This window comes from Thunnus thynnus, chromosome 13 (genome assembly GCF_963924715.1).
Source record: "Thunnus thynnus chromosome 13, fThuThy2.1, whole genome shotgun sequence".
In the NCBI taxonomy this organism is placed as follows: Eukaryota; Metazoa; Chordata; class Actinopteri; order Scombriformes; family Scombridae; genus Thunnus; species Thunnus thynnus.
The window spans coordinates 21899098-22043276 of record NC_089529.1 but is presented as its reverse complement, the minus strand read 5'-3'; the positions used below and the strand labels follow the sequence as shown (position 1 = coordinate 22043276).

The 144179-nt window shown below is 38.8% G+C and overlaps 5 protein-coding genes and 1 non-coding gene across 12 annotated transcripts in view; 3 read left to right on the top strand and 3 right to left on the bottom strand.

The window, feature by feature from the left end:
* Positions 1-2331, bottom strand: part of znf346 (zinc finger protein 346) — a 9710-nt gene extending 7379 nt beyond the window's left edge. Inside the window, exon 1 of the mRNA XM_067608629.1 lies at positions 2178-2331. Coding sequence (XP_067464730.1) covers positions 2178-2235 — 58 coding nt within the window. The 5' untranslated portion in view covers positions 2236-2331. The remainder of the gene's footprint in view (positions 1-2177) is intronic.
* A 1554-nt stretch (positions 2332-3885) lies between these two features.
* On the top strand, positions 3886-3958 carry trnav-aac (transfer RNA valine (anticodon AAC)). Its single transcript has one exon. It is a non-coding gene; the product is annotated as a tRNA-Val (tRNA).
* Positions 3959-9767: 5809 nt separating this feature from the next.
* Positions 9768-21298, bottom strand: zgc:56585 (uncharacterized protein LOC393297 homolog). The gene is made up of 7 exons (XM_067608628.1): positions 21079-21298; positions 16267-16390; positions 13931-14037; positions 13517-13613; positions 12202-12278; positions 11667-11824; positions 9768-10395 (listed from the first exon to the last, which is right to left on the bottom strand). Exons 1-7 carry the CDS (start codon positions 21169-21171, stop codon positions 10275-10277), a joined length of 777 nt encoding a protein of 258 aa, XP_067464729.1. The 5' UTR covers positions 21172-21298; the 3' UTR covers positions 9768-10274.
* Positions 21299-35213: 13915 nt separating this feature from the next.
* larp1 (La ribonucleoprotein 1, translational regulator) lies at positions 35214-93644 on the top strand. 3 transcript variants are annotated; one of them, XM_067608625.1, is made up of 21 exons: positions 35214-35898; positions 56059-56123; positions 58916-58981; positions 65399-65470; positions 69524-69674; positions 73428-73562; positions 74098-74247; positions 76420-76582; positions 77634-77778; positions 77896-78070; positions 81098-81264; positions 82126-82236; positions 82591-82917; positions 85139-85262; positions 85936-86141; positions 86295-86401; positions 87685-87842; positions 88040-88184; positions 88706-88815; positions 89089-89216; positions 89765-93644. In XM_067608625.1, the coding sequence occupies exons 1-21, from the start codon at positions 35508-35510 to the stop codon at positions 89987-89989; spliced, it is 3321 nt and encodes a 1106-aa protein (XP_067464726.1). In that variant the 5' UTR covers positions 35214-35507; the 3' UTR covers positions 89990-93644. The 3 variants fall into 3 exon arrangements, with proteins under 3 accessions (XP_067464726.1, XP_067464727.1, XP_067464725.1); XM_067608624.1 differs by having other exon boundaries at positions 35215-35898; positions 81098-81279; XM_067608626.1 differs by lacking the exon at positions 65399-65470 and having other exon boundaries at positions 81098-81279.
* A 100-nt stretch (positions 93645-93744) lies between these two features.
* faxdc2 (fatty acid hydroxylase domain containing 2) lies at positions 93745-111921 on the bottom strand. Its single transcript, XM_067608627.1, has 9 exons — positions 111838-111921; positions 106963-107006; positions 104050-104144; positions 102985-103088; positions 101982-102103; positions 98824-99029; positions 97820-97925; positions 95907-96073; positions 93745-95298 (listed from the first exon to the last, which is right to left on the bottom strand). The coding sequence occupies exons 1-9, from the start codon at positions 111860-111862 to the stop codon at positions 95142-95144; spliced, it is 1026 nt and encodes a 341-aa protein (XP_067464728.1). The 5' UTR covers positions 111863-111921; the 3' UTR covers positions 93745-95141.
* A 6436-nt stretch (positions 111922-118357) lies between these two features.
* On the top strand, positions 118358-141619 carry macroh2a1 (macroH2A.1 histone). Of its 5 annotated transcripts, none has more exons than XM_067608622.1 (9): positions 118362-118529; positions 120706-120906; positions 121580-121686; positions 121908-122099; positions 123162-123269; positions 129411-129501; positions 131960-132049; positions 137284-137458; positions 140010-141619. In XM_067608622.1, exons 2-9 carry the CDS (start codon positions 120735-120737, stop codon positions 140173-140175), a joined length of 1101 nt encoding a protein of 366 aa, XP_067464723.1. In that variant the 5' UTR covers positions 118362-118529; positions 120706-120734; the 3' UTR covers positions 140176-141619. The 5 variants fall into 5 exon arrangements, with proteins under 5 accessions (XP_067464724.1, XP_067464723.1, XP_067464719.1 ...); XM_067608618.1 differs by lacking the exon at positions 129411-129501 and adding an exon at positions 127601-127700 and having other exon boundaries at positions 118363-118529; XM_067608621.1 differs by lacking the exons at positions 118362-118529; positions 129411-129501 and adding exons at positions 118559-118696; positions 127601-127700.
* Positions 141620-144179: the final 2560 nt, after the last annotated feature.

Here is a 144179-nt window from a genome sequence, read left to right as displayed (position 1 = left end):
TCAACAACTCTTTCATTTATCAAGGGCATGAGGGTGTTTGAGAACGAGCCTCTTTTAAAAACAGCTTTCTTTTTCATTGTCAGTGATTCCTGCCTGGTAAAGGCAAGACTCCTGTTGTTTAGGATATGTTAACATCACATCAACATCTGTGAACCGCACAGGCCTCACGGGCCATTTTAGGCCTTAACTCTGAGACAGAGCCATTATTCTTGGCTGAAAACACTCTGGGAAATTAATTTACCTTGAAAGTGTCAGCCCAAAGATACGCAACAAAAATAACTGGTGATATATTGGTTGAGCCAAGTATTAAGTAAGGGGATTAAATTTCGCTGGATATGATATTGTAGGAACATGAAATGTTATAATGCCTTTTACTTTTCACATTGGTTTATGAGCACTATTTATTTTATCCCTTTCAGACATGGAATAAGTAACATTGCTGGCTTAATTGATCCATTAAAGTAAAGGCTTTTTGTCAGCCATTACATGAATGTTCCTTACAGCTCCATTCAGACATGACAGGACAGTTAGTTACACCACAGAACAGCAGTAAATTAAAACGTTATGATATCCGTTTTCTCACAGGCTGCATCAGTGATGCATATCTCCCAATTAGATTTCTTTTTTCTCCTGTGCTGCTCTGATTATTTACTGCGTAGCAAACTAACAATGTGTTGAAACACCTGCTGAGCTGAATCATACTGATGTCTCATCTTCTTAACCATATAGTTACTGGATGATGGTTTAAACAAATAGCCTCATTCATTAAATGTTTTAAGATTTGATATAACACCAAGTGAGTGAGTTTCTTTCCATTGCTGCTCCAGGATCTTCTCCATCTATAAATCCTGGCTAACAAACCACCTTTTTACAACTGCCTTTGAGTCCGCTTGACGACGTGATAGCTTTTTACAGATTTATTTTTGTCACAATTATCATCATCATATTTTAAATGTCTCTGTAACTCACTTTGGTCAACATCTGTTGTTCTTAAATGTGCTCTATAAATAAACTGGCTTTATATGATATTCCATAAAAATATAGCTAATAACTTCATCTGATGGTATAAAAGCTACACACTAAGAGAGGGGGGAAATAAAGGTAATAAATACAACATTACATGTGATTAAATTCTATATGTACACATCCTTTCCACACACTAAACAGCTCTGTAAACACATCTGTTTACATCTTCTATTAGGACACACTGTTCCCATTAGCACCATATCATGACACTGTTGACATATATCAATAATGTCACAATAATTTGAGCATGACCCTTAAATTACATATATAGTCACTCTGAGAGGGTTTTTGAGGATTTTTTTTTTTTGGTAATTTGTATATAATAACCAAGCAGATAGTGTCATACACTCTTCACCTCACTAGACTAGCTAACAACAGTTTGATAAACTGGTCCGACTGGAATCTAGCCTTCAGATCAGAGAAGGAAAACATCTTAATATTGAGATGAACCAGACTTCTAATAATATCTACTCTATCATATTTCAAATCACAGACACTTAATAAGCTGCTGAGACTGTGTTTCTTGTAGTTTTGCAATTAGTTTGGGCATATTTGCTACAATCACATCAGTAGTGCAGCATGAAAGTTAAATACATGGGTTGAAATTGAAGTGGGCAAAAGGATTTACATCAAAACAAAGCTGACAGCACAACTGAGAGGTAGAATAAATTCAACGCAAATCAGATATTAGACACATTCTCTCATTAAGATAAGATTGAGACAACTTTTTTGCTACAATGCTGTCCATTCAAAAGTTCAAAAGTAACGTGTCTTGCTTGTATAACCGGCGCTAGGTGCAACCCGCATGTATCCTAATACCGGCGTGGCTGCAGGACCAAATCTAAAAATGTCTCCCTCAGTCTCCGCTGCTCCACAGACAGAAGAATTGATGCACAATCATTCTGTATTGACAGCAGATGAAGACATGCACCTCATCGACCTTGGAGCCCAAACGGCTACAGCTAGCTTAGCTCGGTTTAGCACACTTTAACAGCCGCTCCGCTCATCCCGCACAGCCGGCTAACGCTAGCATGCAGGGAGCTAACGACAACACTGGCATTTTACTCTACATTCGCTACGACAGTGGCTGAGTGCATTAATGCATTATTCTTTTGAAAAAAACGTTAAAGTAGTTCAGAAACAGGCCATACCCTCCGCCGGCCCCGAAGGCAAGTAAGGAAAATCCTCCGTCTGCATCGCAACGGCCATAATTTCTCACAACCAGCGGCGCCCGACTACGCATGCGCAGTAACAGCAGCAGCTTCTTCTTCTTCTTCTTCTTCTTCTTCTTCTTCTTCTTCTTCTTCTTCTTCTTCTTCTTCTTCTTCTTCCTCTTCTTCTTCTTCTTCCTCCCTAGTGTTTATGTCACTAACTTGATTTGAGTGTGGGATAAGAGATTATGCAGGAAATTTAAAAAAACCCTCTGGATTCTTTTATGACCCCTGATGATCACACCTGTGAAAAGATACACAAGACTGTTGACAAACCTGCATCAGCAGTTTGACTCTGCAAAGGTCCTGCAGGCCACAATAATATGACCCAGCTTTCGACAACATGGTTGTCCAGGAATTGAAATGTCACCTGAAAGTCTCCTCCCCTTCTCTTCCAAAGAATTGTGTTGTTCTCAGGGTCTTCTCATCTGTGTCCACATCTGTTGTCATTTACTGCCTCGAAGAACAAAAATATCTCCTGACAGTTCTGACCAAGCTAAGGACACAATCAGGCCATCGAAAACACAGTGGCCCCTCAGCCAAATCCTGCAGATCCTGCTGAAGCCAGTGTACAGTCTATTGTTTCCTGTGCTGTGCCTACTTCTAAGTCTGTGCCACTGTCAGAAAGTTACAGAGTATACCAAAACTTGCTCTTTCTTGCTGCTTGTAATGTATACTACTAAAGAGGTGCAACATGACTGCTCTGGAAAGACTTAGATAGGAGCCACAATAATTGAAAAATCTAAAAACATATGAGCTGTATATGCACATACCTAATAACATATATACACATACATACACATACTGTATATAAACACGTTAGGCAGATAAAATTAAATTATAAGAAAGTCGTTTGATAAAACTTGGTTGTCAAAAGCAATTTAAAAGAAAAATATGTCAGGCAGGTCATTCCACAGTTGAGGTGCCTTAACAGCAAATGCTCTGTACCATTTCAGTGTTAAACCTGACCTCATATTGCATGCAAGTCAATCTGGGACCAGGACATGAAGTGAAAACCAGTGTAAAAGTAATGTAAGGGTTAAATTATGTTCTTTTTTCTTAGTTTTTGTTAGTAGTCTAGCTGTCACACCCTGCTTTTGAGCGTATAAACAAACACAGAGTGCTTGTGTAGAAAACAGTGCATCAATAACTAGATACCAATCTAAATGGTACAATACTGTCAGAGAACACTGAACTGCTGTGATTGTGAGCAGCATGCATAAAGAAATCAGGGTGTTAATCAGAGTCAACCACTAGGTGGAGACAAATAGTCGCACACAGACATAAGAGAACAGTGTCGCTGTATAAAGTACCTGCATTACTGTAATGGGCGAAAGGTCTCACTCACTTTAACAAAGGTATAATTGTCATTTAAAGCTGTCACTGTTTCTAACAACAGAGTTTCTCAGGCCAAAAGTCTTGATACAAAATCTTTCCTACAACCTTTATTTTCTCTTAAAACTACCTGCCATTTTTATATTTCATTTAATCTTTTATTTCAGGCACCTTATCGGCTCTTTCCCATCATTTGAAGCCATAACTTGACAATGACATATTGACATCATTCCTTACTTGTTACTGCTTTTCCCTTTTTTTAGGGCTTCATGTTTATTTTTTATGAAGTCGCCCTTTAATTCAAGGCATGGCAGTTTCCGTAGTGTAGTGGTTATCACGTTCGCCTAACACGCGAAAGGTCCCCGGTTCGAAACCGGGCGGAAACAGTTTTTGTCCTCCTTAATGAAAACTATAAAAGATACGAAATGAACATAATAAGACATTATTGATCTCCAGGATAGAAGTTAAGTATAAACAGCATTACATGAAACAAATCGTATCCTGATAATCATATAGCCTATAGTATGAGATTGATAATAATAACAGTATAATGCGAAAATAATCTAAATATGATATGACATATTACAAGTCTCAATCACCTGGCTGCGGGATCGATGGACCGCAGGTCGGACGCTGAAACAAGAACGGGACTCATAGCAGTTGGCAAACCAGTTTAGCTACACCAGACACGTATGTTTCTTTGTGAATGGATCTTTTTTTATAATACAAAACTTTCTTCAACAACAAAAAAAATTGTACATATTATGTCAGGCACAAACAAGTAGGCTACACAACACAATACACGAGTGCTGATAACAACAAAACATACTATATAAATAAAAAAATAAGGGATGAAAACAAAATAAAATCAATGCAGCGAGACAGTATTCAAAATAAGTTGAAAATTAAATAATTAGCCTATAATAAAAAAAAAAATCATAAATAAATAAATAAATATGGACAGACATGAGAAAATGGCAATTAATTAGACTCCACGTGGTTTCATCAAACATATTTCTGTAATATTCCAAGAACCTGTTGTTTTTTTTTATTATAATGTTGTAATGTTCACAGTAGGTTGAGAACGATGGTGGTAAATTGGTGTTAATGTTAGCTTAGTTATAATGTTGTGTTTAGATGTCGACTGAAAGAAGGCTAAATCAAGGCAACTTAAATGCTCGATGCATCTGGTTGAACACATTTTAACTTATGTAAACTGTTAAGCCTAGATAATAAGCAGATGTCTATATATTGATTAAAGTAAAATTGATAAGGCTTTTAGTGTTGTTTTCAACCATGACACATTTGGCTGAAAGTCGCTAGTTATCAGGGTCACTCCTTAAACCGAAACACTGGGCCTGTTGCTGTGGTTGCAGCTTTTTGCTGTGGCTGTTGTGATTAGCAAGGCGTTGGTGACACATAGCATTAGCTTTTAAATGTGCAACACTAACTAACTAGCCGTTGAATTGGCTGATTGTTGTGGTAAAACTTCTCCTTAACTCCTGTGGTGTGCCAGTAATACAGTCATATCAGATAGAAAAAACAGGTTTAAATCCTTTCCAACTGTCTTGGCCAGTGTGATTGTATTCAGTCACAACCTTTTCAAATCCATTTATTTTTTATCAGTGGGTTAAATCCCTCGACAGTGTAATGGGCCAAAGGTTTGACAGATGGATAGATAAGTTCTTGAGCAAAACTCTGGAGTCTTGTTGATGCTGGTGGTGGTTAGACAAGTTCCTCACATAGCAGCTTGCTGCCACCAGTGTGAGGAAATAAGCGCTTTGGGTTTAAAGCACTGTATTTTTAATCCAAAGCAAATGATTTATCTCGTTGATGTTTAACTCGTTGCAGTTAAATCTTTAAACTAATCCGGGGTCAGCAACTAATGATTATTTTCATTATTGATTGATCTGTCAATTATTTTCTCGGTTGTTTTGTTCCAACCAACAGTCCACAACCCAAAGATATTCAGTTTACTGTCAGAGAGGACTAAAGAAACCATAAAATATTCACATGTGAGAGGCTGGAATTGGAGAAGTTGGACATTTTCTTCTTAAAAACTCACTCAAAATGATTAATTGATTATCAAAATAGTTGGCGATTAATTTAATAGTTGGCAACGCATCGATTAATTGACTAATCATTGCAGCTCAACTATTTACACAGTACTGCATTTAAGCCTGTTTTTTTTAGATCAAAACACAGCCATGAAAAGCATGCAGTGTTCACCTGTCCAGCGCTCTGACAGACCCTCACCTGTACAGGTAACCCTCTCAAGCTGCCTTTCAGAAAACCCGAGAAACCTTCGGAGGAATAGACATCCTGTCCAACAATGCCGGCATATTGAATGAGAGCGAGTGGGAGAAAACTGTCTCCATAATCTGACCTCATCCCACTTTAAATAGCTACTTACTACTTACAGAATGTACATTTCTTATTTAATGGAGAGCAGAAAAATAACATTATTCCTGTGATTTCTTTCTGCTGCAACAATCAACAACAAATGAATCACTCTGTTTCGTAGCTAGGTGTCATCAAGGTAAACTACTTGGTTCTGCAGCACATAAACAAGTCCGATGGAGGTCGGGGAGGGGTCATCGTCAACACAGCATCCATAGCAGGTACAATGCCACAATGCAGTGTGATATGTCTTCATTTTAAGAGAGAAAGAAAAAAACATTACTTCGATCAACTCAGGGAGCCCACACAGTTTGCAGCTGTTGCTAATTATAAAGACTGTTTTCAAGAAAAGTTCATTTAAAGCTGGAAATACTGTTACTGGGGTTTAAGCACAGTTCACAACACATAATAATAACTTTATTTATATGGCACCTTAACAAAGTCACAAAGTGCTTTACAGAAAAAACAAGAAGCAAAAAGTAAATAAAAGTCCAAAACATAAAAGTCCAAAATATAATTACCATCATTTTAAAAAGGCCAAAAGATAGAAATGAGTTTTAAGAAGAGGTTTAAAAGTGGATACTGGACTTGTCAATTATATTCAGTAACATCCCCCTGTGTGATTTACACAACATTTGAGTGGTGAAAATGAATTGTCACAGTCACAGCACACACATGGGAGACGTAACAGCTGCCATCAGGTCTGTCATCATCATCTTCAACAGGAAAATTGCAGAGAAAAAAATGTTAAAAACGAATTTCTTCATCCGTATTGTTCAGGATGTTGAAAACTCAAACCTTTAACCTTGATGTTGACTGATATAGAGTCCTACAGGTCTCGGTCCTCTACTGCACTGTCCCGTCTATACAGCCATTAAACACGGAGTGGTCGGCTTCACTCAAGCCATAGCAGTGAGGAAAGTTTTCTCATGATAAAGTTTTTTTTGTTTTATACATTGTGCTTCTGAACAGTTACCATGTGTATGTGTTTGTTTTTTACTAGGCTGCCTCTAGGTTTCATCCAAACTGAACTCTTCTCCACTATTTAAGACAAACTGGGACAATTCTCCCACCTGGCTGATGTAACACAAAAATATGCAGACCAAAGGATGTTGAAGTCATTCTTAATAAACATAAATCCTCCTTTCCATAATTTCATTTTCATAATTAAATAACCACGAAATCTGTCACAACTTTTCAGGTCTTTCACGGTGCATGAATCAAAAACTGAAGGACTGAAGAAACACAACATACAGCTGGAACAGGACAATAATTATTATTACTATATATGAATACTGAGCTCGCTTAAGATAAATACAACACATACACATAGCTTGAATGTCACATATAAGCCAGCTCAAATTGTAAGACCTATTTCTTGATAAATGTTAGACTGAAGTTTGAACCCAGCCAGCTATTTGAATGTTCGACCTACACCATCTAAAAAAAGTTGAGGGGGAGGAAAATTGTAAGGAAAGATGGAAAACAACAACCCTCATCCAGATAATAATTACTTAAAAAGAATGAACCTGTTGCTCCTATATATTTAAACTTTAACTGGCAGGTCTTGATGTTATGTAATATGTACACACAGTTATAGAAGGCCCATGAAGTTCAAAAAGGGTAAAGTGACGGTGCTCTTAATGATAAGCGCTCCACAACTACACCTCCTGTGGGTTAGATTTTAAATTTCTGAGAGAAAGCAGGATAATGGCAATATGTTGAGTGGCGCAGAGTTTATAGATTAAGTATCTGTCAGAGAGCATAGGTAGAGGTGGGCTATATGGCCCTAAACTAATATCACAGTATTTAAGGATCGTTCTGCAATAAGGATATTCTTGATGATATGACTAAATACTCCTTGCGGGATATTTGGCTCAGCCGGGTGCTTCTGCTTGAGGTGGTGAAATAAGTTTGTTGTATTTGCCCCCTTTTGTCTTCTTGCACTTCTTACATGTTACTGTGGTTTGTTCGCGGTCTGATCTTTTGCAACCAAACCACTGGCACACTACTGAAGTCACTCCCCTGTTTAACATCATATCGTTAACGATATGATGCGGCACACCCCTACCATTACAGATGTCCGGTGGCTGATATCTTTGGGAAGACTTCCTGTTTGAGCTGTGGTGTTTTGGAGGTTTTATGTAACAACTGAAGAATGTGAGACCCAGCAGCATCTTCTAATGAACTGTTACTGAGCTCAGGAGGTCTGGGATTGATTAAATATAAATCTGTCATGTATTGTATTATGGAAGATAAATTGTCATCTTAACATACAGAACTGATACAATTAATTATTGGTGTTGTGTTTTTAAAATTATGGAAAACAAGATGTACCATTGTAATACAGCTGACTGTAATCAACAGCGACACAGTGACCAAACAGATACATGCTGACCTCAGGAGGAAGAGAAGTCTGGACAAAGTGCCCCCCTGTTACATACTGGACTTATGACCTGACTGCACTTTATACAAGATCACAGAACTCTATGTGCTTTATAAATGTTTGCACTTTAACACTTGTGCACTTTATTGCCTAATGTATTTGTAAATTCTATTGTGAAATTCAATAAAGATCTTTAAAAATGCAACATGTTGATAAATGTGTGTGAACAGTGAAAACTGTTGGATTGAGAGCAGTTTAATTTTCTATTCAAGTCTTGATGGCCGCAGCGTCCCACTTTGTCATTTATATCACCTTCTCTATCCTTCCCATAGATGCACTGGACCAAGAGTTGGAGAGAATAAAATAAAAAGTTAATTCTCAAAAACCTAAACAAATATCAAACCTTTGACACATACTCTTAAGAATTTCAAAATGTTTAAATGAAAGTGTGGGACCAGGAGAACAGGGAAGAAGTGGAGCAAAAGAGAGAGAGAGAGAGTGAGCAGTTTTAGTCATTGTTGTCCATTAAATATGTATTTAGAAATTACAATATAAGTGTTTTAATTGATTTTGTTTTCAGTCAGTTTAAGTATGATTTCATATGGTAATACTGTACATATAATATTCCCATTTTATTTCACCTACAGGATACTATCCATGCTGAATTTTTTGACTGATAGTCTTTCTACCAAGGCTTTTATGATAATTGGTAATTCTACCAATTTCTGTTCATTTCAGTAGCAACTCACAAATCCAAGGAAAGACTGATTTTGGATCTTACAGAGATAATCCATATTCAAAGACTGTTTTGGCAAAATACACAATTTGCATGAAAAAAAATCACTTCAAAACTCAAGCACACATTCGTTTACACCGTGTCACTCAGCTGCTTCTCTCTGCTGTTTATGATCAACAGATCATCTCTTCTCTCAGTTTGTCCTGCTTCCATACCTTCAACCTTTTAACTCAATAGATTTATAGTAAAAATGTTTTCCATCCTTCGGGACAACTTTTATCTTATTGTCAAGCAAGTGTCAGATTATATTTGCTAACTCCCTCCTTACTGCAATTGTTCATATCTTATTTATATCATCTTGTAGCTAGCTGTGGTCCCTGCCTTGGACCACAAGATCTACAGAATCTGTGTCTGCACCAGAACTATACTCAGTAAATCATTTTGTGTCTCATTCATGATTGTTAAGCATCTCCTAATGTATGCACTCTGCACACACTCTGCAGTACATTTAAAACCTGAAAAGCAAAAATCTAACTGTACATAGTAGATTTTTCTTCACATTCACTAATCTGTTATACACTGAAGAAAAAGAGGAAAAAAATCTGCACCATACACAGCATGATGTATAATTATATTTATTATCTGCAAACCAGAACTACATGATATCACGTTATCACGTAGAATTATCACGTAGAATTAAATGTGATTAAGAAATAAGAACAGAAATTACACAAAAGACGTGTAAAGACTGCAATGTACTGATAAAATAAAGGACATTTAATGACATTAGATAAAGGAATAGATTATATCTGGATGATACACAGTTATAACTTACTTAGATAACTCTTATATATAATATGTCTTGATCCAATGAATTGTTAAATGTTGACATGTTTGACATGTGTACATTTATTATAGGTAAAAGCAAAATCAATCATTCACAATGAATTATGATTAAATTACATACAAAATGAATTAACATGAGCAAAGAAGCATATTGCTGGAGATCAAAATAATTACACAGGTAAAAAGCCTACACCTTAAACCTTTCTACATATAATGGATTGATTACTCGTAATTTTATTTTAGCTGAAATTTCTTATTTGCAGTTTTAATGAACATCATTCAATCAGGGTGCTTAGCTCTGAATGATGGTGTTGCGGTTTGTCATGGTGAAGAGCTAAAGGATGAATGTGGGAAATGTCACGTATGACTTTCCTTTTGGTAACAGCATGAGGGCATCTCCGTTCTTCGTCTCATCTGTCACCAGCTCAAGGAGGCATTCGGCTACCGTAGATGCACTGAAATGTAAACGTACAGTGACTTCAGTGAATACACGTGTGCAAGGTATCATACATGGTCATATATAATATGATGTCAGCGGGAAGTTTGTATTTAACAATTGGTGTTTTTAAGTTCTTTGACACTGTAAATGGTGTCTTTTTCACATCAAAATAAGTGGTTTAGATGAGCTAGTTAACCAGGAATGTGTTTAAAACCAGCCTGTATATACTGTGTAGTCACCCTTCTGTGCATAATATCCTTTCACATTATAAATATAAAAGTAAATAGTCTGTATATACATGTACATTAATGAGCACTAGTTGTACATTTAATTTAACCACAAACAGAGTCTCCTTCATGTGATGGCCATGGAAAATTCTTGCTTCTGATTGGCTGGCAGTGTGTGCAAGTATGTGCAATGCAAAGTATATTATGTAGGTAACCTTAGAAACAGTAGTTAGTCACTGAAATTTACAAGAACGTATGTTAAACTCACAACAAACAAACTGTGTACTTGGATTATAATTTGTATGCAGCATACCTACTTTTGCCCCTTAAAACCATGAAAATAAAATAGACTTGACCGGACTACCTTGTTTTCCTTTGGTAATTGGCCATTAGCATGATAATGCACAATGAGGTATCACATACTGCCCCTTCTATTATTTACTTTTTTATGTCTTATCTTCATGCCACGCACACATACTGCCCTCACAATTCAAAGCATGTCTGAAGGAGTGTGCTGCCGCCTTTATGCATTGCCTCTTGCATTACACTCTTGCATTCCAAGAGTCCAATTACCAACCAGACAAACAGTCTCAGTTTGAGCTGCTATATGTTAATTTGTCCAGCTGTTGTTGCTAATTTCCAATTTTATACCTGCAAGACTTGTAAACAAATAGCTATATGCATTTCTTGTGGTTCTGCATGTAAGTGAGCAGTTTTTTTTTTACTTGTCATAGTACAAGAATGTATTTAGGTTATTTGAAGCCAAATGAATGCCAAATTTCCTCATTTTGTTATGATCCTTTCACTGCAGCTACAGGAAAACACTGTCCGCCAAGACAAAAAGAGGAAATATTGTTCTAAAAAGACTGTAAATGTGGAACATATCCACTTTATTTAATTAACTAAGACAGGAGGAATGATTACAGCAAGAAAAACAGGTTTCAGTGTTCATATTGGCACACGACTATTGTTTAAAGACAGATTTGAAAAATTGTAAACCTATCCTCAATCTAAAAATAACAATCTTGGATGGGATATCTAAACACAAACAAAGACTCACATTAAAATCCCAGTCTTGTCTACTAATTGTTTGGTTGCATCAGCCAGGTTGGAGTATCGTCCCAGGTTGGATGAAATGGCGGTAAAGAGGTCAGTTTGGACGAAACCTGGGCAAAGGGCGTTGAACCTTATGCCGTAGCCTGAAACGGTAGAGGCCATCTAGTGAAAGAGACACACAGTTAGGCATCAACTGTTTAGAGTCACAATGTATAACACACAAAAAAAATCTGTTCGTTACATCCACATCTTCTTTTATGGCCATTCATGGGCAGGTGATCTCAACAACAATCTGACAAAACAGCCCTGACATCATGTAATTACTGCAAATGGTAATGGCTAACTTGTTAGCATACAAATGCCTATTCAAACATCCATAGAGCAACATTAGCATCCCATAAAAACTGTATTTCAGTCCACCTGATGAATGTAAGTTCTGTTAGCTCAGGTTTGGTCTCCACCAACCACTGAGAGAAATATCTGCAGCAAATTCTTTTACTTCATCTTCCTGGATTTAATGATAAGAAAACCATCCTCACCGCCATGGCTCGAGTGAAGCCGACCACTCCGTGCTTGGTGGCTGTATAGACAGGACAGCTTAGAAGAGGGCCAAGACCTGTAAGACAGGGTTATATCAGTCAACTAGGGCTGCAACTAATCATTATTTTCATTATCAATTAATCTGTCGATTATTTTCTTGATTCATTGATTAATCGTTTCTTCAATAAAATATCAGAAAACAATGAAACATAACAATCACAATATCCTGGAGCAAAAAGTGACATCATCCAATGTCTTATTTTGTCCGTCAAACAGTCCGAAACCTCAAAATATTTAATTTACAATAATGTAAGACCAAGAAAAGAACCTGGAACCATCAAATGTTTGGTGTTTTTGCTAGAAAAAAAGACTTAAATGATTCATCAATTGTCAAAATTGCGGCCCATCAATTTTCTGTCGATTTGAATTTGTCCTAATCCTGTCTGATAAGGATACACAATATCGCTATCTATATTTTCTCTTATTTCATGCCACAAATTTCTGTTGAACATAATAATGTTGACACCTGGCATTTGTCACATTGCCCGTCTGTGTGCTGTGACTTTGCAGAGATGGGGCCAAGATATTGCCAAAATTAGTACTATATTAAAATGCTTAATGAAACTTGAATTACTTGTCGCTGTATTGGATGTTGCTTCTCCATATACATATTCTCCTCTGGTCTGCAGACTGTTGAATTAACTGCAAACCAAATAATGCATTTTTGCACCATCTAAGTATCTTATATAGCAATATGTAAGTTTTCTAATCTTAACCATTTAGATGTTTATTTATTCATGTCATCAGCTGTGTGCAGATCTTTTTACATCTGCTATTTTTGTACTAATTCAGTTGATAATAGAGACACAGCATGACTAGATATAAAGTATTGAGCATTTCATGTGTGTCAATGAAAAGAGTCGCTGGTTTTATTGTTCTACAAACAATAATAATCATAAAAGCCTTTCCCATTGTAAGCCACATCAGTTATGAAGGTAGTAACACCTCTACTCAGTCTGTTCAGACTCTCCCCCCTGCATTATAAAAACACAAAGTAAGACTTTATTTGATTTTATGACAGTCTTTTGTGGATTCAGTGGATTCAAGTTAAGTTACTGTCAAGTTACTGTTTTAAAATGTGGTTGCAAGTATAGCAACTGTGTTCAAAACGGGAGCGCGGATGCCAACAGTGGGGGTCTCTTTACGTCTGTTATGTCTCTGCACTAAGTTTTCTTAAGAATTTAAAGTGAGTACACTGTGCTGTTTTCTTTTATTATAAAATGTGACAAACATGCAATGCATCATGGGCTTTACCTGCTATGGACGCTGTGTTGACGATGACCCCTCCTCGACCTCCCTTCAACTTGTTCATCTGCTCCAGAGCCAGGTAGGTTACCCTGATAACACCCGCCTGCAACACAGAGCGCTTTCTGTTTATTTTGGTGTTGTCCTTAGCTCTTTGTGTTCCAAATGTTGTGAAATGAAGAAGTGGTCTGCAATGTAAACCTATTCAATTTCTCTGTTATGTTGCCAAATCTTTTCTTACGAACTCTTACTACAGAAAATTAAGAAATGAGAATTTTCCCATTTGCAGTGGTGTTAGCAGCAACACTGAAAAGTGTTGAGATGTGTTGTGGGTTGAATTCCTTATGGGAGTGGTGCAGCTGAGTACACATAGTAAGACATAATCATAACCAGATGCAGTTTGTTGCTCATGGTACTTCTTACAAGATTTATGGCGACAGTTTTCTCCCATTCGTTCTCATTCAAGATGCCGGCATTGTTGCATATGATGTCTATTCCTCCGAAGGTTTCTGTAACTTTCTGGAAGGCAGCTTGAGAACAGAAAATAACATAGTTAGATAACATTTCGTTTCAAAACTGTGGCATCAGTCACAGAAACACATGAAATTGTGAATACTAATAATGTTCTGCAATGTAGACTACTACTACTTCATATCAGTTCTATTCAAGTTATTTGAGACTGATAGTTCATATTATGTGTCATAATTGATGCCAATGAAGTTCAGGTTTATTTTAATGTGCATTATCAGTGTAGTCACCAAGACACTTGTGCTCTGGCAAGGCTCTGATGACTCATAACATAAAGATATACAATACACCAAGTAAATGTACAATAAATAGATATACAATCAAAAGAATGACCACTTTTATTTCATTATTTTCATTTTATTATCTTCTAATAAAAACAACAAACCTTGCTTGAATTTAAAGGGTAACCTGTGGGGCTGCAACTAACAATTATTTTCATTATCAATTAATATGTTGATTATTTTATCAATTAAGCTCAAGGAGATGTCTTCAAATGTCTTGTTTTGCCAGAGCAACAGTCCAAAATCCAAAGATATTCAGTTTACTGTCATATATGACACATAAAAGCTTAAAATTCTCACATTTGAATAGCCAAAAGCACTCAATGTTTGCTAAAAAAAATGACTAAAACGATTATTCAATTATCAAAATGGTTGCTAATTAATCTTCTGCCTGTCTGTTTACACATGTTGGTGAATACTAAAGTACTACTAAAAGTTGCATTAAACTTTTTGTGACTCTAGAGGGAGCTGGGCAAAATCTGACAAACTTCGGTTGGGGTTGAAGACTACAAGTTTGAAAAAGAGTTAGAAAGAAGTAAGGTTACCAGACCTCTGTAGCCCACTCCTCATCTCTGCTTGAGGCAAGTAGTTTTATTTATAAAGCACCTTTTATTTTATACACAGAAGTAGATTCAAGGTGCTGTACAGAGAAGTTAAAACAACACAATTGGAAAAGAGAAAAACAAACAAAAATGTATATGGAAATGAAAATAAAAAATAATTAAGTAAAATGAAAGAACAAAATATTAGAAAGAAAGAAATAAGAAGATTTAATAATAATAATAATAACAATAATAATAATATGGTAATAACAAGACCTAGAGTTTTAAGAGCATCTCATTAAATAAGAACAACAATAAGATTTTCAGTTTGGATTTAAAAGCTGCGAGGGTTGGGGCATTCCCTGTACTGCATAATGACTCTTGGCTGCTTCTCCTTGTTTTAGATTGTGATCTAGTGATCTCACAGGTCTTTACAGAGTTATATTGCTCGAACACATCAATCATATATTCAGGGCCAACTCCATGTAGAGATTTAAGTAATAAGACTTTAAAATCGATTCTGTGCCTTACTGGTATAGAGATTTAAGAACTTTGGTGATGTGGGCTGTCCTTTTGGTTTTGGTCAGAACTCTTGCAGCTGAATTTTGAAGTTTCAGGAGCATGATAATCTTTTTAGGAAGTCCTGTCAGACGTCCATTGCAATAATCAATTTTGCTGGAGATAAAAGCATGAATCAATTTTTCCAAATCTTGTTTTGTCATAAGGTCCCTAACTTTGGTTATGTATTTAAGGTGATAAAATGTTGATTTTACATGATAGTTAAAACTTAGGTCGGAGTCAATTGAAACACAGAGGTTCTTAACCTGCTCTTTTGCTGAGGCTAGTAGCGCTACACTAACTGCTACTAGTATAAAATCTCCAACTGAACTGTTGGCAGTTGCATTGTGGGTAATGTAGGCACCAGTTTTGACTAGAACGAAGAATGCATGGAATAAAAACATCTCTGGTTCTCCTGCACCAACTTTGATACTTTAAATTTTCTATTGTGAGTCTAACAATAAGTGCACTGCTAAATGGATGCAGTAGTAGTTGTTGATCCCACCATTTTGTAAATGATTTTCTCACACTTTAACTATAATTAATGTAATTTAATACCTCTAACTAATCCTTTCTTAGGGTGCAGTTCTTATGGGATTGAATAACATCTAATAGGCTTAACGCAGGACAAAATGTCCCTGAGATCATCAGCTTCCTGGTATCTGACTGGAACTTCTACTTGTACAAAGGAAATTACAAAAAGTCTTTGAGGTCTTAGTGGAACTGATTAAATTCATGTGTTTCTCAGCATGTTTATTCCCTAAATGACAGTCCAGCTGTTTTCCTAACTTCAGCACTTCCCCCATTTCATACTATACTTGGCAAGTGTGTTTGTGCGTGTTTGTGTTACCTTTGATCTGCTCCTCTGACTCAACATTACAGCTCAGGAACAGAGCTCTCTCTTGTCCGTGCTGTTTGTTGAGGTCTTCCATTAAACTCTTTCCTGCAGTTTCATTCACATCCAGGAGGGCCACCTGTACAGGCGACGGTCCATCAGACAAATACAACAGCTCTGCAATAAATCCTACCATCATGAAGGTTATAATGTTTAGATTTTGTTGACCCAGCAGCTAGCTTCATAAACCTTTTTATTTTTATTAACCTATTAGTTTTATTTATACAACAACAAAACACAACAGAAGTTATCTCAGGGCACTTTTCACATAGAGCAGGTCTAGACCATACTCTTTATTTTACAGAACCCCAACACTCCCCCATGAGCAAGCACTTGGTGACAGCGGCAAGGAAAAACCACCCTTTAACGGTAAAAAACCTTAAGCAGAACCGGGCTCTAGGTGGGCGGCCATCTGCCTTGACCGGTTGGGATGAGAGAGAAAAGGCAGGGCGGACCAGCTGGAGAGATTTCAGAGACTTGTTACGGGAGCCTCGCCATGAAATTTCAAAGCCTTATAACTTCATTCCATTTGGTCCGATCTTTTCCAATTTCCATATGCTTGTGAAGAGTCCTGGCCTGAACACATGTACTGGCCCATATTCAGTGACAGTCATATCGCCACCTACTAGCAACAGGAAGTATCATGCGTCATACTTTGTCTAATTACTTCTAGGGAAATTTGGCCGACGCACCGGACATTGACTCAGCTAAGATGTAAGACCTTGGTGATGCTACATTCGGCAGATCATGACTCATAACAAAACACCATTGCCATGGCAACGCATCCTTCGCCATGAAATACGATGCTGTTTCTCAGGGACAAGGGATGGGTCTACAGTCACGAAACTTGACACATGTGTCTGGAGTGACACCAGTTAAAATCCTGGTTAGGTCATTTGCATTGGCGTGGCAATATGGCTCAACAGCGCCCCCTTGAAAACTTCAAAATTAAAGCCCCGCCTTCCAGATTAAGTGGAAAAATGAAATTCACAAGGCATATGTATCATGTCAAGACGAACAAAAAAGCCTCTTGGAGCCATATTGTAAGTCCTACAAGCAGTCGGCCATCTTGGAAAAACTGGTCAAATTTCGTGTTTCTTTGGCCATTTCGTATACCTTCTATTTTAACGAACTCCTCCGACAGAATTCATCATAACAACTTCAAAATCAGTGTGTGTCATCTATACTAGTTTATGATCAAAAGTTATTAAAAGATTTTGTTATCGTTGAAGTGTGTGGCCGGGGTGTGGCGTTGAGTTTTGATGTTTCGCCATGACAGAGGAAATTGCTATAACTTTAGTGTAAATGGTCGGATCTGCCTGAAACTTTAAATGTTTGATAACAGTTCAAGCCTGATCATATCTACATGCCAATATTCAGTCAGTGATGCAAAATGGCTGAATAGCGCCCCCTAAGAAATTTCAAGGAAGCAGCCCCAGCATCAGGCAAAATACTGGACAGAGTAAGTGATGTTTATCTCCTTCTTGCGCTGTCTGAAAACAGCCCGGGGTCTGAGGACATCTACATGCCTGTGACAGAGGCCCTTTGACTGCACTGCATCCCGACGTGCGCAAGGCTGCAAGGGCCCAATCATCGCTGCTTGCAGCTTTAATTATATAATGTGTTTCTAAGATGTTTAGGGCCAAGCACAATAACTTCAATTTTGTCTGAGTTTAGTAGCAGAAAATTGCAGGTCAACCAGGTCTTTATGTCCTTAAGGCATGCTTGCCATGTAGTTAACTGAATGGTTTCATCTGGCTTCACTGATAAATATAATTGGGTATCATATGCATAACAATGACAATTTATGGAGTGTTTCCGAATAATATTAGCTAAAGGAAGCATATACAAGGTGAATAGTATTGGTCCAAGCACAGAACCTTGTGGAACTCCATGTCTAACTTTTGTGTGCATGGAGGATTCATCGTTAACATGTACAAATTGAAATCTATGTGATAATAAGGATTTAAACCAGCTTAATGCATTTCCTTTAATGCCAATTAAATATTCCAATCTGTAATAAAATGTGATGGTCAGTGGTGTCAAATGCAGCACTAAGATCTAAAGAGACAAGTACAGAAAGAAGTCCTTTGTCCAATGCAAGTAGGAGGTTATATGTAACTTTCACCAGTGCTGTCTCTGTGCTATGATGCACTCTAAATCCTGACTGAAAAACTATTGTTATGTAGAAAGTCACACAACTGATTGGCGACTGCTTTCTCAAGGATTTTTGAGACGTAAAATGTCTGAATCAAGAGTAAGCTTTTGAAGAAGAGGTTTAATTACAGCTAGGACTGTGGTACTGTTAAAAAAGACAAATTGACAAATCATATCCAGTAAAGAGGTGCTAACTAAAGGTAAGACTTCCCTAAGCAGCCTAGTTGGGATGGGGTCTAAGCGACAAGTTGATGGTTTAGATGAAGAGATCGTTGAAGTTAGTTCAGCTGTTTCTAAGGTTCCTGTGTTTGGGGATAAATTGGTGCCTCTTGAGGGCAGCAGGTGATGAATTTTGTCTCTAATAGTTAGAATTTTATCATTAAAGAAGCTCATGAAGTCATTACTACTGAGAGCTATAGGAATAAATGGATCAATAGAGTTATGACTCTTTGTCAGCATGGCCAAAGTGCTGAAAAGGAACCTGGGAGTGTTTTTATTCTCCTCTATAAAGGAGGAATTTGGGAGGAACTAAAATTAGAAGACATGTTTGTCTAATGGTGTGTAATCTAATTATAGGAATTCAAAAGTTATTAAGTAATGGTCTGATAAAATATGATGTTCAATTTCGATGCCATATGCCAGAAGAAGGTCAAGGGTGTGGTGGTTAAAACAGCGAGCGGGTTTATTTATACTCTGAGAGAAGCCAATTGAGTCTAATAACGAGATAAACACAGTGCTAAGACTATCATTATTGACATCCATATGAATATTGAAGTCAACTACTATAATAACTTTATCCGTACTAAGGACTAAGTTTGATAAGAACTCTGAGAATTCAGATAAAAGTACGGGCCAAGAGGGTGGTACACTATAACAAATAGAACTGGCTGTAAAGTTATCAAGGAGAGCCAGATTGCCTTGCAGCCGGATAAACTGAAATACTTCATATATATAATATCATTGTCGAGCAAGGGTCAAGTTCTAGTTCTTTAAGATTTGAGCACTCATTTGAGACAATTGATCAAAACTGGTTTGGTCTCTCTCATAGGGTACTTAACAGAGAGTGCTTATGTTTGAGAAACTATGTGATCTGACTACTCTGGTCAAATCAGAAGTAAGAGGCCTTGGAGTCATATTAGACTCCGATTTGAAATTTAAACATCATATAACCAAGGTGACCAAAACTTTTTTTTAGTCTTAGGAATATCACACATTTACATCTATTTTTATCTAGTCAACTTGACTAGTGTAATAATCTTTTCACAGGTTTCCCTAAAGATATGATTGAAAAGCTGCAACTCATCCAGTATTCAGCTGCTGGGCAGAGCGAGCCATTTCTCCAGTCTTAGCTTCTCTGTACAGTTTAAGTTAGAATTGAATTTAAAATTCTTTTACTTGTTTTTTTTTTAAAGCTTTCAAAGGTTGGGACCAGCATGTTACTGTCCCCCACGTGCCCTCAGGTCATCTGCTGCTGGTCTTTTAGAGGTTGAAAATTGGACCCATGAGAAAATTTGAGGTTATGCTTATGGAATTTCCTATTGAGACATATCACAGAGGCAAACTCAGTGGCTGACCTTTTATCATTTTATCTCTATATTCTGGTTTTATCTTCCATTTAATTATTTTTTTATTGATCTTTTATTCAACTTTGTCATTTGCACATAAAGCACTTTGACCTGCAAACTTTGTATGAAATGTCCTATACAAAGTTATTCTTCCTCTTCCTCTTCCTCTTCCTCTTCTTTTCATTATTATTATTAGTAGTAGTAGTAGTAGTAGTAGTAGTGGTAGTAGTAGTATTATTACTATTATTATATTAAGCAATTTCTTTAAAGAAGTACTCTAGAGATTGAGTAGTGCACTGGGACTCACAAGAGATGTATTTATTAAATTGGGGTCACAATCTGTGCAGCAGAGGCAAAGATATCCTGAGTTTTAATCTCTGGTATGGATCAAGCTATGAAAACACTGGATCCTAAAATTCCCATAATGCGACACAATTCATTAACATCCACAGACCTTTGTATACAGTACACACCAGTGGATGCGTTTTTTTGTTGTTGTAAATACGGGCATTTCTCTCCATAATTGAGTCGTAACAACCTTGTTTTTCAGTGCGGTATGAATATTTTCGCGTGTTTTTAATTTAAACCAGCTGTTCAATTACTAAGTGCCTGCATCTGTATCTTGAAAGAACAAAGAGCACTATAATTATGAAAAAGCTGACTTAAGAAAAGCCTGGAAACAAGTACTACTTTTATTAGAAAATACAACTTAAAGGACTATTGACTTGATAACGGGCAGATTTTTGTTCCCTCACATTTTAGAAAAATAAATAATAAATAATCAAGATAAACAAAATAACTCAACTGTGGCTTTAAGATAAATATAAAAGATTAAAAAGTACAATATTCACTCTAACATTTAGTAGAAGTGGAAGTATAGAACAACTACTCTGTCACAGTAAAGACTTCCTCTTCCTCTTCCCCAATTCCCTTTTCTTTTTTTTAAACAAAACCAGCTGTTTGCTTGTTAATTTGCCTGTAATGGTGTATGCACGCATGCTGGTGCCAATAATATCTCACATACTCAAAGTAAGCAGAACTTTACCTTGGCACCGTTTCGCACAAGTATCTCCGTCATTGCTTTTCCTATTCCCAATGCTCCTCCGGTCACAACCGCGATTTTCCCATTTAAAGCCATTTCTGCTGTTCAGTGAGGAGAGAGGAGTCGATCAGCTGTAAGATACCATCAGGATTAAACAATTGTTGAATCAGAGGAAGTTTACGCTTTTAAACTGCCACCGCCCATCAGGAGCGTGTCGAAACATGACGTCAAGGAGGGCACAAAACAAATTAAAATGTTTTCCTTTTTAAGAAAATTAAAATCACGTGTTTCTTTTAAGGCATACAAGAAATGACAGTAACTGTTTAAAACATTAGAAAAAAAATGGAAAAGTGGATCAAATGCGTTTTGAATTAAGTAAGAATAAAGGAGGAGTTATGAATTAATTCTGGTGTGAATGTATGAATACCTTTTATGGAAGCATTTTTCTAGGGGAATAAAAACCTATGATAAAAATATAATAATATAATATATATCTAATATAATATAATCTTAAAGAAATACTGTTCTTCACTCCTCTATGTATGATGACGAGTGAAGATCGACGCACATGACAAGGCACGTATATCCGATCAAAATACTGGCAACTCAATCTGTTTTTATTGGATCTCTTATGTAAGTATGAGCTGTGAAATTATGTTTTATGTTTTGCTGAAACAGCCTCTTCTTTTCGGCATATGTGCTTTTAGTCAATCGCCTCTTTTGACCTACTCCTCCTCCACCTAAACTACCCGTGTGGACGATGGAGCAGCTCTACCCAAACACAAAGGTTTAGTGTTTAATCGGTAAGAGTTCATATTGGTTGAATACATGTATGCCGAATTTAAAAGTGTGTCCTTGCAATTCTGACGACCTCTTAATAACTTAACTTAAATGTCTCTGTAATTCTGTTTATATAGAAAACCGCTGGATTATTTAATGGAGTTTGGCGATACTGTACCAAGACTAAACGTTTCCTGTGCCAATTATCTTTGCAGCAGTTGCTTTATAAGACCACTAGATGGAGTCACAGAGCCGTGTGAATTGAAAGCTCATAGTAATCAATAAATCATCAATAAATCTCCAACCTGCAACTAATTTGTTACATTTCAAACAGAAAGCAGTAGAAAGTTACATAAATTTAGTAGTTGGTGGCTTTTTTGGACATCAGGTAACAACTTAAACAAGTACTTAAATGCAAAATCTGAGTTTGTGTCTACTGTGTGTGTGTGTGTGTGTGTGTGTGTGTGTGTGTGTGTGTGTGTGTGTGTGTGTGTGTGTGTGTGTGTGTGTCTCATAGGCTACTTTCAGGGTCATATTTCAGACTTAAGACCGGTTAATTGGAGATGGCATGTCCAACTGGGGGCAAAAGCTGTGTCCCCAATTTGGAAAAAAGCTGATTTTTGGGTCAGTGGTTAAGGTCAGGGTTAGGTTAAGGAACTTTTTTTTCTTTTCTCTCTTATTTCTTTTTCTTTCTCTTTTTTTCTCTTTTTTCTTTCTTTCTTCTGTTTTCTTTTTATCTCTCTGATTCTCTCTCTTCTTCTTCTTCTTCTTCCTCTTTTTCTTTTCCTTTCTTTCTATTTCCTTTTCTTAGTAGCCTAGAGGTTGTTAAGGTAATTTCTAATAATTTGAGGACTTCCTTATCAGGGCGCCGAGGGTCCAGTGAGAGCTGGAACGCCTTAGTAACTGCTCTCAGGCCTAAAGTGGTGTCTATGTTGGTGTATAAAGAGTCTATATCGATAGAGAATAGAGGTTAGGGTTAGGGTTAGGGTAGGTCTCCAGAAAATTAATGTAAGTCAATGTAATGTCCCCAAAAGTGACTTAGGACAACATGTGTGTGTGCCATTGTCTGATCACTACATAGTGTTTTTTTTATTTTCTGTGGGGTGAGTGAGTGATCAACAGCACTATCAGCCGGTCTCAGCTTTGGCACACCCTGTCCTGATAGCCGAGCTTGCTCTGACTGGGACACACTGACAATAATCTGGTGTTCCACACTGGTTTTACTCAGATAATGTTTGGAGTTGAGCTTTGTGGACATGAAACGAGACGAGCAGAGCTGAGTCAAATACTATACATGACTTACGTTTAATTTGTTAATTTTGTTTGAGTATAAGTGAGTAATATTTAATAAAGCCCTCAAAAACCAGGGTTACAGTCCTTCACAATTATAAATATCTATTGAATTCATATCTAAATGACGAGCAAGACAAACAATAATTGTTTTATGAGTACAAATTGATGCATCAATAAAACACTTCTGATAATAAATGTCTTGATATGAGATTTAAACCTCCAGAGGGAGACTGTTCCATAACTTAGGAGCTGAAAGCTCAGCCACCGCAAGTCTTTAAACCTGCATTAACATTATTTTTTGGCCACTTGGAGGCAGCGGAAACAAGTTGTGACCACAACATGTCACATGACACCTTTTAGCTAATTTGTTGTACCTGTAGCAACCAGTAGCTTATTTCCACATCCAACAGTTACGGAGACACATTATCATTCATTTGGAGTCATGCTTCTATCCACCTTTGGACTGCGTTAAACCATCACCCACTACGACCTCAATAACAAACATAACGTAGAATTATCACCTTTTTGACAATGTCAACAGAAATAGAAAATGTCTAAGCTCCGTAAATGTAGAATTTAAGGCAGAGCTGTTGTATTAGATTGCATCAGATTGCACTGGTGTTCCTAATAAAGTGCTCAGTGAGTGTATAAATATACATTTACAGTATATGGCACACTGTTTGAGGGAGAGGTTTTAACTGAGTGTACAGTATTTATACTTGTGGAAACAGAGGAGCACCTCCCCCCCTCTCTAGGTACAGTAGCAACCTGTGTTGTAACTCTTCCACGCATGAAGTGTGTGTTCAGAACGACTGTTGCTTAAAGCGTTTTTGATAAGCATACTTGGCAAGACTGTGCATGCTGTTGTAACTTTAGAGCTTACTGAGGGAAATACGGTGTGGTAGTCTGGCCAGAGAGCTCTGTCACAACCACATGAAATGAGCCTCAAACTGTTGCAACTACTACTATTACAACATAGCTGATTAATTATGCAGATAATGCTGAATATTTGAAACATTATCTATTTTTTGTTCAGCCCCTTCAGCAGGAAGGTCAGAGGTCACCCTGGAAGTTACAAACGCAAACTTAAACTGTATGTGGTAATGAGAGATTATATTTATTCTACCGGTGCATTCATCTTAAAACAGTCTGGATAAGAATAAGTGACAACAATATAATGTTTTGTTCACCTGACCATGCCATGGAGAGGAGCTCTGTGTCCTGACCTGCCACTAGGTGGAGCGTAGCGTTACCACATGGTGGCATATTGCCTCTTTCACTGAGTCCATTACATCATATTTGCCCAGATGCATCAAGTTTAAACACATGGACAAAGAGAGGAAGTCCTTTTCCTCATGTGTGGGTGTTCTTCTTCTTCTTCTGCCCTTTGAACAGAAGCTGTAATGCGTTTGTGTACTTATTATATTCTTCCATGACTAGATCAGGTTTCTGATTTGTTTTGTCCACTCTTTCATGTTCATGATGCTTTTGCTTCCATGTTGCAGCCTGTGATGAAGCAGAGTAAAGTAATAGGTGCAAAAATCATAAAAACAGCAACTAATGTAAACAAAACATAGATTTTTTTTTAATTATCAAAATATATTTTCTTGAAATTACAGGGTTTTTAACTGTATTGAATAAAGGTACAGATTTTTATGTAAAATCATATCACAACATATGAAAAGTTTCTGTTTGTTTTTACATTCATTCATATGTAGCAATAATATTTTGCATGTACTGTTAATTGTTTTATTTCTTATTCCTTCAATCTTGAGTCCTTTTTAAAACATTTTGTAATACTTTTGCCACTGATTATGTTTTTTAAACACCCTTTAAAGCATGTCATATGAATAACTATTATTATTATTATAAAACTATTATTCACTATTGCTGTTATAGCAATGATGACTAATGAAATAACATGTTTTACACTAAAAATCGCCAGTTTCCAGCCAATACCTGCATAAAGGAAAGAAGGAAATCTAGGATGTATATTTTAAATCCATCCTTTTCATTGAAATGTACTTTAAAAACTACTTTTCCTAATCAGAATTGAACTTTTCTTAGATTTTAGAGGTACCTTAAACCAATTCTGGTAACAGCTTGGGGTGTGAGAACATGTCTGTGTCTGAGATTAATTACACATTTTAAAGTTTTGTCAAGTGAAATTAAATTCACACTGCACTCTATTGATGAGATATACGGAAAGTTCAGAAGCTTGTTCTCACGAGCTATGAATCTAACCGATATCAGTGCTAATGAAAAAAGTCTCTCCTTCAAACTCTGTGCACTCACAGACCGGGTCCACAAAGGCCCCCCGAGCTCGTCTTGCTTACGGGGCAAATCCACCATTTAACGGCTTTCAACTGTGATTTGCTGACCAGCTGCTGACTTGTGTTTTCATCCCAGTGGCCCATTGCCATTTCACTGGTGATTACACTGCTAAAGAGCTCCAGAGAGCTGGACAATGCCAGAGAGCTTTACATGTCACCAGTGTCATCGGCCACAAAGAATAGGACGCCGCCATTGATCGAAATATCAGCCTGTTTACAGTGAGGGGCCGCGATGGGAGGCAGGCAGAGGGAGAATGTGTGTGTGTGGTGTATGCCTACAGGGCAATACCTACAAGAGACGATGTCTGTGAATGCAACAGCTTTAGTGTGTGTGTGTGTGTGTGTGTGTGTGTGCGGAGATTATGTGGTCTGAGGGTGTGTGACTAGTGATACAACTTAGCAGAGAAGGATGTTTGTTGGCAACAATAACGGTGATACACCTCTCTGCTCATACACTCAGACACGCTCATGGAGTTTCATTCAACTATACAAAAACAAACTTTGGTGTGTTGAAAAACCCACAAGACAACGAATCAAGCAACAGATACACAACAGACAATGTGTGTTATCAAGCCAAAACCACTATTGTGCTATTTAAGTGCTTCATTTGGTACATTCATGTCTGTTTAAATGCTGTTAATAACAAAGGTCAAGTGTAACGCTTAAAGATCCCCTCCAGACATGCTTTTGGACACATGAAAATCATCAGCCTGCCATGTTTTTCCACAAAAAATGTTCAGGTACCCTGTTTAAAATCCTTAAAATTACATCTACTCCTCCCTCATTGAAAAATTCAGAAACCATGAATATGTAAATATTTTTAATTGCTGGACACAAGAGGTCTCCTACTTCACAAAAAAAGTCTATTCTCAGTGTATGTGCACTTTAAATTTCCACATCACACTTGTGTAAGTTAAATACTGGACCAGGATTGACTGTCATAAATCATGCTTATAGGCACACCCATGAAATTCAGATTAACTTTCCCTCTTCAGCAGATGAATGTGAAAACAGCTTTCAATGGTCAAACTCAGCACATGCATCATTCTGCACAGTGCAGCTCAAATATCCAACTGAAAGAACAAGAAGTAAAACATTTTTTGACTAGAGGGGGACTTGTCTAAGCCAAGAGTGTAGTTTCACTTTATAATAAGAGATGTACCAGAACAAAATCAAAACTCTCACAAAAATGATTTTTAAGCAATAAACAACCAAATTAATATCATATTTTTCAAGGCTTCAAAATCATTCACATAGTTTATCAATGCGGCGACTTTCAGATCTCAGATGTACACAAGCATTTGAATGCACCAATAAAGGAGAACTTTCAAACGATCCCTCTACTGCCACCGGCATCACCATGTAACAAAAAGTTTGTTGAAAAGTAAAGGTTATAAAATCTTTATGGTGATGAATCTCAGGCAAATACAAAGTCTGTAAAAGTACAAAATGCACTAAAATCGATTGCAGTCTGGATGTAGGAAAACACATCATCAACTCACAAACACAGAGCCAAGTTTGAAAAATCCTGCAGTTTGTTTTGATATCATTTACTGCCATTTGAAGACATGCACTTATTTATTTATTTGTAAAAGTTTTTTAGGACACGTACTTGGCATGAACAAATGCCACATACCAAAGCTAGTCTGCAACACCCGTTCCTAGATGGGCCTTTATACAAAATCACACAACTCAGTAGGAAATCACATAAGAGGCAATACAAAACACAAACATGAATATACCATACAAACGTAATGCAAAGCAGCTGAAGAATGCTACTGTGTCAAAGATGAAATCCAAGATACGATTTGATATATACACATGAATGTTATGACAAACCTCAAAAGATTAGAGGAGAGTAAAGAGGCCATCACAAAAAAAAAACAATTTAAGCAATTCAAAATAAATGAAAAAAATAAGTAAATGCATACAAAGACAGCATCTGGCAAAAACCAAAGTTTTAAAATAAATCTATTCTTACAGAGAATCACATCATATACAGTATTTGTATCTATACTGTATTTCATCCTCCTATCTTCAGCAGCAGCCTGTGAACACAGTCTGAATCAGTCAGCCTTATCCCTCAATGAACGAAGAAACTGATCCAGTGTGGGATCGCCTCAAGGTAACAGACATTTGCACCGCAGTTTGTGTACGTGTGTCTCGTCAGCGGTGTGTTGTGTCGATGTTGTTATGGACAGGGCCCAACAGTAGCCAGGCAGGTACAAAAGAGAGAGACACACACAGAAAGAAGGATGCAGAACAGTAGGATTAGAAGTTATTGTCACCCTGATCTGACACTGACGTGTCATGACTTGTTTTTGACCAAAAACACAAACACACCGCTGCCATGCCAAAGCAAATTTTCAGCATTTTACTGTCCAAATATGACTTTTAAAATGAGGAAACAATGACATTTCTGCTATGAAAATAACAATCTTTAATTGGACAATAGCATTACTACTTCATATATTGCATTGTCTTTCTAAATATAAAGCAGGCACCTCTCCATTGTGTAATTGTTACAAAAAAATGTGGGGAGATGCCCACTGCGAAATGTGAAATCCATAATCATCTGGAAATTACATCCCCAGATCCTCCCGTCCACTATCTGAGGTGGTTTGAATCTTACCTCACAGGGCAATCGTTCAAAGTGGCATGGCAAGAAGAGTCCAAGTGTCCACTTTCTTTCCACAGGAGTACCTCAAGGATCAATGCTTGGTCCGCTTCTCTTCTCAGTATACACCACTTCCAAAGATCGATTATCCGCTCACATATTCTCTTTTCCATTGCTATGCAGATGATAACCAGCTCTATCTTAAACCTCCAATGGTGTAATTTCTCACCTCTCTGCAGTGATGTATGGGTGAACTTGAGGACACAGTGGCATCACTTTTAGGTGTGGTTAAAAGTGCAATAAAGCACATTTCTTACCACACCCAACCAGCACCCACCTACTTGAACTCCTTCATTGAAGTTTATGCATCTGCTTGGAATCAAAATATCTTGAATCCAAACCTGAATCATTTCAAAACAACATAAACAGGAGGTCAAACAAGATAATGCTTATACATTTTTCCATTAAAGAGGAAAAAAGCAAATATTCTAAAAACAAAAAACGTTAAGCATTGCGGAGATTACGCAACTCTACATTCATGTTAAACCACATTTGTGTCAAATAGAAACTTAAGACTCCAGCAGGAGCAGGATGATGAAGCAAGTAATGACTGCCATGAGGTGTTGTTTTCCGCTGACAGTCACATTAATACTAAAAAAACATCTTTGAATGTGCAAACAAACCAACTTCCATCATCACTACAGTCAAAAGTGCACAGGCTGAAGATGTCAGTAGTTTAAGATTCCTATTGAAATGTGAAACTACATTTTGCCAGATTTTTTAAATTGACAAATACAACAGAAAATCAGACAGCACAGCAATAGTTTATATCTCATACAGACAACCAGTCAAACTATTCCAAAGAGCAAATACTGTCAGGTAAAAGCTCTAATAGTAATAAAAAAAGCAATAACAAAATGAAAATATACTCTGCAGGCCTTGAAAAACACAAGTCAGGAGTGAAACTTAAGATCAAAAACTGCAATATCTAACCTGGAGCCAGACTGATGCACCAGGCTAATACCATGTCAGGTTAAAGAAACAAACTCACTGACTGTAGATTAAATAAACAAAGGAAGAGGAACTGAAACACACGCTGTGTTTACTCACAGGGTATGAATGAAGTAAATAGCTTAAGATTTTGGTAGTTTGTTAGTCACACATGACAAGAAACACGTGTGCTCTCAACCAACTTTCAAACACACAAACACACACAGCCTTTATAATTACACAAGGACAATTATTTGGCCTAAAAAGTCTCCCCACAGACATTTTACACAAGTAATAAGGTGTGTACTCCTGCATAAACAGGATATCTTTAACACCAGGGATGCACCACTCTGATTATTTTCTCTTGATTTTGATACCTAAACTCAGGTATCTGCGGATACAGAGCATGATAGCAGTGCTCTCTCTTTCCTAAATTTAAAATCTGTATAATGTTACTCTTTCGAATCAGTCATTACATGACTGTAACGTCACATCGCTTCTTAATTATAACTGGAGACATCCACACGCCATCATTATTTTTAGGCTTATTGTTTTCCCCAAGTATTTTTTATTGATTTTTTAGAGTCTTAGAACAGTCAGTACAGTACAAACAGTATGAGGCAAGACAGAACATTTCCAGACCCTCATCCCTTCACCCCCCACCAGCACCCAACTCATGAAACATATAGAGGGAAGAGAGAGAGAGATAAATGAGGGGGTTGGAAGGGGGAGGGTTGTTCAATCCTCTTCCGTGTCTGGTGATGAATACATGCAATTTTGAAATTGATTTGGTGTCTCTTCTCCCACAGTGAGTTTGTCCAGATGTGAACACAAGAAAAAGAGATCATGTTTAAACATTCTGCACAAGGAAAAACATAACGTCAGTGGATCTCCAATGCATAAAATATTAAAGGAACATATTCTGACTTGCCGGATGCATTCAAAGACAAATCTTTTCAATAGAACATTAAATCTTTTACTGGATTATGTGGATATAAACATATCTGCTGTTGTAACCTGCAGCTTTTGGAAGAAATGGGTTGATGAGACTCTACTATAGCGTTACTGTTACCACTCTTGACTCCTAAAGTAACTATTTTGTAGATGCACCTTTACAGAATGGTTTCATAAATGTTGTGAATGCATTTAAGTTTTTTTTTTTATCATGATTTAATCTGAACGTATAGCTGCCAACAAGCACTCATGCATTTGTGTTGTCTTTTTAATCTTTTCAGTTAAATGAAGAATTACAAAATTCAATGAACATTTTAATAACAATATAATAATAGTAAACTTAATTTAGCACTTATAAAGTGTTTTACATGGTTAAAACATTTAAGTACTACAATTAGGCAGTACAATCAGACAATTAAAATGAAACAAAATAACATATAAGATACCCTAAAATACCCTAGTATAAGATTTAAAACAAACAAACAGTAAAAACAACAGTAATAATAAAACAGATAAGACATGTTGGAAATAAAACAGTGTGACATCATTAAATAAAGGCCTTTAAAGAAAAAAGTAATTTAAAAGACAGATGATCTTAAACCTACCAACATTTATTTTGCACAGATTCAACACCCGAACATTCCTTTTCATTACATTGTGTTCAGGCAGGAAAATGACATTTGACTGTTTGCTTTTCTCACTTGCAGCACTGATTTGTCTGACCGTCACGTGACTAAAATGTGAGTAACAGCCAGAGGCTTTACAGCAGCCAGAGGATGGCGGCTGGTCCGGTCTGGTCCACCACATCCATTCAGCTGGGGGACTTTGGCTCTAATATGTGAGGTTTTTAAGATTTTTGAGGTTTTCTCAGTTTCTGATGCTACTACAAGTTTTATGTTGTATTGAAATGTATGTCGTAACAGTTATTTTTAACTGTGTGTTTCATGTGGTGAACCATTGCCTGGAAACAGGAGAAATCAAATTTCACATCTTGTGTGCCATGTTAGTGATTTGCAGATCAAATTTTCTACCTGTAGTTGAAAAATTAACTTTTTTTTAGACCTCTAAGTTACAAATAACTGTTGTTACAATGACAAGTGACCTGTTCTGCTTTGAAATATAATAATTATAGTAATTGTCCTTTCTTTTTACATTCTAGGAAAGTTCTCTTTTGCTTCTGCAAGGAATCGACATGTAATCGCAGATTGATAAAGCCGCTCTGCCTCTGAATCATGGATCAGTTTATTAGTAGCATATTTATACACATTCATATACAGTGAAATCAAGTGTACAGGCAGAGTTCCAGTAATAATGAGTACTCCTTCTTTCTTTCTTTCTTTCTTTTTCTTTTCATTCTCAACACAATTTTCTCCTGCACACCCCCTGACACGCCCGTCATTCACACACAGAGTTGTGGCAGCGCCCTTTACAACCATTTACAGTGCATAGTGAGAAAACTACACACAGGTAATGATCAGTACCGACGGCATATTTTAAGCTTTAGTCACAAACACACGAGGAATCCTGCAAGATATGTGCAGCAGCGGGAGCTCCTGTGATGTTTGTCAGCATTTTTTAATACTTAAAGTCACATCTGTTATAATTCTCATTTGTCTGTCCTGTGTCAAACTTTACAGTGGTGGAAAGAAACTAAGTACATTTACTACTAGTACTGTACTTTATTTAACTCTACTTAACTTATTGTACAATCTTGAGGTATTTGTACTTTACTTGAGTATTTCCATTTTATGCTACTTTATACTTCCACTCCACTACATTTCAGAGGGAAATATTGTACCTTCTACTACACTTATTTGACACCTTTAGTTACTTTTCAGATGAAGATTTGACATAATGGATAATATAACAAGCTTTTTAAAATACAACACATTGTTAAAGATGAATCCAGTGGTTTTCAACCTTTTTGGCTTTTGATTTCATACAAAAAGCAGTGTGTAGTCGGGGTCACATTTCAGATGTCTATGAGTTGTTAACAGCTCCACCAAATAGTGATTTTTCACTCTAAACTTCTCACATGGTTTCATTTAAATAAATGTTCAAATGATCCAATATTTCACCAAAAATCAAAGATTAGAGAAAAAGTCCAAAAACTGAAAACAGATTTGTGTTTCAGAACTTTGTTTTTTCTTCTTTCCTCTCCCATTAATCATCTCACAACCCCTCAGATTTCTCTTGTGACCCTTTGGAGGGGCCTGACCCCTAGGTTGGGAACCACTGGACTAAACTAGCTAACTGTATATAAAGTAGTTGAAACTAGCTCCACCTCCAACAGCTACAACTTGATGCTTACACAATGATATAATAATAATAATAAAAAATTCATATATAAAAATATATCAGTCAGAGAGACCAAACCACTACTTTTACTGTAACATTTTGCAGGACTTACTTGTAATGGAGTATTTTTACATTGCTGTATTGGTACTTTTACTTAAGTTAAGGATCTGAATACTTCTTCCACCACTGTAGGCTGTAAAAGCAGAGTCAACTCATGTGGAGTCAAACTTTCTTTCTCAAACATAAATAGACCTTTTCTCTCTCAAACACACACACACACACACACACACACACACACACACACACACACACACAGTATCAAATGGCAAGTCCGACGTGAACTCCTATGGCTATTATATAATCAACCACACAAACTAAAAAAGACCTTTTAATGGATGCCACTACAGACACAACACACACATTTTCTCTCTCACACACAAACAATCTCACACAACCGACATGGACTCAACACTGACACAAACTTAAACTCACAGTCTGTTATGGTAAAAGTGTGACGCTACAAGAAAAAAAAAAAAAAAAAAAAAAAAAAACTCGTTTGGTGAATTTCTCTGGAAAACTCCACTGAGGGCGTGAGCGCACACGTGCAGCTCCGGTATGGACACGTGTATAGCGTGTAGGAACAGTGCGGAGGGACTTTAAGTACATTTTCCCTCATTCTTTTACAGATAATTTAAAGCAGAGTAACATGAAATACGTGAATGAATGACAAACAAACGACATGTCATATCCATAAGGTTTTGTGGGCTGGTGGTTACGATAGAAACTGGTGTTTTCAACAGATGTTTAATGAGTTAACGGTGATTTGCGGAGTTCAGAGGGCGACACCGACGTCATGCAGGACTCCAGGCTGCGTTCAGGTGTTTTCCGGAAAAAAATGATTTAAGCCTAGAAATACATTAAGTAAGAAAATAAATAAATAAACGCAGTGAAAGGACTAAAAAAGGACAAAATGTTTTGTTATTATTTGTTTTATTGATGTATGTCATCTATGTATATATGGTCCAGAATTTATGTTTAATATATTGAATGCATGGTCACTCACAAATTAATGGTATAAAAATAAAATAAAATAAAATTGAATAAAATAAAATTAGGTCGCTTAGAAAAATGCTGACTGATAAATTACATTGTTTAACTAGTTGCACACACTTGTTGTTGTGACTGGTAGTGGTAAAAAAAACAACAATTTTTTACTTAAACTACAATTTTAAGGTACTTTTACATTAAATGCCTATTTGTATTTCCACTATACACTATGCTATTCTGTACTTCAACTCCATTACATCTATTTGACAGCTATAGTTGCTATAGTTAGGATGTTTCCATTAAAACATATGATCAACCTATAAAATGTGATTCATTGTTATAGATTAATCTACACAGCAATTATATAGTTAAAATTACCTCCAACTCAACCTGATAGATCATTAAAATGCTGTTTACATGTTAATTTATCACATAATGATAACCCAGTGATTTATGTAATAGCATGCTATCATGTTATGGTTGTACAACTTTTACTTAAGTAAAGGATCTGAATACCTTTTCCACCACTGCTGACTGATGTTAAATTCAATGATTTAGTGAACAGGCAGCAAATACAATGAATGTGAGACTATCTCTTTGAGTTTGATATTGTGACTAATTGTCTTCCTGTCATGTGTTACTGTGAGAGGTTACTGTTCATGTTATGTAGGCCTATTTGTGTATCTCATTGGCTATAGAAAGCAATCAGCTCCTCTGGAACAAAGAAAGCTGTAATTTAATCAAGCCATACATAAAAGATACGACATGGTTCACTTACAACCAGTAAATTTTTGATTATCTGGTAAGCAAGCAGGAAGCTGTGCTGCATGGAAAATTTTATATAAAATTTTGTTTGAAATGGTGTGTTTTATTGGAGTGCTATGTGGTAAATAAAATTATATGTTTTAATTCCATCTGTTGTTGATGGAGCTTTGGTTTTAAGTCAAATTATACTCTTGTTGAGGACAGTTGACACAGTGAGCATTTTGCCCTTTACTGCAACACAAAACTGGGCTGATTACACATACACACTCACTTAATACAAATATTTACCTGTGATGAATTTTGTTACTAAAAGCACTGGAAAGCGCCTGACAAAGTGGCACTTTATTATAATATGTGAAATTGGAAATTAAAGAATTTAAAACAACAATCAGGAGCCCAAATGGACACTGAAACAGGTTTTTCTTGCCATAATCATTCCTTCTGTTCATATTGACTATTAGAAGATCCCTTCAAAATGCACTTACAATGTAAGTGATGGGGGACAAAATCCACAGTCCTTGTACTGAGCCAAAATGTATTTAAAAGCTAATATGAAGCTTCAAGTAGATATCTTTCAACGTTACAGTCTTTTTAGTGCCAAAGTCCCTCTTTTTGTTACTATACTTCCACCGCAGCTCAACAGGAAAACACTGTCCGGGGAAACACAAAGAGGGAATTTGATGCTAAAAAGACTGTAAATGTGTCAGATATCCACTTGATATGACTAACTCACACTGCTGAAGCCTCATATAAACTTCAGATAAACTTTTAAATGTATTTTTGCACAAAATGAGTGTGTGGACACACTGTGGATTTTGGCCCCATCAAAGCACATTTGAAGGGGATCTTTTAATAGCCAGTATGAACAGGAGGAATGATTACAGCGAGAAAACCTCTTTCAGTGTTCATTTGGGCACCTGGCTGTTGTTTTAAGACAGACTTGAAAAGCTGTGAACCTATCCTTTAAAAGAGTTTTACGACGGGGATGCACTTGAAAGCAGCACCGGCTTGCTTTGACTCAAAAGCGCGCTCCCGGCTTTACGTCGCTACACACTGTACGTGCGCGCACCCCTCTATCGCGTGGTGGGGATCATCCATATTGCTGCTAGTGGTGGAGATAAGGTTGTAATCCTGAGAGGCCCTCGGACACGTTTCTTTATTTTTATATATGTTTTAATCCAGCGCGGACTGCTCTGCGTCTTAGACCGAAGCTCTTTTGGTCTGGGAGCGACAGAGGAGCGGCACACGACGCGGAATAACTTCACGTTTCCTTGAATTGAAGGCGAATTCGGGCCGGGGAGGGGGGGGAGAGAGGACTGGTAATCCTGAGGGGGGAAGAAAGACGGTGGTGGGAAATGGCCACTCAGGTGGAGGCTCTCCTGCCCGGCAACCCGCTTGCCAAAGCGGAGGAGCACGGCAAAGTGATCCGCGGCGAGCCGGAGGAAGAGGAGGGCGGCCGGGGCGACGGGGCCAAGCGGCAGACGGGTGTCGCCGAGCAAGGGAGCAGCGGCGGCGGCAGCCCTGGGCAGGGAGGGACCCCCGGCGACACGGCGGAGGAGCAGACCCCAAAACAGGCGACAGAGGGGAGCAAGGAGGGTTGTGACAGCGACGACAAGCAAAACGAGGAGGGTGTTAAAAGCAGCAGCAGAAAGGAGTTTACTGAAGCTCCCCCGCCCAAGGTGAACCCGTGGACAAGGAAAATGAATGCGGTGACCGTGGTCAGCGTGAATGGACAAGCACACCACGGTTTGTACCCTCCCTACATGTTTATTTTCTGGCTGTCAGTGTCCTGTTCTGTGTGTGTGTCCGTCCAGGTGTGGTCACACGGGATGACCGAGCAGCTGTCATCGGTATCATGTAGCATTTGTTGAACCAAAAGAGCCAAGTGAGTGCATAATAAACAAGCCCTCTTGTTGCTCCCCTGCAAGCTGGATATATTTGGAGTGAAAGCCTCCCCTTCCTCCTCCTCTAAGTGAAGGCTATTCCTGGAGTTCAGGGTGGCAAAGTGGATGTATAGGTGGATGATTGCACAAGGGATCACACCCTTAAATTAGTTAAAATGATCCTTCATCACACCTTTTTTTTTGTTTTTATAACATTGAAAGGGCTGAATTGGCTCTTCTGCTTTAAGTGGTGATATTAACTTGACTTTCGGTCAATTTAAAGATGCAATTCTGGTGTGTCTGTAGTTAGAGGCGTTATTAAGGGGAAGAAAATAGACATATGCTTGCTTGCTTGCTCTGCACGTTTATGGACACGTTGTGTTATCGTGCAGTGCTGGTGAACTTACTGTGCTTGTGTCATCACACCAGACAATCTGTGTGCATTTTAGAAGATGAGGTTTTGGTGTTTGTGGATGAATTTTTTTTGGCTTTTTTGGGAGGGGGAGGGGGAGGGAGAGCATCCTCCTTTTTAAAGTTAGGAGAGTGACTTCATCACCGTGTCCTTCTAGCATGACACACTCCCCGCACTTGCCAAAGGTTTAAACCAGTGTTTACTACTGTTTATAGGCTTGTTTTTGAGACGTGTTTCGACGTACAGTCAGGCCAGACACTAATGTGACATCCGCCCTTGTCTCGCATTGCATCAATTAGCAGAAAAGCCACGAACAGCTTGGCCGGCTGTGTGGCTGCTCAGCCAGCTAACAATAGCGCACACAGACAGACTCCTTTTTGGCCTAGTCCGTCGTCAAAGCCCTTCCCATTCAGATGGCAAGTTAGCTTAGCCTCTGGGATGCTACCGTCCGCATCCAGACACCCTGTGAGAAACATGTCAGCTTTTTTTAGCCTTTCTAGGATCAATTCTCGACACCGAAACACGACCAAACACGAAACATCTGCTCGTTTTAATCTGTTAAAACGAGCAGGTTTGTTGTGAGACGTCACGTGTTCACTCCACGTGTTCCCCGAGAGAGAGAAAAGGCATGGCCGCTGCTAGCAGGCTAGCTACACCGGATCAAACTCAAGAGACCTGGGATAATTTCAGGTTGTCCCGTGGAAGACAGTCTGGTTGTTCCGCGGTTAATAACCCGGTTGTCACGTCGTGTATTTGTTGTCAGCTCAATCCCGGCGTCTGCCTGCTTATCCATGCAGCTAGTTAATGTTAGCATGGGAGCTAGCAGGCAGGCAGTGTGCAAGAGTCATCATGGCTCCTGCATGATCTCACACTGATCCACTAATTATGTTCTGTCATAAATAGAATAGAAAATACTTTACTGTCTACTTTTTGCATTAAAAAAGGCAGAAATTTGTCTTTGACTTGAATGTGCAAAAATCTGCTATCAAGCGTTAATACATTAAAACACATCATATCACATCCAGACAAGACATTACAACACATTCACATAAAAACATGTCAAATACACATCTGACTCATCTCTAATTAAGGGGATGATTGCAACCAAAGCAAAGCCACAATAATCAATTGTGTGGTGTGAAACAACTGCTTGCTGTGTGAAGACAAGGTGGTTTCTTGTCTCTCAGCCATGTGTGTGTGTGTGTGTTTTTTGTCCTGTCTGTTTTACAGTTACACAGCCAGGTCATCATGAGTCTGTTCTGACAGCAGTCTGTCTGTATTTTGTGATGTCTTTTTGTTTGCCAGGCAGTTTGTTTGCTGTGCTGCAGCATGTGTAACTAACGCCCACATTCAGGGTACAGGTTGTACCCTGAATGTGGACCAGCCTGGGTGGATTTGGATGGATGTGCTCCTGAAGCTGTCAAATCAGCAAGTAACAATGGCTTGGAGCCAAAGGTTGAGATAACCAGGCAGTGCTGCTCTGTTTTCAAGCTGAATTCAAAGACGGATATTGGTTAAATGCTAATTGTAAGCTGGACAGTTAATTTGTGTGTTTAGAGTAGCAATTTCAAACTTTCTTTTTTTGCTTGTGACCCCATAATGCAACAAAATGTCTGCCTTGGACTCGTGGTCGAAAATCGTATGTCCATGACTTGTGAACAGTACAATCTAGGGCTGCAACTAACAGTTATTTTCATTATCGATTGATCTGTTTATTTTCTCATTTCATCTTGCTGTTTGATCTATAAAATGTCAGAAAATGGTGAAAAGTGTCGCTCACTGTCTCCCAAAACCAAAACTGACGTCCTCAAACGTCTTGTTTTGTCCTGACCAACAGTCAACAACAGTTTGAGTTTAATTTCATAGTTGGTGACTAATCAATTAATCATCTGATTGTTGCAGCTCTAGTTCAAACAAAGAGTGACTTTTCCTTCCTCTGATTGGATCAATTGAATAATTTGTAGATCCCCAAAGAACAAACACCCCAAAACTCACCTTTTGTTAAATATCTTGAAGCCAATAATGTTGGACAAATGGGACTGTATCTTGAGGAAATCTGCCAGATGTTGAGGTGGGAGTGTGGACTAAAGTGGAGCTGGAATGATTAGTCGTTGAATTGATAAGTCAATTGACAGAAAAAAATAATCAGAAACTATTTTGATAATTGATTCATTGCTTCATTGTTTTTCAAGCAATAATAATGAAAAATACCAACCATTCTCTGGTTTCAGCTTCTCAAATGAGATTTCCTGCTTTTTGTTGTCATATATCGTAAACTAAAATCTTTTTTTTCTTTTGGTTGAACAAAACAATACTTTTAAAGATGTCTCTTTGGACTCGAGGAGGTTTTGATAGACACTTTTTTCACATTTCATAGATTGAATCATCAATCGATTAACTGAAAAGAGAATTGGTAGATTAATGGACAATTAAAGTAGTCGTTACTTGCAGCCCCAGACTAAAGTGTAGCAATTCTCAAATGTTTTACTCTTTCAGTGTTATTTCTTGAAGATTGTGGCATCTTTAGCAAAACTGAAAGACCTGTATTTCTTTTTAGTTTGTTCACTAACCGAAAAGTGAGAACCTTTTGTCTTTTTAATAAGTAGATTGCGTTCTAATCAGCCGTGTGTGTGTGTGTGTGTGTGTGTGTGTGTGTGTGTACTCCCTGTGTGTCCTTGAACAAGAACCAGGATAAAAGCAACAGCTGAAAGACTGGGAATGTATTTCCATGGCTCAGACAGCTTGATTTAGGGTCACAGTGTGGGAGTATGTTACTGTAATGTGTCTTTAATTTGTGGCAAGAGAAAGATTTGGATTCAGAATAAGCAGCGCATTTTCAGTCACCTCAGACTTGCCTCTACTTTTGTTGGGGATAAATAATTTTAGCTGACAGTGGTGGGCATGTCACCAGCTACAGTAGAGTACTGGAACTGGGTGGCTGAACCTGTCATTGTTGTTTTTTCCGCAAAGAGAAATACACAAACTTGAACATGACTCATAATGAAATACACACAATATGACAAAAACCTACTACACATGTATAATTAAAGTGAAACCTGGAGTACATCCAGCCATCACCATCCAACCTAGCCTTCAATGCTTAAACATCATTATCTTCACCACCCACGTCTTGTTATACGGACAAGTGATCATCAGCTGACTCATCATGAGCATTTAACAGTATGATGGAGTGAGAGATAAAAGAAAATTTCACCCCGTTAGACCTGGCCTTTGATACTCTGAATCTCCATCCAGAGGTTGGAGAGGACATTATCGGAAATTATTTGAATCACTTAAACTTTGTGATGCGGCCTGTTCTTGTCAGGAGATTACCAAACGCTGGTTAGGCTCGTTAGCTGCAGACAATAGACTCATCAATGTTTGGCTGCTAGTAATATTAGAAGTAAACATGGTTGTGATTTGTCTCATTTCAAGGGTGTGTGGCCGCATTCTTCATACTCTCACCAAAAACCACAATTGAGACTCTGGCAATGCAACAACAGTTTTCTATAGGCTGGTCTGCAGAAAGTACTGGCTACAGGCTTAAGGCTGCATTCAGACCAAATCCAGCAGTAGGGTCGGGTAATCCTGCAGGTTGCATGTATGTGATTGGCCACTGCAGCATGACGTCGGGTCACGTTCTGGCAAAAGTTGATTCTGGTTCAACTTTTTGCTGGATGGCTGCTGCGTTTTTAATTTTTTTTTGCTGAGTCCTATTTGGTCCCCACCCCGCAGCGTAAACGCACTGCCCCCATTCAAATGAATGGGAAGATTGCCATTTTTCACGCATTGCTGTATTTAGTCTGAACGCAGCCTAAAGGTGACCTATGTGGAGTTTTCTTGAAAACAAACAAAAGCTATATTTACATTTAGTGGTGCTCATTGAAAGTTTGAGGTCTAACAGATACATGTTGAATGCATTTCCTTCCTCAATATTACACAGTTACAGAGCTGCACATTGCTATTTTTCTTTGTGTGTTACTGCCACCGACAAACTGATCAGTGGATTCGCGTGACGCGGGCACCAGGAATGTGTATCACATCGCTTACGTGCTCGTGCACAGTGAAGAAACTCTGCAGGATACCTTTTTTTAATGTGTGGTCACATCAGATTTCACTCAGAACAAGACATTTGCTTTTGGTTTCGAGTTGACCCCGCTTTCTTCAATTTGTGCCCAGTTCAGTCAGTTATAGTTAACTCTGACTAACAAAATCGTGAGGCTCTCCAAAGTCCTGCCAGTTAGAGAGATGAGATGAGACTGACTTCCCCCTTCAGGAAATGCTGATTGGTTATAGGACCGCACAGTGATTAATACAAGCAGCAGAGGTGGATGCTACTTAACGTCAGTATCTTTGACAGAGGTTAATAACAGTGAAGTGTTTCATAAGTTGTGTCATTTACAAATTTATGGACTGTTGTTAACTTGCTATCCATGCTAGCCCCTTGCAGTTTATGCTTACAGCCTTACCCATGCTATTTTATGTCCTGCCTGTTTTTCACCACACCACACATTAAATTTCACCAGTTCAATCTGGTCTGACAGCACTATTACTGAGGCAGCTCTGACTCTAAGGTTGTTTTTTTTTAAGTTTTTGTTTTTTTGTGGACATTTTCACCTCTACTGGACAGTTTAGTATAGAGGCAGACAGGAAACCAGGGGGGGAGAAAGTATGACATGCATCTTAAGTCGCTCACTGGAATGGAGCCATGGACGTTTGCGGTTGTGTGGTATGCTCCATAAGCATTTGGCTACCAGGCTACCTCTGACTGTAGCGTTGAAGCTCGTCTGACATTTACATTTCAGGCATTTAGCTGACTCACTACTCCTGTTTGTGCAGCAGCGTGTTCAATGCGTCTGCAGTATGCTGTTTTGTATATTTTTCTGAATGTTGGATTTGCTAAAGATATGCCAACAAATGCAAAGTGGGGCAGTTGAACAAAAACAGGGAGTCAGTTGGACAGGTGTGAAAGAATTCATTTCTCTGATCTGATACAACCAAGATCATTTTTTTTATTGTTTTGACTGTCTTGTTAATGTGTTTTAAGTAAAGTTAAACTGGTTTCACAGCTTTTCAGTACATTTCACACGTGTATGGTCCAGAAAGACAAATCAGCTCAGTTCCTCTGAACACTTTTAATGTCCTGATTCATCATTGTATGTCAGCCCCTGAGGGAGTTTATGGTGAATTAGTGCTAAATGTTGGCAGTGGTGTCACCAACCTCCTTCTGATGTGTCACCACAGAACAAGAGTACTATTATCTTATTATGAACATACCCTCTCTACTTAAAGTTTCTTCCAAGTTCTTAAACATTTGCAGTTTCTGGTGGGCAGCGAAATCCAATTTGCTGCAAACGAGAACATACAGAGTAAACATCTTCCAATTAATCAGACAGTCCGGTACAAAACATGAACTCTAACTGCCAACAAAATGCAGCCACTTTGGCTGGTAAACTGGTTAGTTTCAGGCCTGGTTGTGGCACCTGTTGCTGTTAACAGACAGTAAAGTTGTGGCCAATAATTTTGATGAGGAGCCCTGAAATGTTTCATTCCTCTTCTTTTTTTAAAATTTTGATTGTTATGCATGAGGGCAGCCGGCCTTTGTCTGATTCTGCTGAGACAAGAACATTATGTAATCATATACACAGTTTTCAATTTGAGGTATCAGAAATTGATACCCTCTATTTTAAGTCATTTTTTTCCCCTCTTAGGATCAGGAGCTGTTGTGAGGAATGCAATCTGCTTTTTTTTGTAGATCAGGTGTGCTCTTTTGATCAAGGAATCAGGACTGACCAGCCCGGCTCGATTCATTAGCATTCCTTTAGCATATGCAGGAACCTTATTTAACACTTGCAAATGCAGCTCTGTTTGTTCCAAACTTTGGTTAGAATGGGACTGTTGAATGAAAGCCTCCTTCTCTTTGCACCTTTATATAACTTTGCAAATTAATACAGGAGCTTTCGGTCTGTGAAGGGTCATCTCAAACTTCAAATTGATTAATGAAAATCAGTAACACCCAGCCGCGGGGGGTTATACATGCGGCTCTTTTTTTGCCAGCTCTGAATTAAGTTGTGAATTTGAAGGACTCTGAAGTGTGTGTGAGATGTTTTGAAGCTGCTTGGCATTCCTGCAGCACAGTTTCACAGAGTCGGGGGTTGCAGTTTCAAAATTAGCATGGACACCTGACTAGTCTTCCCCATTTGTCCCTGCCTTGTGAATCTTGTCCTCTTTGTTTCGGGCCGTGAAGAGGCAGACCCCCACCTTCTGTCATCAGACACCCCGGGGCTGTTGGCAGTCGGGTTTTACGAGGTGTTGGGACCCGACAAAGGTCATGAACCTGGAAGGAGTGCTGATGCGTAAATGGGTAAAGTGGGTCTACAGTTGCAGGACTGACTGCTGCTTCTGAATGGGTGCTCACTTTGTTCATTCGAGCTCAGGTGATTGGTCGGCCTGTGGGAATGAGGTGTCTTCCTGTTTGGAGGTTAAGGCGAAAACTGATGCCTTTTGTTTGACCCACACCTTTTATAAACCAGTTAAATGCTCCCACTCTTGCTACTGGTCCAATAGATCATGTTATTAAGTGTCTCTTTTCATTTTTGAGACATCCAACTCTTAAACCTCATTCTCAGTAATATCATGTAGCACAATTAGAGCTGCTACGATCGGTCGATCAACCAATTTTGATAATCTCATTTTAATAAAAGCTGTTTTGATAGTTGATTCATTTTTTTTGAGTCATTTTTCAAAGAAAAACAATATTTTCTGGTTTAGTCTTCTATGACAATAAACTAAATATCTTTGAATTTTGGACTGTTGGTCTGGACAAAAGAAGACATTTGAGGTCTGCAGGCTTTGGGCTAATTGAGAAAATGCAGCACAGCAGCAGAAGCAGTACGAATTCATAATGTGCAGTCAAACAAAATCCAAACCCACAGATCTTTATTTTAACTTTATTTATTTCTCATGGAGATCCAAAGTGAATTTTGCAGAAATGTGCTTAAAATAGGCTAATGCACAAGGCATCTGTCCATTTGATGTGATTGTGCAGCCATAAAAAAAAAAAAATAAATAACCTGGCGTCTTGGGTTTTAATATTTCACTCTCTGTTATTGTCAAAACCAAAACACACGTTAGTTTTACAGCAGTTACAGGATGTGCAAATCTTCATCATAGTCACATTAACAAGTGCACAGGTGTGAATTATACCCACAAATTACTTTTGTGCTTGCTAGTGTTTGACTTGAAGCTTTATACTGGTATCAAAGTTGAGAACGTCAGAGCAGAGTAAACGGGGGTGGGTGGGAGGGTGTAGCAGCCTGAATTCTGTGGTATTTACTCTACTCCACCTTTAGCGCTACACATAACACACCCACTCCTCACGCACACACACACTCACTATGTCAGCTGTTTAAGATGAGCTCTTGTCTTAAAGTCTTCCAGCTCAAACCGCTTTATCTATCTCAGGGTCGTGTCTGGACTCGGCGATAGTGGTCCATCCCTCCGTGCAGAATCGGCAGGGTGTGGACCGTTCAGGGTTGCATCAAGAGTGTGTGAAGATGATGGTGTGACTGAGCTCCTGTAGCCAAAAGCGGGAGTTCAGTTTAGTTAGTGTCCGTGTTTGTAAAGCAGACAGAAAACTCCAAACAAAAGTATTTGGGGCGTTGGCTCGCTGCGACTCGGGGTTTGTTGCACTCTGAATGGAGTAACAGGCGATTCATTGTCAACCAGAAATAAAAAGGCTCCAGCTTGTTGAACAGGTGCATTGTTAGGAATATACAACAACCCTGATTATAAGACGACCCCCTCCTTTTTCCAAAAAAAACCCAAAAAAACCCCAGCATTTTTGTTTTGCACATAAATTTTGATCTGAACGATAAATTTATATCCTGAGGAAACGTTCTATCAGTCGTAGTCATGACAGCAGTAAATATCTTGAATCATTAACATTAGACAGTTGTCATATCAAGCAGCTGTTCAGTCAAAACTCACAGCAACGCACTGCAGCTGAAATTAGCTTCATGCAACCTGCAGAAAAGCATCAGATTTAGGAATTTTAGGAATTTTGGGTGCAGAGCCGAACAGTTTTGAGTTCAACATCAAGGCCTGCGACGTCAGGTGAGATTCGTTAAAGTCTGTGTCATGCTTTCCTTTTGTGACCTCTGCTTATTATGTTTATGTTTTCTGCGGCTCATTGTACGCAGGGAGACGCCTCCCGGCCCTCTGCTGTCTGAGCTTTTTACTCTGCAAGAGATGATGTCACCACACTAATCATGTGACGCCGGGGAGAGTCTTTGACGTGTGGGTGTGTGTGTGTGTGTGTGTGTGTGTGTGTGTGTGTGGGGCATGCAGGCAGGCGGTGTGCGCTCTGACTGTCGTTTCCTCCATATTTGGTTCTTGCAGACCGGCTTCCCTCCTCTGTCGTCACTCTGCTCTGCTGTGCATGTAAGACCATCAGACTGCATGTGGCCAGTAGATATTAAAGGTTGATAAAGTTTCACACTGATTAAATGTTACTTCAGATTTTGACTGTGAGAAATGACATTTTAAAGTGATTTTAAGGTGATATTCACATTCTTATTCCAGTTCCTGCTCCTGTAATGAGCACTTAAAGAATAAGACATGTTGGCGGTCTTCAGTGCCTTTTTGGGAACTGTGTTGAGTCTCAAATCCAGCGTTAAAAGACTTGCCAGTATTTTTTTTTTTTATTCAGGGAGAAATTGAAATCCATCTTGAGATTTAACAAGTTTATAACAAGGATTTTCTCTGCTAGACGCTAGCTGCTGTGGGTGTTTGTGCTCCTTTTCTCCAACATAACTTTCCACGGTAATTGGGAAATCCCAGAATCCAACTTTTGAATCAAATAAGTAAATCTTTCAAATACGATGTAACCTCAGAATGATGATACAACGCATGTGGGAGTAGAAAAAACCTACTTTCCATAGCCAACAAAAAGTCCCAGCATCTGGCCGAGGACTGGGACGGTTTCCCAAAACTACCACTGTGTTTATCTAAGACTGCAGAGCCGACGTGGCACAAGGTTTATTTATAGGTTTCACCAGCGATACCCCGTGGGCTTTGGAGCAGGTATTGTCACTTGTGTGTGCTGCAGCACCCATGGGAATTTGTCTTTGGGCTCCACCTGAGGTGGTGTGTGTTCGGTTGTGTGTTTCTGAAAAGAGGAGGACTGTGTCTGGTGCAATTAGAGATAATAGTAAGTGGAAAGAAAGGGAGGCTGTCCAATGGTGGAGACATTGGACAGTGATACAAAGTTTATGTAAAAGTTGCAGTAATTTACCCTTAAAATCCCTGCGGCTGCTGTTTTTGTTTTAATCAGTAAAGTGTTTTGAATTCATAAAACAATCAGATACAGAGCCCTACACAGCTGAATTAATTGAACTCACAATATTGGAGAGACAGCAGGAGAGATGATGTGAACTGGCGGGGGTTGGTGATAGTTAATGTTAATGGTTGCCTCTGGCAGTCTGGCGTGCACAGCAGGCTGCAACAACTGACTCCTGAGTGCTGTGAAGAAAGACGTCGGGGATAAACGCAGCGGACAGACAAAGTGAAATGTGAATGAATTGTAAGGAGAGGAGAGAGGGTGACGGTGGACTCGAGAGAGAGAGGGAGAGGAGTCACTACATGCTAATGTGTGTTGGGTGAAGTGATGATGAGGGGAAAAGCAGATAATGGATGAATGCAGTGTTATGTTATATGAGTCAGTCTTGTAAGCTCCTGAGTCACTGTTATGTTAATTATATACTGTTATGATGTTGGATGTCTTTGCTAAACATGGTCAAAGTTACAAAACTTGAGGTTAATGTATGTAGAGCTGCTCCCTGCAAGTCAAAATCCAGGGCTTCAACCCACTTTTCCACAAAGATGCCCACAAACAGCAGTCTGTTATGTAGCCTTTGTTGCTAAGGTTTTTCCATATTTTGTTCATGTTGTCCACTTGCAAATTTCTGATTGGATTCAGTTCAGTTCTATTTATATAGCGCCAAATCATAACAAAAGTTATCTCAGGGCACTTTTCACATAGAGCAGGTCAACACTGTATTTGAGAAGTTGACATTTCGAGTAAAGAATGAAGACAAAGTAGTGAAAACTTACCACTATGATTTGTTTCATGGTTTGTTGATGTAGCCTCCTGAGTGGCTTGAAGTCTGCCGTGATGTAGCTTCTGGCAGTGGACCAATCAGAACAGAGTGGGCTCATCGGGGCCTTAAAGAGACAGGAGCTAAAACGGCCTGTTTCAGACAGAGGCTGAACTGAGGGGCTGCGTAAAGGGCCAGTGTAAGATAAACAAGGAGTTTTTTGAACTGTAAATCATGCAAAGACCTTCCAGTAGAGCCCCAGAATAAAAATGTAGACCTGGAAATGTGCATGATATGTCCTCTTTAAAGTCAGCAGTTTTACAAGGTCTGTAACATTTCTGTAACATTTCCAGGACTTTCAGCTGTTTGCATTTGGTCCAGTTTGGTCTAAAACATGTTTAGCCTAGTTTAGCATAAAGACAGGAAGTAGGGGTCAACAGTTAGCTTAGCTCTTAGCCACTCTAGTCAAACATGCTCTTCAAAAATGGACTTTACATGTAGCTGTAAATACAAAATGAGACCTTGTGATTTATAAAGTGGTTAGCGTCCACTAACTGTCAACAGTTGGACCTGGTGGCTACATGCTACATCTCAGAAGCCCTGTCCACATAGCTTTTGGACATTTACCTTACCCAAAAAAAACAAACAAACTAAAAAACCCAGGTAATTCTTAGATATATTTGTGGCTAGGCTAGGCTTTTGGCTAATAAAATAAATTATATAAATAAAAGCTGTCGCAAACATATTTATTTCCTGGTTTGATTGACATTGACTAGCAATCTTTTGTTAAGCTAGGTTCAACACATCAGACAGCCCTCTACTGAATACACATATTAAATTGATATCTGTCTTGTCATCTAAGTCCTGGGAAAAATATAAGCAGGTGTATTTCCTAAAATGTGTTGAAGTGTTCCTACAAAAAGTTCAGTATTCACTTATTTGCCGCCCTCACTTTATAAGTTGGCTGTTCTTTTAACATCTGATCTCGTCATCGCTTGTTTGGTGAAGCAAACACAACACACCTCAAAATGTTGTGTTAGGACCATGTTTGTTATGTACACCGCTGTTGTGTCTGTGTGACAGATTGTATTTCAGGTACAGTTGATCCATCTCAATCCTGCTGTTTGTTTTGTTTATTCAAAATTACTCGGGAGTGACACAGTTGCAGGTCAAACAAGAAGGTCACATTTGTCGGTGACTGGTGAACTGCAGCAAGTGTGGGGAAACTGTGTGTATTTTTTTGACTTTTTTTGAAAGTTTAATTTAGAGCTGAATCATGTTCTCTTGCAGTTTTTAGGGAAATCCTCTCTGGTGATGTTTCAGGTGGTTGTATACCTTCGTAGCGTTACCCTGCAAAGCTTCAAATATGAAAAACAATTTTGATTTCATATGAGTGTTTGTGTCAGAAGGATTAATGAATTATCTTCCTTGATTCTGATTAATTTTGTTCTCATTTGCTGATGAAATTAAGGGATAAATTAGGAGCACTTGGTTTGATTAAACTGATCTTGCTATTGCAAATACAGCGAAATCATCAGCAATCCTGTCTCCGTTTGTCTTCGCTTATTCTTTCTCCTTCGTGTGTTTTATTATTCTGCCATCTGTCTTTAACACACACACACACACACCTGACCCGACCTTGAGTTTTAGAGAGTATAACACTTTTATCAGCGCTCTTGTACAGTTGAGCACATAATGCTTAGATAACACCCAGCCCTCTCTCCCACCTGTCGAGTCAGACTGTTCTCAAGGTGCTTTCACGCTTGCAGTGCCGTTTTTTGAGCAAATAAAAAAAAAAACTCATGAAATAAAGATCTGGAGAGAAGATTTGTGATTTGGTTTGAAATGTAATTTACTTTGTCATTTATTGATGTGTAATTGTGATGTTAGAATTTTGTCATCTCTGTAAAATAGCATGATTGGCTGTTTTTTCTATTTTGCTTAAGTTTTATCAGGATGAAATCGGTGAATTTTCAGTTTCTTGGTCAGAGACTTGTTTGATTCTGGACAAAATGTGAATAACATCTGACTCCAAACTTCAATTAATAAGGAAATTCGTATTTCATGTCCTAGTATTCATTATTAAAACTGATCAGGGCTTTTTTAAAGTTTGAATTAATTAGCGCAGCAAAAATTCGACAATTAGATCGAAAGACAATTGGATCATCATTTTGATAATCGATTAAGGGTTTCAGTCATTTTTTAAGCAAAAATGCTAAATACTCTTTGCATCCAGCTTCTCAAATGTGACAATTTTCTGTTTTCCTTTGTGATATATGACAGTAAATTGAATATCTTAAGGTTTTGGACTGTTTGTCAGACAAAAGTGATAAATTGAAGATATCGCCACGGCCTCTGAGAAACCGTGATTGCCCCTTTTGTCACTATAACAGTCGCAGCCCGTGGATGAATTCACTACACATGTTGTAGCAGTCTGGAAGTTTGGGTTTGACCAGTTGCTACTCCAGTATATCCTGGATCATCAGGAAGTTGAACCCAGGGAGCAGGGACTTTTTCGGGGGGCCGGAGTGACGTCCCAGTAACCCGAATCGAAAACTAGGCTCTTAGTTCCTGTAAGGCATTAAAACCCTAAAGAAACAGACGTGTAGAAAAGAGCGTCTTGTCTGGATTCACTGCTGACAGTGTGACTGCCTGAGGAAGAGCGGCTTATAGTTCGGCAGACGCCCTGGCCCTGGGAGACTCTCCTCTGACCTTAAACTATCATCTGATATCACCTGATATGCGGTGAACACTGAGCAGCCCTGTGAGCAACTCTTGACTGATGCCCACATGCCTGTAGTAGAAGGATCGTAGCGCCCCTGCTCAGCTGATCAGGAGGACGCGGCTGAGCTCGACAAACGTGCTGTTTTCAATGAATAGCCACAGTCTGTCCACTCTTTTTAGCGGATAATAAACAACAAAATTCAATTTCAAGCCAGATACAGTTTTAGGAAAAAGGAAACAAGTCAGGTTTGATGCACAAAGTTCTGTATTAGTTTCCCCGAATGCCTGAAGTGGTTTTAAAGGATCTGTCGCCAGGTTAGTGAGCAGACTTTCTTTGGTAACTAGTTGATTAATAAATGTACACAACAGTATATGCTGCCAATTAATTCATTATCTATTAATGTCAGAAAAAAGCTTTTGTCTTAATATTATTTCTGGTTATAAAACTATGGCTGCAACTTGCAGAATATTTTCATTATCGATGAATCTGCTGAATATTTTCTCAAACAATCGTTTTATCTATAAATGTCAGAAAATACTCAAAAATTATAGGAAAGTTATAATTGACTCTTCTCAAGTCATATGAACATAATATAGAAACATTTTCCTCCTGAGAGTCACTCTAAAGCAGTTTGAGAGCTGGAGTCCTGAGTCATGGTGACGAGGCATTTAGACTCCTGAGGAAGTGTTTCATCAGTTGTCCCACTTCCTGTGATAAGCATTAAAAAAAAAAAAAAGAAAGAAAAGCTTCAGAGGAAATCCTGCAGTGATACTGACGAGAAAGTGCGTTTTAACACTTTGCTGGAAAGATCTGATGGTCTCATGTAAATCTGCATCCAGTGTTTGTCTCTGCCTCTAAAACATGCTCTGTCATGCACAGTAAGCAGTGTGTTTTTTGTTTTTTTTTTGAAAGAGATCAACTTTCAGGCTACTGTTGCTCACACATTGAGTTCATACTAAGCAGATAAGAGCGGATAAATACTTGAGGAATTCACGCTGATTCCTTGACTTAGTTTAGCACAAAGTTGTTGCCCAGTTTCTAGAGCAAGCTGCTGAAAGGGGACAAGGAGTTTTTGTATGAAATGTACACACTGTACACTGATGTTAACAAATGCCTGATTAGCTCTCGCCTGTAATGCATAAGTTACTGGATGTATATCTCTGCCATGGAGGTTATTTTCTCTTTCATGTTTGTTTGTTACTGAGGACATATCATGCTATGTGGTTCTCTGTTATTTACTGTTTTAATGCCGGATATCCATATTAAACATGGTCTAAGTTCCAAAACATGAGATGAATGTATGTAAATGCTCCCTGAAAGTCAAAAGCCAGGGCTTCAACCTGCTGTGAACGCTTCCTTTACATTGTTACCTCTACTTCCTCCTCGTGATGATGTCAGATTGTTCGCTAAAGGTTTTTCCACGGGTTGTTCACGTTGTCCGTTTGCATACTTCTGCTCGAACATGTACAGATGTGTTTGGGAAGTTTCCATTTCGAGGTAAAGAATGAGGAAAAAGAATTGAAATCCTGAAATCTGAGGAAGTCTCAGACAGGAAGAGACAGGAGCTAAAACGGCCTGTTTGAGACAGAGGCTGAACTGAGGGGCTGCATAAAACGCCAGATAAGATAAATAAAGAGGTTTTTTTTAAACTGTTAATCATGCAAAGATATTCCAGTACAGCCCCAGAATAAAAATATAGATCTGGAAATGTGCTTAATACGCCCCCTTTAACTGAATGAAAAATCATAAAAATAACGGAGGCGGGCGGACCGAACACAAGCCAAAGAACAAATGGCCAGTATTTTGCTACAAATCCTGTTTTTATTTTAAGGGATTTTATTAAATTGGTAATTTTTTGAACATTTTTGCAGTTTTTGTGAACTGTTGCTCTTATTAACAAAGAAAATCAGGCCATAGTTCTCCATTATTTTATGTATTTTGATGCACATGTTGTAGATATTGTTGAGTATTGTACAGGTTCTGTCCTGTGGAGAACTTGTTGCTGGTTTGTTGTTAGTGAAACAAACCTTTTTTTTTTTTTTTTAAAACACTGATGTGCACTGATGTGATTCATATTCCTCTACAGGATTTTAACTGAAAGACAGTCACCTATCCAGACGAGTTTATATTTATCTTAATCTAGCAGCTGATGTTTGGAATTAAAGTGAATGTTTGGGACTTTAAACAGGATCCTCATTCTGGGTTGAATCAGACTGACAATGTCTTTAATTTCAGTTTACTTCAGTTTGAGAAATCCTCGTGTTCCCGTCCGTCGTTACTAATTTTTTTTTTTTGGGCAGCTTCACGTGATGTCATCAGCCACGATTAGGATAAGCAGCAGACTGTTGAAGCAACATTATGCCTGTTGAATGTGAGATGTTGATTTACTACCGAAACAGCAGTTCTCCCCCATCACCCTCTGGATTTAAGAAGCTTTTATTTAACAGCAAAATGTAGGCATGTTTAGAAGTTAAGCTGCCAGCTTCACAAAGCAAACGTTCCTGTGTTGAATTAGCTCACAGCGGCTTGTTTATGAAAATATCGTGTTGACCGACGACACACAGAGACAACTGCTCATGCTATAGATAAAGAGACATTTCTTCAGATCTACCTTTCTGGACTGACTGAAAGGCAAAATTTAATGCAAATTAGATTTAATGCACCACTTCATTCATTCTAATCATTTTATTATCTGTTAATATGACTCAGGCTGACTTTATAGACTGTTTTGACTCATGTTCATAGCTGCAGGGAGCCTAAATCTGCAACCTCGCTGCTCCGCTGTCACTGGAGAAAATCTATAAATAAGTTGTAAATGAATAAGTACAGTATGCATTTGTTTAAAGAAAGCATAAGATACAAACATTTAACTGTTGCTGTCTTTCTTAGCTGCTGTTTTGTTACATATTGTCCTGATTCCTTTCTGTTATTGTTACTATGGCATCGTCTGAGGAACCGACATCTTGCTTTTTTCAGGTTTATGGTGTGTTTAGTGCTTCGGGGAAGACGCTGTGGTCTTGTCAAATGATTATGATACTGTATTATCCAATTTAATGTTGAACAAACGTGTTAGTGGTGATAAAAGACACCACACCCTCGACCCATTGTGGGCTCAGGTTGCACGATCGTTGTCGGATTTGATTTCCTGTTTGATTCTTCTTCGCACCTCATACTGTGTACCATCGAACAGAGGATAAATTTCCCTCGAAATCATGTTTAGGCCACAAAGAGTCGGTTGTTCGCCGGAGGAGGACACATGGCTGTGACACAGTTTAGCAGACGAAATGAAACAAAGGTCATGATTGTAGCACCAGAAGCTGTCGGATCTCTTACACCATCTCTCAAAATCATGACTCCAAACTAAATAAACAGTTAAAGTTTAAAGTTCACACAATGTTTCAATATAAGAAAACACCCCATTTCACATTTCAGGGACATGAGACTACAGCTGCAACTGACAAATATTTTCATAATTATTTTCATATTAATTAAAGTGCTTTAGAGCTAATAGATAAATTGACAGAAACTTATTTGACAAGTTGTTTTTTTGAAGGAAAAATGCCAAATATTTGCTGGTTGCAGCTTCTCAAATGTGAGGATTTGAAACTTATATGTGTCGTACATGATAGTAAACTGAATATCTTTTGGGTTTTGGATTGTTGATCAGACAAATAAGATATTTGAAGACATCAACCTTTGGCTCTGAGACATTATACAGACATTTTTCACTGTTTTCTGACAATTTATAGACTTAAACGGTTCATTGAGAAAATAATCTGTTAAACATTTGGTGTATAACATCAGAAAACAGTTAGAAATCCAAGGTGATATCTTCAAATGTCTTGTTTTGTCCGACCAACAGTCCAAAACTACAAAATAAAAAATTTACTGTAATGTTAAATAGCAGCAAATTTTAACATTTCAGAAGTTATAACAAGTGGAGGATTAATTGTCATTTTTTTAGCTTTTTAAAAATATGAATATTTCTATATTAAAATTCAATTTCTGGTCAGTAGACTGTTGTTTTAGCAAGAGAAAGAGTCTGTATCCATTCTAGCATGTTTTTGCTTTGGGCGTATTTTTGTTCTTTTTCAAACACGTCTAAAATTACAACAAAAACTGAGATTCAAGACCAACCAGGATTAGAAGAGCAGCTGTCAGTGGGAGGAAAGCTCTCCTGCTGCTGTTAAGGTGACAGTTTGTGTCTCGTTAGGTTTTAATCAGTGACTCTGTGTACATTTCTACATCGGGACTGTATTGTGCATGTATGTGAAGGGGGGGGGGGGGTTTACTCCCGCTTTAGAGCCTTATTTTCCGTACTCTTGTACAATGCTTCTTTTTTTCCTTCCTGACCTTTTGTGTGATTGTACAGTCATGCTCTCCGAAAACGTGACCTCCGGTCGGTCACAGTTTTTGCCTGAAGGGATTGTAAGTCTGTAAGTAAGAGCAACAATACAGTATAGATGCTGAATTTGCACTAATCTCTACACGTGGTCTTTTCATTACGCTCATTAACAGGGCAGAGAAGTAAAAAGGCAGTGGTGGTCTGGGTTCTTCATAATGCGCCTTTGACCCATGTGCACTTTATGTTGTTTCAAATTAAATGTCATTACATCAGTTGGTCAAACTTTATCAGAAACGATACTCACAGCATCAGCAGCAGTACGTAGCAATCAGCATCTTTACCCAGTCTGAGCGTTGTTATTTCCTTCTTAATGTCTAGTCTCAGGAATGTGAAGAATTGTTGTACCTCAACATAAGCTGATGAGGAAACTGCTGAGTCCTGCTCCACACAAACTGTTTCTGCAATAGAGACACCTTTTTGCTTAACTGATACACAGACATAATATAGATATTAAACCGCTCATTTCACACCATTCAACAGTCATCGCTTTAGTAGATGTGTGTAGGACTCGAGCTGCAGCTAATGATGATTTTCATTAGCGATCAATCTGCTAATTATTTACCCGATTTAATTGTTTAGTCGATAAAATGTCAGGTAATAGTGAAAAATGCACGTTTATAATTTCCCACGGTCCAAGTTAACTTCATCAAATGTCTTTTTTATTTTTCGAACAACAGTTTAAAACCCCAAAATATTCAGTTTACAATGATATGAAACAGGAAAAAAAAGCAGAAAATCTTTGTATGTGAGAAGCTGGAAACAGATGTTTGGCATGTTATTATCTTAATGACAATAAATGTAATAATGAATAAAATACATGAGTGCAAGATATTTCCCTTCACTGTTTCTGGCTTGAGGGTTGTATCCACTCTACACGTGATTCTACAGGAAACAGACGTATTTAATAAGGATAATATTAGTAGATTTAGATTAGTAAGAGAATACGTTTGGTTTATTTCCATGTTCCTGGTTTGCTGTACAAATATATAAAATCTCTTGTCTTTTATTTCATGCTCATGGATACATTTTTAAACAAGAAACCCTGATTCGCCGCTGCTCTCGGTGTCGTCAGCGATATAGCCCACCAAAGGATTTTATTCCCTTCTCTCTGTCTCTTTCTGGCGTCGTCCCTCGACATGATCATCCTTAAGGAGCTTACTTAGATTTGCTCTTCGGTGTTAACGGCTCGGCGAAGTCCCCGTGAGCCGATTTCACTCCCATCTTATCACAGTGTGATGACACTGCAGCCAAAGACGGCAAGAGGCGAGATCTCTGACTTCAAGACTCGATGCCAGGTCGGCACGACAGAGTGAGCCTCGCTCCGCTGTCGGTATGTTTCTAGTGATGCTCCTGACCAGGCGAGAGTAAAAGGAAAAAAAAAAACATCTGCCATGTTTGTGCAGAAATTATTACTTGATTAATATATGTGATGATCTGCTTTTTGTTTATCATTTGTAAGTTAAATATCTTTGGTTTTTGGAGCGTTGGTTGGACAAAAGAAGCAATTTGTTGACGTCACTTTGGACTCTCGGACTTTTCTGACATTTCATCGACGAGATAATTAATTTATTACTTTCTCTACATCATTCTTTAATCGACTTGACTCAGTGGCCAAACTGATAACTTCCTCTTTTGTCTGAACTGGTGTGTTTCTTCATGAGTTTCCCAGTTTTTTACTCTTGTCCAGTGTCCAATGTGGTGAAGCTGGTTGTCACACTCACTGACCCTGTTTAACCGTCTTTCCACTTCCTGTTTCCCCCCGTTTATTATGAATCAATGTGCTCCAGTTCTGATCATATATCCCAGCGGTTTGCAGTTTCTTTGTTTTGTTCTGTTGAAGCGACCTGTTGTTACTGCTGCTGCTCTACCTGGTTCACAACAATGACGAGGCAGAAAAATGATGGTATTGGTTTCTTGTTGCAGCTGTTTCGCTTTTAGTTGATCTAAAATTGATGCCAAAAGCAGCACATTAAGCAAAGGAGACCTGGGAAAACAGCCAAAGAAAGCCAGATGATTTATTGAGAACCTACCTGCCAAAGGTAGATAAGGCAAGTAATGGAGGAGTTAACGAAACCACAGAAAACAGGCCAATTAAAGTGAAACAAGTGAGTAACAGCAAGAGATGAGACACTGAGACAGAAAAACCAGCTCTTCTACGTTTGATCTAGTGCTAGTTTTTTCTGTTCTGATTTTTTTTTGTCCACAAGCTTTTCATCTTTTCTTAAGACAAAAATTAAATTAATTTCAAATGAGTATCTGTTGTTTTTCTGTCTTTCCTCTTCACACATTGCTGCTGCTGCTGCTGCCAAATGGTTTTTTAGTCGATCTGTGTTCATGTGAGCAGAGCCGGTTGTAACGTCAACCATCTTAACATGTTTCCACAGAGTCTACCGGCCCCGCCAAGGTGGTGAGAGCAGGGAACCCACCCAAATCCAGACGTGGAGGAAAGGTAATATTCTGTGTGTGTGTGTGTGTCTGTACACCTGTATGAGAGAGTACTTTGCATCTGTGCAGAGATCACAGCGAGACAAATAGCCCAAAATATCATCTCATTGTTTTTACAAACTACTGGATATCAAGCAAATACAAGTGAAGAAAGTAACTGTAGAGGTTGAAAACTGAAGACAGAATAAACTAGAAAGGAAAAAAAAAGTGATGAACAGTTCAGCAGCAACCCAATTAAGAGTTTAAAAATAAGGGGGATTTAAAGTAATACTAGTAGTACTTCAGCAGCTTCAGAGTAGAGCTGCAATGATTAGTCGATATAAGATATTCAGTTATTATCATGTGTGATGCAGAAAAGCCTCAAATCCCCACGTTTGAGAAGCTGCAACCAGCAAATGTTAAAATAACTTCAACGAATACTGAATTATCAAAATAGTTGCCATTTAATTTTTTGTTGATCGACTAATCGTCGCAACTCTTTATCTTTTGGGTTGTGGACTGTTAGACGGGACAGAACAAGACATTTTAGGTTGCATCTTGGACTCTGGGAAACAGTGATCGACATTTAAAAACAATTTACTGCCATTTTTATAGATCAAAAAGTTAATTAGTTGCAGCCCTACGTCACCTTCAAATGTGTTTTAAGATCACTGTGATAAAGAATTTGTTTAGAGACAGTAACATGTAAAAAAAAAAAAAAAAATTAACATTTAATAGGCAATTAACAAGAGATTAACAGTTTCATTGAGGAACTGTTTGGTCCTTTATGAGATGTTTTATTCATTAAAGATGTGAAGGTTTAGCTTAAAGTCTGTAGGGTTCTTAAACAACAACAAAACTGAATGCTTTTTTTTCTATTTATTCATATTAAGCTTGAATATAATAATGTTTAATTTGAGCATCTTTTTAGAAGAATGTAAATAATTTTTTACCTGAAGACAGGCAGAGGAGGTTGTAGTAGTAGAGTAATTTTCTCCACCCTGTTAGTGTCTGCAGGGCTTCCTTTGGGCAGCGTGAAGCCCCAACAGGCTCGACCAATCAGAGGGTTAGAGCGGCCAGGCAGCCGAATCCCAGGACAACAAAATATCACTCAACACACTGTAATAAGTGAAGGCTGCACAGATGAGCGTAGCTGCATTTTGATCAACTCCTTTTTTTCTTAGAGGACGACACTCGTAGAGATTTTAAAGAGTCAAACCGAAACTGTTTTTATTGTCTTTTTATTGAGACATCTGTTAATGGAGAGGACTTTGTTTGGTTTCCTGCACATATCCATTGATACGTCTTTTAACAATGATGCTTTATTTGACCAAAGTGGGCTGATGCAAGAAGGAATTTATCCTCAGTGGAAATTATGCCTTTGCTCTGCATATTTGTAAAATCGATAGGTGAACTAGGACTTCCTGTGTTTTTGGCTGAGTCACGGTTTCCTGACTCTCCTCACTAATGTGTTGATTTTTCAGATGAGCAGATAATCAATGTTGATCTCTGTCTGTAGGTTTTTTTTAAAAGAACAAACTGATGTTCAGCTTTAAAGTTTCTGTGCTGGATTTATCACCATGTGGACTATTTTTTTTTTTTTTTTTTTAAACAACTTTAGAAATTATGAATGGATCACATTGCGGCTAATATACCCATTGAGCAAATGAGCCTTTATTTGATGTAATTATAGACATCCTGAGCAAACAGAACATCTCCATTAGAGAGCTTCGGTGCAGGCATGTGTGGTCAGAGCTCTGGTATTTATCTGTCATGCCTGAAGCTGTGTGTAGTAACCTCCCTTCACACTTCCTGGAATGCAAATGCGAGTTCGTGGTGAGCCAATGGCGAGGCAGATAAAACAGACAAACTCTCCTCAAAGCGTTTCATTCACAACTTCCCACCTTTTTAATGGCAGACACTCCTACACTCTAGTACACCACGGCTGTTAACGACACTTTGGCCACAAACTTTTATAACACCCCTTTTGCGTAAAGTGCAGTGATGCAGAAATAAAAAGACAGAAATTGACAAATTACGGGCAACATATGGTTAAAGATGAAGAAGAGCAGGTAGTTTGTTCACGGAAGGAAAGTTACAAAAGCAATAAAAGAAAAGAAATTGTCTTTTTTTTTTTTTTTAAGCTTTCGTCACAGGATCTTACAGCTGCGACAAGCGGTTGAAATTGAGGAAAAGTACTCGAGAGCAGTGCAGATGTGCTCAGATGTTTGTGTACTTATGTTAAGTATATTTAATCTTTTTGACGACATGGTCAGAGCAGCTCATCTTCTGTTTGTTTCTAACAGTTAAAAGGTTTTTACCCTGCAGGTGTTTATAAATGTTAGCAGCGTCACTCCATGAGAGGAAGAAAGGTCAACACTAAGACGTCACACAAACATTTGAAGTTGATTTTTACAGGATGTTTGTTATTGATTTGAGTTCATGGTGTAGTTGATCAACAGATTAAGATTTTGCTAATTGATTAAGTGTTTTGAGTCTTTTTTTTTTTTTTTTAAGAAAAAGAAAATTTCTCTGGTTCCAGGTTCTTAAATGTTAATATTTATCATTTATTTTAATCTTCTATGATAGTAAACTGTATATATTTGGGTTGTGGACTGTTTGTCAGGACAAAATAAGACATTTTCCACCATTTTCAGACATTTTATGGACCAAATGACTAATCAATTGTTCAAAACTGTACTTGATAATGAAAATAATCGTTAGTTGCAGCCCTAGAGTTATACTTACACATAATCTACTCCACCATCTCAGTTTCCTGTTCATTCAGCTGTTTTTATTTATTTATTTGTTGCTCAGGTTGGAGATTTTGGCGACGCCAACAGCTGGCCGACTCCAGGGGAGATTGCAACTAAAGACATGCAGGTAGGTGTTTTCTTACTCGTTTGAAAAACATGTCAAAAGAGTCACAGGTTGGTGGACGTATAGAGGACACACTGATGAGATCAGGGTGGTGTCTGTCATCCAGAACTCTGTTAGGGACTTGGACCACTCAACTATCTCATAGCCTGATCCAAATTCACTCCAATGTCAGACTTGCATTTTTATCTTTCTATTAGCTGGTCAGGCTACAGCTAACAACAAGTTCATTACACAACAATGTAACTGTCTATAACAGTAAATGTTGGCTGCAGAAAGATGGTACAGTGATGTCATTCTAACCAGACACTTTGATAAATGTAGGAATCAATTCTTTCTACTAGAATAGTTGAGATCTGACCATGTCGGCAACTCGATAGTACCTCTGGACCTGGTAGTGAGTCATTATTTTGCTCATAGTCGAGGTGTGAGTGTAAATGCCTCGCTCTCAGTACGAAGACTTTGTGGCTCAAAAAACAATCCTTTAACAAACCTTGTCTGGCTCATTTTCTTGCAGGTGTCTATACTACTTCTGCTTGTTTTTTTGGAAGAACAAATACCACAATGTATTATTTTTGAAAATTAGCGAGTGGTCAAGTGTCTTCTTGCTGTTTTTGCTTACATAAACCATGTGAGAGCTCGCCTCACGTCAGCTTGGTTGCTGTTGAATGTAAATGACAGAGTTGTCTGAATGTCCCAGTTAAATTTTTTACAGATTTTAAACAGATCATATAATTGTTTTTAAGCTTATCACCGTAAACAGTCTGAAACTAGACCCCCAGGGTTTTTGGGGGCTGTGAAGCAGCTCATCCTGTCTGTGAAGCTAACGTTAGCTTAAGCAGCTTAAATGTAGAGATCTCAGCAGTGAGTAACACCAACTTAATGCTAACTTGACTCAATTAGATGTTAGAAGTCGAATCAAAACATCGTCAGACATGACTCACGAGCAGTTTTATGGGTAATCATTAAATAAATGAGCCAAAAATTCTGTTTTAAAACAGAGAACTGACTGATTCTGTTTGTTTAGAATAAATTTGAGATAATGTTAACACTGTTTACACTTTTAGTACCAGCATCTAGTTTAATATATAGAAATCTCCATATTGGTCAGAAAAATCACAATTTGTTCATTTTTCTTCAAATTTTCAGCCCTACCAATAAAATGTGACAGTGTTATATGTAGGATTTGGTGTTTTCATGCAGTATTGTGTTAAAACAAGAGCTGTGGTGGTATGATATCAGTAAAAAATCATAAGTAATAACTCCAAGCAGGTAGAGGCAGACAGGAATTTGTTTCCATCCCAGGCGGTACTCAGATATCAGTGAACAGAGGTTTAATTTTTATAAAAAGAGCACCTTAGCTTCAAGTTACAAATTATAATATACATCAACCAATCAGGACGAGCAGCTCAGCCCGACCGTGTTGAATGAAGATGTTTCAGTTCGGTCGTGAATCTGATTGGATGAGTGGACGGGGGCACCTCCCTCTCTGCCACACTCTGCTGCAGTTGGTTGTGTGTAGTTTTCTACAATAGGTATTTATTTTAGTGGTTGTGGCTGTAATTACACAGCAGCTAAACAGCACGTCCAGACAGAGCAGTCTGTTGCTTCTGGCCCGACTTTGTGTCCTCAGGACTGCGTGTTTCCTTTTTTTTTTTTTTTTTTCTTCCCTCTCTACGGTTAGTGTTAGTCCAGGCTCACCACCATGGCAGGACCTCTTAGACACTGTGGAGACGAAAAAGATAGCTGGCCTTAAAACTTTCTTACTCTGAAATCAATCCTGTCTCTTCAGTAGCCATGAAAAATTTGAGTAAGACGATCAGAAACGGGGGAGGAAGAAATATCCTTTCTCAGAGCTGTAGGATTATAACTGTAAGAATAATTTCTGTTTAACTGAGACCCAATTAAATACCTTCAAAACTTGATAACATATATTTTTTAATCAGCTCTTGTTGTGAATCATATTTATGTATGAGAATAAATAAATCAATTTATCTCTCTGCCATTGATAATTATAGATAAATTAACAACAAGTCCAACCTCAACTTCATCTTAGTTGTCTATGGAACCATCAACCTCAAATAATTAGACAATTAATTAGTAGAGTGGCAGAAAACCAATCGGCAACCATTTTAATAATTGATTAATCGCTTAAAACATTTAGATGAAACGATTTTCTGGTTCCATCTTCTCAATTTAGAGGATTTTGTGCTTTTCTCGATTCAGTGTCATTGCAAACTGATTATATTTGAGGTTTTGGTTCGTTAGACAGGCAAATAAAACTGTTATGGACATTTGTTGGTACATTGAGATGGATATTTGTCCCTTTTTCTGACTTTTTATCGAGAAGAAACCTTATTCTTATGTAATGAGATGTAACATTAAAGAGCTTGAGATTGAGTTATATAATGTCTCAGCCTTAAACACCAACACCTGTCGCATACAAGCAACAAACTCTGCTCAAGTGTCCATACAGCATTTAACTATGCATCCAGCATACTGACACCCGCCACCTCCCCACCCCAATACTTAAACTCTGGTCCCCTATAGCTATTGGTACCACAGTGGATGCATCTAATTCGTGTCGTCTTACAGTAGCAGCCAGTAGTCAATCACCCCTCAGAGCCAATTTCTATTTCTGATCTCTGGACGATAGTTGGTCCCCTGCAAAGCGACCCCGGTAACCTCCCCTAATTTAGGCAGCCAGGTATGCGTGAACATGAGGGAGAGTGTGTGCGTGTCCCCGAGTAGGAAAATGTGGGTCACATCATCAGAGCCAGGAATAACCGGAGTGTCTGGTGGCAGAAATCGAGGGCAGGAGGGGTCAAGTTTGGAGAAGACGGCCAAACCCTGGGAAGGGATGTCCTTTTAGGGATCCCCCTTTTATAAACCACCCCTGGATCTGTGCTGCTGCTATTCTTAGGGGGGCTGGAGTTCACTATCCATCACGTAACATTTAAAGCTGTAAATCACTCACTGAATGCCGCAGATGATGCACGCTGGGAACCGAATACTGAAATTTGATAAAGGAGGGGTTTTTGATTGCAGGGTTGTGCTTTTAGTTTTACGGTGCTGCGGTAAAAGTTCAACCTGAGGTTTCATGCAGCAAACTTGTCCCGTCGTCGACGGTTTTTTACAGTTTAGCCACAAAACGTTGAAATTAAAAATTCCACTTTGAGTGAGGACGTTTTTTCGAAGGTGATGATTCTGTAGTTTGAATGAATTTGCTCTTTGTGGGTTTTTTTTTTCTCTTGTAGATGTGAAAATGAAAATTTCAGAGTATGATTATCTTGGTCAAAATTTCTCAGAATACCATGTTATCGCGCACTCTTCCTGCAGCATAAAACACACTTCAGTGGCATATTGGTGTGACAGGTGTGTCCTTTTTTAAGAACCACTAACAGAATTTCACTCAAACCTGTTGTTTTGAATTGACAGCAGAAATTAAACTAATATCTCAACAGCATGACACACAAAGCCAGAACATTTACTTGTCAGATAAAACGTGCAATTTGAATAAGTCAGCTCGGTCGCTGGGAGCTTGTGATTGAGATTTTTTTATAAAAATCTGTTTCACATGGACAGGAGGAGTGATTACAGCGACCCGGTCTCCGTCAACATACTGTATAGCCATATGAGTAATGCGATAATCATAGTTATGTCATCACCTTTTCAGCGTTTACAATGAAAATGTTGCCTTGTCCACCGACTGACATGATCAAAGTTATTTAGTGACTGCAGGTTTAAGGAGGTAAAGCCACGTGTCCGCCCATAATTACTGCACACAGGTGCCCCTCTTCCCCTATAGTACTTAGAAAAGGCATCACATACCAGCATATGTCTGTGTTCAGTCTAGTGTATGGCGTCGTATAGGCTCTCATGAAGGTAGCAAAAACCAAACCTTACATAAGTAACTATTTGTCTTATCCATTATCACCCCATTATGTCATCTGTTCTGTGTCCAGAGTGAATTCATTCAGTTGATTTCTCACCTTTTTAAAGAACCGTCAGACTTCAAGTCTGTCTTAAAACAACAGTCAGGAGCCCAAATGAACATTGAAATAGGTTTTGCTTGCTGTAATCGTTCTTCCTGTTCATACTGACCATTAGAAAATTCCCTCCAAATGTGCAATGTAAGTGATGGAGGAAATCCTCATTTTGAAAAAAAAAATGTACTTAAATGTTTACCTGAAGATAATATAAGGATTCAGTCTTCTGAATTAGTCAAATAAAGTAATAATAAAAATAGCAGTTATAGTCTTTTTTAGTAAAAGATTCCCTCTTTGTGTTTGGAAGGACAGTGATCTCCTGTTCAGCTGCAGTGGAACGATCTTAACAAAAAGAAGGACTTTAGCACTAAAAAGACTGTAATGTTGAAAGATATCTACTTGATTTGACTCATTTGGATGCTGAAGCTTCATATTAGCTTCAGATAAACTTTTAAATACATTTTTTGCATGAAAGGAAGGCTGTGGACTTTGTCTCCCATCACTTACATTTGAAATGCATTATGAGCGGATCTTTTAATGGTCAATATGAACAGGAGTTCACAAGGGTTGAGCTGCACCATTTTAAAAAAAACAAAAAAAACTGTCCTTTATTAGTCTTATTCTCTGGTGTGGTAGTCAGGGAAACCGTTTCAGTACAGCAAAGAAGGACTCACACACAGACAACAAGAAAAAAAGAATTCAGACTGGGGTTTGGATTTTAATTATTTCTATTATTTACATTGCAGGGCTGCACAGACTTGTTGGACTTTCTTGAGTGCAAAACGAGGCATATGTGATGAGTCACCCTATGTGAGGGTTACTCTACAGGTTTAATCAATGCCTTAGGACTTGATTGAACACCATGAAGCCAATTGCCTGCAGATCAAGTCATTATAAACATATTAGGATAATATAATTCTGTAGCATCAACACATTCTCATACATATACACACTGATAGATATACATATCAATGTTCATTTGTGTACCTGACTATTGTTTTAGGACAGACTTAAAAAAATGTGTGAACCCGTCGTTAAACCATCGTCACGCCTACCTGACAGATATTGAAACAATTCAGTGTAGTGTTCATTTGGTTGGTGGTTTATACTCTGAACTGCAGTCATGCTCAGGATTCTTAATTTCCGCTTGTGACTGTAACAGAAGCTCCATCAGTACCTTCATGTGGTGGAAGACGAAGAATGAATCAGCGTCCTACTGATCTCAGCATTACTGTCGACATGTTCACAGACGTTACACCACATGTCTTCATTGATTTTTAGAAAAATGCTCACCACCACTCACACCTGAGCTTTTGAACACATGGGTCTATTTTAATGGTTCCATTATTTCACACCATTATTTCTAAAAATAATCGACTCTTCTTTCATCTGTGCAGAATCCAGTGCTATCAAACAAAACACAAGACTAGCTCAAAACCTATCTGCCTCTCGGAGGCTGCGGTGGAAATTGTAAATGAAAAATGAAAGACGGCGTTTTGGGTGCAAATTCAGGAGTCTTATCTCCACCCAGTTACTGCAGTTAGTCAAATCAAGCGCACCTCTAGAGTAGCCGCCCCACACTAAGCTGATAAAACAACTACATGAGTCACGTTTTACTTGCAAGACTCTGCAGCTGAGAGCGCCAGAGTTCGGAGCAGGAAACACAGTCACTCTGCATCTCTGCTGTCTTTGCTTCCATCATCTCGTGCCGATTCATTTTGAAAAAGCGACGGCCAACGGGGAAAGTCCAACACATGGCCGGCTGACCGATAGCGTAACTTCATCACTCACTCACTCATGGACAGCAGCGGTCATATGGGCTGGTCCCGTGGCTGGTCCGGCCAAAAATGCCTGTCTTGATGTAATGACACAGCAGCAGCCATTTAGATGATATTGGATGTACTTTATAAAATCCCAGAGGGAGCTCAGTCGACTGTAAACGCAGCAGATGCTTCTTATTATCCACAGATTGTGCAGCATTCGTTTGGCATTTTCAGTGTGTTTGATGGCAACAGGAAGAAGCGTAATGCCCTCATGTTGTCGGAGAAGAGCAACAAAACACAAGAGAGCTTTTAAAGGGGCAATAATTAAGATTTTTTTATACTGCCTCCAAGCAAAAAATGACCAAGTTGTAAAAGCAGGGGCTTCTTGATCAATACTACTGACTCACTGATGCCTCGGTCAGGCACCAAGACTTTCTGAATTCACTTTAGAGCCCTAAAACACCCCCCCAAACATTCTCATGTCCATTTTAACTGCTTAGCAATAGAGCATCATCTTACAAGCAAGCTTAGTGTTTGTAAACCCATTTCTACATTTTTTTGTACATACAGAGTGGATGTGTTTTTTTGTGTGTGTGTGCGTGTTTGTGTGTGTATACATCATGGTCCACCTCATTGTCTTCTCTAAACTCCTCTTCCCTCCCTCTGTTCAGATTGAGGCAGTGACACGGACCGTGTCCTGCCCGCCGACTGTCAGGCAGGTCAGAGACTCATGGAGATTCACTGTAAGTTCAACCTGAAGCCCATGAAACCTGCCTACCTGCTGACATTCAGTCACTATATCTGATTATGATACCAGTAATATGTTAAACATCTTTTTTAAAAAATTTACACCACACAAAGAAGAAATATTTCATAATGTTAAAAACAGTTACTGATTTCCTTCACCTCTTTTTTTGTGTTAGAAAATACATTTTACATTTTGTCATTTGGCTTTTCCTTTCCATTTCATGTCATTTAGTTAAGCTGGACTTGGGCTCAGTTCATGACCTGTGCTCTATTTGAAGCTCCAAACATATTTTTAGCAGCTTGACTCAGTTGAACTTTTTTTTTTTTTTTTTTTTGTCGAATGGTGAAGCCCGTTATCCAAAGCCTGACTGCAGCTCATTCTGTTGAATCCTCCTCCTTTTTTACTCCTAATGAAGGCTCAAGGCATTTGAAAAATTCAATTTAGAATTAAAAAAATGCAGAACATGCTTTGGCTGCTTACAGAAGTTTGCCGTATTAATTAAAAAAAAAAAATTAAAGCTAACAAACAAGTTTTAAAATCCATCACACTTCAGCTGTGACAGTATTCCCTCATGTACATCAGCAGGTGCCAAATATTGATCATTGTGGCTCTTTCCGTTGCATTTCTATCATGTTTGAATAAAGCCACAATGAATGAACATTTACATAACTGATAGCTACAGCACCAGTTAAAAGTTTGAACACACTTCCTCATTCCTGAGAGAGCCAAACTTTTGACTGGTGCTGTATGTCTGAATGAGGAAAAAGCCAAAACTTTAACAGATAAGTAGTCTGAAAGGGGTTTAACACGTATCCTGAGTGTAAGTGAACTTAATCCTGAGTATTGGGAATAATATAAATAAATTGTAAAAGTGAATTATTGTAATTACAGGTTCCCCAGACAGTTTTATGTTCGGTGTGGGTGGACCCACCTTCACATCTTAGGTGGAAAGTATTAAAGAACATTAAATTAAAAGCTTTAACATGTCATTACAAACTGGTTTATGTCTTCATCTGAGAGCAACCAAAAGTAATGAGGGCAGCCTGTGAAGTAAAAATACTTGAGTTCGACTTGAAATATGTTCCTTTAGCTTTCTATAACCATTTAAAACTGTTACATTTTATAAAGGTTTTAGTGTGCAACAGGTTTTCAAGTTTAACAGAATTGTTGTTTTGGTGAGATTCACTGCTAATGTTGCGTGTTTGAAAAGGGTCTTTGAGTTCAGTGTGATTATGTTAGTCGGCGATAGTGTCAAAGAGTGTGTTTGTGTGAACAGAATTGTTGGGGAAAAGTTTCTTACCTCTAGCTACTTACTCGATATGAGACAAATGATTTGCATGACTCTTGTATAAATCCCTCAGGAGTGTCAAATTTTGCAGATACCGTGTGTGTTGCTGATAGCCGAGCTGCGGTAGCACAGAGGCTGAACTCTGTTTGATTTGAAGTAGGGATGCAAATTTTAAGCAGATAGTAGCTTGTGTTAATACGCTGGATGTTTTTCCATCATAAAACCTTGTTAACAACTGACGTTACCTACGGTCGACACAAAATTGGAGTAGGCTACGTTAGTAATTAGTTCAAAGAACAGATAAAGTAAACACCAAAGCCCCTTTCACACGCACGCACTGAAACCCTGAAATTTTCCAGACATTATCCGGAGGAGCTGTATATGTGAACGCAATTGTCCGAATCAGTCGAACTGGACGTTAAACGGACATTACTTTGCCTGCTCCCTAGTACAGGCAGAGTCCATGTAACGTCCAACTGAGCCCATGTGTAAGTGCAACAAAATCCGACAGCAAGGGAGACAGTACGAGCAATTTATCAAACAACCGTTGAAGCAGAACATAAACTTAAGTGCAGCCACCTAAGCTGTATAGTTTTGACTGGGCCTGAACGCTCTGCTGTGAAGCTAGCACTACTGGGAGAGAACACCATTTTATTTCTCATGAAAAGCTTAAAAATGCCGAATCACAACCGCAGTGTACTTTTTGCGTCATGTCCTGCTCCCTGCATCCTTCACCTAAACCACACAGAGTATTTGCAGTAGGTGAGAATGTGTCTGACACAGACAATCTCCTGCTGTGTGCTACATGTATGAAAGGGCAACTCCAGAAAATGTGCAGACCCGGTTCTCCAGACATTGTGTGGAGTTGATATATGAAAACAGCTCAAGTTACTTGAAATATTAATTAAATAACACAAAATAATGACTTTATGTAAAATTACCGAGCTCCCACGCTGGTCTGTCGCCGTCTATTCAACAACCGGCCCGATAATATCCAAAATATTTAACAGCAACAACTTCAAGCTTCATTAGAGCACATAATTAGATCAGACTTAATGTGTTTGACATATCTAACAATTAAAATTTAATCAAAATTTCTGCAAACTTTAATAGTAAATAAGCTGTAATGTTATCGTATAAATATAAAACAGGTTACCTGAGGACAGACTGCAGACTGATGGGTTTTATATAAAATAATCTGCAATAATACCTGATCTACATGATGCAGTGTATGTTTATTCACTGTACTTAATGTTAGTCTAGCTGAAACAGACACACAAATACTGTCGCTCCAACTTTAACTTTATCAGTCTGTTTGCTGCCACCACTAAAATGCATTTATACTCAGAGCAGGGGAGTGTTGCTTAGACAGTTCATCACTTTTGTGTTGACTTGTTGGAAGCATGTGTAATTAAGAGCTAGCTAGCTAATTAAGCTGATATTAAATTTGTGAGTTGTCGGAAAACTTGGTCTCAGGTTGACGTGTTTTAGACAAGAAGCCTGCAAAAGGGTCTTCAAATATGGATTTGATAGCTACTTATCATGCTTAAAGTTTTGGAACTTTGACCATGTTTAACATTGATATCCTACATCACAACAGTAGCTTGATATGTCCCCTTTACCACAATAAAACCAAATCTTCGTGTTGCGTAGAGTGAACATGTTGCATGAGTCAGATGTGACCTGCAGACGTGCTGTAGAAGTGATGAGCTCTTCATGTCTCTTCTCTGACTAAATATCAATGAAGAGGACTTTTCACAACTCTGATCTCAGCATCGAAGCAAAAAAAACAACAACAAAAAAGCACAAATCAATCAGTGGTCTTTGGTCTTCATTTGCAACCATAAATGTTTAGCTTTTTAAGTATGAGAATGTTGACAAAAATGCCCAAAATATACAAAGTTTAAGTGCTTTTAAGGCTGGAAATAAACTTAAACTTGGTCTTAGGTTGACGTGTTTTAGACAAGAAGCCTGCAAAAGGGTCTTAAATATGGATTTGATAGCTACTTAAATTAACCTGACACACCAGATGGTTTGTTACACAGAACCATCTGAGAAGTCGTCCTTGGAAACTGTTCGGAAAAGGGCAGGCGCTTTCAAAAAATACTTGGCAGGTGATTGGATGAACCATCTGTCTTACCTCGCAAGGCAGCTGGATTGGCGAGATCACGTGAGAATCCTCAAAGGACGCCGATTGGTCCGAATCACCGGTGGTTCGGACACAAGCGCGTATCTTGAAACCTGACAGGATGGATTCTCACATGATCTTGTGAATCCAGCTGATAATACTTACACGATATCATGCTTAAAGGCTAAAGCTACATCTCTCAGCTAAGAAGTCTTTGAAAAGGCTAAAAGTAAAGACACCACCCTTCAAAGTCTTTGGCGTAAAGAGAAATCCTGAGCTTGATATACGTAGCATAGATCAACGGTCTGTTACCTGCTAGTTAAGGATGCTAAGCTATGATTGGACATCACTGATCAGGAGAGGGGAATGAACGGTCAGATGCCTGAATCTCGTGCATGTTTAACCAAAAAATCAATAGATTATGTTTAAGCTTTGATTTCACTTTGCTAAATCTGCAAATAACAACGTGTACATGTTAGCATTGTATTTGTGCCACTAACCTCAGCTTTCTTGTCCTGTGAAAATCTCCTATAATTCTTTTTTCTTGTTTGAAAAGGCCTCCTTTGCTGAATGTGCATGTTTCTACTACTCTTTTCTAAATGTTTGTCTGTATGAACGTGTTTCCTCTTCAGGGCCCCAAGAGGACGACAGTCAAGAAGGAGTCAAAGGAGAAGAGAGAGAGCAACGAGGAGAGCAAGGAGAACCTGAAGGCCAAGTCAGACGACTCCGGAGAGGAGAAGAACGGTGATGACGACTCCCAGAAGAACGGACCGAAGAAAAAAGGTGAATATGGATCTAAAAATTTGACATGTTAGCATGCTAAAAAAAACTAAATGTTACATACTAAACATTGTAAACCAGCTCACATGTTTCATATTAAACCTCAACATGTTAACATCCATCAATAATTAACATGCTAAATATAGGAATTACAAGTATGCCGCACCATAAAATGGCCACCATACAGAGGATTTTTGATCGAAAGGAACAAATGTCCACTGGCTCCATCTTTAGGACAGTTTTTGCCCAAATAGTTTCAACGATCTTTGAATAGCAAAGCTCTACATTTTGCATCCATGCAACTTTTTTTTTTTTTTCTGGAGACCAAAACAGCCTCAACCAAAATAGATTCACATAGATAGACACATTCTTGTCCAATTTTTATGGACCACATCCTTATTGGTCCATTTAGTACTATTGTCCACATATTTTTAGCCTTTTCAAGCACTTTTCTATGATACTTGCTGATGAGACAATGGAAATTGCTGAAGTGTGTAATCTAATGTACTGATTTCACTCACTTGTTCACTATGGGGCATCCCCCTAGTATTGTTTCCTGCATCAGCTTTCTAGTCAAGTAGTCACAAAAAAGTCCAGTTCTTGTAGTGATACCTTGTTTCTAATGACTGGATATAAACCCCTAAAGCTAAAAAGCTGTTTTAATAACAGGGATGTTGACATGGTGGTGCTGTATTTAAATGCTTCTGGAAATAAAAGGAAATAAAGGATTTGAGGACAGTAGATTAGTTGTAGTGTATGTCAAACACAAGTTTTGTCATATACAGCACATTTAAAATTGGGATTAGTTAACTCCAAGTGTTACTAATACCAGTGCAAAATGATGTCAAGGTGTTTTTTCATGACAGTTGAAAGTACCGGTGTTTTCACTTGAAGTAAAACACAACTTCCTTTTTTTTTTTAAATTCGAGCCTGAACAAATGACAAAGTAGCAGTTTGTGAAGGCTGGTTGCAGTTTTGGCAGCAATAAAAGGTTTTTCTGACCTTCCCAAACTTGGTTACTGTTGGTGAAGAGTGTTAGGTTCGGTTTGTTGCTGGGGGACTTTACTGCTCCCTGGTGCTACTTTCCCTTTCTTTTTTATGCCTCTGCACCACTGACAGCCTTGGCTAGAGGCAATATGTTTTTGGGTCGTCTCATTGAACGTGATATCTCAGGAACGCCGTGAGGGAATTTCTTCAAATTTGGCACCAATGTCCACTTGGACTCAACGATGAACTGATTAGATTTTGGTGGTCAAAGGTCAAGTTCACTGTGACCTCACAAAACATGTTTTTAGCCATAACTGAAGAATTACATTAAAACATTAATTATGACCAAGTTTTACACAAATGTCTGATAGCATAAAATGAAGTGCTGACATTTTATATCCAAAAGGTCAAAGGTCAGCTTCACTGTGACGTCATAATGTTCTGCAAAAACACTTTTCTGGCCATTATTCAATGCCGTAACTCAAGAACAGAAGGGGATATTGTGACCATATTATCATTTGGTCGGATAACGAAATGGTGACACTAATCTTTGGTGCCCACCTTGAAACTGTGGTGATTTTATAGATCTTCTGTGCTGCCGTGTTGAAGACGTGTTTGAAGCGTCCACGTTTTAGAATTTGTAGTTTCTTTGTATTTTGCTTTCCCAAGGTACTTGTATGAGTCCACCCTCTTCACTTCCTGGATGACAACCAGGACGGGGGCCTCATGTTCCTCTGGTAGTCCATCCAGAAGCTCATTGGTTTTGCTGATATTGAGCTTCAGGTGATGATTGTTGCACCATGTGACGAAGCTCTCTATCTGTAAAAAATAGTCTCCAAGTGAAGACAGCATGTTTCTCACTGGAAATTATTCACTGGAATCATACATGTCAATATAGTGATAACTTCCATTTTGCCAAAAAATACACTTAATACCGTTTTTATTAAGTTACTTCAAAGTTATCACTACAAATATTATATGAGTGTGGACAGACATGGATGTAAACTGCAACTTCACTGGTTGGTGGAGGCATACAACCACGAGGTGGTAGTTCTTGCTCTTTAATTCTCACCCTCCCCCTCTTTCTCCTTCCCTTTACACACACAGAGATAAACGCAGGCCACGTCACTTTAAAGTGTCTGTCATTTTCTCTCCCATTGCGTGTGGTATCTGTCACGCTCAACCACACATCCACACATGCACACACACAGGATGCTGAAGACAGCAGGTCACTGATGCGGCCTGGTGGCCAGCAGAGGTACTGCAGCTGATTTTATGCTGTTTCACCAATGAAGGACTCAGCAGTAATGATCACAGTTTTTTTTAAATCTACCGGTTTGACGTCACCTGCAGGCAAAACTGGCTTCCTTTCCTGCTGCATGGGTAGCGATGCAGAAGTGTTTTTTCAGGATTTATTCATTTGTTGACAATTAAACAGTAATCACTGGATTATTTCTGACTTTGGTGACACGGTGCCATCGACTGTGCAATAAATGTTTGAATGAGCGACCCTGAAGTAGTTTTAATGCCTACAAAACATCTGTCTCTACATGTTAGAATGCTGATTCAAGAGCTGCGTAAAAGTTTTAAATAAGTTTTATTAATCTCTTTTAATATCTTATATTTATACCCTGGTTGTTTGCATGTTATGAAGGAGTCAGAAAATAGATAATAAAAACCTTTAAGGGGGCATATCATGCACATTTACAGGTATATATTTCTAATCTGGGGCTCTACCGGAATATCTTTGCATGATTTATAATTCAAAAAGCTCCTTCTTTGTATTATACTGCCCATCAGTTCAGCCTCTCAGTTCAGACTGTTTTACCTGTCTCTTTAAGGCCCCCCTCCCGATGAACCCACTCTGTTCTGATTGGCCAGCTTCTGAGCTCCAGAAGCTATGCAGACAAACAGTAGCAATAGGATTTCACTTTTTCTTATCTTTTACTCAAAATGAAAACTTCTCAAATACATCTGTACACCTTTGAGTTGAAATATGCGTTTAGACAACAGAAATAGCCTCAGCAGCAACTTTATCAAAAAGGGCTACAGAATGGACGGTCATTTGTGGGCATGTGCCAACAATCTGACATCAGTTTGATGGGGAGGTTGAGGTAACTTTGAAAACGAAGAGTTCAGGGCAGGCTAAAGCCCTGGTTTCTGACTTGAAGGGAGCATTTTTACATACGTTCACCTCAAGTTTTGGAACTTTGACCATGTTTAACATAGATATCCTACATCACAACGGTATAAAAATAACAGAAAATCACAAAAAGCTTGATATGTCCCCTTTACCACAATAAAACCAAATCTTAGTGTTGCGTAGAGTGAACATGTTGCACGAGTCAGATGTGACCTGCAGACGTGCTGTAGAAGTGATGAGCTCTTCATGTCTCTTCTCTGACCAAACATCAATGAAGAGGACTTTTCACAACTCTGATCTCAGCATTGAAGCAAAAAAAACCAAAAAACAAATCACTCAGTGGTCTTTGGTCTTAATTTGCAGCCCTAAATGTTTAGCTTTAAATAGCTTTAAGTATGAGAATGTTGACAAAAATGCCCAAAATATACAAAGTTTAAGTGCTTTTAAGGCTGAAAATAAACCTTCTGTTTAAACACCCCGTTAATTTATTTTCAGTACATTTAGAAGGAGCATTTTAAAGTCAATTTATGAAAAGATTTAAGTGATTCCTTCAGAGTTCTGGACCGAATGAATTGATGTTTTTCCTCACTTAACTCTGCGTCTCATCCCCATGTGTTCACAAACAGGAAACAAGCAGAAGTGGGTTCCCCTGATGATCGAGGTGAAGTCCGAGGGTCCTCGGGAACGCTCGGCCTCCAGGAACAACAGCAGACAAAACGAAAACCCCCGCCTGCCTCCCAACGCCAGGAACGACCTCAGAGGTCAGTCTGTGATATCATCACCCAGCATTAAGAGTCGCTGTGAGCCAAATTAAGACAGTTCATGTTCAGGTCGCTCACTGTAGGTGACATGTAGAGAATGTTAATGGCCATAGAGTTTGGAGAGAACCAGTATGAAATGAATCCCACCCAGCTGGTTTTATATGAAGCTTTAAATTCTGGGAGTTATTAGCTAGAGCTGCTAACTGAGGTCAGAAACATGTGACAGCATATGTTATGTTTTGTTGAACTACAGTGTCTGTTTAACTCTGTTTAAATGTACACAATATGAGTAACTTAGTTTCTTATGTTCACTGAGGAAATAAAATGTGTTACCGGATAAGAAGACACTCAATCGTTGGTGTGCATAAAATTTTGAATATTCAGTTTCAGTTCCTTTTGCCACAAGATGTTGAGAATTGATTAGCTTTCAAAATTGTGTTTGCATCAACAATTTTTTTTTCTTCCTGCTAGTCCGTTGTGTTCTGCTGTTTTTATATTTGTGCTGACGGAAAGGTTGTCCTCGGTATTTATGCAGACTGGCACAGTCAAAAGTACGAGCGGGAGTGGCGTGACGACCACGACGAGGTGTCCAGCGTGAAGAGCGAGGGGGCGCCGTTCCGCGGAGGGTTCAGAGGTCGCGGACGCGGTAGAGGAAGAGGTCGGGGACGAGGCAGAGGCGGGAGAGGTATGTTTATTTTCACCTGTAAATAGAAACACACACACGAACGGATGTACTGTAAAAACATACACAGTCCTCTATCCTCCAAAAAATGTCTTTTCTTGGCCGTATGTGGTCATCAACCTATTTTTGTTTCCTGAAACAATACTGCACAAAGGCGGTGGGAAGAATTTCACCAGTGTGCTGCTTGTGCGTCCGTCACCACAAGGAACTTTTTTTTTAGGACCAATTCATTGCCATTACCACTGTAACAAATGTACAAGAATGTGTCTCTGTAGCATTGATACATCAACAGGTCACAGAGACACATAAACACACACTGAAATATAAGATCATAATAACTAATGAGCTCATATGTTGTGCATAAGCATGAACCTTCTCTATATTTCAAATATAAAGTTTAAGGCTGGTTTGTTTTTACACAATAAAACCAAAACTTAGTGTTACTCGGACCGGACGTGTTGAATCAGTCAGATGTGACCTGCAGACGTGCTGTAGAAGTGATGAGCTCTTCATGTCTCTTCTCTGACTAAACATCAATGAAGAGGACTTTTCACAACTCTGATCTCAGCATCGAAGCAAAAAAAAGTGACGAGCTCCCCGTCGAGACGATTTCCCCACATAGCAGCTTTCAAAAGCTCCGTTCTGAACGGCTCCGAGCTCATTCATGATCTAAATGAAACTGAACTCGTAAAACAGACGAGAGCCTATTGTCACCTGCAGATCCATATTCTAGTTTTTCACAAAAAAACTGATCGATATTACGTGTTTATGTACAGTGTGAGCAAAGATCCCCTCCAGACATGTTTTAAGATAGATATAAAATCTCTGGTTTGACAAATAATTTGTGTCTAATACTGTTTTTCCACAAAAAAATTTGAGTTAACTAGTTAAAAATTCTTAAAATTACATCTCCTCCCTCTCACTCATTAAAAAATCCAGAATCTAAGGATATGTACATTACTTTTTTCTAGTTTTAAAAGTTAAGTAACTACTGGATACAACTTACCTACTTCCCTGAAAAGTCCATCATTGCTTTATGTGCACTGGAGGCTTCATGTTTCCACATCACATGTGTGTAAGTTGCATACTGGACCACAGTTTAAACCCTTTTAAAGACAGATTTTTGGTGAGCGCAGAGAAACTTTCCCCCCTTCAGCAGATGAATGTGAAAACAGCCTTTCAGTGTCAAACTCTGAACACACATCAGTCTGCACAGTGAAGCTCAAACATCCAACTGAAAGAACAAGAAGAAAAACCACATTTTTGAGCGGAGTGGGACTTTAAAATATTCTCTATCCTCTTCTTGCTACAAAGTAGAGATGCTACAGTTTGCTTGACAAAAATCAAGCATGTTTTGGGAAAAAATAGTGTCACTTCTGTCTGACAGAACTGGAACGCTTTGTGTCCTGTGTGGCTCTGTGTTTGGGCTGTCTCTGCTCTCAAACTGGGTGGTTTGTGACCCTGATCGGGGCCCCACTGGGGCTACAGTAAAAACAAAAAAATGTGCAATAACAACGAGAGAGTGTTGGAATGAGGAAAGGCCTTGGATCCAGCAGGAGAAGCAGGTTTCCCTGAAGGCATGTTGGTGTTGGCAGTTTCTCCTTCTCTCCTCTCTGTTGTTCGCTCTCTTTCCATACACACGGTCTTCCCTTACGTTCTCCCCTCCTCTTTCAATAACTATCCCTTTTGTTTCTGCTTCCTCCCCTCCCTACACCGAGGTAGATAAAGTAGTGGTAGCTTTTAAAAAATTTGTAAGAGTGAGGTAAGAAAAGTGTGAAAGAAAACAAAGACCACACACAACCGGGAGGAAGAAATAAGTAGCGATCATCCCGGTGTACTTGTCCAGTTTTATGTCCCTTCTGTCTCCTTGAGGACACGGTGTTGACTTTCAGCAGCGCTTAAGAAACGGTCAGAGTTATTACTGCTGAGCAGAAGACCTTTTGTCTTTGTGTATTTACTCAGCTTGCGTGTGTGTGCTCCCACACACTTGGGTACATTCAAACACACTGGTATTACACTCTGTATTTGTCAGAAGCTTTCAGTGACTACATCCACTCCTTAAGCTCTTTTTATGTCATTTTCTGAATGGAACCACATTTAACATCATACAGTGAAGAGCGTGAGACTTAACATCTCAGAAAACTAAATTAAACCGACTGTTTCTGTCCTCTCCAGGCCACTATGACTATCACTACGGCTACAAGTCCTACGACATGAAAGACGCACCCTACGGCCAGAAGTTCAGCAACTCAGTGACCTACTACTACGACAACATGAGCAGCAGCGACCTTTACTCCGTCGATCAGGACCTGCTGAAGGACTACATCAAGAGGCAGATGTAAGTTTACAGGAAGGAGATGACTACGAGAGTCCGAGTTTAGGTCGTAACCTGCAGACGTGCTGTAGAAGTGATGAGCTCTTCATGTCTCTTCTCTGAATAAACATCAATGGAGAGAACTTTCACAACTCTGATCTCAGCATTGAAAGCAAGAAGAAAGACAAGCTAATACACGCTGTTACTTTGACACATTTGCCTGATGGTTTTGGAATTTGCTTTGGCCCAGGTACTGAGAGAAAAGACAACAGACACGTTCACATTCACATATTCTGAGTTTTTATCGCATCCTGGTTTCAATTTTTGCAAGCAAGAAAAGAAACCAGAATCTAGGCCACCATAAACAGTCAACTGACATACATGTTGAGATATTTTGTGATTCTTATTGATTAGAAGATAAAATAAAGGCAAATATTCTGTCTTGTTTTGCTACACGGTGGAGAAACCACAGTTTGCTTGACTCAGCCTGTAAATTAAAGTTTAACAAAATGTGTCAGATGAGTCAGAGTTTGAGTTCTCGGGTTTGTTTGAACAACAAAAAAAAGGCTGCGACAGTTTTGACAGTAGTGCGCTTCACTTTTTGTGTTAGTGGTTTAACAGATAAAAATAAAAAAAAACCTTTTATATACAAGCACATTTATGGGGAGTTATACAACTCTGACTACAATATTTTACGCCTTGCCCAATCACAACAACTCCGCAGTTTGAAGTTTGGCAGAAGTCGTCTCTGTGTGTGTTGAGACGGTAGTTTTTTTGGCACCTAACTGAAGGAGCATAACAGCTTCCTTGTGTGCACCCAGTGCTCCCTTCAGTTTAAATCTGTATTAAGTTACTCAGAGACTTTGAAATCCCGTCAAATATTCTGTTTTAAATTAGCGGTTCCTTGGAAGGTATTTGGTTACACGTGACACAGCAGTGTTTTCACTAAATGGCTCATGAACGCAGTCATGTCCGGGCTGTTTTCCACCTCGACGGAACAGCGGAGCTGATTCGTCGGTGTATATACTGGATGATGTTGATGGTGTGTTTTCCCTGCTGCTCTGACCCCTTGTAGCGAGTACTACTTCAGCCTGGACAACTTGGAGCGTGACTTCTTCCTGCGGAGGAAGATGGATCAGGAGGGCTTCCTGCCCGTCGGACTCATCGCTAGCTTCCACCGAGTGCAGGCCCTCACCACCGACGTCAACCTCATCCTGGATGTAAGCATGTTTCTCTCACTTCTTACTGGTCCTGGCCAAGAGCTAGTTGGTGAATTTTTTTTATTTTTTTCAAGGTGGAGACACAGACTAACTGATCCTTTTTGTTTCTCCTGTCAGGCTTTGAAGGACAGTAAGGAAGTGGAAGTGATCGACATGAAGATCCGTAGGAAGGTGGAGCCAGAGAAGTGGCCTCTGCCGGGCCTGACCATGCCTAACCACACCCACACCGACTTCTCTCAACTCATAAACTGCCCAGAGTTTGTCCCGAGACAGATAATGGAGGAGCCCAGAGGTGAACACTGCGATCTGCTGTTGATGAAGCTGAACTATGAAAATGAAGCGTCCTTATTGTGTCTTCTCTAAAAGATTATACACACATATATTTCTAGAAAGTTCTTGAAATGAGGTGATTTATACTGAAAAGAAATCCAAATGATTTTACTGCACTGGCAGATTTTTTTTTTTATATATATAGTTTTAAGAAAAAAAAAGACTTTTAGGGCTCAGTGACAGACAAATAATACTTTGCAAGATTTATTTTATTTTGCCTGTCTTGCATCATATATTAGCGGTTTCAAATCTCTCACAGAGGATGTAACACTGATTACACTTTAATACTTATCAGCAGTAATGAGGTTTCAACACCAGAGCGAGTTTGCATAAACATGTATATTGATAAACAATAACAGCATTTCAGATATTTGCCATCCGGCCTCAGCACAGTTTACCCAAAAAAACAAACTAATATAACACAGTGCACACAAAAAAACAACTTTTTGACCATGAATTCAGGCTTTAAGTTCAGTTAGTTGTTGGGGTCCAAATCTGTGTCAGTGTAATAGTCTGTCCTACCACATCAGGAAGGAAATCCAGCAACAGTCTGTGCAGTCCTAGTCTCGCAATACCAGACAGTCGGAGATCTTCGCCTACCGAAGTCTGGGGATTTCTAAATGCACAGTGGTTGATTGAATGGCGGCGAGAATGGCCGCTAACAAACATACAGCCCTTACATTTTTTCAAGGACTCACCGGAAATGATGCTCTCCCCTTATTCTCCTCTGTAGCGACCTGCATGTCACCGCCCCAATATGAAGGGCCGCCCTAGAGACTTAGGATTGTTTCTGCAATGCTGTTTGTAACTCTTGAATTGTTTCCACCCAGTTTTAACAATGAAACCTGGGGGATTGTCCCCAGTCTCCATGAGCAAAGCATTTAGAGACTGACTTGTAAGTCTGGTGCAGTCCCTCTTTCAGGACCTGTAGGTCGCCATCTAGTTAACTGGAATCTCTATTCCTCAGTAGACACACACACACACACACACATAGTTACATTCACACACTTATCACTATAGGTTATATCCAACTTCTAACTCTTAGCGTGAAATATCACTACTACAAGTACAACCTGTAATTCAAATCATATTTTCAATTGGCTCTTGTACAACAAATATATTTTCCAAATCTCAAATTCAGTGTAACATTACTTAAAATACTCCATAACCAAAAATAACCTTGATTTAAGGTTTAGAATTACACCCTTCAAACCCTTATTACTTATGGCACATAATAACTTTATACACTGTGAACCACTGAAGCTTCATAGAAAACGCAAATGCACAGATTAAAATAAACTGTGCACCAGAGTGTGTTTTTAAAATGATACCAAAAATCTACACAACCCATGGCTTAAAGGATTAGTTTGGATTTTTTTGAAGAGGGCAGGCAGGAGTACCGGCACAGAAGCTACGCAATGTACTGCTGTGTGGACGGGGATCATGGTTGTATAAAGAGAACTCTTTCATACATCCGTGACGGGGACAGCAGCATAATCAATCACTTTTATTGTCTTGTATTTGTTGTCTCTTCCATACACTGCTGGGACCCAAACAGCTGATCTGCGGAGTAATACATTGCACGCATGCGTAGGAATATGAAAGTTCTACGGTTGAGAGAATGTAGTGCCAAAGCAAAGGGCTGTCTGACGGCAAGGTAAAACGGTGAAAAATATTCTAAATATAGCGTATACTTAACTGATATTGATTAGGTGGCTAAAATAGGTTTTGCTGCTGCCCCCTGTCCACAGCAGTAAGTTACCTTATTTGTTTTACGTGCCGGTAACGTTACTCATGCCCGCTGCTCCTAATTGGGGGCGTGCCGACCGCCATCTAATTACTGTAGATAATACACTGACTATTGATATGCAGCTTATACAACCCCCGCTTCACAAAATCCAAACTAACAGTTTCGCAGCACTAACATTTAGCATTCACAAAACTCACATGGTTCACAGACGTTACTGCTCCTTGCTTTTCGACACATCACATGTTTATTTATAAAATCCAACAGACTTCTTCGTACTCGAGTCACTGCATCCCCCGACAGACCAGAACTGTTAAATCCCAACCTTTATGTACGCTTTCAGCCAACAAAGAGTTTGAAACAGAGCTGCTAATATTATTAGCACAGCGAGAGCGACAAGATGGCGGTCTGATGCGTATCAACAGCCTGTTGTACCTGCTGTTTGTAAGTTCAAACTTAGCCTGGTTATAACGTACATTATGACTAAGTTGTGATTTATGCATTACTAAAATAAAAGCAGTTACACCACGGAGATAAGTTATAACATAACTCTGGGTAATAGTCACACATGCCCCGAGGGTAGGTGTGAATTATAAATGTCACTGAATTATAACGATAAGTTACTCACTAAGATAAGACTTTTATTGTCTCAAAGGAAGTTTTGTAATGGTAAAATAACAGTTTTTCTACCACATAGCATCATTTATTGCTCAATTGCATTAAATTTTGTAAAACAGTGATCCAATAGAGACATAATTTATTGATATATTTCAGTATGGATTTAGCTTATAGCCAGATGGATAATTCGCTTGGTAACCATGACGATGGTTACTAAGCGAATCGATTGGCCACTTGCCTTAGTTATGACTTTACGTCCAAAGTAAGTTAGTTAAATTATGCCCCAAGTAATCTTGGTGCAACCTATTTTAGTAGCCGATTTAGTTACAGACTAATTACTAGTTACTAAGCCTCCAGTGTCGACTTTGAATTTACACACAGCTGGTGCAACCCTGTGCAGGCCCCCATTAAACTATCAAGGGCTGCTGGGAGTCTCCACTGGTTGGCTACTCTGCACCAGAGTAGGCCACCTGATTGGCTCACTTTAGTGTCAAACATGGGGACAGCCTAAACTCTATATACCACTTACAGTATTGCCACTTCTGATAACTTTGCTAGCATTGGATACAGGAAACCTTTGGTGCTAGTAAACATATAAAATGTGGCTCTCTGTGTCTGCTGCAGGTTCTCCCAGGTCCTCCACACCCGTGAAACACCAGACCAAGACTGAATCAGACATCTCCAACCTCAAGACAATGCCCAAGGGCCTCTCCGCCAGCCTCCCAGACCTGGACTCGGAGTCCTGGATTGAGGTCAAGAAGAGGCCCAGACCATCTCCAGCCAGACCCAAGGTCAGCGCAGAGAAGGTGAAATTCATTGCGAACCGATCGTAAACTTTTAGAAAGGCAGTGAAGAGACACTGTGAGCTTTAGCAGCAGTTCTGTTGTGTTGCTATGAAGTCCTTCAACGTATCGGTGATCATTTATGTCATTCACCTCCTTGATTGATATTGATCATGATGTTTTCCATCCAGTGGTTTTACATGGACCATGATGCCTTGTGGCCACCTGCCAGCTGAACTCCTTAATATTCCTTAATAACTTAGTCTTTGTTTATGAAAACCATTAAATATGAAGAAAATGGATTCCCCAAAAATGCTCTTTTCCTCTATTTTTAATTTTAAAATGCCAAATATTTTCAGGTACCAGCTTCTCCAGTGTGAGTGTTTGCTGCTTTTCAGTTTTATACAAGTGTAAACTGAATATTTTTAAATTTTTGGACTGTTGTTTGGACAAAATAAGCTATTTGAAGAATTCACTTTGGGATTCATATTTTTCACTATTTTCTGTAATGACTGAACACATAATTGACAGATAAATCAATAATGAAATTTAGCCTTACAAGTGATGCACATATAAGCAGGCAAGTAGTCATCAGGCATCGCTTATACAGAACCAATAAATTTCATCATCTTCACAGCCACATGCATCAGTTTTCTTTTAATTTCAGTATTGAACATTTTACACATCTGTCCTTTTGATGAGGTGCATTAGAAAACTGTAAAAAAATCAGTTTGCCTTCTCCTCATCTTATTTTTAACTCTTCACCTCAGTATCCATTCTTCCATTCATTCATATTTATCCATATCCTCCACCTCCCCCCCCCCTTCCTCCTCCTCCTCCTGTGTGGTCGTCGTTGGTTGACTGATGTAGGCCCCCTCGTTGCAGCAGCAGCAGCAGCAGCAGAAGGAAAAGGACGACTTGACTCGCTCTCCGGTGCCCCAGTCTGGCTCCTTGTCCTCCGCTGCTGTCCCAGGAAATAAGGTGAGAAAGGAAATGTGTTTGAACTATTTCTTATTTGTTAAAGAAAACTTAAGACTGTAAGTATTTCTGTGTTCTTTTTAGAGCTGCAACTAGTTATTTTCATCTTTATCATTTCGTTTAATAGTCATTTAGTCTATTAAATGTTAGAGAATTTCTCTAAATTGCTTGTTTTTTCAAGCCAACTGCCAGAACTGATGCGATGATGTGTGTCTTTTTGATACACTTCATACAATTGGTTATAATTTCCCCAAAAGAAATAAATAGTGATCAGATATACAACATATATGATCAGCTGACAAATTCTAACCATTTGTCTTTTTTGTTTTTTCTTTTTGTGAATTTATCTCTGATCAGGACGGAGCGGAACAGGACGAACCGGAGGAGCTCGACTTCATGTTCGACGAGGAGATGGAGCAGATGGACGGACGTCGCAACACCTTCACCGACTGGTCGGACGAGGAGACGGACGGTGAGATCGATGACCACGACGTCAACAAGATCCTGATCGTGACACAGACGCCACCTTACCTGAGGAAGCACCCGGGGGGCGACCGCACTGGACACCACACATCGCGCGCCAAGCTGACCAACGAACTGGTCAAGGTGATCAACGACGGGCTCTTCTACTACGAGCAAGACCTGTGGGACGACACGTATGAGCCTGAGTACGCCACCATCAAGGTGAGGTCATTTTTCCTGCTTGACCTTTGAGTGATTTAAATCGACATGAGGCTGTTCTGGTCGTGAACCAGATGTGGTGATGATTCTGTCATTAGTGCTGAATGTGGTAGGCTGAGAGACCTGTCAGTCAAACAAAGCACAACCTTTAAGATACTTTTCCCCAAGCGTAAAAATCTTCATAAATTTTCTAATTTCTAAAATTTTTGAAAAAGTGATTGGACATTGTTTTGGGTTTACTTACCTGAGCAAGATATAAAATCAGGCACTAGACCATATAGACCAACATGAAGAAAAGATATTTTGTGAACGTAGCGGTTCTACACGCAGCTTGTATTTGTATTTGAATTCTAAAATGCTACTTTGGCTGCTTTTTCAGCCAGTAAATCTTTTGTAATCTTATTGTAATTGTCCATAGCAGCCACCAATCAAAACTTGAAGGCAGACAAAGCTCAGATGTGCTTGAAACACATCTCGCTGTTTTCGTTTTTTTATTGATTCTCTTTTTTTGAAGGAGCACATGAGACGTTGACACCGATCGCTATGTTTACAGCAGTAGACAAGGCCCTCTTGCGATGTTAACAGATCAGAAAATGCTTCTGGCAGTAGAAAGTCAACAACAAATGTTCTGCAGATCATTATGTTAAGGGACCAGTGTGTAGGATTTAGTGGCATCTAGTGGTGAGGTTGCAGAATTCAACAAACTGATTACACCCACTCCTCCCTTTCCAAGTGTGTAGGAGAACCTATGGTGGCCACGAAACTCGCAAAAAACATGAAAGGCCCTCTCTAGAGCCGGTGTCGTCCGTTCTGAGCTACTGCAGAAACATGATGGGCTCCGTAGAAGAGGAGCCGCTCCCCTGTGTAGATATAAAGGGCTCGTTCTAAGATAATGAAAACACGACAATTCTTATTTTCACGTGATTGTACACTAATTAAAACATACTTTATATATTATATTCCATTTTTGCAGGTCCGTTCCGCAAGATGCCACTAAAAACACACTGCACCTTTAAATAAAAGAAAAGGTTAAACTACAGCATGTTTTTTTACTGATATTGTTGACATTTTTTCTATTTTTGAATAATCCAAACGAACACATACATTTTTTGGGGGCAGTTTTTTGTAAAAAATAACAAAAATGATGAGGACTCAACCAGAATGTCTACCTGTGTCAGTGGAGAGTTTAAGGATCATGTGATCTGCTTGTTGCTTTCTAACCTGCCTGGAAACATTTCTGAGAGCATCGCAGTCAAACAACCTGTAGCTGATACATAAATCAAGGCCGACTCTTCTGACTGCTTCCACTTTATGTCACCGTCATATTGGAGGTGTTTCTGCCCAAGGCCAGAGGACGAGTAGATTTATTCTTCTTCAGTTAGAGCTTTTTCTGGATTTGGAAACGCAACACAGAACAGAAAGTTTTGTATTGTTTTTCGTTGTCATTATGCTGCCCATTGTAGCATTGTTGAACTCTTTGTGGGACCTTCACGTGCTCGCAGGCACACATCCAGCGGCGTGTGGAATAGAGGACGCTTGTTTATAAATAAACCCCGCACACACAAGGCTCTGGCCTGAGGGGTCGAGTTGACGGGCTGCAGGGGGAGGTGAAGATGGACGCTCAAAGATCTGAGGATACTTGGTGCAATGAAGGCGCAAGTGTGAGTCGCACTTGGTGAAATAATCGGAAGGATTGGTGCACGTTTATAGTACGATTTTGAAATTGAGTTGTTGTTGTTGTTGTTGTAGGAGGAGCATGTGTTATTTGGAGGACTTCCCTTGTGGAAAATTCAGGGTTTTTTGTGTGTTGATGTAACCCAGCTGGTTAGTGTAGAGTCAGAACAGAAAGAGACATCACCATGAAGGTGAAAAGAGTGTTTTTGGCAGCCATGTTTTGCTGCTGCATCTCAATCTCCAGACTCCTGCAGAAAAGGTCTGTTGATGATCCGGGTGTTAACATTTCACTTGATCTTCCAGGTTACTTTTATTGTTGTTGTTTTTTCCCCATATTTTGGTAAAGATCTCAAGTTTCTATTGAGAAATTTGTATTGGAAATGACATATTCTGTAAAAATGAATCCGTATGTGGCGTTTGCCAAATATATTTTGTCATTCAGCCGAAATAAATGGATAATCTTAGAGATCGTCTTTCCTGTCAGAGTTGTAGGAAGAGGTTTTCCCACCTGTCCTCACATTAACATTGGATCTTCTCCTTTGTTTTACAGCAAGAGGTGGAGAACTTCAAGAAGGTCCACCTGATCAGCCGCGAACAGTTTGACTGCCTGACTCCCGAACCCCCTGTCGACCCCAACCAGGAAGTCCCCCCAGGACCCCCAAAACCTCATCAGAGTAAGGAAGTTAAAAAAACAAAAAAAAAAACCACACATGATGTGACTCCACGTTAATAAATATTCAGAGACATCAAAGTTTTAAGTAGTAAAATGGTAAATGGGACATATATTGTCTCATAAAGGTTTTAACTCAGTATTAAGAAGTCCTACTATTTCAGAAACAGGCTTTAAATAGTGTTGAGTATGATTGAAACAAACTCTTTGGCTATTCTTCTTCTAACTTCTAACTCCACCAATATGTCAATATTTTCTCTCATTTATTAAGTTTATTCAGTGATGAAAGTCCTATTTTTCATTCTAACTGGTATTATATAGGTCTTAAAGTCATAAATTCATGTTGATGAACTTGTAGACAGCGTGCTTCTTCATCTTTGTCATTCTGCTCAAGTGGTAACCGTGGTTTTACTGCTCACTAGAGTATCATCAATCATCAGCCCTCTGTTGCACACTGAAATAAATGAAGCTATTAGATCGCTGAGGTTGTGACATTAGATTGTCTCGTTTAATGACCTTCAAGTGTTTAATTTCAAGATTAAATATATTTTAATGTACCAAACATCTGAAGGCAGTTAGGTAGAAAAATGTTCCTGTTTAAGGAGACATGTAACATGTGAACACAGTTTTCTTTTTCGCTGCTCCGTCGTAACAAATCTCTCCCCTCACATCTTCAGTCCCCACAGACGCTTTGGCGAACAAACTCTTCGGTGCCCCCGAGCCCTCCTCGATAGCACGCTCGCTCCCAACTACCGTGCCTGACTCGCCCAACTACCGCAGTGCCCGCACGCCCCGCACGCCTCGTACCCCTCACCGGAAGGACGCCACCATGACACCGCGCTTCTACCCAGTGGTGAAGGAAGGTCGACCTGTCGATGCCAAGGTAAGATGGCTGACGTGTGAGGGTGAAATCAAACTTATTTTTTGCCTTTGGTGGTAGTCCAAAACCTGACAAAGATTTTGTGGGATAAAAAATACTGACAGTTGCTGTGAACTCACCTTTTTAAACATTTTTATTTTCTCTGTAACCTTTCAGACGCCCAGGAAGAGGAAGACCCGACACAGCTCCAACCCGCCCATGGAGTGTCACGTTGGCTGGGTGATGGACTCCAGAGAGCATCGCTCCCGTACCGCCTCTGTCAGGTGAGACTTGCTGCTCTTAAATCCTTTTCGACACTGCCAGAACTGATTTCACTTGTAAAGCATTACAAGATGTCACTGGTTTGTCAAAAAGAACCCAACAAAAAAAACCAAACATAAATAGACCAAATGGGTTGTACAGTAAATATTATACATGGTCTGCACTCAAGGCCTGCTTGACTGTTGAGGGGTGCAGCTTAATGTTTGCCCCACACACACACAGTGAACCAGTATCAAGTTTATTAATCAATTGTAATTATTTTGTTTCCATAAAACTCTTCGTTTCATGACTGGTTAGATAATACAACCCGAATAATAAGTGTATAGTATGCAACAAGGACTCTGACTGCATCCATGTAGCTGTGGGTTATTTATCTAAGCAACAGTAAATATGCATATCAGAAAATGGATCTGCTCTCCTCCAGTAGTTAATTCAAGACAAGATGCAAGTTAGGAAGGACATGATGTACAGGCAGACATCAAACTCACACAGCGTTGCCTGTGCGTGCGCCGTGTTCCACAGAAATGAATGGAGAGGCCGTGAAGCAAAAGCTGATCTATTAGGTTCTTACAGCACTGAAGGCTATGCCTAATATCCTCGCAATGAAATTTGCCCTTCAGTGCCTTTATTGCTATGTATGAGCGTTTATCATCCACTGTCTAGATGACTAAAGATGACCGCAGACCACGATAGAAATGCCGGCAACTGACGATGTTCAGTGGCTTTGGCTGTGGAAACACCACATATTGTTTAAGTTAAAACAGAGTAATAGCACAAAGAAGTATTAGAAAAGACTGATAATCTAACAAAAAGGACTGGAAAGAGTGTTAATTAACACTAAACATCTTCCTAAAGACTGTTATTTGACCATGAAAGGGAAAGAAAGGGGGCAGTAGTGTTACCTAAGTTGTGTTATGGTACATCACTGCCACCTGGTGGACAGATATAGTTAGTATCCTGCAAATGTACTTTAAATTAACTGAATAAACCCTTTAATTATGAATGTTGAAGAGTAGACCGAGGATCAAAGGTGACATTTAGGGCTTTACTTTGATCTTTAAAGGATTGCATTTTGTTGCGTTAACAGTTAAATTTAGCAATATTATGCCCATCCCGTCCTAATGTTTGGCTTTTTAAACTTTAAAACGAGGAGCTTATTTTCTTGAAGGTGAAGTGAAACAGCTGTAAAGGGCGAGAGTCTCATCAGAACTAACTAGCAGTTATAATATACGATGTGGTTTCATCGACTCTCTGTTCTCCACCTCTCTCTCTCCCTCCCTCGCAGCTCTAACGCCAGCCCATCAGAGGGCACCCCTGCCCTGGGTAACATTGGCTGCACGCCGCAGTCCCTCCCCAAGTTCCAGCATCCATCCCATGAGCTGCTCAAGGAGAACGGCTTCACGCAACACGTTTACCACAAGTACCGCCGGCGCTGCCTAAATGGTACGTTTTCTTTTTTCTTTTCTACTTCATTATTTATTCATCAAATGGTATTGAAATCTTCAGAGACCATTCAGCAGCAGTTATTAGCAGTAAAGTGATTCTGAATGTTTAGGGGGTGAAAAAATCTCTGTTCATCTTTTCTTTTTCTTTTTTTAAATAACCTTGAGCACTATCTCTTTCCTTTCAACCAATCACAGAGCGAAAGCGGCTGGGAATCGGCCAATCGCAGGAGATGAACACACTGTTCCGCTTTTGGTCGTTTTTCCTGCGAGATCACTTCAACAGGAAGATGTATGAGGAATTCAGACAGCTGGTGGTCGAGGACGGGAAAGAAGGATACAGGTAAGAGCCGTGACCAGTGATGGATAGATAAATGCAGTATTTTGATGCAGTCTATGTAGCACTACCACCACCACCACCTGAAATTTAGGTATATAGGTTATAGGGATGGAAATTATTTAAGGATAAGTTGATGTTTCTTCAGCTTCATTATAGTTTGAGATTCTTTCAGGATCATTTGATCTGATATTTATCACCATTGTTCTCTTTTCTAAACATTTTTACAGAAAACTCCTGCATAGGAGACCCTTCAATTCTTGAAGTTAGGACCACTACTCCAAAATCTGAATACACTACTACTCCTCATTTTAAAAGTGCCTCAAACATTATAAAAACCACCAGTTGTGTCATTTGTAATGGATCAGCTGATATAAACATGCAACCTTTGGATCGGAGCGGGCCTCATTTTTACAAATTTAACCTTCTCTCATTATAGTAATCGATAGTAGGAGTGTTGCTTTGTATCAAAGCCGTGTCCAAAACCAATTTGCTAAACGCTTTATTTTCCTGTGTTCAATTCTCAGGTACGGTTTGGAGTGCCTGTTCAGGTACTACAGCTACGGTCTAGAGAAGAAGTTCAGGCCAGACATCTTTAAGGACTTCCAGGAGGAGACAATGAAAGACTACGAAGCTGGTGAGGAAACTTACAGAAACAGCATGCAGTGTGTACAGATCAGAGGAGACGAAATGTATTCATTCAAATGTATTATTCCAAATCTGTTTTCCGCAGTTATGGAAAAAGGGACACTTGCTGCGTTTCCACGGCCGCCGAGACGGTCCATTTTAATCATGCTGAGCAGTTTCCATTGTGTTCTCACAGCGGGAGATAACTGCATCGAGCCAGTGATGGTCCCAAACCTTTTTTTTTCACTTGTCCAACATGCATTTCTCTGCCTCCTGTTCACAGGCCAGCTGTATGGACTGGAGAAGTTCTGGGCCTTCCTTAAGTACTCCAAAATCAAGACCCTGGAGATCGACCCCAAGCTGCAGGAGTGCCTGAGCAAGTTTAAACGTCTGGAAGATTTCAGAATTGACGTAAGTTGATGGATGAGTCTGTTTGTCTCTACACTGGTCGAGTTGTAGAAGCAGAAAAGCAGCAGCTTTGTCAGTGTCTGAACATGATGCGTTCAGGCACAGGACTGCGAGTAGGTCATCTGTGTTTTGACAGAGCTTAGACCTCAACACAATCATTTTTATATGCATAAAACGGAAGAAAGAAAGATAGACTTAAAGCCTAAAAAGAAACTTCAGGTCACAATTTCTGCATGCAAAGTGCAAGTGAAACGTGGGCCAGTACGCAGCCTGTGTTCACAGCTCAGATGGATGACTGAATAACACAGGTTAAACAGTAATAGTTACAATTGTTAATAGTGGATAATCTTGACACAACACAAGATATAAGAGTGTATAATGCTCAAATTTACATCAGTGTCACACATTGCTGAGGTCATGAGAGTTTTGAGTCCTAAAAACGTCACCGGCTAAAGTATTTTGATAAACCCATATGTACCTGCGTATCATGAGATGTACAGAGATTTAAAAATGACCTGCCATCTAATCTGTACCCTCATTTCTGGTTCAAGCCGCCTATGGAGGACGGAGGCCGCAGAAGACACTCATCCAGCGGGGACGGTCGTCGCCGGCACCCCTCTCAGCCCTCCAGCCGGCCCCACAGCCAGGCCAGCTCAGGCCCCAGCCCCGCCCTCACCGCACAGGGCCCCGCAGCCAAGGATGATGCCAAACCCACCAGCCAGAGAGCCCACGCCCCCGCCGCTGACCTCGCACCAGATGCCAAGACACTGAAGTAACTCCACGAACATGCTGCCACACACGGATCAACTCAAAACACGTCTGCAAGTCGCCGGTTCTCTCCGCGCCACAGGAGGAGGGAGGGGGGCGTTCTACCTTTCAATCAAGCATGAGAAGTTTTTCTTTTTTTCTTGAGAAATAAGGAAGAAAAATAACTAAAATGGTGCATTTTATTAATTTGTTTTAAGTTTTTGAGAAAACGTTTTTTTTTTTTTTTTTTGTCTTAATGAGGCAAGGAATGGATGAGGTGTCAAACACATTTTTTATTTTTTTACAAACCATTGCCAGTGGTTTAGTGGTTATTTACTACCCTGGATTTTTTTTTTTTTTTTCATGTTCTCCCCCCTCTCTGTCACTGGGACCCCTCTTCGATCGTACCTGTCCTGCTGGCTGAAAGATATCTGATTCCTCGCCCAGATCTCAGATTTATGATTATTATTTCTTCGGTGTGTGGCGGGATTGGAGACTTGGGAAATAATTTGAACAAGACTGAGCATCTGAAAGCCCTGCTAGCAGCCCGCTGGAGGCCGTGCTGCTCCTGACATCCAACCGGACCAAAGTGGTTTGAACCGAGCGACTGACATTTCCATCCGCAGAGCCCCCGAGTGCTCTCAGCTCTCAGGCTAAAAATAACAACTATTTGATTTACTTTATGGCTGGACTTTAAGGGGGAAAATATCAAAGAACCAAATGATAAAAGAGGAAAAAAAAAAAGACTTGTACCAATCCCTCAGTATGGACACGATCATTGAAAGTTGCCTTATTTTAATGGTTTTACTGCTTCTAACTTGTGCCCGCCACCTTATTGTCGATTGTACAGCATTGAAATCACCCATATATCCAGTCACCGTTTCCAGCAGAGGCCACTAGGTGGTGCTGTGTCTGCCAAATCCCCCCCCCTCACCCTCCTCCGTCACCTTTTCTGAACTGTCTTCCAGGTGTCACTCGGTCTGTTACAAGTCCTGTAATTCTTCCCTGTGTTTGCAAGTCGTGGCTTTTTGTGCTGAAACACATCAACCTCTTGGAACCCCCCTCCCCCACCCCCCCCAAAAAAAAACAAAAACAAAAAACACTTCAGTGGGGTGGAGAGTTGGGACCGGAGGGTCCTTAAGCTCTCCTCCATGATCTCCCTTTGGGTGCTTCCTGACTTTTTTTTGTCACGCTCCGCCTCCCTGTCACACGAGCTGCATCCATTCGTTCATCCATCCGTCTGACATCCATCCATCAGTCGACCATCAGTGATGCTACAGGACTGGAATCATCAATCTGGATTACTTGAAGAACCGATGGTTACGAGGAGGGCCGTCGTGCTCTGTCGCAGGTGCTCTGGGTGGAGACGCTGGCCGGGCCTTAATGGGGCTCAGACATTTGGCCTCCGGCTTCGCTTGTTAAAAAGAAGTTCGCTCGGCCGACCCGCTGCTCAAACGAGGCTGATTTGGCTTCTGGCGCTCCCCACCTCTTCCTGTTTGACACACACACACACACATATACACACACACACACACACACACACACACACACACACATCAGCTTACAGGCATGAACACTGACAAGTGCACTCATACACAGGTACTGATGTAGCAGCGTGGGCAAGCTGAATACGAAACACACACACACACACACAGCTCGATGTCTTGCCTCGCTGTGGACAAATAAATTCGAGACTGGATTGTTTGTTCACACTGTTCAGTCGTCACTCTTCCTACAGTCAACTGAACTCTAATAATCTGGTGTGGATAATTAAATCTTTATCCGAATCTATGATATCAAATAGAAGAGTAATCTTTTTTTTTTTTCTCCTCCACTAATGTAAATGTGAATTTGACAGATGAAGAGAAGTGATCACAGCTCCCTGCTACTTGTGTTATTGTTTATAGAACAGATTATATATTTGCCTTACACGTGTACGTACTCTTTAACGTTTTTTTTTTTTTTTTTTTTTTTTTTTTAATGGTCTCATAATTATCATATTATGCTTTTTAATTTCAATTTGCAGTGTTTCTAGCGTTGTTGTTATGATGGAGGCGGGGTTTGTGTCAGGCTGTTTAAAACATCTGTGGATTTCAGAAATGGGAACATAGTTCACACCACAAAAGGGAAAGTTGACATCAGGGCGTCAACAGGTATTCAGTACGAAGACAAAATCTGTAATCTTATAGTATTTCATGTTGAAATCAGTTAATTTTGCTCTTTTTTTTTTTAGTAAAGATGTTTGGCAAGATAGATGAAAGCAGCGTCTCCAACAAGAAACTAATTAATGAATCTGCAGCCTCCAGGTTTTTTTGCAAACAGTATATCTGCAAAGTTTAGAAACATTAAAATGATTTGATTTTGAGGTTTGAATTGCACAAGAAGTTCATAAAAAAAAAAAATCTAGAGTCTTAATACATATATTGATATGCAGATGCTCAGTGAAATTACCTGTTTTTCGCTGACATGCTGCAATTTTTGTTACAAACCTTTAGCTTAGTCAAACGTCAGAGTCATACGCGTGAAAATGCATCTGGAAAGAGTTGAGTTTGGAAAATGCCTGAAATTTTCAAATCAGACTGAACACCTGTGCCTGTTCTTGTTTTTTGTATTCTATTATTAAGTCTCAGTCCTTTTCTGTAATGATCATTTGGCCGGTTGGTTGATGTTCCAGCAGAGTGGAGAAGATTGTTGTCACTTTGTCCTGTCATTGTTTGTTTTTTTTTTCAGTTTCTTCCTCTAAATCCAGATTTGTTGGAAACATGAAAATGCAAACTGTACTGCTTTATTTTTTCCCCCCTTTAATGTCTTGTTGGTTTATCTTCAGGGAGATTTGGATCAGTTTTTAGAGGCTTACAGTTGATGCGTCAAAGTGTTTACTGGAGGTTTAAAGACAAAAAAAATTAGAGCTACGAAATATTCAGAAAAGGAAACACATTTCCCAAAACCAGCTAATCCTTTGATGTGTGAGCTGGTGTGTGGCTGCAGACATGGCGGACTGCAATTAGGGGAGGGCCTTCTTCCCGGGACAGTCACATGATCCCTCCCTCTAATGTGATCACCTGCCATCACCTGTCACTGGACATTTGTGGGGGGGGAGAGGGGTGTTTCAGGTGGTGTGGGAGTTTTCAGCCTTTCTCTATCAGCATAGAACTGCTGCTAGCTGTCCAAACAAACTCTAGAGGGCGCTGACTGCTGCTCGTCAGTTTTACATGGACTTGGCCAGACGGCCGGACACTGAAGAGATGAACGATGGACGTGGGACGGGAGGGAGGAGCAGAAAAAGAGGAAAGAAAGAAAGAGCCCGACTGGGGTTTGTGACGTTGCTGAGAGGAATATGGCTGGTTATGATGTCTGGAGACTGAAAAAAAAAGGACAAAATTCCATAAAGCCATATGAATATGAAATAACTGTATATGAACCATTAAAATAGTTCATTACATTACAATATCTTAGGCTTGTCATGAGGAAAAAAAGATGAAAACATGGAAAAAAGGAACAAAAAAATATATAAAATGGAAAAATGTAAAATACTTGAATGAGATCTTGTATTATAACATTTAATATTCATAATATCTGCTTTGTAGGCTGATGTGATTCGCTTAGTGTCATTTGTAATTTGTAGTAATTATGCTTTTCCTTTAATAAAGAAAAAAAACACAAAACGGACAAAAAAACCTCAAACACTGCCTGTCGAGTGATTATTTCTTGTGTGTGTGTGTGAGATGTTATTTTGTGTCCTGACACCACAGCAAAATAGAGAAAAAAATAACATGAATATGAATATCTTTTCAAAATATTTTAATATTAAACAGTCCAGCTAAAACTTGAACATTGTATCAAAGTAGAAGCTGTTTTTTTTAATTAAACATTTTTTTTCAACACTCATTTCTTATACAATCATTACTGAGGCCTTCTGTAATACATACACACATTCAACGGGTAGGTGCCACGGAAAGAAAAGTGCAAATGTTTGTTCTGTCTTTTGGTGTCGAAGACAGATTCTCTTCTGTCTGAGCAGCAAGTGAACGCAGCAGAAGGATCTGAACTGGTGAACTGGAAGTGCTATTACTAAACTCTACATATAATACAAAATTTGTGTCTAATAATTAATACATAACTACATTATTCATGTGTTTACAATACAGCATTTACGCTTAAGATTCATGTAAAGAAAGAACAGTGTTGTTTAGTGGCTGTTGTCCTAACAATCGTGTTAAACAAGTTAGTGCAATCTGGGTGTTTCCTCCTACGTTTTAGTTTAATCAGGTGGAGACGGACAGAATAAGAACTGTCATGTGTTTGAATACAAGTGAAAATGAATCAGCTCAGCAAACAACCCCCGAAGACACAGCTGCTCATGTTTGGAAATGTGAGAAAAACAACATTAACTGAAGTTAACGTCGGAGGTTATGGCAGAGTGCAGTCTAGTAGAGCTGACTATTATTTTCACTATCGGAGTAATCATTTTGTTTATATTATATTTACAGATATTCAGTTTACTATCATGTATGACAGTAAAAGCATCAAATCCTCACATTGGAGAACCTGCATCCAGCACATTTTTAGCGTTTTTGCTTAAAAAAATACAAATGATTGATTATCAAAATAGCTGCTGGTTAATTTTCTGTTGACTAATCGTTAATCGACAGCTAATTGACAGCTCTACTGTCGAGTCTATCATACTTTGCTAAAGTGTGAGTATTTGTGACTTGTTTTAAGACTTAATTATCCTTTGATTTTGAATAAAATCAAATTATGCACCAAAGGAAAACTTCTCCACTTCTCTAAACTGCAGGTAAAACTGACACTGTGGCCACATTTACACTTTCATATGTTACTTGTTCCCACAAATTATGAGCTATAATAACAGTTTGACAAGGTCACATGAGATGAAAATTAAAAATAACCACAATTTCAGGCGACTTCACATCGACAGTGAACATAGACGCCAAAATTATAAAACTGCATGAAACCTGCATGTCTGATAAAGTCAAACAGAAACATTTCTGCTTGGAAAAAATAAAAAGTTACCAGTATCTGAAACTGGCCAACAGGTTTTCTGGATTAAAACAACAATCATTGAAGATTGATTGGGCATTTTGTCTACACATATCACAGTGATGATCCCAAACTCGGCGAGGCCTGGGCCTCAAGTTAAAGGTCAGGGGTCGCAGGGCATCACTGGCCCTTCTTGGGTGTGTCGGGGATGCTCTCGGTCAGCGGGGTGAGGTTGGTGAGCAGGACGTGGCGTTCATACTGCTTGGTCTGCCTGAATTTGGTGTCGGTACTGTGGAGTCTGTCCAGCACTCCCAAGACCCCGAAGCACTGGTTGAACCTGGAACCAGGAAGGACATGTGAGCACAACTGTGAAGGGGAAAGATTATCTACAAACAAGACTGAAATGAAGAAACTGTCACATGGGATCCCTGTTTTATAACCTTACAGGAAAAGGTGGTCTGGTAATATTCCACTTTTTTTTAGTGTCAACAAATCCCATAAAAAAAAACAAAACCAATAAGGAATTGATCTTAATAAATACTGTCTGTGTATCCCGCCACCATCCTGCTGCTGTAAATACTCACTAGAGCATCAAATGTGTATTAATCCACTGCTGAAAATAGTTCCCAACAAATACACTATTTACTCCTGTTGAGTGACGTTTGCTAAAAACTACAGTGCCCAGTTGTTTTGGAGAATGATTTAGCCTTTTTTTAAAAAAAAATGAAAGTATATATTTATTTAGGGTTTAGGAAATGCAGATCGTATGGAGGGACAGACGAACACACTCTTGGTTTCGGTTGTTTTATGGCAATTGTTGACAATAACAAAAATAAATAAATTTCATCAGCCTTTTCACTCAGTTTTTTAATATTCAACACTAATAAATGATTGGATTTCCTTTTAAATAAAATAGACTAAGTTCAAAAGATGAGGTGGACTCACTTGAGGTGGTGGTAGTCGTGGAACTCGGGTGAGGGCAGGAATGGGAGGTGGTATCCGCAGTGGGAGATGGTGGTGCTGACCAGAGCCAAGCAGTACCACAAGGAGGTGGTGGTTATGTGGGAGCCCAGGATCACGGGCCCGATAATTACTGGCAGTGTGTTGGAGAGCTAACAGCAAAGAAGAACATTCAGGTTTTAATGTCCAAGGAAGATTTTAAAATCCAACAAATTTATGGAGAGTGAAACTAGGAACACACAGGAAGACTTTAAAATCCTAACCAATGGTGAAAAACACTTCCAGTAACTGATTCAAGTCGTAGACGAGCACAATGAGTTCAGATTTCTACATTTGCTTTTGGGATCAGGTTTGTCCAGATTCAAGGATTCAAGGAAACTTTATTGCATTTTCAGTATCAAATGCTGCCTATGAAGAAATGAAATTGTGTTTTCCGAGCTTGGTGAAAAAGTAGCATAAATGCACATTAAAACTTTAGAAGAATTAAAAATTAAGGTTTAAAAAAAATAGAAAAAGGATAATAAATAGAGAATGTAATGAATCTAGTGTGCAAGGTTGATAAATATAAATAAAGCTGGTTAATGTTCTACAATACAGAAGTGCAGAATAGACAGAGTGCAGTTCTGCAAGAGGGTCAGGTGATCCAGTAATTGACTATACAACTTTGTTGAGGTAGTGGAGTTGTATTGTGTGTGTGTGTGTGAGTGTGTGTAGGGGGGCATTAGGGCGCATCGGGTAGTTGTGTGTGGGGCAGAGAGTCTCTCAAAGTGTCTGTTGGGTGCTGGGGGGTAGCAGGGTGTTGAGGAGTCTCACAGCCTGTGGGAAACAGCTGTTTCTCATGCGAGAGGTTCTGGCTTTCAGGCTGCGCAACCTCTTCTTATAGGGGAGGGGTATGAACTGTCCAGTATAATACTTCTGGCACTGTCCTGGATGGCAGGGAGAGGGGCTCAAATGATGCACTCAGCAGTTTTTAAGACCCTTTCCACTGTCCTGCGGTCCACAGAGGTGCGTGACTCGAACCATGTGGAGATGCAGCTTGTAAACACGCTCTCAGTAGTGCTTCGGTAGAAGGTGGTGAGGATGGGGTGGGGGAGGCCTGCTCGCTTCAGGTGTCACAGGAAGTAGAGGCACTGTTGTGCCTTCTTGGCCATGGATGTGACAAGGCAGCCCCACGTGAGATCCTCAATGAGGTTTACACTGAGAAATTTGGTCCCAGCCAAGGGTTGGTGGAGTTGTTGATGTGTAGAGGGGGAGGGACGTCACCGGATCGCCACTATTTCTTTGGTTTTGGCAACACCCTGCTAGGTTATTCAAGCCACACCAGCTGTTCCACCTCAGCTCTGTACGCAGACACGCCATTCTGACTGATAAGACCCACCAAAGTTGTGTTATCAGCAAACTTAATTAAGGTAATTGAGCTGGCACAGCAGTCGCAGGTCATCAGAGTGAACAGTAAGGAACTAAGCACGCAGCCCCGAGGGGAGCCGGTGCTCGGTCTGATGATGCCAGCTGTTGTTGTGAACCTTCACAACCTGTAGTCTATCAGTCGGAACGTCCAGAGTCCAATTATAGAGGGGGGTTTTGAAGCCAAGCAGGTTCAGCTTTTCAACCAGCTTATGCAGGATGATTCCAGATGTAAAAATGAATCATGTTTGATTTATTGATGACAGCTCCAGCTGGTCTGAGGCCCAATTAGGAGAGAAGAGACTTAGGTCCTGAAACTAATTATTCTCTATTTACAAACTACTGCAGACTCTCCACAATCCTCCACTATCCTTTAAATCATTTAATATATCCTCACCTTAAAGTACGTATTAGTTTAAAGACCGATGTTTTTCTTGCACAGCAAAACAAGTCTGACAATTAAAATGAAATGAAAGGAAGGAGGGTTCATTCACCATATGCTCCAGAGGATGAGCGTAGATGGCGATGATTCCGATGGGAGCAGTCCACTCATGGTGCTGTTTGTGGAAATGCTTGTAGAGGCTGGGATGGTGGAACAGTCTGACAGAAAAGGAGATGAGGATCAAAATACAAACAGACAACATCCAGTTATCCACTGATAGATTTTTAGGCTCTGATGTCCATCAATCAAGTGCACATTATCTAACGCCCTGATGAGAAAGATTTGAAATTTTCTGACTTTGAGCTATTAATAAAAAACACACTGTTCACAATGACAACATTAACATGCTGATGTTTAGGAGGCATGATGTTTACCATGGCACCATCCTAGATTAGCAAGTCAGCATGCTAACATTTGCTAATCAAATTTCATGACAATCCATCCAATAGTTGTCAAGACGTGTTGCTCAAAACCAACAATGTCAACCTCATCGTGGTGCTGGAGGAGAAGTCAGGGGTTCCCTAAATTCAGTAGGATTCATCCTCTGGGAAACACAAATATCTGTACCAGATTTCATGCTAATCCATCCGATAATGGAGATATTTCCATCTGGACCAAAGTGGTGGACTGACAGATCAACATTGACATCCTTAAAGCCATACTGCTAATGTGGCTAAAAATTGCTATTAAAATATTTGACACATAGAAGCTTTTATGCCAGTTTTGTAAGTGCACATTATTTTTGGCCTCCTACGATCAACACGGTCCATCAACTGTAGCTCAGCAGTACACAAAATACTCACTGAGTGTCTCAGATACACCTCTTATTAGTCGATTAACATCTGGACCTGTCTGCTGTCTGATTGCTTGAGTTGATTGACTGTTCTGCTACCTAATGGATCTTGATTTATTCCATAATAGACCTCATGTCAAAGTAGGAGAAGCAGAGGTGTAAATAATAAAATGAATGGTTGTTGAATTTCATTTAGCTGCTTCAGTTTCAAGGTCCTGATATTGTGCATAAACCTCAGTTCTGTCTTTTGATCCTGTCCCTACCTGTGAGAATAGTAAAACAGAAGTTCCTCCAGGATGGAGAAGACAGCCAGCTCCGTCAGGGCCCAGTGGAAGGTGGGCAGCTCAGGGCCACATGGGTTCGCTCTCCAGGTCGTCAAGTGGTAAGCCGCCACTACCATGGGCCCAGAGATGCATATCCAGTTGAAGAAGACAGTCTTCACTGCCTTGCGCAGCTTAACGGGATCCACCTGGATGGAGGGAGGTTTGAACAGCAGAGGGATGAGAAGATGTCAAAACTGGATATAATATCAAAAATTATGCAAACTGTATTTTTGTGGCAATATTTATTTTACATGACACTCATTTGGGGACATGCATTCAAACTCGATAGAAATAGGAGCGATCTTGCTACTTGGATCTTTTTTTAAAGAAATGAGACAACAGGGAGTTGGTGTAGTAGTAGTATGTTTACATCAATACTAGATCTGAACAAGTTTCTAACTGATCATCTTCACTAAAATGCAAATAAGTAGATGGACGCTTCTTTTATCAGATAAAAACAGCTCCGGTTTGTGTGTAAATATAAGTCGACTTGACTTTTTACCCACTAAACTTTGGACCCTGGCAATAAACACATGGACGTATCATGACTATTGTGTGTGAGGACATGTATGTGTCTGATACACAGATGAACTTTTACACAGTTACAGTACAGTACTCTTGTGTATGTATACGTGTGTCAACCTCAGAAAAAAATCCTTTTTCACAGCAGACAATTTGACCTGTCATAGCAGTAAAAGCACAGGTGTTATTAAATATAACATTAACAATGGCTCTGTTCTATTTAAGTGTCTCAGTAAACCATGACGGTGTGACAGTGAGCCGGCATGTAAATTACCATGACACTGAAATTGAAGCAGCTAAATGAAATTCAAGCCATCATTGATTTTATTATTTACACCTGTATTTTTCCTACTGTGACAAAATGTCTTCAGTGAAAAGCGTGTATTCAGTTGTTGTGTATCTAATCTGGTAAACACATGTAATTACAAAACCATATTATGTTGTAACTGTGCAAAAGTTCATCTGTGTACACATACATGTGTTCGCACAAACATGTGACATGAGAAAATGGCTTGTAGACGTACAGTATGAGTGTGTGTCCTATCTCCAGTCTGTATGATGAATGTACTACTCTGCTCTCAGCTGCATCAACACAACACTAACTTTGACACTAACATGACAAATACATGTTGTACTGCTTATTGTGAGGAGTTACCAGCAAGTTTCAGGTCTCTTTTTTTTTTAATTTGCTCATACTGAAATTGACAGAAACCAATGGCTGCCTCTAAAATACGTGAAAATTATATTAATCAGTGTAAAACCTTCAGTTGAATTAGTAAAAGACGACCAAGAGTGTGTTCAAACATTTAGGTCTTCTTTTCTGACATGACTAGACTTGAAAAAGCCATCAACACGTTGGATACACTTTCTGTCTGGTTGGTTTTATACTAACTCATTGTGTGTTGTCAGCCCACCGTGACTTTGTTTATGACTGGTAGGCTCAGACAGTCATTCTCAGTCACAGAGCTTCAGTGTCTCTTCTCAGAGGGACAGACTATGGAAATCCAACATGAAACACTTGATAACTCCGAATATTGTCAAGATTAGATTATTTTAGGTGATTTAAATTTTATGACTGATATCAGATTATTATTATAATATATATAAAGTTATATATAAAAGTTCTATGGTTTGACCATTGACTGGTTTGAGATCCAGCCTTGGTTATCAGCCTTTATCTGTCTGTCTTTATCTGTGCAGCATCCGACAATATCTGTTAATCAAACACAGCGAGAAGACTTTGGTCAGATCGATGTGTGGACACGTCAGATCAGCAACACTGAGGGCGATGCACTTAGAAACCTTTATTGTCCTCCGAGAGGTGAGTTGTGGTACAACAGAACATATAAATATCATAACGGTCCAGGCGTGCGTGTGTGTTCATGTACAGATGTGTTCATTCACACATACATACTACAAAAAATTTGGCCCGACCTTGACAGAAAAAAGTTTTGGTCAACTCATAATCTTTAGATTTATGTGACTAATTGAAAAGTCGTTTTAATATATATTTTAAAAAAATCTGTCACATTATGTCTCCTGTGTTATTGTCATGGGAAACATAAATAAGTGAATAAATATATTAATAAATAAACACAGAAATAAATAAGAAAATACATATCTAAGTTCATAAAGAAATGTGAAAATAAATTGATAAATATATACACAAATAGAAATATATAAATACAGGCATAAATAATATTCATTTATTGTATTTATTAATAATTAATAAATACAGAAAATATTATGTATTTATTATCCATTTATCAAAATTAAATGTATTCATTTATTTTTAACAATTATTTTATTGATTTGTTGATTTATTATCTTGTCACTTTGGCCCCGATAATTACTGTGATGTTAGTGATGTCATTGTGTAATGTATTTTACGATAATGCCTTACAGCTTTTTTTCAATTAAGTGACCATTAAAAAACAAGCTTTATTAATAAAAAATGTCTTAAGGCAACCAAAACTCTAACAACAATAAAGCTAATATTTGCATTATTTTGTTGTCACAGTAGTGATTCATTTATGTAATTATTCATTTATTCTATTCATACATTCATCCATTCATTCAGGCTCATTATCAAAGCAGGTAAACTCTATCAAGCCAATATAATGTTGAGGACATGAAGTTTAGATGCATTTATCAGCCTTCACTACCGGAGATGTCATAAAATTATTTTGATTCTGATTACTCAGCCCTGGCTGCAGATTACAGCAGCTATCACAGGTTAAACCGGGTCATAAGGTAATGTAGAGGTGGAAGCAGTGTTGGTGTCTCAGTGGTGTCAAATATAGGATTATTATTAGTAGTAATAGCAGTACAGGCACCAGTGTTAGTAGTATGAGTAGTGGTGTAAGTAATGGAATGGCAGCAGGTTGCTAAAAATCACTTGCATATAAATACTTGTAGATAAATTTAAAAAGAAGAACAATAACTGAAGCTTAAAATCCTCATGAGGTGAAACTGGAGCAAATACTCAAACAGATTCAATGCAGGAAACAAAAATCAAAGCAAGATATAGACAAAACGACTGATAACAACATTAACAGTGTGAGACTGGAGCCTACCGGGTTATTCTTGTCCACTTGGATACGGTAGCGAGTGATGAAGGAGGGTTTACCAGTAGTATCCACCAATAGCAGCAGACTATTTGACCCCCAGTACGCCAGAGTGGGGAGTAACATGGTTCCTGTTGAGAAAAACAAGCCCACTGTCAGAGCAGGACATCTTGACAGCCTCTGACCTGAGCCTAAAAGGTTTCAGCGAACGGCTCCATACTTGCTGATATTTATAAGAAAAGCCTGGGTGTGAGCATTTTATTTTTAACATAATTCCAAGTTCATGAGGGATTATTTTTACTGTATGTAATGTAATAAAGGGTAACTGACATTATTACACAGACAGAATTATCAGTACAAACAGGATTGCACCTTGTGAAGTATTTTTTATTGCACTCCCTCGTGCTTTATTGGTTTACCTTATGTAATTACATTTGAGAAATGCCTTACCTGTTACACTGAAAAAACTTGTAATACACATTATCTAGGCTTGCACATAATGTCCTACATGGATAATATCTGATCATGGAATACATAAACAACAACATGATTGCTGCATTATTGACACATGACTTTATATGTAGAACTTGAACACATGCTGTATTTGTGGCTGGTACCCTTTTCTGCAGCCCCAGAATCCTCTAGACAAAGCTCTGTTTTTGCATCTCAAAGGGCGATGAAATCATGCGTGTAATCTAATTTTAAACTACATTAGTAAAAATTAATAGAACTACTGTGAAAATCTCCTCTGGCTGTGATAACCCAGATTCTAATATGTTAGAACAGAAAGATCTATATTCACAATGATACAAAGATTGTATTGATGCAAAGAAAGTTGTTATAATCTGAGCACACTGATTAACTTGCAGCCTTTAATTGTGCAAACAGACCAACGTTTCAACAGTACTGTGTCTTCATCAGAGTCAGGGTGACTTTGATGAGTCAGGGTCACAACGTGTTCGTCAACAGATAATTTTTTTGGAAACAAAACTGACAGGTTGTCTTTACTTACCCATGTAGAACAGAGCTGCATCATGACCCTCGAACATCAAGTACAACTTGGTCCACAGGTTCTGCCAGAAATCTCCTGAAGCTCCCCAGAATTTCTGAAAATGCCTGGAGGAGGAATTAGTGTTAAGTGTCAAGTTCACAAGACTGTTTTCTCACATGGTTAAAAATTCTTCTTCTTCTTCCTTATGCTTTTTTTGCTATAAAACAAACATCAAAAACACTAGGTGTAGAAGGCTTAATTAAAGGATATGGCTAGCAATTTTCTATATTTTCCTTATTGTCAACAAATCTTATGTACAGAGCCAAACCATCAATAAATCATCCTACTTACAAGTATTGTGTGTCTATCCATATATCTTCCTCTGTGCCATAGACACAGAGGAATTTAATTAGTTTTTGTCAGCCAAAAACTAATTAAACACACAATGAGTCACACCACTGCAATGGGTCACATGTTCCTTTACTACAAAGAGTTATGGCAGGTTAGTTTGTTTAGAAATAGTTCCAAAGACTTATCCTTTAAGTCTGGCTGCATGTCTCAACACGGGCCCAGTCTCAATGCCCATTCTCTCAGGCTCTCTGGCTTTGACACCTGATTCACATTAAGTTTGCAAGGGCTCAGAGCTGTCCTGCTAATCACCTAGCAACCACCTAATAACGCCCAAACAACTGCCCGGTAACACTGCAGCAACCACCTAGAAAGAATCTTGAAATGCACTAGCAGCCATACTTAACACCTTATCAAATACCCAGCTATACTCTACTAAACAAAACACCCAGAACACCATAGCAACCACCTAGTGAAAACCTAGTGACACCCTATTGTACTTTCAAATACACAATAAGCCCTCTTCTGCAATGACTTGACATCTCATGTCTTATTCAACCCTGTGTTTTCCTGTTATCTTGTGCTCTGTCCTGTCCAGTCCTATTTGGCCCACTCTGTCCTGCCCGACCCTTCCCATCCATCCTAATCTAACAATCTGTGGCACTGCTACTCCTCAGGGTTCATCTGAGGACAAGCTTTTGGTTTGTTGTATGGTAATAACTTGTAAGGAGATCCTACCATGTCAGTGAGTTGCCGAATGCAGCCAAGAGTAAGATTCCAGATCCGATGACAAACACAGCTTTCTTCACAGAGTCCCACAGTCCTCCTGGGCCCTCCAGGACAAAGAAAAAGCAACAATTGTGTATGAAGCGCTCTCTGTTACTCTGATAATACTGTGCAATCCCATGATGTTGAGCTACATCCCACAGAAACATCTTATGGTGTTAGAAATGTCTCTAAAACAACACTGAGACTGTTACTGTTACCAGTGAGTGTCTTGTGTCAAGAAGATGACAGCAGGTCTAAAGTACTGTACTACAATACTTTGGATGCCTTATGTTTTCACAAGGGAGAAGCATTTAGCACCATGGGACTGCAAAGGTAATGCACTATGATGGAGAAGGTGTGACTGAATAGCAAAATAAATCAAGCAGCAGGTCAGCAACAAAAACATACCTCTAAATCCTTCATGTGTATCTTAAATGTATTATTGTTGGAGAACCACAATAAAAAATAAATCATTTGGCTTTACTGTTTTTTATTATTTATATAATTCAAACTGCTGCATTGCAGAGTTAAAGTGTATATTTCAAATCTTTACTTCCATACTTTATTCATACCATTTTTAACTATAAATATAAATGAAGTGAGAAAGGCATACAAATATGTTGAGGTTTGAATAAATTAGACTAATAAATGTACAAATACTAGACATAAGAAAGAAGTGCTTTTGATCTATATCAAAAGCAATTCAAAGAATCAACATGCAGATGAACTATGCCATTTATCCGGATCATCTTCTGCTGCAGATGATCCAGATACTATGTGTAAATTGTACAAATGTCTGTGTGCACAGTGCATTTAGTAAAGGTAGACGTTCTTATCCAGAGACTGATACCTATTTGTTCAATGGCTGGACCCTCTGTAACTCAACACACTATGAAAGAAGAGTTTGTTTGGCATTTGTTCCTGTAGATTTGAATAATTTGCATTTACAGCCTCTGTGTGCCATGTCAGAAGAACTGCATCATCATGAAATTGTAAATCAGGGTTTGCAGGTTATAGTGTGCTTGTGTATTCAAGTTTATTCATGTATATTCTCAGATGGGCTTATTGGATATATAAGAGGATTGTGTTTTTGCTTTTCTGTTTGCGCTGTGTTTTTCCTCCTGCGTCCCCAGCCTGCTTTTCTCTCCACACTTCCCTCTGCACCTGCCCTGCATCAGTCTCGTTAGCCCCGCCTTGCTCCCTGTGTCTTCCCCAGTCTATCAGCGCCTTTCCTGTTCCACCTGCACCTCACTCCCTCATCAGTTTAGTTTGTATTTAAGCTCTGGTTTTCAGTTTAGTGTTGTTGGATCGTTTGTTCGGTATTGTTCAGTTCAGTTTCACTTTGCCTGCACTCCTGTGTTCTGCTCCCCGAGTTGAGTAAATAAATATTGATTCTTCAGTTCCCACTGCCTGCTGTCTCCTGCATTTGGATCCACCTGCTCCGCTACTCCTAACACGGATCAGTTCACTCAGCAGGAATTAAGCCCAGGGATTGATGTCACATTCATCAGACGTTCTAAAAAGCCAGCTTTTACCCCGGCTGCCAGTACTCGGTACTCAGCAGTCTATTCTTTCTTTTTTAGAGCCACAAACACATCTTACAGATGCAAATACACAGATGTGGATATTTATACAAGGAAGGATATTTTATTTACTACTTTTATAACTCCTGCATTCACTCATTCTACTTTTCTTACATGCCATAACAGAACAGTCGCCTCACTGTCAATTATCAAACCACTCCTCCACATTTTGTACGATCATGTGCACAATACATTATTTGCCATCTACTCTTTACCCATGCAGGGCTCCCTAAATTTGCCCGGGGGAAAAATGCAACTTGGCAGGTCGAGCCTGTCTCAAAGAACAGCATGGTAAAGAGGATAGGTCTCCCTGAACTATAGCTAAAACAAAGCAGTCAGGAGAAAACTTTCTTGGTTTCAGGACAAGTCAAGTCAACTTCATCTAGAAACTGTTTTCAACAGAAACTAAATGTGTTACAAAGTGCTTTACAGTGAGGCAACATAGATAAATCTGAGAAATCAGACACTATTAAAAGAGTAAAAAGGTTTTTTAGAGTCTCAATCTCCGATTTGGATTCAGACTTTAGGACAGATATGAGATTAAAGGATCATTTAAAGGAAACGTTACTTTAAAATTCCACTCTCTAACTTGACAGATCACACACAGTAGGTTTATGTGAGTGGAAAACAGTTAACCACATGAACACAAGCTATGTAAAAACATCAGCCCTCATTCACACAAAAATGCACTTTTTGATGAGCCGAATCTAAGCCTCTAATGTGAACAGTACTTTGGCCGAACATCATAGTAACTGTGTTGACTTAATCTCTTCAGACACTGGAACACTCAGTTGAATGACAAACTAGTTAATTAAATTTGTAGGATTCGCAGCTCCTTGAAGCATTGTTTTAACTGCAGATTTTACACACCTGAAGGTATCTTCAATATGAATAAATATAATATAATGAGAATGTATTAACTAGTGGTGGTGAGGAAGGAACTTCAATCATACTGTCAGTGGACAACATAGAAAGCTTAAAATCTGATTTTTAAGGCAATAAACACAGATACAGTACCTACGTTAATGGACTAGGACAAATATTATTCTTTTTCCATTTTTCTAAACTTCCACCCAAAGCAGAAGGATCAGTGATCCAACAGATCAAACCAGACATGCAAGAAAATAAAACAACTAGACGCATAAGATCATCTTGACGACTCGTTAGATCATCTAAAGGGTTAAGCCTGTGTCGTGCTGTTGTGTTGCTGCTGCTGACCTGCCTGCTTTTGATCATCTATCTGCACCATTGTATTATGGTAATAGCAGAGTGTGCTTTTAAAAAGGTGTCATGTTCTTACTTGTCTGCTGTTGCTGCTTCCTGCTGCGGCAGCTCCGCTCGTATCTGTAAATACAACAACAAATACACTGTGAACAATGTACTTTTATTTTTCAGGTAGAATTAGATCAGGTTCATAACTACAGTATGTATTGGATGGGGTACGGCAAGGCAAGTTTATTTATACAGTGCATTTCAGCAACAAGGCAATTCAAGGAGCTTTACATAAAATATTAAAAACATTGAGATGAAGTGCAAAAGAAACACAGCATTAAAGGACATTTAAATACTATTAAAAATAGTCATTAAAGTGCTAAGAGAATAGAAAATAAAAACAAGCTAAAATAGAATAAGACGGGTGAGGTAAGAATAAAAGTTACAGTGCAGTGTAAAAAATTATTAATTATTTGATTTAATAAAAGGCAACGGCAAACAGAAAAGTCTTCAGCCTTTATTTAAAAGAACTGAGAGTTGCAGCAGACCTGCAGTTTTCTGGGAGTTTGTTCCAGATATGTGGAGCATAAAAACTGAACGCTACTTCTCCAGTTTTAGTTTGGAGCAGGGAGCAGACCTGTCCCAGATGACCTGAGAGGTCCAGCTGGTTCATAATGTAGCGGCAGATCATAAGTATATTTTGGCCCTAAACCATTCAGTGCTTTACAAACTAACAGCAGTATTTTAAAATCATCATCACTTGACAGACAGGAAGTCGGTGTAAAGATCTGAGAACTGGAGTGATATGATCCACTTTTTTGGTATTAGTGAGGACTCGAGCAGCAGCGTTTTGAATCAACAGCAGATGTCTGATTGATTTTTTTATGGAGTAAAGACACCGTCAAGTCTACTGAAGATAAATGCATGGACAAGTTTTTCCACATCCTTTAGTCCTTGATATATTCTTCGGATGATAGTAGGCTGACTTTGTAACTGTCTTAATGTGGCTGTTGAAATTAAGGTCTGAGTCCATAACTACACCAAGATTTCCGGCTTGGTTTGTGGTTTTTAACTTTATTGATTGAAGTTGAGCGCTGACTTTTAATCGTTCTTCCTTGGCTCTAAAAACAATTACTTCGGTTTTATCTTCGTTTAATTGAAGAAAATTCTGGCACATCCAATTTTTTCAGTGCACTTACTCAGTGCTTGTATTGGACCATAGTCCCCTGGTGATATGGTTATGTAAATCTGTGCGTCATCTGCATTTTCATGGTAATATATTTTGTTGTTTTCCATAATCTGAGCCAGTGGGAGCATGTAGATGTTGAACAGAAGAGGCCCCGGAATGAAGCCTTGGGGAACTCCGCAAGTAATTTTTGTCCGCTCAGATGTGTAATTACGTATAGGCACAAAGTAGTCCCTGTCCTTGAAGTAGAATTCAAACCAGTTTAATACTGTGCAGAAAGTCCCACACAGTTTTCCAGTCAGCCTAGTAATATTTTGTGGTTGACCGTGTAAGAACTGAGATCCAGTGATACTAAGACTGAAATTCTGCCACTGTCTGTGTTTAAGTGGATGTCAGTGAAGACCTTAACAAGAGCAGTCTCAGTGCTGTGGTGTGGTTGACATCCTGAGTGGAAGACATCAAAACAGTTGTTTAGTGCCAAGAAGTTGTTCAGCTGTTGAAAAACAGCTTTTTCAATGATTTTACTTGAAAATGTGAGGTTTGATATGGGCCTATAGTTGTTCATTAGTGACGTTTCTAGATTGTTCTTTTTTAAGAGTGGCTTGATGAGGATGTGAGGCCATGCAATTTGAAACATGTTTGGAAAACCCCGTTGGCAGAATATCAAGGCAGCAGGAGGAGGATTTCAGATGTTATATAATGTCCTCCAGGTTTTTATGGTTGATCAGATAAAATTGTGTCACGGTATTTGAATTGAATTTAATGGGACACAGGGACAAAACATATCCGGTACCTGATATGGAGGCACCAACTGCTTGTCTAATTGTCTGAATTTTGTTAGTGAAGAAGGAGGCAAATTAATTTCAGGCCTTGGTGGATAGAAGTTCAGAGGCTACTGACACAGGAGGGTTTGTTAGCGTGTCAACAAACGAGGCACGTGCATTATTATTGTTTTTGGTGATGATTTCAGAGAAGAAGGACCGCCTTGCATTTCTCAGTTCCAAATTATAAATGCAAAGTCTCTTTTTATAGATGTCATAATGAAACACAGCAGTTCAGCAAAATCATCAAAAAGTATTTACACACAGTATTTAGGTGGCCTGTAGATGTTTAGGAACAAGAGCCACATATTTAAAAGAATCAAAATTTCATACGATACCTGTTTGCATTTAAGGGAATCATTAAGCAAAATGGCAACTCCACCTCCTTTCTTATGCACTCTAACTTCACTCATAAAACTGAAGTTGGGTGAGGCTGACTCGATAAGAATAGCTGGACTGTTATCTCGGTCTAACCAAGTTTAATTTAAAAACATAAAATCAACGTGCTTGGGGATTAAATCATTGATTAAAAATGTTTTTCCTGCCAAAGACCTGACGTTTAATAAAGGTAGATTTAGTGTGTTAAAAGCTTTATCTGCTCAATGTTTTGCAACATGCTGTAGCTGACAAGGAATAGATGCTGAAGCTGATAAGACAGAACCGGTTGAGTGTTTCCTGTTTCTTAGTAGATTCACCATTCTTTTTCTAGTACCGATCAAGACAGGAATTGAGGACGCTGCCAAGACACTGGGCCCCTGCTTTTCCTGGGAAGAGTCATGAGTGCCATCAGCCTCGCAGCCTGGACCCAGCACATATCAGTTAGAGCTTGCTGCATTTTGCACACAGAGAGCTGGACATGCTGTGCTTTTATCAGGCTGAGGATGACTCTGATTCTGTCATGGAGAGGGGGGGGGGGGGGGGGGGGGGGGGGGGGGGGGGTGGAGGGTGGGGTCGAGTGCTGTAACTGGGACGTTTGTGTCAAAACTGGTGGAGGTGGATACCAAGGGGGGTTTAGGGGAGAGAAAATGGGAGTAGGGCAGGGGGTAAGTTTGGTCCCAGCGGTGACCAGCTCTTTCATCATCGATTTTAAAACGAAGCTGGCTTGCAAAACAACAGTGTTTTTTAAAAAAAGTATGTTGTTTTTATTTCATAATGAAGATCAGGTTTTTTTTCTAGAGTTTAAGAAAATCCATCTTTAATTTCAATAATTTAGAGTGAGTTTTGTCAATCATACAAACAAGTTGTAACACACTTTGGTTTGTCACAATTGTTTTTGAAAGATTTATTCATCAGTAATACATTTATATCAACTGCAGTATATGACTAAAACTTGCTTACTAAGACTCATACTCATACTGAACCTCCACTGACTGATAGAGGCTACTTTACCACAAAAATGTGAATTGATTAAACTTTCTGTAAGATGTAGCACAATGAATGTATTCTGTTTTAACATCTCTAACTGCTTTTTTATCTTTCCGTGGTACATTATTCGTCTGAGTGCCATGTAGCCTAGTGCAAAATTTACAGCTGGAGGATTATACATAATCCTATTATAATCCATCCTTACAGTGTGCACTTTTTCAGTTAAATTCTTGGGGATAATAACCTGCCCTATATCCACTCCAAAAGAGAGTTTACAGGAAAAAAATAACAAAAACGTACTCAGACTGAAGCTGGCAAAACAAGAGATACAGACAGCAGAGATGTTTGAACTGCAGTGGTGGAAAAAGTATTTAGATCCTTTACTGAAGTATCAATACCACACTGTAAAAATAAACACTAAAAAATACTTCTGTACTAAGAATTATCACTACAATATATTTAAAGTATTAGTAAAAGTACTGTAAATAAAGAATGTTATACCATTATATATTACATAATTGTATTATTATTAATGATGCATTAATGTGTATTCAGCATTTTACTGTTGTAGTTGCTCAAGGTAGTACTCATTTTAATTATTTTATATAGGGCTGCAACTAATGATGATTTTGAATGAATATAGATTATTTTCTCTATTAACTGATTATTTGGTAGCAAAATTGCAAAAAATGTCCAACAAAAGTTCCCAGAGCCCATGGTGACTTGTTTTGTGTGAGCAAAAGTTCAAAACCCAAAGACATTTTCCTTTATTATCAAGGAAGAGCATGAAAACTACAAAATGTTCACATTTTTAAGCTGCAACCAGTGAATCTTTGCTTTTAATATTGCTTTAATGATTATTTAATTATCAAAATTGTTGCAGATCAATTTTTTTGTTGATCAAATCGTCAATTAATCAACTCATCTTTGCAGCTATACCTATTTTAGAAGAAGACATGACCAAAATTATACTAACATCTTTATAGGAATATCACAGTTCATGCTTAAACATAACTGGCCAGTTAGCTAATTGACAGAAATTAAGTTATTTTAGACAAACTACTACAGCTTCAAAAATGCTAAGAATGTGGTGATGTTCTTTCAAATGTGTGTGAATCACATACCCCACTTTATTTATTTGTTCATTTATTATTCATTTAGGCTGCTGATCAGTCTAAATAAGAAAAACTGAGTAACAGTTTGGGCTTTTACATTGTAATTTCAGTTTGACATTTTAAGCGCTAAATTATTTGTTTTATGACATTTTAATTACATCAATTGAAAAAGGACCAAAAAAATCTATTATACAAGAGATAGCTTAGTTTTACTATTGACTACCATAGAGAAAATATATGTATAACTCATAGGAATATTATGGAGATTTATACTTTAATGAAAGACAATACAACACTACAGCAATACAAAGCACTTATATGCAAATTTTGCTGTGTGCTGACTTTAACTCCTCAGGTGCCCAAATGTATAATATTGTTGTTGGATCATACAGGCAGCTGTACACTGCTACAGCTTTTTAATGAACAAAAAACGACTCCATCGACATGTTAACAGTTCAGATAAAACACTAACTTACCGCTGGGTTCCGTCTTTGCCGTCATGTCTCTGCTCTGCTTCTGTCCGTCGCTGCTGCAGCTTTTTCACATGCGTTTATTTACAACGGCGTACGACTTCTGATTGGTTCGTTCTTGGTCAGCTGACTTGAGCCGTACTCGGAAGTAGCGCTCCTTGTCTTTGATGGTTACCTTAGATTTGCGAAACTCTTGCGAGATTTGTACGCGTCATTTCTTCATTGTACGCGTTGTACTAAATAATGATGTTTTATTATGTGACAACACTATGGTCAAAGTCTAGTTAGGTTTAGGCAGGGAAAACCCCTACTTGGTTAGGGTAAGGGAAAGATCATAGTTTGGGTTAAAATGATCACTCTCGCGAGATCTTTTGCAAATCTAGGGTTACCATCTAGACAGGACCCTTTTGATCTGAGGATGTGCTCTTTTTCCTGCACTCCACCACATGTTTTCAGGTGAAGGTTGAAACTCAGCGTGGAGGGTGGTCACTGCGCTGGTATTCAAAGGCAGGTTTACAGGGGAAAAGTCAAGCCAAGTCAAGTACATTTATTTATAGAGCACAATTGAAAACAACCAAAGTGTTGTGCAGAACAAAATCAGGCAATAAAAACAGAATGAAAGACTAAAAACAAAACCACATAACATATAGCACAAATCAACAAACATAGTTGAGGCATAGAATAAAAACCGTTTCAAGTGGATCCAAACTCAAAACAATAAGAGTGTGTTTTGAGCCTGGACTTGAAGAAATCAATGGAGGGGGCAGATCTGATAGAGAGGGGGGTGCTGTTCCACGGTCTAGGGGCTGCAAGAGCAGAGGCATGGTCCCCCTTGAGCATAAGATTTGTTTGTGGGACAGTCAGGAGCCCCAGGTTTGATGACCTGAGAGTTCTGGAGGGGGAATAAGAGGTTAACAGGTCAGAAATATAGGAGGGGGCCCGTCCATGAACCTTGAAATCGATCCTGAACTGCACTGGAAGCCAGTGGAGAGAGGCCAGAATAGGGCTAATATGGTCTCTCTTTCGGGTACCCGTAAGGAGTCTGACAGCAGCATTCTGGACCAATTACAGGCAGGATAGGGACGACTGACAAATCCCCATGTACAAGGAATTGCAGTAATCTAAGTGGGAGCAATTTAAGGCATGGATGACTGTTTCAAGGTCTCTGAATGAGAGGAAACACTTGATTTTAGCATAGTGCAGAGCTGAAAGAAGCTAGCTTTTACTACTGTATTGACCTGCTTGTCAAACTGTAGGGTAGAGTCAAACATCACATGAGGTTTTTAACATGGGGTTTGACACAGGTGGACAGGATGCCTGGACTGTTGGAAGTTGAAAAAAAAAGTATAACTTACTAACAAGTAGGAAGAGAATACAGTAGCCTACAGTTCACAAGGCTGGTGTAAATTCCAATGGATATAAACTTGTTTCATCTAATCCTGCCCCCACACCAGGAGAGGCATTAAAACCATGGTTGCACTGTGCTGTTTGAACAGTACATGCTGCTGAAAATAAGTCATAATACACCAGAAATAACTTTTTAATGTGTGAATTCTAACACTGTTTAACTTTAGTCTATTTGACCAGAACAGATTTGTTCTTCACAAATGGGTAGCAGTTGACAACAACAGACTTTCAGTCAACCGTAAATGAAGCAGGCTGCTATTTACTGTGTGTGGATAACCGATAAAATGTGTCTCTAGTCTCCATTTGCGACACAGAACATATATGAGTCATGTTTAGCTGAATGAGGATTAAAATAAAAAAATAGATATAAACTGGGGCTGGAAAATCTGGACATCTGCCCCAATGAAACATCCTGAAAAAACTATCTGATGGTTGAACCCAATTGCCGTCACACAATTAAAATCATAGAACTACAGTAGTCTAATTATGGAAAAATTATGGGCAAATGTGAATTAAAAATATGAGTGTTTATGATTTCTTGTTTTTATTTATTCATAACCATTTTTTTCATAATGTTGCCTTGTCAATAATCTATATTTTACCTCTTTCTTACTTTATTTTATTTTGAATTCAGAGATTGCAAAGAAACCAAATATGTCAGGCTGAATCTTGGGGAAATGTGTATCGCTTCTTTTTTGCAGGAGCACCCACATCTTTAGATGTACAAGGCGCCTAATTACTTAATGTGATGGAACAATGTAGCCATGAAAAAAAACATGCATATATGATACTGTCAAACAGGGTGGATGAAGATGATTTTTCCCACCTTAAAGCTACTTAAGGGGAAATTAAAATTGAAAACTAGGGTTTTAGGGCTTAACTAACCACTAACAATAGGCTAGTGTCATCTAGATATCTAAAGAAAGAGCATCTTTTATCTAGAAGCAGAGCAACAGGTTTCATATTATTAGCTTTCTCCTAACCTCATGATTTTCTCTACATTTAACTCAGTCTGAGGAGCAGTTTTTCACCTGAGAAATGTTCAAACATCACCATCAACGTGATGTTCAGAAATATTTACAACCGCTGCAGCTTTGCACAATCAGAATGTTGATGACTGTGAGACTATACAGGCTGTACACACACACACACACACACACACACACACACACCCTGTCGTTTGCCATCTCCTTGTCGATGACCTCTCCTTCACCTCCCAGATAACCTGTTGGCCTGTCTGCTGCTGCAATATGTGGCTCCACTATCAGTCATTATTACTGTACAGAGGGTCAGTCCACTGTAGTCATAATGTAAAATTAGTTTAACTTTTAACACCCACTGAGGGTTAAATGAAGTGTGCATCAGACCTTCTTTAATAAATGTGGAAAGATTATTAAAGTATTTATCATTATCTACATAGAGGTTTATTAGAGAATATATATATACTAACGTCTTTATTGTCTGAAACTCTAAATTGTTGCTATAATTATTCCATTTATGACACCTTTTATGACATGTGCTGTACTTCATTATCAAGGCACCTTTGGATGGTCATTTTATATTGTGAAAGACAGACTGTGTTATGTCATACTCACTAAATATCACGGTGCGCCACATGTTGTTTAACCAAAGAGGTGACAGGTCATTATTTGTGCTGTAAGATGGTTGTTATGGTCTATTTCACACTTTAAGTTACACACAAGTAAATGTAGTTCACATGAAAGCTGGACCTCTTGTATCTGTAACTATATGTTTCAGTCTGCTGTGACAAAGTATTTCTGAATAGACAGTGTTTTATTTTGGCGTTACTTGCCATGTCATCAGGGGTCTTGACCCTCGAATCCATTCTCAGATCTTCCAGTAGGGGGAGGCCAGAGGAAAAATAAAACCCTGACAGCTCATTCTGTGGGCAGAAGTTATGAAATGTATCACACACACATGGTAAATGTGACTAAATATGTTTCTAGTCATACAATTTGCAGGTGACTGGTCTGCAAGTTTGTGGTCTATCATATAATTAGCTAAACATAATTTTATTTTAAAGTGTACTGTATATGCATAGTGATGTTTATGTGTTATCCATTTATATACTATTATATCCACTATATACCACTCCAGTTTATTCAGTTTGATCTATATATTTTGTTTTTGTTAACTTTTATCTTTTTATGGGTGGCAATGGGAGAAGTCAGCACTTTAAATGTTTTTACATACTCAGTAAAGCTGATGAAACAGCAGGTGTATTATCAGTATAACTCTTATATTCTCTGTTAAACTTGTTATGATCAAAAACATTTCTACTTTGCATAGTTATATATGATTTGATGAATTTATTATATTTCCCTTCAACTCCAGAATACCTACCTTTAATTTGATTTTTATTTTATGCTGTATTTCATGGACTATGAGTCCTTGGATCTCATCAGATAGAAATGGCTGCATGTTTCCACAGAGGCACAAACATGTGTAGTCTATATGACGACTAGAGGCTGCAAAAAGTAGATATGTCATGCACAGCAGGTAGGTTCCTCCTGCAGAAAACTCTCTTTTGATGCTCAGCTCAGGTCTGACCTCTGGTGTGAAGCTTCTGCCACTGCATCTGCAGGATGCTCTTGGGTTTTGGCATATATCTGTCACACACAGTATCATTTGCTTTACAGACACACTGAAGGGTACAAAGCCTCGACAGTCTTTGGATTTAAATATATATCACGACCCATTTAATAATTTGGGTGCTTGTTTGTGGCGCTTTAGGACTCATATTTGTGTTCACAGCAAGAGCTGTACAATAACATAAGAAATTTAATTTTACCTTTTTTTTTAGTGATTTAATGAGAGAGATGTACTTCACCTTTACTTGACCTCTATTTCTATTGTTAATTGATTTACTGAACGTGTGGGACCTCATGAGAATTAAAGGATAAGGCTGGCATCCCTGTATATCTTTAACTCTACCTTTTCACTATGGGCTCTGTAATCAGGTTTGCATCATTAGATCCTCTAAGTAGTGAGTGACTGAGTTGTGGGAGGGAGATAAAACTGTACTGCAGTAAATTACATTTTGTTAAGGTTGGTGCACTCATCTGTGTGTGTGTGTGTGTGTGTGTGTGTGTGTGTATGTCACTTTTTTCATCTTTGGTTTTTGATTTCTGTTTCCCCCTTTTCCCCATAAGTTTAATTTAGTTTTATTGGATTTCTTCATTTCATTTTTGCCTCCATTTCATTCATTTTTTAAAAATAAATGCCACATTTTTTGCATACACTTCTGCCTACAGATCTTCTTCTTCAACAACCCCTGCAGAGTCACACAACATCTACTGCTAGTTGTTATTAAACTTTAGCTTTTGGTAGTTGAATTCCTTTTTGGTTTGGTCTTTTCATGGGATGTGTTGATAATTGTCCTTTTTCACTGAGGACATTTGAACATGTCGCAGTAGGATAATCACAGGTTTAAGTAATAAAATGAATGATGGCTGAATTCTGTTTAACTGCTTCAGTTTCATGTTCCTGGTATTGTGCATGTTGGTTCATCATCACACTGTCATGGCTTATACTGGGACACTTAAATAGCAAGGGTGGCCATCTTTAATGTCATTAGTAACACCTGTGCTTTTCCAGATACATCTTGTGACTATTGTCAAACGGAAGAGTCAGTGGAACGTGTGATATGTCCGTGCCAAATATACTCAGATGCAGAAAGAGACACAATCAAGAGGCACAAGAGGCAACTCAGAAATAATTGATTTGAAAAAACGATTAACCTTGAGTTGAGGAGTTAAACTGTTTATTTGATTACTGGGGACAAACTGAGCTAATATTATCTATATTATTTCTTTTTTTTATAAATTTATTTTAATTAAGCAGGAAGTAACTGGTCTGACTTTGGTGATCCTCTGACTTTCCTCTAGCACCACCACAAGGTTATGTGTGTGTGTTTTTTTAATGTCTCAGATATCCATGGTGCCCAGGGGATGAATTTTAATGACTGGACATCCCCTGACTTTTTCCTCTAGCACCACCATGTGGTTCACATTTGTGGTTTTCAGTAAAATGTCTCATCAACTACAGTACTGGATTATGAACTGACATGAGTTTTGGTACAACCCTCTCATGGGGAATTGTAATCAGTTTGTTGATCCCATGACCATAGCGCCATCATCAGGTCAAAAAATCAATTTGTTCAATAATTTTTTAAATACTTGAAAAACTAATGATGTTCCAAATCAATTTCAGCCGGTCTGTAGTTTGTGTTTAGTGCTAATTAGCAAATGATAGCATGCTAAACTAATTAACAAACTGAAATACAAAAACTCAGACATCACAGCTTGACATAAATTAAAATAAATATAACATAAATGCAATAAGGGGAAATTGCTTATCATAATTCACAAAAAATAAATAGATGAATAAGATGCTATTGCAGGCACTTTTTTTTCTTTTTTACAGGTAATTGATTTCAATGTATCTTTATAATAAGATAATTTAAACAAAAAAACTTGAGATAAGGAAAATTTTGATTTATGTGTGTGAAATGTGACAATCGCTTACCATTGCATTGTTATGTTACTGGGTTATCAATTTTTTATTTATTTATCTTTTCTACCAGTAAAACAAAATTAAGGCAGTGGTAGTAGGGCGTTGGGGGACAGAGAGAAGGAATATTTCTACAAGGTTTACGGAATTTGTCGTGACACCCCTACTTAAAGAGTCATAATTTATACAGTAAATATTTATCTTGTGACTGTAGGAAAGCTTAAATGTGAGCGAAGCATCGATCTGCTCGGGTAATTGTCGACATTTCGAGTCAAAACACGTATTTTCTAAGACAAATTAAAGGCGTAAAGAGCATAGGTAAAGAGTTACAGAGCATCTCGGCAGCTGGTCATGTCTAGATGGTAACCCTAGATTTGCGAGAGATCTCGCGAGAGTGACCATTTTAACCCAAACTATGACCTCTCTTTAAACCTAGCCAAGTGGTTTTTTTGTGCATAAACCTATATAGACCATAATCACAGCGTTATAACATCATACAAATGTATTATTTTGAACAACGCGCACAATGAAAAATATTGCGTACAAATCTCGCGAGAGTTTCGCAAATCTAGGGTAACCATCTAGACACGACCCAGCTTTAAGATTCAGCAGGTTTGCTCTCTGCTCTCCAGTAGTTGCTTTGCTCGGCGGGCAGCGCTGGCTCTCGCCGATATTTCCAGCACGCTGTGGATTGTGGGAGACGAGGACACTGCCCGAGCTTGTTACCGGAGACATTTTTTTCCGCCGTGCCCTGCTATGTAAGTACTCCACCTGGGTTTTCACACCGCCGTGCCGGGTCGGGTATGGTCGCTTCTTGTCGGCCGAGCCGCTCTCCGTTCACCGGGCTGAGTCGTTAACGTTGCCATTTCGTGTTTTTTCTGGCATTGGAGGCCGAGAGCGGAGACCGAGCCGCTGGAGCTGACAGGCAGGCGGGGAGGGGAGGGAAGGAGGAACGGGCAGCTGCTGCCGCTCTGCCGGGGTTATTTCAATCTGAAAGCTCGCTGACATAAACAGGAAAATGTCCTCAGGCCGTTTGTTTGTTTGTTAGGACAGTATGTAGATTGAAAAAAAAGATTAAAAAAAAAAAAAGATATCGGGCTCTTGACATGCAGAAATATGTCTTGTCAGTGGCCAGCAGGAATAAATGCCCAGTGTGGCGGTTAAACCCACCTGCACCTGGCCGGAGTGGAGAAATGTCGCAGATGTTGTAGGAAAAAAAAAAAGATCTGTTTCTGTTTTCTGCTGGTCAATAAGGTTATGTTTGATATGATTAAGCGTGTGAAATCCATGCATTTGACCAGGTTAAAGAAATAGCCTGGCCTATGGTAGGGGGCTAATTGATTACCAGTACAAACAGCTAATTGGTGTCTGCATCTGGCTCACTAACAGATGACATTAATTCACAATCATTTTTGACATGATGACATAATCTACAGGATTGACTTGAGATATTTTATATTGTTTTATAATATATGAGTTTAACCACCTAAATCATTACCATATGCATATTTACATATAATAATTGAACAGTCCCAGGATGTTAGGATTTTAATGTTAATATGTTAATAATAAAATATCTGTTTGCAGCACTGCTTTTATGATAATCCTTGTTTTCCTTCAGTTGATGTGACATTCAGGCTGCTCTTTGGCCTGAGGCTAATTGAAAGAAAACACATAGAAAGCCTGATGTGAATCTTTGGTAATTACTGCACCAACATGCTTAATGAATGAGAGTCATGAGGCTAAGCAGCATATTGTGTCCTAAATCACCTTGGGTTAGTCAGCGACAAAAACACTTTGTCTTATGTTTGACAAGGAGAGTTTCTTGTTTCTTGTGGCTCATTTCTTTCTGATATTTAATGGCCGTTACCAGAGGCGACGACAAGTCTTTATTCATGTGTTTCTAGAGAAATCACAGACTACAAAACCAGGAGACTGAACCCATTCACACTTTGATGCTCCAGTAAGAAAGTTATATTCAGTAAGTAGTTGCATTCAGGGCCAAATCTAAGCTGCACATTACCATGAGAGACATGAGCTGTCGTTCTTATGGATGCATTCAGGGGATTAATAGTCAATAAGTTTATGTGAACAAAGCATAACTTACTGAAAGTCTTAAAAGAGGGAGTTTCATATGGCAGCAACAAAAATATTTTTATTTATTATAAGGGGTTAGATGTGGACGTTGGAATGCATTTCCTGCTATAAAAGCTTTTGTGTATCAGTTTTAAGATGTCAAAATGTGTTAGATCTTCAGAACACTTTTTAAATATTTACAAGAATTGCATTTAGTTTGTTGTAACATTATTTAGAAAACAGATTGAATGCATTTGTGTCATACTGAGAAGAATGTTCCCTGTCAGTGTTTTCTCTCTGCAAAGACAGACATCACAAAAGTATAATTTTAGTATGTTTTTAAAGTGTCAGAATTTATGCTTTTAAATTATTCAGTGATTCCCAGCCAGTCCCAGGAACAGGAGTGATCAGTTCCCGTTAGGCCCAAATACACTGAAAGCATCTGACGCTCATGTTTTGCAGTACACCTATTGTTTTAAATGGCCGAATGCACAACAAAAGCGTTATGAGGCGCGACAAACTGCCTTGACGCCCCTACTCTGACCTTGTTTTGATTTTGGAGTGTCAAATGAGGCGCGTCATTTATTGCTTTCAGTGTGTTTGGGCCTTTAGTTTAACTGCTTTATTGGGAGACGGTTTATAGTGTCTTTACTCAAGAGGAGAATTTGATGTGTGCAAATAGGATGAATCTGCAGAATTTAAGTTTGGGAAGATTGGAGGGGGTCTTTTGCCTCCGTTTGAGATGAGTTTGTATTTACAAATGTTGTCTAATGTATTTATTTCACCTTTAAAATGAGAAGAAAGAAAATCAGTAATACTCAAATGTGTTAATGGATTATCGCTGATGTGTCCCTGCAGAGCCTGACACTGGTAGCGATCTCAGAACCATGTCGAGCCGAGGAGGAAAGAAGAAGTCGACTAAGACGTCCCGGTCCACCAAGGCCGGGGTCATCTTCCCTGTGGGGCGCATGCTGCGCTACATCAAGAGGGGCCTGCCAAAATACCGCATCGGGGTGGGAGCGCCCGTCTACCTGGCTGCTGTCCTTGAGTATCTCACTGGTGAGTTAATAACATACAGTATGTACATAATACACGTTGTTTTAGGCGTTTATTGCTCCAGGTAATACTGAATATTAATACTGCAGCTACAACTGCAGCATTCTGTGAGAGTGGATGTGAAGGAATCTGAGTGCAGTAGTCACTTTACTGTAATTTATTACTGTACTCTCAAGTGAAAGTTTTTTAAAATGTGTAATTGTTTTGGCACAAATGACTCTTTTATATTTATTGATATCAAAAAAGAAAGTAATGCAACCAAAGAGGCAACTGCTACATGTAGAAATTAGGAAGCTTTCCCACACAAACTTGCCGACATCAGCTTCAGCGTAGAGATATGACAGTTTGTGATTACTGATGAGGAGGCACTTTAAAGCTGTATATTCAGGGATTTCACAGTTCAGAAATCACCTAATCTCCTGGTATTTGCTAAAAAAAAAAAAAAAAAAGTTGATGGGTTACATTTGGAGGCATGCTTGCACTTTGAGTGTAGTTGTCGCCATTTTGTTCTGTTCTCGTGTATACTGATTAATTTTTACACTATACTAATTTTATAAAACATAACAACATTCGGTTCACCTAAGTGTTCAGAGACATGAACTGATTCTTCTATACTCCTCATGCTCTACGATGTTGATTGATGACCTCTCTTGATATTTTTTCTTTACATTTGTAGCGGAAATCCTGGAATTGGCAGGGAACGCAGCCAGAGACAATAAGAAGGGTCGCGTCACACCACGACACATCCTGCTGGCCATCGCCAACGATGAGGAGTTAAACCAGGTCAGCAGCTACTTGAAAATTGATATTATGTCACATTTATTTTCATATTTGATCCGCCACTTTTCATGCTTTACCCCATTTACAAAAAAAACGTGTGTGATTAATATCATTGTCAGTATTTTCTAACGCCCACCACACATTTTTAGATTGATTTCTTACCTTCCAGTCAGCACGGGACCATGTGAACTCCACATGTCTTTTACTTTGTCTTGCCGTCTCAGTTGCTGAAAGGTGTGACCATCGCAGCAGGTGGAGTCCTGCCTAACATCCATCCAGAGCTGCTGGCTAAGAAGAGAGGCGCAAAGGGCAAACTGGAAACACCCGTCTCACCCGCCCCAGAGAAGAAACCCAAGTCGGTCAAGAAAACAGCGGCTAACAAAATGAGTGGGAAAAAGGCAGGAGGGAAGGCTAAGGTATGGCATGATATTAGCAGGCCACGTAATTAATGCTGAACGAGGGTAAAGTTTCATTACTCAACACCTGTGATTAAATATTTATTTGGCTGCTTAAGAGCACCACTTAATGTTTTGGGATGCTGATTGTTATAAACATGTTCAAATTAAACAAAAAAAAAAAAGTTTATGAAGAAATACAGATTTTTTTTTTAAAAAGAAACATGTTTACAAAGCAATAACCTGAGCTGGATCTCTGAATTAAAGGGGTGAAAATGCCAAGCTTTGTCTTATAATTGAGCACAGTTTCATAAACACGTCAAACATGTCAAACATCACCAGTCATGTCTGGAGCAAGCTGTCAGATCTTGTTCATCTTCAGTCCTGTAGTTTGATTAGTTTGGATAACTGAGAGTCATTCAAACATGTGATTTTTTTGTATAAATAAGAACATGAGACCCAGGAGAGTAAAATGAGAAATAAATAGATAAATGTTGACGTCTTATTGCCAGCGTTTCTTCATACTTGGAAATCAGAATTTATCGAAATGAGATCTGGACTGATGCACATATTTAATTATTTCCTGATGTGTTTTTAACTGATTTTCAATTTTGACAAAGTGGGGACAGGTCCAAAAGTTATAGGTTAAATTTTAGGGACTACAATCAGATTTGTTTTATTTTTGGGGCAGGTTCGTCTGTTTGTATATGTATGTACACTAAATGGCTTAAACTAGTGCTGCAACTAAGTATTTTCATTATCGATTAATCTACCGATTATTTTCTCGATAATCGTTTGGTCTATAAAACGTCAACATCTTCAAATGTCTTGTTTTGGCCAACCAACAATACAAAACCTATTCAGTTTACCGTCATGTGCAGCAAAGAAAAGCATTAAAGTTTCACATTGGAGAGTCTGAAAACAGCAAACTTTTGGCATATTTGCTTAAAAAATTACTAAAAAGGGCGATGCTCTGCAGCTGATCCTGACCTCTGACCTCCCAATAGAGGGAGACAAGTGAAAAGAATATTGGGTATATTTAGCGTCACGTAGTATCAACATTGTGTACTCTGTCCTCAACAGAAACAGGGTGAGGTGAGCAAGGCGGCGTCGGCAGACAGCACCACAGAGGGATCTCCAGCCGACAGCTTCACCGTGCTCTCCACCAAGAGCCTTTTCCTGGGTCAGAAGGTCAGTTTTCTGTCAAATCACAGATACACGAACCCAAGATCAGTGCTCAGTATAAACAGTTTTCTTAGGAACTTTTTAATTATCCTCTTTATGTCCTTAAAGGCATACTACGCAGGATTTGTCAGTTGGTGTTTGTAAACACAACATTCAAAGTTGGCCCCTCCTCCCCGGCTCAGCGACACCAGAGCGAACAAGAGAGAGAAAGAGAGAGAACAGTGCTGGTCGAGCGAGCTAGAGAGTGAATGAAGAGAGGGAGCGGTGGTAGCGAGAACAAAGCAGTAAATCAGATAAATGAAACATAATTTTCTGATTGTGCCACGTTGTCGGATTTTGAGTGAATGCAGCCAAAGCGCAGCTTCATCGCGTCCGCTTTGTCCTCTCTGCTCTGCGTGTGTGTAGCTCAGCCCTGCCCTCGGCCAAACAGACACAGACCTGTTCTCTTTATACATCCATGACACAGACAGAGAGCAGTGGAGAGAGGACAGAGACAGTGATGTAACCTGGTCGCGACGCTACGAGTCCCGACCTCACACTCTGCATGCTGTTAATGGCTGGGGGATAAACACCCACCGCCCAAACGTTGACAGCCAGAAACATCCCAAACACAGCAAAATGATAAGAAAATACAGGTAGAGGGCAGGGTGTCTGTAGATAAATACACTGTCAAACACTTCTAGTGGTTCATAAGTGATGATTGAGAGGAATTATTTTTGTATGCGTCCATACATTGTTTTGTAGAAAAATCCTGCATAGTATACCTTTTTAAGAATTTTGCTGATAAGACACAAACTAAAAATTATTCTATTTTGATTTAAGATTACAAACTGTTAGATGTAGAGCTCCATAATATACTCACCTGTTTCTTATTCAGTCTTTTATTTATACTTCCTCCTTGTAATTGAACCAGATTTGAGAGGTGATATCAATCGAAGATGATGTGATAATGTTTTCTTCATTAATCATCTGGTCTGTCTCATAGAAGGACGGCTGTTTGTGATATTTTGCTCATTAATTGCTGCACCTTCCTAACAATAGACCTCATATTAGGGCTTATAGTGCTGCACAACAGAGTAGTGACACTGAGCTTGAACTATAATAGTAGCAATCATGAATGCTGTGTTAACTGTGTGTCTATCTCAGATCTGTAAACCATAGCCCCCCCCTCGCCCACCCCTCACTTTAATCCTTTTTAACCTTATTATAGAGCTGAAACATGGAAGTAAATTTGTCTGAAAGTTCCATCTAAGCCCTATCAAAGTTTTTTTTTTTTAATGTTGAAGTTTCAAGATCATAAGATCAGCAAGATCAGAAGCTTTTAAAAATAGATTTGAGTATGAAAGAGATAAAAAAAGGCAGGGGAACGACACTGTGTGTAAGAGAATGAATTACTCAAGAATGATGCAAGAAGTGTCATTGATCCCTCTTCTTGATTTTAAAGAGTGATAATAAATGTTAATAATTACTGATTTATTATGATTTTTGCTAGAAATATGACAAGAAATATGCACGCTCAGTTTGGGCAATAAACTGGACATGTTTAAAGCACTCTCACTGTTGTATGACATAAGAATAAAACCCTCTATTTACCCTCTTGAAATGCAAAAAGTCATATCTCCTGTGGCTAAAAACAAATAAGGGAATTTACTTCTTGTTTCAGCTCAGGTGTGACTTTGGCACTGCATGCTTTGGTCTACCATACATACGCTGATACTAATATACAGCTGATATATTAACAGTAACAGATGTACAGTAGTAGCACACACATTTAATTGTTTAACTGCGTGTGTCATTTGTCTGCTGTCTTAGTGTTTTAGCAACTATGGCAGGATACTGCTGCCACCATGACTAAAAAAATTGCTCAGTTTCTGAATATCACGAGAAAACTTTCTTGTAATAACGAGAGCACCTTTTTGATACTTTACTTGTTATAACAAGATGTTTTTTTTCTCATTATAAGAGGAAAAACAACTCATCATAAGCAAATTATGATATTATTAGTCAAAACTATATCTGGACTTGTATCATGTTATGAATAATGACAGACAGGTAGAAACAGGATGTTACTGTAATATTCCAGAGGAGATAATTACTGTGTGGCCACATTTCATTCACTGTTAATGAAGAACTGCTAAAATTCACAGACTGACACAAGAACTGCAAAGCGCTGTTTTAACTGCCTTTCACTTTCTGGTTGTGGATCATCCATGTAAATGACTTGCCTATGCAAATGCGTGTTACCATGGTTGCATATATATATATATATATACTGCTTATACAAATCACTTCCTTGGCGGTTCATGTCCAGAAGGTGGATTGATAGTAGTCCAGATTTAATTCTAAAAAACTAATATCTGTTATTAAAAAATCCTGTGGTTGGTCTGTTTGTCACAGTAAAAAACATTATTATAACAAATTTTGTAATATAAAATTTATCATTATTATACAAAAACTGTGCACATATATTTTTTTGTCATGGTGACAGCAAAAACCCTGCTGTAAGTAACACCTGTAGTGTTTAAAAATATATTATTATTTCATTAATTTGTGAATTGCTCAGGCTAAAATATGAGTCGAAACACATTCTGTCCGGTTATGATAGTGTTGACTTATTTCTACATGTATTGCATTGATTTGAAATTCAACTCGAACTAATTGAATTGAATTGAACGAGTAGGAGCAGCATTTGTCTGCTGTCATATACTCTCTTTATTAGTAAAATGGCTCCGTACACGACTGTGTGCTGACCACAGATTGCAGCAGCTGTTGAAATCAGAAGAAGGTAATTAATCAAATGAACACAGTTAGCCTCCCACTGATTAAGGTAATGAACCCACAAATAGAAAAGCTAGTCTGTTTCTGTTTTTATAGACTTAATTATTGTAGCTGCACATTTCCTGCCTGAGCATTTCCTTCAGTGTTTTATTCAGTCTCAGTCTCACACACTGTTCTGTCGTCACTGCTTTCTCTGTCACTGCTTTTTTTGGGGGGGGATGATCTGGGCCTTTATTATCCTTTAGAGGTGAAATTAGGTGTTTGTATAATAGATGACTTGTGAATCTTAATCTCTGAGGTACTAACATGGAGTCTGTCCATTGGAGATTCTTAGCATTTAAAAGGATACCTTGACATTTTGACTTCAATTTTACACTGTTTTCACTTTGCTAAGTCACAGACTGTTAGTAGCTGTTTGCACTCGTCCTTCAGTTTTCTGCCCCTAAAACTATGAGACACACGTAGTCATACATCAATGAAATTTGGACCTAAAAACCAAATTCACAGCAAGCAGTATAAATGTCTTGAAATGTTTTTTTTCATAGCGCAACATAAATAGTAAGACAACCGACTGACTACATGGGAACAATAACACTAAAGGGACTTTGCAAGATACAGTATGCAGGAGGTAGACAAAATAATAAACACTTAATGATTGTTATAATTACAAACACAGCTTCTGAATTGGGTCACTTGAATTTGCATACCTTTTTAGCAGCACTACTTTCACCTTGTGGCCACTGTCTGTCTCGTTGATGTTGCGTGCCCGTGTTTCGCAGGTGAGGTCAGGCTGTGTTCCTTGACATATTGATAATTAATCAGCGGCGATTAATCGTTTCAGTCATTTTTAATGCAGAAATTCCCAACAGTTCTCTGGTTCCAACTTCATAAATGTGAGACTTTGCTGTTTTTCTTCAACAGTCAGTTGAGTATCTTCAATTTCTGGACTGTTGGTTGGACAAAATAAGCAAATTGAAGGCATCACCACAGGCCAGAGGAAATTGTGGTCGACCAAAACATTAATCGAGGAAATAATCTGCAGATAAATCAATAATGAAAATAATTGTTAGTTGCGGCCCTACAGCTGAAGTTTGAGCAGAGATCATTTGGCCTCCTTGCTCCTCTGTTTTTCTTAAAACTTGCACAACAAGGTGCTGACCCTGAGATGCATTTCATTGCTGATAAATGCTAAAATCTTGCTCAAACCTGATGTTAGTCATCTTTGTAGCAGAATAGCGGTGTTGTAATTGTTACTGAGTATTTTTTCATAAGGAAATTATTTTCTCTACTTCTTGTGTACCCTGTACTCAAGCTCTCAAGCTGTTACTCATTAAACAAACATACAGTACATGTAGTGTCCATTGACTTAGAGCAGATATGTTGAATGTATCGTTTCCCCAATCATCAAAAAGTGAAGGTATCCCTTTAAGCTGCGGTGTGAATCTGATTTTAATGGCTTTGCTTCCTCCCCTCTTCCTTCTTGCCCTCCCCCCCTCCTCTGCATGCCTCCTCTTCGCTTCCCCCCCCTCCACCCCTCGCCTCCTCCTCCTCCTCCGCAGCTCAACCTTATCCACAGTGAGGTCAGTAACTTGGCTGGCTTTGACGTGGAGGGGGTCATCAACCCCACCAATGCTGAACTTGAACTTAAAGATGATCTAGGTGAGCTCCCCCTCCCACCTTCTCAGGTCCCAGTCGGGTTTTGAGATTCTTAAAATCCTTGAATGTTCAACGGCTTGATAAGTTCTCCTAAAATAAATCCTCAGTGAATCAGAACTTTAAGATTAAAGCTTCAGGCTGGTTGACTGGATAGAAGAAACCGTCTTCCACCAGATCTGTTCAATTCACACTGCGGGTAACTTGGTTGTTGTCTTGCTTGGCTTAACTGGCTTAACTGTGGCTCATTATTTTATAAGTTGCCTTTTTTTTTTAAGAAATCAGAAATGTATCTGTTAATTTTGATTATTAAAAAGCAGTTCAAGATCTGATTATAAAAAATCCAGGTAACCAGTTATCGTTTAATTTTTGTACACTTAAAGGGAATCTAGTGCATAATCAGCAGGTCAATGCTGTTTTCTCTGCATTTTTCTTTACACTTTCTATTACTATATTATTACATTTTCCTCTTAAAGCAGGGAATACATATTTTAGAGTAATGGAGATATGAAATGGTTGAAAATCAATATAAAAAGTCTGCTCCTTATAGTTGGTGAAAATTTATTCTAGGTTTAATACAGCTACACAACTTTTAATGGGCAAATGATGTTTTTGGCTGCTTTGATATTGGCCTTAAATGAAAGCTCAGTCAAATTACTTAAAGATAGCAGTCGACCCCTGTGAAAGATGCAGCCATTCCCCAAGTACTGTTATTTACTCGTTTATTGCTGCAGTGTTTTTTTTTTGTTTTTTTTAAAAAGATTCTTTGAACAGCTGTAACTAACTTCTCATTTTTGCGTGTGCTTATTGAAATGCTGGTAAATGCAGCAGATGTGCTTGGTAATGATTTGAGACCAGTCAGCTCTGCAGGAAATAAAACACCTTGTTGATGGTGTTGCTCGCAGTGTGAATACATGATGAGGGTTTTCACTTTGATCCTCTGTGACCTCGAGTAACATGCAGATCAATAGAACATCATAAATAAAATACAATTCCCATAAGCAATAAATGCATTTCTGTGGAGACATTCAATGATTTTTTTTTTATATCAAAGCCCCTCAGAGCAGTGATCCCGCTCGCTCTTCCTATCGTGTAGATGTGTGAAAGTTCATTCCAGGTTATCTTCCTTTCAGGTGGCTGACAGACATTTTGTTATGCTTAATAATCACTGTAATCCTAGGAGAAAAAAAAAACTATCGGACTGAAATAAAGCAACAATTAACAGAAGAAAAACTGACATGAAACTCTGTTAGCCTGACTGTTAGGTGGCTCGCCTGGAGTGTGATCATTAAATTCTTGACTCATCTTAATGAGGCAAGAAATTAGGACGACACAATTAGTCAGAGAACTGATTTTTAAAAAAAAAAAAAAAAAAGAATTTGAATATTTTAAAATACACTCTTCCATTCAGACTTGTTTATTGGGTGATTTATTGTAGTTCACTGTTGTTTCTTAAAGTAAATCTGACTAAATGTGCAGCCCTGCTTCCTAATTACATTATGTGACCCACCGTGTTTTCAGTTGGCTCCTTGTTTCCTGTGATGTCATCAGCCAATAAGGAGCGCGCTCACTTCTTTCTCTTCTCTTCCTGTTCTTCTCTTTCATCCTTTTTTTCTCTCTACTTCCTTGTCCCATCTTGTTACTCCTGATCACTCTGTGTTTTTACCACCATGTTTTTTTGCCTGTTTGTTTGTTTGTTGTCGTTGTCATCTGTAGTTGCAAGTTGTCCAAGCCGACATTTCCATCGTGGAGAGCGACGCTGTCGTTCACCCGACCAACACCTCCCTCTATACAGGTGGTGAAGTAGGTAAAGGAACCATTGATGCCACCGAGACCACGACTGCCTGTCTGCTCTCTCTCTGCATATTCCAGATAGTCTGCACTGCAGTCTGTGGACAAACATCACAGCAGCATCACAATTTATATCCTGCAGTGTTTATTTAGCCGGCGTTCTTCTGCATACAGCATACAGACCCGCACTAAAGAAGAACTTCTAACCCAGAACCCAACATCTCCCTTTTTATAGTATTTATGTAATTTGGTGAAACACTGACTGAAAGACCCACACTGTATCATGAGTGAAAATGAACTTGCAGAGGCTTGAATTGAGCAATCAGGGACTGTTTTGAAAAATTAAAAAAAAAAACGTTTATTTATGCAATGGTGTGCGTGTGGGAAACCGCAGTTTCCAGGATTTGAAAGTCAGCTGCCAAAGAGTGTTGCATTCACACGCTATGTTTTCAATTATCCTAACCCAGAAGACAAACTAAATGTGGACACTGTGAAGAGGATAATTTGAATCTGGTAGTTTACTAAAAACAGGATGAAACCTTTCAAATCTGAACTGAAACCGGCTCAACAGAGGTGCCGTCGCACATAAACGCAGGGTCGTCCTGTGAAAGGCTCGACTTTTCCCACAATGCACTGTCATCCCACAGCAGCCATGTTGCCATTCGATGCAAAAATATATCTCTGGAAGATTATGTTGTAACGAGAACACCACATTTCTACTAATGATGGTTTCTGTTTTATCTTTCTAGGGTTGTAACATCATGTCACACAGTATTATAAATCACCGTGCTGTGTTTTGGTGTCTGATAAAAGTTCAAACTCATGAATCTTACTCAAACTGGCCCCCTCCTGGATCAAATTAAATTGTCTCCTGAAGCACCATGCTCTCACCATCACAGCACCTTGGGTTGTTTTAACGCAGCGTCGTATTCGGTCCGAACGCCTGATAACTCGGTGATCTGTACCCAACTTTCCTAATATTGAGTAGACCAGAGTAAATGTTCACTGTCTCATGAATCTTTAAAATCTCTGCAAGTTTATTTTCACAATTTACAGCCATGAGAAGAACTCCAGCCTGCAAATCACACAAAATGTGTAAAGCAGGGATATATGGATGGCCCACGTGTTGCTGTTTTCCCCCCACTGACGATGCACGAGTGCTTCACCTTGTAGAGCTCCAATACTTCAATGTATAACCATCAGTAGTTATGACATATCCAAATGCTGTTAGTCATGTAAGAGATGCAGTGTTACCAGAAATGTGAGCAGTCGAGTGCATCATGTAAAGCCTACACGACTATATATCTCTGTTGGTGTAATCGTGAAACCATGCTGCTGCTGCTGCTGCTGCTGCTTGTATTTTATGTTCCACTTGACTGAAAACGCAGGCTGTCTGGGACTCGCTTCATTTCCTGTAACCTCCATCCCCTCGACTGTGCTGTCAGTTCAGTTTCTGATTGAAACATTTATTTCCTGAAGCCTCAAATTCAAAATCCTGATGTTGAATTAATGAATGAGGGAATGTTTAACTAGTAACCGTCCTTTATCTGCTTGCTTTTATTGGCTGTTTTTAAATTATTTTATTTTAAAACTTGTCTTAAAAAGGCTGACATTAACCATATGGTGTCCTTCTCTCCTGCCTGTTTTAATGATATCGCAGCCAGAACATTCATATCTCTGGCTCTGGTGGACTTGAATCACCTCCCTTCTCTCTGTTGTCCTTTTGTGGCTTCTCTCCTTTTAGCTCGGACTAAAACTGAAAGAGTGTGATCGATGTGGATTTACTTCCTTTAGCTGTTAAAATAAATAGGAAAAAAAACAGCTTCCCTGATGCCCTCGTGAATTCTGGATGTGTGTTCTTCTTCTTCTTCTTCAGAGTTGAACTTGAATAACTCTCTGGACTGTTTTACCTGACATGTTTGTGCAAACAAGATCAACAAAGCTTTTACATTTTCATCTGGAACACACTTTTTTTTATAAAAATAAAAAAAAAATAAACACTTGTTCAGTGTTTAATTTGAGGGTGAAAGAAAATACCTTCAGTCTTCTGCAAATAAGCCAGTATGTGAAGACAGAGGGAAGTAATTAGGGACTGGGACTTTAATAGATTAGTTTAACTGACTCAGAATGAGTCATGTGGAAAATAGCAGCCTTTGAATCTTTGCACTTCATTTGTGAAACTTTTCCTGAGTCTTACAAATAAAGTAACAGAGCTTCAGTGAGCTGCACGTGAGCTTAGAGATTCAGAGAGAGGCCAGGTGAAATGATTGACAGCATTGTTCTCAGCCTGCTTACCTGTCTGTTTACCTGTCTCCATGTCTGCCTGCTTGCCTGTCCGTCTATCTGTCTGTCTGTCTGTCTGCATGACCATCACCTCTTCTCTTTCCTGCTGTCTGTCTATCTGATTGTCCTTCTGTCTGCTTGTCTGCGATACATGAGGATGTGATCACCACAGTCCTGTCTTCTACTCACAGGCTCTGCTCTGGAAAAGAAGGGAGGGAAGGAGTTCACTGAAGCGCTGCAGGAGCTGAGGAAGAAAAACGGCCCTCTGGAGGTGGCTGGCGGTAAGTGTTCAGTGCAAAAGCGGTCTAGATTTGGGAATCAGTACCTGCTACTTACCCTGTATATACAGAAACTCAGACCATCTTATCAGCACAGTTTCTATTTTGTGCCTGAGTGTTTGGTCAGCGACATTCAAGGACTCTTATTTCATCTCTTGCATGTACCTTTGATCTTTGTTGAGTTCCTGCTGTCTGTCACAGATTCATAGTAGGTTAAGATTTTAATTACCTTTTGTTATTATGAATTTGCGCCTCTCTTTTTGTTGCGAAACTGCTCAAAATATGATTTATTTATTGTAAACTGAAGTTCAGTATCATTCTAAGGAGACAACCTCTGCTGTGCAGTTGTGCTCAGGCAGTGTTTTGTCTGTTTTTATATTTTAGCCTGACAGAATTTCCACTTCTTGAGCGAGAATTATATAGAATACAAATAGTTATTAGATATTAAAGCATTTTATTTGGTAGCCAAATATGCAGCATGTTGTGGTATTTCCTCATCTTTCATCCTGTACGGTAAAGCCAGTGGGGAGCCATCAGGGCCCTCTAGGCTCTCACAGAGGGCCTAAGATGAATCAAAATGTACTTGTAAAAAACATTTCTTCTCATTTTATTTTATTTATTTTATAATATATTCTCAAAGTCATTTACCATTACAATCTATATGTTTCTAAGCCAAAATTAACCTTCCTAACACCACTAAAAATGGTCTTAATTGGAAAAATCAAGCACAGACAGGAAAATAAATCCCTGTTTCCCACCCAATCAGGATCTTATAGTTTTGCTAGTTACTAGGTAGAAAATATGTCAAGGACCTCTGTGATTGGTGGTCCCACTGTAAATTTGACATTAAAACTAACCAATCAGATTGCATCTCTAAGAGGGAGGGTTTGTTTATCCATAAAATGGTGACAACAACTAGAAGGCGGACGCTGACGTTTCAGCGGCTATTTTAAACTGAGGAAAGTAGAGATGTTTATGAATTGGTGCTAATGTTAGCTTGTTGATAATACTGTTTTCACTGCTGAATGTGAATAAAAATTACAACTTGTGAAGCACTGAAGAGATTTGGACATTATTTATGGATTTAGCTGACTGGTGAAGTTTTGGAGTTTTAGTGCTTGTGAACTTCAAACATTTCTGCGTTAACATGAAATGACTGTTGAAATCTGGGGTGACGACAAGACAAAGCAGCAGGTCCAGAGCTGATGTTAAATACTAATTTGAGTTGAAATTTTACCTTGACTCTTGTTTTTAAAACACTACTTTTCCTTCTGTTTTAAATCCAAAACAGGAAGAGAAATTCTTCTTCAACCTGCTTGACTTTTCTGCATCTGGTACTTTTCCTGCTGCAGTTAAAAACATTCGACATGAACCTCAGTTTACCACAAAGTGAAACAAAAAAGTGATGATGTCTGTTAACACTCTGCTTTATATTTTAGAGATGCAACGGTTAGTCCATTGACAGAAAATCAACCACAGATTATTTTGATAATCAGTTAATCATTTTAATCACTTTTTTTAAGGAAAAACTCAAATATTTGCCGTTTGCAGCTTCTAAAATGCATTTTTCACTATTTTCTGACATTTTAGAGACAAAACAATTAATTGATTAATCGATAATGAAAATACCAGTAGTTATAGTTGCAGTATGGTGTTTGTTCTTCTGATCTCTGTTTTTTTTCTTTTTTCTCACCGCCTCGGCTTTGGGTTTGGAACAACTGAGGGTGACACTGAAGTTTCACAATCTAACTTTCAATGTCGCCATTGAAGGCTTTGTGAAGTGCATATTGATCCACTTGAGCACCACCCAGCTCCTATGACAGTGATGTCATTGTGTCCTGCAAATCTCTCTTCACACACACACACACATACACACACCAAGAAAAACAGGGCTGGGTCCTCTTGGCTTCCACATTCAGAAAATGATGTCAGGGCACGGCAGTAAAGATCGGTCCTTTGGATATGAACACACACACGTTTCACACACTCAGACTCATTAATTGTTCCCTTAAAGACTAAATGTCGTCAGAGCTTCCTTTATTATTGAAGTGCCGCAGAGTTTAGAAGTTTTGATGTCAGATGCTCTAAATGCTGTATGCCACAAATTCACTTTTTATAGAAACAGTGACTACTTGGATATTTTTTGTCATGAAATGATCAAAGGACTTTAGTATTGGCACGTAATATCTGTCCTTGGCGACTTCAGTCTTAAACTAAAGACATCCGTCTTCAGAGAGCCATATTGTTTGAACCCTTACAGATTATTTTATCTTTCAGTCCATTTGTCTCCCTCTTTCTGCCGTCTCTTATTCTTTCTCCATCTGTCTCTCTCATTATCCATCACTAACACTCACTTTTTCAAGCACTCTCCACCTTCGCCACTTCTCTCTCTCTCACATTCAGCCAAGTTAGCTCAGCATCCTAATCCCGGTCTGTGTGGAGCTCATAAATAGATTACCAGGTGACTGAACAGCGAGCCAGCAGAGCCTGTCAGGGATTCTGGGAATCTGGATCAGCCAAACGGTCATCCTGAACAGATCTGGTTCACGAACATCCGTCAAACAAGTTCTTTAGGATGTTTAAAATGTATGTTTTTAAGTATTTGTTCATCTGGATTTAGCGAGTAAATATAGCAATTTCAAGGCCGGGCAGGTACCAGAGTTACTCACAGTCATTCCAACAGAAGTTTAATTCATTTTGTTTAATAGTCCAAAGTTTTTTTTCTTTATGATGAATGGTTCATTCATAATTCATCTCCTGTATAGATGGCAAGTAAACATTTATGAAAAGTGTTAGATGACAAATGGGAGCTCAGTAAGTTTCTATGTTTACTAGTTATGAACTAACCGTAATCTTTAGAAAGGTAGATGATAACTTGTTAAAAGTGGCATAGAAAAATTAATTTGTGTGTTTTTACATAATAGTTGATGATATAGTGAGTACTTGCAGGTTGTGCTAGTGGTTTTTGGTCCTGGTTAAAAAAAAGATATAAAGTTCTATACGCCGTGCTTCTCATTCAGACACGGCTAATATAATAATAACTTCCTTCGTTTTGTTCAGGTTCTTCTCATTCCATTGAATGTCAGCACTGTCTGCCGCTGGTTTACAAACTGGTCAGTGGCACTAATTTGTGTCTAAGAGTCTGCCAAAGTTGAACTCTGTGAAATCTCAGAGCATTTTTACTTCACTACGAATCCACTGACTGCAGTGATTCCATTTAGGGATTTGGCTTTTAGAAACGGTAGCGTGACCAAGTCCTAACCTGCCTGCCAATATTTATTTTGTTGTTGCTTCGTAAGCAAAGTTATTCAGGAGTTTGACAACTAAATAAATTTTCACATATTTGTGTTTAGGAGTAGAACTGCAACGATTACTCGAGTGCCTGATTTAATAAGCTAATAATTGTTTTAGTAATTTTTTTAGACAAAAACCCAGAAATTTGCTGGCTTTTCTTTTCATGCATGATATTAAACTGAATATCTTTGAGTTTTGGACTGTTGATCAGAAAAAACAAGACATTTGAAGACGTCACCTTTGACTCTGGGAAATTATAACAGGAACTTTATTACTATTCCCTGAAAACAAAAGTTTCGACAGGTTAATTGCTAATTAAAATAACTGTTAGTTGCAGAAATAAATATAAAAAAGATAACAAATAAGTGTATTGATCTTTATCATATTTGTTGCCACAATCAAAAACTAGTTGGTAGTAGTATGGTAGTAGCTTTGACTACATGTGGTAGTAGTATAAATGCAAACCTGACCTAGCCGACTGGAAAAAAAGGAGACAAAGCCTAAACACAAACAATTTCAGAATCACTACATTATGGATTCACATGTGCTTCCAGTACAGCCACTGTGTTTTCTCTGCAGTGAAGTAGTATTGAACAATTTCCATCTATCAAAGGAGTATGACAAAGGGCCACTCAAGAAAGTATTAAGTCTTTTGTCTTAGTGTCATTTATTGACTTTTAAGAAAAGTATAAAGTAAAGCCTGGCAGATTTTTTCCAGAAAAAAAAAAAAACATTTGCACGCAGGAAGTAATGTGATTCATATGTCTGGCAGCCACATTAGCGTTGATTTTAGTGTTTTGGGTTGGATAAAAGAATTTGGTCGTTAGCATGTAATTGACAGAAAAGAGGGCCACCTACAGAAGCTCAAGCACATCAACAGAAAATCTACATAAATCTGGCAGTTCTGTCTACATACTGTAGTTTGATTGACAGGTAATCTCCAGATGTGCAATACACAAACACCACCGCACACTGTTCTACCTTCCCAAACCATAAAACAAGTTGAACTTTAGCCGTAATCATCATCATCATCATCATCCACAGACTTTTCCCCACGAGCGGATCACACATGCAGTGTGATTGGCTCTCGCTCTGCTGTGTGAAGTTCCTCCATCTCTGTGTGCCATCTGGAAATGAGCTCGTCCTCAGCTTTGACTCCAGTCCAGTCACACGCTCGCTGCGGGCTAATAAACTCTGACTGGAGGCTTTCTCACTTCACAGCATCAGGGGCTTTGGCTGAGTTACACTGTCTACAGCTGCTGGTTTGATGGAAGACTAAACTAAACATTTAAACTCCAGAGAACAGACTCTTTTTCTTGTCTTCTTTTCTCTTGTCTTCTCCGTTTCTGTTCTTCTCTTCCCCGTTCTTCCTCTCCTCCTTTTCTCTCCTCCTCTCTATTTGTCTGGTGAAGTGATTTATCCAGCCCACCAGGTCAAACCCTTTTAAGCTCTCTGAGATTTGCCACACACTTTTTTCCACAAAGCAAAGTATTCTTTTAGCATCTCCGGCCTCCAAACTCAACTTTTGGGGTTTGACTTCTGACAAAACAGGTTAATAGGACTGATTTTGACTGTAGACGGTGGATGTGATATGCAGAAATCAGGCAAGTAGCAGCACGCTAGAGGTGAACAAGTTCACTCACCGATAGATATAATCAGATATCAGATATATGTTATGGTACTGATTTCACAAAATAAAGCAGGCGGCATCTGTGGGTGACTGCAGGCATTAACTTTCATTTTGTTTCATTATGTTTTCAGTGTTGTAAACATTTAAACATTTATTCAACAGCATTATATTTGCAGGGATTTGGGGAAGTGAACCACATGTCTTCACTGTTTCCTTTTCTGCTCTCCTCTCTCCTCTACTGTCTCAATCTTTATTTCCTTTTCTCTCATCACCTCACTAACCATTCGTCCTCCTCTTCTCTTCCATCCTTCAGCTGTGTTGACTGGCGGCTTTGGTCTGCCCGCTAAGTACGTCATCCACTGTAACAGTCCAGGCTGGGGCTCCGACAAGTGTGAGGAGTTGCTGGACAAGACAGTGAAGAACTGCCTGGCTCTTGCTGATGAGAAGAAACTCAAGTCTGTGGCGTTTCCCTCTATTGGTAGCGGAAGGTAGGAACACACACACACACACACACACACACACACAGGAAGAAAGAAACACACCTGACATATTAGGCATCATGTAATCATTAGTTTCAAGTATTTTCATATTTACCTTCGACTGATTAATACTCATGTTCAGCTTTTTTGCTGAAGAGTAAAAGTCACTTTTCGGATGCTTGTTAGAATCAGAAACAGGTTTATTGCCAAGAAGGTTTGCACATGTAAGGAATTTGCCTCGGTGATGTGGTCAAAATATATGCAAAATTAAGTAATTTCAAATATAAAGAGGAAATTTACAATAAAAAAATATGTAAAATATATTCAAATTGAGAAGAGCTGCTAAAGGTTTAAATTTTAAATTGAAGAGATTGAAATAAAAATGTACAAAATATTGACCGTGTGATGAACAAGACGCTGTTAGAAATCTTTAGGGCATTTTCACTTTGGCAGTTTAGTCCATAGCTGGAAGTGGTTGGTCTAAAAATGCAGTAACATGAACACTTTTTGCAAACCAGACTGCAGACTACAGAAACCGTACCTGAGTTCCCCCAAACAAGGTGATTTAAGATTAGTCTGTGTGCAGTAGGAGCGTAATCCATACTCCGACTGGAAGAAAAGTCTTTGTCAAGGAAATTATTCAAAAACTCTCTTCTTGAGGATCCAGAATTTCTTGTGAAGAACCAGACAAGAAGTCTGTGCAAAAGGTTGCTCCAAATGTGTACACATGGAGAGGGCAGAGAGGATCTCTCCGTGGCATTTTGTTCTCCAGTACTTTATACCTTGTTACAAACAAGACATCTCAGCAGGTCGTCACCTCTGTGTCTGGGGCTCAGAGACCTGGAGGTATCGAAATTTAAGAGGTTGAACAAAAAAAGAAGAAATACTATAGAATACAAAAAGTTTTTCTTCATTGAAGTGACAAAGTTGAAATAAAGAGAAAAAGTTCAAAACAAAGGAAATCTTAGAAGTAAATCCTCCACGTCTTCTCACATGTCATCGTAACATTATGAGTGGCATTCTTGCATTGTCAGCAATAAAAAAAAGTTTGCGTTATGTGTCTCTGCCTGCACGTACATCACTCTCCATTTTTCCATGCAAGTCAAAACGGGAGTTGGCATGGTTTCCAGGCAACAGTGTTAAACACCTCCACTTTGATCAAGACACATTTACACAAACACACTGTCGACTGAAACAACTGTGTGAAAGCATCGAGGTTAGAGCAGTGGTTCCCAAACTTTTTGGCTTGTAACTTTAAGGCAAAGCGTTATTTACTCGTGTACCCTTGTCACAGGTTTAATACTGTTTTTCCAAGATTTGCAGCAGTTCAAACAAAGAATGATGTTTCCCCATAGTTTTTGGGAGGCCTGAGGTGATAAAACTCTCCAAGATTTCACAATAAAAAAGCAAAGATTAGAGAAAAGTCTAAAAAAAATGAAGGGAAATTAAACTAAAAATGTGTTAAGCAGAAATTCTTTGTTTTATGTCTTATTTCCTCATCTTATGAGCCCTCAGATTCATCTTGCGAATGCGTCTGGAGCCTCAGGTTGGGAAACACAGACTCAAATGAATGAACCCAGTGTGAACGTGGCTTTAGAGTTTTCACACTCATGAAAAACAGGAAAAGTCATGATCCTGGGTGAAATGTGTAAAGAAGAAATGGAGTGACTGGATTCTCGTGCTATCATGAAGTCTCACATTTAACTTCCTAAAAAAAAATGCTGTATACCACATTTCCCTTAAATAAAAGATGGGAGTCAATCAAAAGCCGGGTCTCTGATAATGGCCGGGTGTGAACAAATAAAGACCGACCCAAAAACAGGCTGGGAAAAAAACAAGGGTGGATAAACTCCTGGTGCCTGTTTATATATAATGTGCAGGCCAGTTAAGCATAAATAGTAGTTACCTGGATGTAACTCCAGTTCTATGAGTACATGTGTAGCCCTCGACTGTCAGAGAGAGGGGGGGAGGAGGGGGGGGTGGGGGCGGAGGAGACACGATTTCATTTAAATACAGGGAGAATGGCGCATATTTTAATGATAATGATGGCAGTGACACTACATGAGCATGGGTAACCAGGGTAACTTGGCTAAGCCAGTGAGCATACATTAATGGGAACTCAAGTGCTGCAATTATTGTTCGGAGTAAATGGATTACCGGTTATATAATAACAAAAATTTAACAGAGCAAATGGGAGCAGAAAACAAGGAGGCTGTGTACTAAAATATGAGAAAACATACTTCTCAAACATTAGAAATAAAGGCCTCTCTCTATTATAAGCCTGTTTCCAATAAAGGCCTGATACCCTCTGCAGTTAAATAAGCGGTAAATAAAGGCCCCGGCCACTATTTGAGGAAATATGATATACAAAATAATCCAAGTTAACCCAGATGGATCCTCAAATTTAAACTAGTATACAGTAAATAACCAAGCATATACTGTAAGCTATTGCTGACCTTTAACAGCATGCAGTCACAGTCCAGGTCAAGTAAATAAAAAGTGACAAGTCTCTCCAGCGTTGGACCACATTTCACTAAGTGTGTGTGTACTTTCCTGTCAGAAACGGTTTCCCGAAGCAGACGGCGGCCCAGCTCATCCTCAAGGCCATCTCCACCTACTTCGTGGCCACCATGTCTTCCACCATCAAGACCGTCTACTTCGTGCTGTTCGACAGTGAGAGCATCGGGATCTACGTGCAGGAAATGGCAAAGCTGGAGACGAGCTAAAAGAGTCGGGAGTATTTACCTCCTTACCCCTTTTCCCCAACCATTTTTTTTTTCCTGCAAGGAAATAGGAAGGTGTTTACTAGTGATTTGTTAAAAAAATGAAGAGAAGAAGAAAAAGAAGAATCTTTCTTAAGGCCGGGAACTTGATTTTGCATTATGTTTGTATTTTTCCTATATTGTTTTTAATTTCTTATTTACTTGTCACCTCTGGCGTTTAAATGTAGAAGTACACTGTTCATTCTGCGGTCTTTTAATACAAACAGTGCCACGCAAAACAGATTCAACAGAGTGAGAAGACTCACTTTAAGATTTAATTTTCATGATATATATAAAAGATGTTATGAGAGATAGCTACTCCTCAATTACAAGGCTTCCAGAGAAGTCCGATGAATACGGGTTAATGCATGTAATGGCAGTAAAAGGCAGTAAAAATAGCTATTCTCTTCCTTTTGATCTCAGTAACACAAGACACTTAATTGAGTGTATTTTTGGTATAATTCTGCGTTTTGGAACATCTCTGTTGTTAATAGTACTGTATAATGAAAAGGTAAAGCATAAAGAAGAGTTCAGTTTGCTCTATTTTGGTCTTCTGGAGACTAATATAACAGAGTAGTGTTTTTGTTTTTGTGTTGTGTGTTACATTTGTTTCCTTTGTGTCCTGCAGAGACCTTGAATTTCCAAAAGTACTCGATCAATTGAAAGGAGGGGAAAAAAGTTATGAATGCCCGTATATAAGTACTCATGCTGATACTAGCATTAAGAAACAGTTTACACTGTAAACTGAATGTTTGTTGGTTGTTATTTACAGGAAAGTAAATCAATTTATGACATAAAAATGTATAATTGGTGTTTTTTGCAGGGCACTAATAGTTTATATTGTGTGTTTCTATCAGTGTTTATATAGATGGAGTATTTGTGAAAAGTTATAGTAAAATATTGGACTGTAACAGAGATTTTTATTTTCTATTTTAATTTTCACACTGATTCTAAAATGGCACAGTTGATTTGGGAAGAAGAAAAAAAAAAAGAAAAATGTAAGAGATTGTTCTTTTGTGTGTTTTGTCTTTGTTAAGCCATAAAACAGATGTACTCGTTTTTGCTGGAAGTGGAGGCTCTTTGCTGCTGCTTTGGTTTGCTCTTTCATTCAGCCGCCACTAGATGGCTCCCTATTATCAAGAATTGGACTTTTTTTTTTTTTTTTTTCATCTCAGCCATTTTCTGTGCAGCAGCAGGCCTCTTCACACAGACGCTGGTCTATTTGAGTTGGATTTGAATTGGGACTGACGGACGTATACGAGGAACCTGACTGCTCTGCTGCATTTGGACTTTTCAGCAACCTAACTTTCTTATGAAAAAAAAAAAGAAAATTTCTAAAGAATTGCTATAATTGATGATTCTACAAAAAGTCTGTACACACTCCGGTAATAAAATACCTTTAAAAACATCATTTTGTTCCTCTTGATATTATGAGATCATTCCATGTTTCATGGAGACCTTTAGGATGCTGCCAGGAACTGTGGGTCTCCATGTAATTAAAAAAAAAGTGCACGTGTGAAGTTTAATTGTGGGAGAAAACTTCATTGTCCCCTTAGGAAACAAGTGTGTAATAATAAATCCATCTCAACTGTAGTAAAGTGAGCATAATTTGAAGTGTTGCAGAACAAATGGCAGAAGCATGACATGCTACATTTATTTGATTTGACTGAGAGCCACATTCAAAGCCTGCAGGATCCGCAGCTCAACAAGCATGTGTGTGTTTCTGTACTGTACTTGCGAGGGCCAAATGGTCTCACAGCGAGAAAAGAGGGGAAATGTCAGTGTGAGGACATTCTGATGAGCTGTCATTTCTGGTAAATTTTAGGGTCACAGGTTTAAGGAAAGGAGCATGAAGCAGAGCGGCTTAAATGTCATTTGGGATGAGTATGCTGTTATTGCTCAACTTTTACATCCTCATTAATAACATTTTATGATTTTGACCATTTTTTGGCCTGTAAGCCTGTTTTTCATAAAACCTCCACACACCTGATCCCAACATAAGACACAGTTGATCAACTTGTGTCATTATTAGAGCAGAAAAACAAATGAAGCAAGAAAAAACTGAAATTTCTTCACCCATCTAACACTCTGAAAGTCAGCAGAGTGGTGATTGAAGCAACAAAAAATTCAATGTGTTGGAACAAAATTCTGGCATTAGAGCTTTGTCAGCAGTGGTTTTCACTGTTATGCTATACTTCACTTTCAATTACTTGTCTCCAGACGTGTTTTCTTGTCATGAAGCAACTGAAACAACATGAAATTTTTTGAAATGACACGTAGGAGTTAGTGTTTGACAAAGGTATTTGAGTTAAATTTGTGAGAACACCATGACTTTGTACCTGGCTGTAAGATTCCTTTCTCTCTCTCCAAAAATGGCGAAGAATTTTATGATCCTTGCCTGTTAGTGAGCTGCAGATCTTGTGCTCAAAAAGCTTTAAAATGTGCAAAATGTCAGTGTTGGCTTTTTTTTTAAACATGAAGACAATCTTTCCTAAACCCTAAACCTGATTTTTTTTTTTGCCAGTTTGGGCAATGGAAATAAGACACAAACACATTACTTGCATATTATGAGATTTTAAGTTGAAATGGTGAACGTGTTAGTGAACAGTGTTGCCTACTTACACATCCAGCAGACTGGTGCTGAGCAGGTAGTGTTCAAAGGGTTTATCAGAATGATATTCATGGGAGCTGTGAGTGAACCAAAACCAAAACAATAAGCTGAAAGACTATTAAGTTCTGTAGAGCTGAGAGTTGGGTGATATAGCTGAAAAATATATCATGGTAAATTGTTTCCACTCAGTTAATATTGATAATTATTGATCATTTTAATTACCTGTTGTTTAATAAAGAACAGGAGAAGAATGGTTGAATTTAATGACTTTATTTATTAAGGTACACAGTCAATAATTTTAATTTTACAATGTTCTCACCATCTGCACTCTTTTTCTCACTGTTTTTATTGTTGTGTCACATGTTGGTGGTGCAACCGAACAACAAACCTTGGGCTGTTTGCGTGTCATTCGCAGCACGCTCTGTTATCAAGGGATATGATAGGCTGTTTATGAGCCATGGAGGAGTTTATGGCTTGGGTTTGTTTATGCAGCCAAATTTTGCGTATTCATTATGTGCTTTTGTGGTGGTTTGCATTAAATGCATTTAAGTGAAACTATCAAACAATTTACTTATCGGTGTCGATGAAGAGTCTATCGCCGGTACATATTGCTATCGTTTTATTGCCCTGGCCTAGTGGAGCTGTGGGGAAGTTTATAGCATCAGGTGATAATTCTCTGTGGATTCACTACTGTGAGCAACACCTGTCACACAAAAGTAGCCATGAGATCGATTGTTAATATAAAAATGTTGATTTTAGCTGCTTTAACCAATAGTTTTAGATGGCTAAACATGGAAAAAGTGCTAGTATCACTTCTTCCTACCAATAGGGGGTTGCCAAATCAGCCAAATCAAAAATTATTTATTTAGTTGTTTTGGTTTGAGAAACATGGCTTTGTAAGTATAACTCTATAAATATTAGAATAAGTGAAATCAAAGTTATAAGAATCTTGAGATATTATTTATTAAGAGTTGTAACACTCAAAAATATTTAGTCACAGTTGACTGACAGTGAATTAAAAAGGTTACTGTATATACCTGGCAAGGTATAAGTAGTCATAAAATCAACACACAGCAACAAAAAATACAATAATTCACTGATAACAAATGATCATCCCAAATAATCTTCTGTCAAACAATGTAGTTCTTGAGCGACATTTAGCAAAATGGTTGCTGAGCAACACACAGACGCAGTGAAGAGCATGCTAATCAGACTAGTCAAGCATGCTTAAAAATCGGGGTGATTATTAACATTTATCTGCATATCGCCACTAATTTTGCAATTGCTGAAGTAGTGTTCAGTTATGTTAGCGCTCCTCTTTGCTGGTGCAGGGGTGTTTGACTCTGGACAGGTGCAT

Coding starts and splice junctions, on each gene's coding strand:
- zgc:56585 (XM_067608628.1), bottom strand. CDS start 21,171: ATGGCTTTAAATGGGAAAATCGCGGTTGTGACCGGAGGAGCATTGGGA. Junction 12,279..13,516: donor CAACACAGCGTCCATAGCAG/GTAAAGCCCATG, acceptor CCTGTCTTACAG/GTCTTGGCCCTCTTCTAAGC. Junction 11,825..12,201: donor GCTTCACTCGAGCCATGGCG/GTGAGGATGGTT, acceptor CTCTTTCACTAG/ATGGCCTCTACCGTTTCAGG.
- larp1 (XM_067608624.1), top strand. CDS start 35,508: ATGGCCACTCAGGTGGAGGCTCTCCTGCCCGGCAACCCGCTTGCCAAA. Junction 82,237..82,590: donor CTGCTGTCCCAGGAAATAAG/GTGAGAAAGGAA, acceptor ATCTCTGATCAG/GACGGAGCGGAACAGGACGA. Junction 89,217..89,764: donor TGGAAGATTTCAGAATTGAC/GTAAGTTGATGG, acceptor TTCTGGTTCAAG/CCGCCTATGGAGGACGGAGG.
- faxdc2 (XM_067608627.1), bottom strand. CDS start 111,862: ATGACGGCAAAGACGGAACCCAGCG. Junction 99,030..101,981: donor AAGTGGACAAGAATAACCCG/GTAGGCTCCAGT, acceptor CCCTCCATCCAG/GTGGATCCCGTTAAGCTGCG. Junction 96,074..97,819: donor CTCATCCTCTGGAGCATATG/GTGAATGAACCC, acceptor CTTTGCTGTTAG/CTCTCCAACACACTGCCAGT.
- macroh2a1 (XM_067608618.1), top strand. CDS start 120,735: ATGTCGAGCCGAGGAGGAAAGAAGAAGTCGACTAAGACGTCCCGGTCC. Junction 132,050..137,283: donor CCCTCTGGAGGTGGCTGGCG/GTAAGTGTTCAG, acceptor TCCATCCTTCAG/CTGTGTTGACTGGCGGCTTT. Junction 137,459..140,009: donor CCCTCTATTGGTAGCGGAAG/GTAGGAACACAC, acceptor CTTTCCTGTCAG/AAACGGTTTCCCGAAGCAGA.